The sequence below is a fragment of the Pimephales promelas genome, chromosome 5 (genome assembly GCF_988280905.1).
Source record: "Pimephales promelas chromosome 5, fPimPro1.hap1.1, whole genome shotgun sequence".
Lineage (NCBI taxonomy): Eukaryota > Metazoa > Chordata > Actinopteri > Cypriniformes > Leuciscidae > Pimephales > Pimephales promelas.
The window spans coordinates 29,391,751-29,535,929 of NC_142773.1; the positions used below are offsets into that span (position 1 = coordinate 29,391,751).

The 144,179-nt window shown below is 37.5% G+C and overlaps 2 protein-coding genes across 4 annotated transcripts; both read right to left on the reverse strand.

Moving 5' to 3' along the window:
• Nucleotides 1-295: 295 nt before the first annotated feature.
• LOC120483198 (cadherin-18) lies at nucleotides 296-84,776 on the reverse strand. 3 transcript variants are annotated; one of them, XM_089131271.1, is made up of 12 exons: nucleotides 84,396-84,776; nucleotides 41,197-41,680; nucleotides 25,784-26,078; nucleotides 24,181-24,300; nucleotides 17,215-17,382; nucleotides 16,732-16,919; nucleotides 16,034-16,287; nucleotides 14,760-14,896; nucleotides 12,884-13,005; nucleotides 8,826-8,940; nucleotides 3,392-3,643; nucleotides 296-1,078 (listed from the first exon to the last, which is right to left on the reverse strand). In XM_089131271.1, exons 2-12 carry the CDS (start codon nucleotides 41,425-41,427, stop codon nucleotides 576-578), a joined length of 2,385 nt encoding a protein of 794 aa, XP_088987397.1. In that variant the 5' UTR covers nucleotides 41,428-41,680; nucleotides 84,396-84,776; the 3' UTR covers nucleotides 296-575. The 3 variants fall into 3 exon arrangements, with proteins under 3 accessions (XP_088987397.1, XP_039534083.2, XP_039534084.2); XM_039678149.2 differs by lacking the exon at nucleotides 84,396-84,776 and adding an exon at nucleotides 47,762-47,950; XM_039678150.2 differs by lacking the exon at nucleotides 84,396-84,776 and adding an exon at nucleotides 44,300-44,343.
• A 14,587-nt stretch (nucleotides 84,777-99,363) lies between these two features.
• cdh12a (cadherin 12a) lies at nucleotides 99,364-141,987 on the reverse strand. The gene is made up of 12 exons (XM_039677939.2): nucleotides 141,693-141,987; nucleotides 132,358-132,722; nucleotides 128,092-128,386; nucleotides 126,963-127,082; nucleotides 122,701-122,868; nucleotides 122,018-122,205; nucleotides 118,158-118,411; nucleotides 113,758-113,894; nucleotides 111,526-111,647; nucleotides 109,987-110,101; nucleotides 103,857-104,108; nucleotides 99,364-101,391 (listed from the first exon to the last, which is right to left on the reverse strand). The coding sequence occupies exons 2-12, from the start codon at nucleotides 132,589-132,591 to the stop codon at nucleotides 100,862-100,864; spliced, it is 2,415 nt and encodes an 804-aa protein (XP_039533873.2). The 5' UTR covers nucleotides 132,592-132,722; nucleotides 141,693-141,987; the 3' UTR covers nucleotides 99,364-100,861.
• Between the last annotated feature and the right edge of the window lie 2,192 nt (nucleotides 141,988-144,179).

Consider the following 144,179-nt stretch of genomic DNA (forward strand, 5'->3'; position numbering starts at 1 on the left):
GTTGTTATCCAATTAAAACTCTCTCTGCTCATGAGAATTATAATACGTTATTTTCTTGCTTTTGACAGAGGTGATTTATACTAAATGTTGCACACTATGTTCAATGCCGATCTAAGTATAGAAACGCACATTCTATGGGTGAAAACGAAAATCTTAAACACTAGGCTGTGAAAACAGAAATCAAATTTATATTTTGAGAGGGAAAATGATCAGCGTAGTATGAAAGATGTCATGACAAATCAGCCAGGATATTGAATCGGATGCTTTTGTTGCTGGAAATGGAAGAATATACAATAGAGACATGTTTTACTTATCTGAATCATGAATTTTATTAAGCAATAGAAAATATACACCAGGGAAAATAGCTTCCTTTATGAGTTCTCTTTTTTTTTTTTTTCTCAATTTTAAACTTTTTCTTCAAAAATCAACTTACTTTCAGGCCAGTGAAAAACAACAGTCAAATAATCCAACAGCAAAACTGGATGACAAAAAAATTCAGTCTTCACTGCAGTCCCCTTTGACCCGACATCAGGGAAACGACACACAACTTCTGGTTTACGGAACATGCGCAGCCATTAGGGGGAGTGCTGCTGGCCTTTCTCTTGAAAGACTCTAAGTATTTGTACCTCAGGGCCCCAGTTGTCTACGTTACTGAGGTCCAGCTCCGACTGAAGCTCCGGCAGGTCCAGAGAGCTGATGGAACCAGACGGGGAGCCGCGGCCCTCGTAAGCGTACGTCTGAAGAGAATCGTACGGCGGGCCTCTCGTGTCCTGGTCTGCCTTGACCACCTTGAGCTTAATCACCTCATGGATGTCCTCATCCGGTAAGGTCAACGACGGACTGAGAGCCTTTGTACCCATTGCCCTCCACACCTCCGACTGCAGGTCCTTCCTTATTCTCATCTCCTCGGCTGCCTCGGGGTTCCTCAGCGCCGCTATGTCAAAGGCCTCTGTGTCTTCCTCGCCTCCCCCTTCGTCGTCGTACGTGACTACGTTTTCTCTGATATCCTCAGACGAGATGATCAGGGGCTCCTTTTTGCTTTTCTTGCTACGCAGAGTGACAAACAGAACCACGATGGCTACAAGAGAGGAGACACAAGCTCAGTTTGCTCATCCATGTAAATGGTGATGTGAATTAGCTTTACAACTATTGTGAGTTAGAGACGTATCAAATGGGAGTACAGTCATTTGCCTGCTGACATTTTCATACAGGGAAAAGCTTTAGGTAAATAGTCACCTTATCATTTATGTACCGATGTGAAAACGGTACTAAAACCTACTTAGCACCAACAATAATATAATTAGTCCCCCTGTGGTGAAAATCAAGTTTTACTATTGTTTTTATGTCTATGTGGTGTTTTTAATGTGCTTTGTGCAAATTCATGTCAACACCAGTGCAGAGTATTTTCTCCTTAAAACTGCAGTGATAAAAAGAGTCTCAAAAACACAGTTTGAAATTGCTGGTGTTTCTGACATCACAAACTACCTTGTAACCAATCAGATCAACGTGCCGGCGGGCTTTAGCATATTGTTTACACCGAATTAGCAGGGGAGTCTCGAGAGATGCCAGGTTATCCCAGTATATATTTTTTGTTGATAAGAAAAATCGGATAAGTTTAGCAATATACGGTGAATGATGTAGGAAATTTATTATGATATCATGATGAACTATGCCTTTCTCCACTGATGTTCAAAGTGTTTATAATGGTTGTTAGAAGGCAGACAGAGATGGCGAACAGGAACATAGTTTGTGTAGCAATAGCAACACATTATTAGCTGTTTGATAACATATTCAAGCAAAATCAAATTAATTACCATTGTGCGTCGGACGTTGTAAAGAGCTACACCATTGTGCACCATTTAACTCAGTAAGTTGGCTGAGTAAATCTGTGAGCTTTTGTGAGGGGAGGCGGGGCTAATTAGCATATTTATGATCTGCGTATACTAAATGAAGCAAGGTGTGGAGTTGCATGAAAAAAAGGAAGAAAAAAAAATAACAACCACCTTTAAATGCATTATGTCATTTTGGTGATCAAACATACATTTTATGGGATACAATTACTGACTACAGGGGGACTAATATAACCATAGAATCAATACTAAATAACACTGCTCATAAGTGATTGATTTGGAATGATTACATCAATGTGCCACAAAAAATAAACCTCATGTGAAGGGGCGGGCAAGGGAGACTATGCTGTAGCATGTTTCTAACAAAATATTTTAATATATTTGCCTCCGGTTTCAGAGACAAGGTTTAAGCCTAGTCCAATACTAAAATTAATACTTGAGCTAATTCAATTCAAATCATCTTGCACTGACAAATCTTAAAATGTCACTGCCATTGTTTTATCTCAAGATGCACACCAGTAATATATATATATATATATATATATATATATATATATTTTTTTTTTTTCTAAGGAATATTATAAAAGATAATTAAATGTACTAACTAAACAAATGCCTAATCCTGGCATTATCTAAGCACTGCCTGTGAAACCAGGCCTTATAATTACATAGCATATACACATATTAGGTAAACTAGTCTGTTCATTAGATGAAACATAACTATATTACTATTTTTACTGAGATCCATGAAGGATACATGCGATAAGTCAATCCTGTTGAAAACACCCAACCAGCCTAAGCTGTTTTTTTTCTTGTTTTTTTTTTCTAACCAGCTTGCTTAACATGTTATCTTCAGAAAGGTAGGTAGGCAGCTCACTAGACTTTGGAATGGAGCTATTGTGTTGTGATGTTTTGAGTATTATGCACCGTTCAGACAAAATCATCTCTACTGTGTTATGACATAAATTCAATGATTATCTAAATTCAGGAAGACAAAAAAAAAAAAAAACTGTTTAGACCAATATTTGAATGTCTGTTCAGGTATATGCATGTTACGATTGTTGTTTTTGGTTTCAGCCTACACAGTTGTGCAGCATTCATGAGTAGTGTCTATATTTGGCCTTGTCAGTAGACCAGAGTGAGAGAGGGGGGTTTCACACTTCCTGCAAGGTGAAACTTCTCACCTACAACCAGTGAATTTCAAGCAGTGTTTCTTAGGATGTCAGGTAAAATAAAAAAAGTAGAAGAGATCTTCGATATACTGTACATCCTCCCACAATTCCTTGGATCTTTCTAACAAATGATCTGTAACAATGTAAAGTTCAAATTTGCTTGGTTATCCTGCAGTATAAATCCATCCATCCACCCATCTATCCAGAAAGAAACAATGTCATGCTGATAATTTAATTCAGAAATAAATACATTTACAAGTGGATTCAAAACTTTGGACCCCATTGTATGTTTTTGCTCTTTCCCTGATGGCAAATTATTTGAGGAAAGAAACAAGCTCTTCTCTTGGCCCCTTGAGCTTTCAGTCTTACCCAAGAGGATGATCACGCATAGCAGGATGGCAATGAGGGCTCCAGTGCTGAGACCGGCCGAGGATAGGAAGGCTTGACTCCTGCAGACTGGCGTTCTGGCGCTGCGTTGGCACGGACACACCCTGAGCGTAAGCATGCTGGTGCTGCTGAGGAGGGGCTCTCCTCCATCCCACACAACCACGGGCAGCTGGTACAGCTCCTGTTCTGCCTGGCTGAAGCCCTGCCTGCGCGCCAACACGCTCGCGCTGCTATCTGTCAGAGAGAGAGCAGAGGTTTATTCTCGCTGGCTGCATGCATGACGACACCGTGCAACAGAAGCCAACAAAACCATTCGCTCCCCATCCTCGGCAGTTGCTTCCGAGAATGGCTTTTCAAATATTGCATTCTGTAATTCATTTTCAAGCTGTCTGATGTGATTTTAGATTCTTCACTGTTGAAATGACAACAGATTTAAAACAGCCACATCACTATGATAGACAACAATGTTTAATAAACAGTATTGCCAAATGATCATGGGACCCCATGATTTTCTGGTTGGCCTATCCCACCAATAGTAAGCTATTTTCTGTGAATGTGTGAGACTTCAGAGTCATTAGATGCTATAACTAGAATATCAAAGTGCAGTAAACTGTGAAACCTGTTGTGCTACGAATTAGTTTGTTTATAATTATGACAATACATTCAAGTAATATGTATGAATTACCAGTTTGCATATCAAACAGCATAACGAGCTGTTTTGTACAGTTAAAAGTTACTGGAAGTGGATTATACCGAAAGCCGGACACATTCAATTGAAAAATGGCCATGCCTGATCTTACGTTAAAAATAAGGTGGATACAAAAATAAAATAAAATGTTTAATCAAGATTATTTTAAGCATGTGTATTGCACTGTACATCATTTGTGGTGGCAATTTAATCAAATCATCAAAAAGTGTCATAAAAGGTTCTTCTGAGATTTCTATTAATCAAAGAATCCTGAGAAAAAAAAAAAAAATATGTATCAGGATTTCCACAAAAAATATTAACATTAACTGTTTCAACATAAAAATTTAGAAATGTTTCAAATCAGCATACTAAAATCAATTCTGACAGATCATGTAGCACTACTGAAAGATCAGCTTCACCATCACAGGAACAAATTATTTAAAATATATTAAAATAAAAAAGTCATTTAAAATTCTAATAATATTTGACAATATTACCGTTTTACTCTATTTTGTTCAAATATAAGCAGCAATGAGGATCATAAGAGACTTCCATAAAATATTTAAAATTATTAATGACCTCAAACTTTTGAACAGAAGCAAGTCGGATCATCCAATCAGAACTTAGAGTCAAAACTACATGTATGTTTTCTAAATGCATTTGGTAAACGAAAAAAAAATAATGCAGTAATTAATCATATACATGTAGTTTTATGTTTTCTGATTGACATTGGTCCATGTTTACTTGTGTATGATGAAAACAAACAAACAAACAAACAAACAAACAAACAAACAAACAAACTGTTTGCTTTTCTGTGTTAGTACCTCACCAACAGGAATATTAAAGCACTGGTGTGATGACAGACTGTACTCTCTATGGTGCTCCAACTTTTCTCATTTTTTGCGAGGCTTGTGCAAGGTTTTTCACCTTTTCTTTAGCTGTCGCTATCTTTCTTTCTTACATATGCATGCACCCACAGACAGGCAGGTCCTAAGCACCTTAGTGTATGCATGGTCATGCAGCTTCTTCACATCGTAATTGTGGTTTGAGCTAGTGTCTTCTGACTCTGCCTGGGAGGGTTTGAGGGGGATTGGGATGCATGAAGAACCCTGTCTCCCTCTGAATATAGCTAGGAGAGCAAGAGCGTCGGTTTGGGTTTAACACTGGTAGGGAGATTTTAATGTCAATCATGGTATACAAATGCACAATGTTTAGAGAAATTGCCTGTTTCAGCTTAACAGGTGTATACTGTAGGAGTATTTACTGTATAGAAGTATTTAGCCACAATCTTTTGAATACAAATAAAATCCAATATCCAGTAATGAATAAAAATATAAAAACAATGTACAAGATTTTGATACACGCCTGGTATTTAAACTACCATCAATACAATTATTATTATAATTTTTTAATGATCAAACCTCAAGAATTATTAGGCTGTACTGGGAACCAATAAATAACCAACATTGGTATTCTAAGGCCTGGTTTCATTTAAAGAGACAGTTCACCCAAAAATGAAAATTCTGTCATTATTTATTCACCTTTAAGACTTTCGTTTATCTTCGGAGCACAAATGACAACGCATTCTCACCCCAAGGCGTCACCTTTGACCATGCTTCAATATTTGACGTTTTAGGCGCCCTTTAGCGTCACTTACATGACGCGATCCTTCGGCGTCATCTAACTGACGCTAAAGGAAAGCGTCAGTTAGAGGACGCGGTTAGGTTTAGGTGTGGGGTGGGGGTAGGGTACACGCGATCCTAGGGCGTCATCTAACTGACGCTAAAGGGCGCCTAAAACATCAGATATTGAAGCATGTCCAAATGCATGTCACTTAACTGACGCCTTGGGGGTGAGAATGGGCAGCAAATGAAGATCTTTTTAATGAAATCTGAGAGCTTTCTGTCACTCATTGACAGCTACGCAACTACCACTATAAACAACCACAAGTTAATATACAGACCATAAAACATCTATATGAATTGAATGGTTTAGTCCAAATTTTCTGAAGAGACACAGTCACTTGAACAGATTTAATAAACTTTCATCAAATCACACCTCGATTGTAGAAAGAGGAAGCGCAAGCATGTTTGATGTGTGTGAAACAATGAGGTTTATTCTCGTGTGTTACGCAGCACATTTGAGATTCAGCAACAACCAATGAGGTTTATTCTCATGCATCTAGCAGGTTCGGTTGAGCTTCTGTTTATGTTTGCTGATCAATGTTTATATTTGAATAAAAGCATAAATTCAATCTGTTCATCATATAAAGCAATTGAGTCTCTTTAGAAAATGTGGACTAAACCACTCAGTTCATATGGATTAGTTTTTCAATCTCTTTATGAACTTTTTGAAGTGTCAAAGTGTTAGTTGCGTAGCTTTCAATGGAGAGTACCGAAAGCTCTTTCATCAAAAAAGATCTTCATTTGTGTTCTGTAGTTGAACAAAAGTCATATGGTTTTGGAATGACATGAGGACAAGTAAATAATGACCGAATTTTTATTTTTGGGTGAACTATCCCTATAAGTAGCTTGTATAAACATGCCTTGCCAATGCGTGTGCAGTCTGGAGAAAAAAGCAATGGCACTGACATATTTTAAGATATGTCAGTGATTTGCTTTCAGTTTAAACAGCTCAAACTTGTATTTTTGTCTAGTACTAGGTTTAAGTCTTGTCTATGACAACGGGGGCAAAAAAACAGCAAACTAAAATCAATCAATTGAATTATAATGTACATTATAAATGTACAGTAAAAAAAAAGGATATTTGTTTTGAGATAAAGATATTTAATTGTTATTAAATCATTAGTGCTTTTAGAAATTGAAGGTAATATAAATATAAGAATAGAGAAATTTTATTGTGATTGCTCAATAAAATAAAAATAATTAAGTAAAAAACATGTAATATCTGCTTTTAACTGATTTAGTACTGACATATCATGCATGCAGGACCAGCAACTATTGTGCATGCATTAGACACTAAGGGAAGGAAGATTTTCAAACTCAAGGTTATTGTTAACACCACCAAAATTAGCATCTCTGAAATATTTATGCAAACATAAGCCTTTCATGTAGTGACCCCTAGGTTTATAGCGTTTGTGTTTGATTTCATTCTGTAGGGGGTTTGTGAAATGGCCTGCAGGTAGACTCCATTTAATCTGTCCAAACACTATTAAAAAATGAACATGAAATGACAGAGGGTGGAACGATCATTAGTGCATCTTTACAAACAACGTAGAAAATGTGGTCTGTAATTATACATGGATGAGAAATTCACAGTTATGCTTTGATTTATGTTGCAGTGAATTGTAAACACTTTCCCTGTGAAAAAAACATGAGAGCGATTCATGCATGTACTGCAGATAATTAATCATCACTGCGAGATGTGTGGTGTAAAAAATATTCAAAAACCAAATAAATAAATAAATAAATAAGAAATAGCAACAACAACAACAACAACATATACTGCCAATACTGCAGTTCTGGCATGAGTCCTGATCACTCTAGCTGTTATAACTTAATGTGAGTGTTTAAATGGTGAAGATAAATGGCCTGAGAGAGAACTGCAGTAAATTGGCCCAGGAGGGTTTCTCTCGATGTAATGTGTCCCATCCCATATGACACAAACACAAACACTCTTGCCAAAGCTGTGCCATGGTGTCAAACTTGATGTCGGCTATCTTTGCAGATTCCCTCACCCATTCTACTGAAGCAGTGGAGAGCTTCATTACAAATGCTTCCTAGATTCAGAATATGAACTATTTCGAAAAACATAACAGGCAAGATTATTTTTTATCCAGTTGAATTTGCTGCCTTTTCCCAGGGGGAAAATAAGTGCACCTCTGGAGGGAATTTCCATCATTTTTGTTTCCGCCTCACCCTGGCAAGCGCGTCATGTGGACGCTGACATAATGACTGCGGTGCCAAGAGAGAAACATCTACGTGATCAAAGATGACAGTCTTACACACCCACTCAATCACAGGAAGCTCAACAGAGTGCTCCTCTAGCGCGTTCAGAGGAGTGCTCCAACCCCCAATGTGTAAAATGGTCCATAATGGTACATCCGCAGGGATATTATTTAAGGATGGAGTGGCCTGGGGGGAGGGGAGGGGGCTTGGCTAGGGTACAGATTTAAAAAAAAAGCTCTGAAGCACTGGATCCTCTGAACTCTGGGCTTTTAGCATCTGCCTCTTATGTCCCTGATTGCCCTGTTGAACCCCGACCGGTCCACCTGCAGCCCCGATTCATTGAAGCAGCGGTCTGGCATTAGAAGGAAATCATTACAGCCTGGCCGTGTCCACCAGGGAGCCTTGAGCTAACATAAACACAGACCTGGTTTCCAGGGAAACGGTAACGTTGGCCTTGCAACAATATTAAAACGAGCAAGAAGATGAGTGGAAAGCAAAAAATGAGGGTGATCTATGTGACAACATGTGGTACTAAATATGTTTGTGGAGCGGCACTGAGGGTTTGCCCTAAGCAAACATCAGGAAGTCAGTTGGAAAACATTAGAAAGATTCCATTACTGAGATGCCATCGGAGAGGCTCAGACATCAGCCGGATATTATTTGATTTTCATAAGAGCACAACTTAAGGTACTGAATATGGAATTTGTTTTTGTAACCAACCTAAAATACAAGCTTGCCTCATCAAACTATTTCTAACTAGATGTTATACCAAGCCAAAACAAATCCTATCGGAGCGGATTTGTTATTGTTTGCATTTTACCTTCATTGTCCTTCAGAGTGAAGTTTGGATTCTCTGGAAGGTCTTCTGGTAGAGCAAAGGTGAACCGTCCATTGGCGAAGTTGTCCTTGTCTGAGGCCCTGATGGTCTGAATGACCTACAAAGAAACCCGCACAGAAAAGAGAAAACAAGCTCAAGCTTAGTTCTTTCTTACTTCAAAATTAAAGTTCAATGATAAGTGGCACTAAAAATATCTAAAAGAGATGATTTTGGTTCTCTGAGGCAGGTTGTGTCACTCTTTATAACCTAGAAATGTAATTGGACCACCTGGGCTTCTCCTCCTTCTCAAATTTTGAAAGACATTAACTTCAGACTGCTGACCCGAAGCCCCTTGGCCAGTTGGGTGTTTGGATTACAGTCATTGAAAATGAGAGCTGGTTTGAAGCATTGCTCAGCCTCATGATGTTTTGTCAGCTTGTTAACCTAATTGGCTCCTGCCAGCACATCAGCTGCAAGTGGGAATTTCCTCATGCAGTGTCTGGACCAATTATTGAAGTCTTTCACCTGTCTGTGCTGCATGACCCATGTTAGACCAGGGTTTTTTTTTTCTCTCTAGGGCACATTTACATCAGAACATCTGGTGTGGATTCGAGTCGGTTTTATGTAAGAGTTTGGACAGTTTGTTTGGTGTTTTGATAGTTCGGTTTATGTTTGTAACTGGTATGAAATCAATCTGTTCTTATATCAGAATTAAACAGATATTATTTCAATACAATTATACACCTGTGCAAGCTACTGTTCACTCTTAGTCAAATATAATGCAACTTTTTCTCAATAAACTGAATCTGGGAACAGCTCGCATTTGTTGCCGTTTTGGTGGTTAATTCAAATGGATGATTCAAGACTAAACAATATGATTTTTTTTTTAATCTGCCCTGTCAAAATTTTTACAGACTGCATCTTATTAAACAACAGAAAAATATTACCTTTTTAAAATATTCCCGACTGATATATCGGCGGCCCGATTATATCGGCGGGCCAATTATATCAGCCGATATTACACATTTTCCAAAGTATAAAGTTGAGTTGCGGCAATGCAACGCCTGTCTAAAAATCAGGAGGAGCTAGGTGTCACAGCATTCTATCATACAGGCAGTACAGACAAGGTGAAACTCTACATTACACATATTGGTGAGGATGATTGAACAAAAAAGAGCACTGCATATGCTAGCGAACATGCACAATACTCATATCTGTCAGAAGAGGAATGGTCCATTGTATAGAACCTGGCAGAGACCCTTGGACCACTGGAGGAGTGAACACTGGAATTCGATAGAGAAGACTCATCCACATCCTGCATAAAGCATGCACAGCAGTGTTACGTCGTTTTCTTGAGTCAGAGAGACCAACCTCCAGGGGAATTCAAACCATTAGAAAAAACATTCTGGATAGCTTGCAAAAAAAGGTTTGCAAAATTTAAGGACTCTAAAGAGGTGGTGCTTGCCAGTGTCCTTGACCCATGAAACAAAGAGCATCCTTTAGTACCAGAAATCCTGCAAAAGTGAAAACCTGGCTGAAAGAGGTTATGGAGACCAGTCCACCAGATTCTGCCATTGAAACTCCCAAAAGGCAAAGAACAGAGGACCCAGTCTCTTAGACTTGCTTTATGACACTGTGCTCCTTCCATCCAGCAGTGCGGCAGTGGAACCAGAGAGGATAAGCAAAGAGCTAGAACGGTACTTCAGAGAGCCTGTCATTGACAGAAAGATTGAAAATCCATTGGTGGATCCATTTGATTGGTGAACACAACACCAACCATTTGAACACCAACCATTTGATTGGTGAACACAACACTAACCGTTTCACCAGACTGCCAACTTTGGCCTCTCCTGCCCACCCTCCTCTGTGTTGAGCAAAATAGTGTTCAGCACCATGCGGGATATTTATGAGAATAGGTGAAGCTCTTTGAAAGGAGAGAATGCAGAGAAACTTTGCTTCTTGTACTACAACCTGCCTCTGCTGGACTGGAGCTATTGAGGAATTAATGCCTTAATCTGCATGACCATAATCTACATCCCTTAATCCCAACCCATAACTAAACTTAACAACTACCTAGCTAACTCTTAATAAGCAGCAATTAGGAGTTTATTGAGGCAAAAGTCGTAATTAGCTAGATTCTGATTCTGAGATAATTCTGATTCATAATCTAAAGTGTGACCAACAATTCTACTGACCACAAACTTAAATCTGTAAATTCAACAAACTCTAACTGGAAAGTCATGGCATATAGTGCAAAATATATGGATTGCTTTGTTTGAATCACATCCTTACTGATTATTTCAATTAGTGAAATAAATTACGCTGTTACATTCAACAGAAGGGAGTAGAATAAAACTTGGGTTCGGACCAAGCAAGAGTATGAAAACCACCAGTGTCACTGCATTACAGCTTTCTTCCCAAATTACAGTGCATTGGTTTCATGCAGCATACTGTTGTGGATCATTGCAGTGCAAATCAAAAGGAAAGAGCTTCCTGTGAGTTGATGCCAATACAAGAATGTGGTTCTGCCTTATCTATGTGGAAACACTTAATCAAGGGCCACAGCATGACAGCAATCCCGGATCATCTAACAAAGTTACAATCACGGATTTCAGTAATTGGGAGGAGGATTTTATTTAGATGGAACGATTTGAACCAAGCAGACCAAAAGTTATAATAAATGAGAGCCAATTTCTACGCTAATGAATGGACCTCTGCCTTATGAAAGACAGCAAATGGGTTACTGGGCTTGAAAGAAACAGAATATCTATAAAAAAGCTCCATGGTGCTTTAAAAGCAGCCTTTAATTAAGTAAGGCTCCAAAATAAAAACATAACTATGTATGTATATCAAACACTTCACTTCGATTAAACTGCTCTATTCACATGGATTATTTTTGGATCTTCAAAGTTTTGGTTACCTAGGCAATCAATGGAGGGACATAAACCTCTCAGGTTTCATGAAAAATATATGTTTCGGGCTTTGGAACGTGATGGTGAATAAATGATGACCGAATTTTCATAATTTACCCTTCAAATACCCGTTCAAGAGTTTGCACTTACAAATAAGTCAGATAGAATAAATGCTTATTTGGCGTGCTGACCAAGAGGGCTACGGGTTAGGTATTCGGCCCGAACCCAGAGCATCCCTCCATCACCCCGACTCCTCACTCTTGGCTTATTCTTTCACAGCTAGGAATACAGGGGTTATTCCTGGCTGTGACAGAATAAGCCAAGGGTGAGGAGTCGGGTTGGTGGAGGGATGCTGAAACTGTCAAAGAATGTTAGGTAAGTCAACAGAGTGAGTATATATATTTATATATATATATATTTGCTTCCTCTCGTGCTGGTGGGATAGACATGATAATTGTTTGATGACAAGTTAATTGCAATGATTGTTTGAAAGTTCTCCTCCTGAACTTTGTTTATAAAACATAATTTATAGTTTAGCAGACACAAATGTCTGGAGAGGACCTTTGATTTTTAATCACCCCCCCCCCCCCCCCAAAAAAAAAAAAAAAAAAAAGTATTGTTACCCACTGTGTGTGAATTGTGTGTGTTCAACCGCTTAAATCGTAATCTCATTCAAGGGTAAAGCTATAACGGCTATGCCGCTGCACATGGTCCTAGATTTCAACGTGCAATGATTAACATTTCCTGTGAGCCATTCTTAGTGCGCTTGATGCTGACTCCTATCTGCCGGTGAATACATTGGTACACGCTGAATTATTTATAGGTATAAGAGCCTCCAAAGTCTGTCGAGCCACAGATAAATCCATCCTTGAAGGTGTCAGACGTATCATAAAGGAATCATATGTGTTTCTCATTTATGCATGTGTCCAGAGCAGTTGTGTACATACTGTAGGAGTGTGTGGGTTCATGGCAGAATTTAAGCATGAAAAAAAAGATTGTTTGAGAAAATAATAGGGCAGGAGAAAAGGACGGGAGAACAGGGCAGGAGAAAAGTGCAGATAATGGTTTCAAGGGTTCAGATGGGAGCTGACAGGTCAAAAAAGAGTGATAGGGACACACTGAGAAAAGGAATGAGAGGTGATAACAAACCTGGCCTGGCTTGGAGCCTTCACACACTACCAGAGCGCTGTCTGTGGCAATATAGGGGGCATTGTCATTGACATCCAAGACCTGGATTGTGACTGGAACATAGCTCACCAGATTTGGATTGTCTGGAAAAAAAATATATGACAAATATTCAATCATGTATATTTTCTGTCAGGACAGTTAAAAAGTAACTGGCAAAACAAGTCATGCCATATCAGAACACTGGCGTGAAGCTTAATTGACTGAATTGATGAATACCACATTTTATTTACAATATAGAGATAGTGTAACCCTTTTTGGTGGTTTCTTTAACTGTGAAAACCTACTAGTTTATATGTCCAACGGTATAGACATACATTACTGTTGTCATTTTTGTTTTGTAAATTTTCAACCCAATGTAATTCCCAGCACATTTAAATGCTCTGTATTGTGTTTAATAACATTAATTCAAGTAAATTACCTTTTAAACAATTATTGAACAAGAAGATGACCGACTACTATTTCCAGTAGCACCTCATTGCAGTACACAAGATCCAGGGGGCGGAGTTGGATCCATATATAAGGGGCGGAGATGTGTAGGATTAGGGGTGGGGTTAGAGATCAGGGGGCGGAGATGGGTAGGTTTAGGTATATATAAGGTAATATACACCCTGGTATATGCACCCTGGATTGTGTGTTCTGCAGTGAGGACCATCTCCCTTTTTCTTGCCACAGCTAATTTCCAATTTGTATTTAAAATTTGAAAAATTAAATTATTTTTTACATTTTTGGCATAATTTGACAAAATTACTGCACACATCTTTTCTTTTTTTTTTCTGTAATACTTTAAAATAAGGTTCATTTCAAGGTCACTAACATTGACAGACAATGAGCAATACATTTGTTACATTATTTATTTTTACATTATTTATTAGTTAATACAAATACTAATGCTCATTGTTGATTAATGTTGGCTCAGCTTCATTTAATATGTTTAAGGTTTAAATGAGGTCAGCAGAGTCATTTAATGTTAACAGATTATTAACTTTTGAATTTAAATGTTCAAATTAAGTATTTTTCATAGTTTGTTGATGTTAACTATTAGTGGAAGTAAAGTGTTACCAAAGTGTTAGGATGAAAATTACACCATAACACCATAATCATTTTCACACGACACAATATATTTTGAGAAAATCATTAAAGTTTAACGTCTAAACCTGTCCTTCAGACTAAAGGCAAAAATGTGAAAAATAAGTACTGAAAAGTAGAAATATATATATATATATATTCATGATATAACATTACAGTTATTACATGTACCATGTTGAAAAACTTAGTGAAAAATAAATAATTCATGCTTCTCTCATGGGATTCACTAAAGCATGGCGAGAATTTAAAATTGGTGTGAGAAACGTTAGACCCATTTTGGAGTCATTCAGTATGATGGAACTGAGATTAACTACAGTGTCTAACATTATCAGTTCACTATCAGCAATAACAGAGGGATCACCATTGTGAAGAAAAGTGTAGAGGGAAGATAATTGCTTGGATAAGCATCTGTAAAAAAAGAAGAAACAACAAATAGAAAAAAAAAAGAAGAAAATTGATTGACCCTGTCCACCTTCAAAGCCACACCAGCATGCTAGCAGCAGCCTCAGCATCAATCCCACAATGCAACACTCCTTCAAGGAGACATTTGTTTTGGTCAGTATCGATGATTCAGACTTTAGGTCCTATGATTCCCTCTTGGACAAGGTGCTCCCTCTCTAAACTTCAAGAAGAATTCTTGATTTAAAATGAAGTTATCACTGATAAAATGGTTCCCTGTGTTTTCCTCAGAAACCAAGATAAAAACAATCAATGAATACAGACAGGGTTCTGGCCCAAGAGCAGTACATACCAATCTCTGAAGCCATCACTGTGATGTTGTGCCAGGCTACCTCCTCTCGGTCTAGACTCCTGCTGGTTGTAATCAGTCCACTGTCAACATCAATGCTGAAAAGTGCATCACCTTCTGCATTTTGGTCAATGGAATACCTAAAATTGCAATACAGAAAACTTAAAGATACCTATTGTTCAAGTTATGATAATATGCATTTCAGATGCATTTCTGAAGAGTATGCTTTAAAAGTAATTTTAATGCTGAAAGTTTGAGCTTGAAAAAATTATTCTGTAAACCAATAGCAATCAAAAAGTAGATTCTTATAAGCCTCATGATTATAGATGCATTTCCTGTCACATAAGATTTACACATGATTTCTGGTTAGACATGAATTCAAGATGTTTTGTCACACTGATGATTAGCAAATAATTTGTATGCATTTAGCTAGCTGCAGAAGAAAACCCTCAGATCTCTGTACAGTGACCGGGAGGGGACATTATTGATATTTTCCGATAATAACAAACTTCATTTGAATGTTGTCTATAGGCAACACTGCGTAAGATACAATAGGCATAATATTCATAATCATTTCTTATATTAAAAATAAATAGTAGGATCAATCCATTTCTGATAATTTCCCGGACCACAAGATATTTTTTTTCGAGGTAACGTCATCCTTATGTCATGACGAAGCGATGGAAAGTTGACTTATCACTTTCCCATGAGTTAATATTAAGCTCCCACAAATTAAAATATTTCGTGGCCACTACAAAACTAAGTGAACGGAATATTCACCGCAATAAACCTTCAAGACTTCAAAGCCTTTTTTCTTACTTGTTTACTATAGTTGATAATATATACTATACTATAATATAATATAATATAATATAATAAGTTGTATTATTATATATGATATATCATTATATATATAATTGTACAGTTATTAGAAATATGAGAGGAAGAGCTTGCCACTACTACAGTTTTCTATGGGAGAATATACTACTGGAATCTCGCATAACACAAAGATTTGAACGCAATAGCTTTTTTTTTTTTATTGATTTTTAATGTACGTCCTTAAGCCTATTTGCAATTTTGCATCCTATTTACTACCTCCATTTGAATTCAGTAATTGAATTAGAATTTAAAAGGCGTTCTCAATTTAATACTGAATGGTGGACTATATTACTGCTTGTAGACTACTGCCAGAGGCAGGCAATGACATTTGCTCTGATAGCCATTTAAAATATACCTCAAGGCCGTATATACCAGAATTATTCTCCCAGAAAACTCACCTGACTTTGCTTCTAGTGCTGTCCGGGTCTTGAGCAGTTACCATGCCAACCTCTGTCCGAGCTGGTGCATTTTCATACACGTCCATGATATAGTAGTCCATAGTAAACACTGGAGCCTCATCAACATCCCCGATAATGAGCTTGAGCGTGGTGGTGTCTTTGAAAGGGCCCAGGTACGAAAAACGAGGATCCAGATGGGTGTTGACACCTTCAATGATCAAAGAGTACGCCTTCTTCTTCTCGTAGTCCAGAGGCTAGAAAGGACATCAGTAATAAGATCAAGGGAGAAGCAGAAATGACATTTTGGCCAGCATGGGAAAAGTCACAGCCCATTCTCACTCCCAAGGCGTCACCTAACTGACGCCTTGGGAAGCATTTGGACATGCTTCAATATCTGACGCTTTAGGCGCCCTTTAGCGTCAGTTAGATGACGTCCTAGGATCGCGTGTACCCTACCCCCACCCCACACCTAAACCTAACCGCGTCCTCTAACTGACGCTTTCCTTTAGCGTCAGTTAGATGACGCCGTAGGATCGTGTCATGTAAGTGACGCTAAAGGGCGCCTAAAACGTCAAATATTGAAGCATGGTCAAAGGTGACGCCTTGGGGTGAGAATGCGTTGGAAGTCAGGGCATGGCTGAATGAGCAGACATGAATTTACATGAAGCACCAGTTCTGTGTGAACATCTAGATCAGACCTTTCTGAGGGAGATGATTCCTTCTCTCTTGTCACTGTCTGTGGAGATTGAAAACATGGCAGCTCCTTCTTCATTGGTAATTCTGTACGTCATCTCAGCATTGACGCCAAGGTCTTCATCGTTTGCTTTGATTTTACCAACTGCTTTCCCTACCTCAGCAGATTCTGGCACATAAAGCTGATAGTTCTCTGAAGTGGAGAATAAACACAAACAGAACAGATGTGATTTTATTAAACATTTGAAAGCTTTTGATGCCAATATTAAAAAGTGTTGCTTGTGCTTAGCTAATTTGTAGGGTTTATATGGGATAAACCTGAGCAAGCTAAAAAAAAGAAGGTTTTTTTCACTAAATAAAGCTCAAACGAATGCAGCCATTTGGGATAAATTCAAAGTACATTTACAGGGATTTAGGGATTAGATGGTCTCTGTTGAAGGGGCGTGCCAAAAATGGTGAAAGAGACTGAGTGAAGCAGAGACTCATACTTTGAGGGAATCGTGGTGGATTGTCATTGACATCTGTCAGAGAGATGTTGATTGTGGTAGATCCGGACAGACCGCCAACAGAGCCGGCCATGTCTTTGGCTTGGATGATGACGGAGTACATCTCTCTAGTTTCTCTGTCCATGTTCGGCAAAGCCGTCCTTATGACACCTGTGACCCAGAGGGTAAAAAAGCATAAATTTAGCTCCCGCTGACCTAAATACCCCATATCCCACTTTTGAATGTTCAAAATTGTATTCCCATTTTCTGCAAATTAAGGTGTTAAAGTTAAATATTAAATGTAAAATGGCCTATATTTTAGGGTTTTATTATTCACATTATTTCTATTATTTATCTGCCTTCAGTGACACCATTATATGAGAACTGAACTGAGCAGTACGACGACATCACTATTTTCTCCAAAGCTGCTATGTACATATTAAATTAACTCAATAATAACTTTTTTACAACAAAACTGAACCATCACTGAACTTAATTAAGCTAGATTATGATGATTTTTTTTCTAGATCTGCTTCACGGCAGATTCAAACTGTGTTGCATTATTTTCCTGTTATCACTGTAAGCAGCTAGAAACAATCTGTATTGTAAAAAACGCTATTTAAATAAAAGTGTCTTGACTTGACAGTGATAATGAATATAGGCCTAGTAGTTTGAAAAAAAAAAATAAGTTACTGATTAGCTAATAGTGAAGTACCAAATTCAACTCGTTCCTGTGTTATTCATTAATGATGGAACAGTTTTCGAAAGTGTTACCTATTATTTTAGACTTACACTGCTGTTCAAAGATTTATGGTCATTAAGGTTTTGTTTGTCTGTTTGTTTTTAGAAAGCAATTAACACTTTTATTTGTCAAGAATGCATCAAAATCAAAGACATTGAAAATGTTACAAAAATGTCTATTTCAAATAAATGCTATTCTTTTGAACAGTATCTACACAGTATCTACAACATATTAAGCAGCACACAAAGCAAAATACAAGTCATACACACAACTTATTCACTAAATTTAAGTCCTTTTAAGCCATATTATATCTGTGTGAGCATTAGGCTGATAAGAATTCATTATTCGCAGAGCATCTTGCTTGACAGCCATGGCCACCTTTATGGAAAAAAGCTGGTTGAACATTCAAACTAAACATGCCCTTTTGTTTTTCACAGAAGAAAGGAAGTGAAATGGATGTCGAAAGACCGGTGAGTAAATTCATTTTGGAGTGAACTATCCCGTTAATTCAAACTTCTAATCGTTTGATGGCATTTCCAGCAATAAGAGCTCTGTTCACTGGAAGAGTACATGTTCAGAATATCATATGTACAGTACATTGCAGATATTTGACCCCATAGTTATTGAGGTGGTGAGTTCATAAGTGGTTATCCTCTGATTTGCCCCATTCTGACCTGGTCCAGGTTCTTTTCGAGCTTGACAACACACCAGCAGGCGAGTGCTGACCCCTTACCTCTGCAATGTTCTTATGTGGTGTTATCCCTCAGTATAAACTGCACACACACACACACACATGTGCAAAATGCATGCAGGTGATCATCTCCTGCATACGTACTCCACAACTCTAAAGCAAAGTCTGCCATCTGCTCCAAGTATTCCCTCAGGAGATAGAGGATAAGACAGGGATGAAGGGAGGGCTGCAAAGCAGAACAGCTTGGTTTTGCCATGTGAACTTGCATTTGAGCCCCTTTACGCCATGAGATCCCATGGCGATATTTACTGGGAAATGAGCACTATCAGTTAGACACGCACTTACCAGTGCACCAACACAGAAAACAAAGAGTGTCTTTAAAAACAAATGGAAATCGATAGCATCATTTTAAAAAGCACAAGCTCTGTCAATACATAGCACTACGTTAATTTTACTTACTCGTTAATACAGGATGACAGTTTAATCAAATAATGTATGTATGGAATGCCTTGAAATGTAGTCACACTCAAGGTTACCCATACAGCTTTAAATGTAAGACACATACCATTCTTTTCTATTGATGTCTTACACTTATGTAACCTGATGATGTACTCTTATACATTTCACATGATGTTTATTTTTTTATTTATTTTTTTTTGTCTGGCAAAAACTTTAAAGAATACCTAAATGTATGTATACACACACACACACACACGCACACACACGCACACACACACACACACAAACATATTTACAGTATTATTAAATCTGATTCTGCATCATTTTTTTGCTTTCAGCTTTACGACAGTGAGTTCCTTTTTGAAGATAACATTTAAATAAACTAAAATTGAAATAAAAATAAAATTCTTAGTGACTTCTTTTATAATTGCCATGGGTTTACAGGATGCTGCACATCCAAATAAAGACGCTAGGGTGCTTTCTGTCCAAAAGTCGTGGACATGCAACATTTATGAGAACTGGTTAGAGAAAGTGGTCTCTTAATTGTCTCGAATGGCTCTGGTGGAGCATTAACCGGTCGCACAGCAGACACTAACATCTCACAGACAGGGGCTGTGTTCGAAATCGCCCCCTATACTCTCATTCCCTATTCCCTCCATTACTTGAATTTAAATAAGATAGTGTGCACAGCATAGTACACAATCATAGGGTGAAGTCAAATGTATTTGTCCTAAGTTGTATTTTAATGGAAAACTATTTGAGTCATGCTGTGGTGAGGTTTTAAAAACACAGCGTTTCTCAGAGTGCAACCTTCGTTGTTTAGCCAATGTTTTAGGGCTCCTTTTAGTGGAAGGAGTCTGATAGCATTGCCAAGCAAAGTGATTGGCTAGACCAAATTGGCTAGTGCATTACCCACCACAGTGGATTTTCACCTACAGTTAGCTGCTTGGTGGGTGTTATTTCAAACCCTAATTGTAATCATTATGATTACAACTCATAATAATTGCTTTAATGAGATCATTGTTTCTCCATTATGAATACATGATAACTAACTGCATGATTTGTCTTTTTTTACATATGAAAATCACTTTGACACAGTCACCTCTGATAATTAGATAATTGGACTCTAAATTGTAGCTGCTTTTAAAATGATATATTGTGAGAAGCGCTATACAACTAAGTGCGAATTGAATTGAATTAAAGACCATACCCCTGAAAAAAATACTGTATAATATATGGACAGCATTTACACATATATTTGTGTCTGAATGTCCGAATACATGCACACACAACACAACACATTCATAAGCCAAAATATTACCAAGGAGCTAACATATAAGAAAGACCTGTGAGGCAATGACAAGTTGGGATTCGGCAATGTATATTTTATATTATGTGTAAAAGTGTGAGACTGACAGTTTATATATTTGAACACGCAGTTCCCTTTTTAAATGGACACGACCAGTGGGAGTGAGAAAAAGTATGCAAACAGATACCTCAATCCGCCAGAACAAATAAACACACGCCAGTGTTCAGCCCCAGAGAATGTCATAGAGATTGCACCAAGCCCATTGAGAGCAGACACCACCTGCCAGGACAGGGGATTTCAGCAGACAACACAACGGAAAAAGCAAAATGTTCATGTTAAACAGGCTCTTAGTATTCAGCTAGTAGCCACAAAGCAGAGACAGAAAGTAAATAACGCAAACAGGACCAGACACTGATGCAGAACTAGGTAAGCCCAGCTCTATGTACTCCAGACTCAGAGTTTGATTTCCTATATGGAACAACAGATTCCTATTGAAAGTGTGAAACATCACACAGGTTAAGCATCACCCGCCAGCAAATGGGGCAATCTAACTACAACACAAAGGTAATTCTCAGCTAAGAGGATTAGACACAGTGATGCAAGTTATTGTACTTTAAATAGAAATGAATGGGTGGAAATAGTAGCTTCTACAGTTGGAAGAAAAAACAAAATTGCTCTACTATATCAAAATATACAGTACAATACTACAGATTGTACCTTTAAAAAGAAACTAAACACTCTATAACCAACAATGCACCTAGTAATCTGGTAAATCTGTGCACATAAAAATCATATTTTTTTAATCTCAATGTAATGCTAATGTGATTTTACATACATAACACAGTGAATATAGCAGCCAAATGGATATAGCGCAGCAAAAAAGTGTGAAATCACGGATGACAGAGATAAAGAATCATGTGCATCTGTGTGAAAAATAAAAGTTGTATTCAAATCATGAATGGGTTATACGGAAGCCCTGAACCGCAACGTAAAAAAAAAAAAAAGATTAAAGTCAAAAGATTTCGAGATTAAAGTTGAAATATTTCGAGATTAAAGTCAAAATATTTCAAGATTAAAGTCGAAACATTTCAAAAGTATTAGAATACAGTCTTCCATAGAAGTTGCGTGTGTGCTTGACATTGTTTAACATTGACACACAGGCATTCATAATGGTGCATAGTGAGTGTTTCACACTGTGTTTGTGCGTGTGTGTGTTTATGTGTGGGGTTTGTTTCAACAAAAGGAAAATCAACCAGCATTAGGCTACCATAATAGGACATCATAAAATATACTGCGCTGGAATAGACTGTAGCGTATGGGAAAACAAACCCAGGAAAATACTGGATGGAGATATCCAGCTTGATGAGTGAATGAATGAATGACTGAATGAATGAATGAATGAATGAGGCATTTATTAGGGCTGAGTAATAAATATCGATTTCTCGATATTAATCGATTCTCATTTTTACAAACCGATATCGATTCTTAAATCTCAAGAATCGATTAGTCATCCTGTTTCATTTGAATGAATGAGACATTGTATCGCGGCTGCGCGCATCCAACAAATCGCAATAATCTTTGTCCTTTGTTACTATTGATATGAAACAAAGTCTCAATTTTCAAATTACGTCCATTTTCTTTAGAAATTCAAAAACATAAATACCGTTTTGCCGTTTTGGCACTGTGGCGTGAGATCGCTCTGGCGCAGCTCCAGAGAAGCAGCAGCGCTGATCTCTCTTCCGGGTTAATAATACAAGCTACAGCGCGAAATAAACATGAATGAGCATCTGAAAGTGTGTTAAAAGATAGAGTACAACTTATCGAAATCCCTATCATTTCACATTGATTCGCTCAATCTGCGTTTCAACCGTGGAAAGACGTCAGTTAAACAGCTTGTAATCAATGTCATGTATCGTCATATTTACCTCAGAAAACCCAAATAAACTCGTCTTCAATATTTAATGCATATTTGAATAAACTCGTCTTCAATATTTAATGCATATTTGAATAAATCTGGCAAGTTTTTATGACAGCCACCATTTAAATTTTTATATTTCATATAATCTTCTTATTATAAAAATAAATAAAAGTGTAATTTAAGTGTTTGTATAGCTACAAAACATTTCAAGTTCATTATTACCTTCATATTAGGCCAATGAAGCCTAGTAGGCTACAACTAGACTATAGACCATAGTTTATAGCATTTAAGAGATTTGATTCCCTTGAGAAAAATTGCCATTTATTGTAACTGATATCCAAAATAATCGATATTGAATCGAATCAAATCGTAATCGAAATCGAAATCGAATTGAATTGCAAGCTTGTGAATCGAAATCGAATCGAATTGTGAAATTTGTCTCAATACCCAGCCCTAGCATTTATAGTGCTTTCCCATGTCTACTAGGCCTACACTCAAAGCGCTTTACAATCATATCAGAGAATCTCTCCTCAACCACCATTAGTGGTCATTAAATCTGAGGAAATCATGGGATCTGGCCAAATGATTGGATCCAGAATGACAAAGACAAACCGCCATCAGAGATCCTGCTTCAATGGAGGACGCCAACAATCCCATGGGTCCCAGTGGGAGGGAGACTGAATGAGCAATTACACATAATAAATAAATGCATAGTGGAGTACCCATGAAGCAATTCTGTGTAAATTGGTGTAGTTCTGTGGCGGATATCTCTGGGATAGAAGTGTGTATTTGTGCTAAGCTGAGTCCCTTGGGTCAGCAGCTCATCATGCTGTTGCTGACAAGGCGGTGCTGAAGAACTACGCACACAATAACAGCTGGAACAGATGCTACTCACCATTTTACCTTGTACAGTGCTAATATAGACGTACAAGCATTTGCACCACTACCCAGGCACACTCAAACACATATAAGCCAAGCAAAATTATCCTGCCTCAAATAGGCTCTATCATGGGATAAACACTCAGCAGGTTGGCACTTTCAATCTGGGACAAACACCCTCCAGGCACATTCAACTTGACATAAACAAACACCACCACTGTGGACATTTAACCAAATGGCTACTAAGCACAGAATGAAAAAAAGAGGGAGCAAGGGAAACATTAAATTAGGATATACACTGTAGGCGAGTGGTACATCATAAAAAGTAGGCCACGGTTCGGGCGTTTTTTTTTTTGCCGCCACAAAACATTGTAGTCTGGGTCGCACGTTGCCGCACTCTCTATGTTTCTATCATGTGTTGATCATATTATGAAAATGATTTGTTTATCCGCCCGGGCTTTGCAAGAGTAATTGAGTGTACCATGTACGTTTTAGAAGAAAACCATCCATATTCATCACCCTCAATGTAGGTTTATTGATTTATTTCTAAGAGACAACCGAAAGTGATATTTTTTTTCACACATTTCACGCATTATTTAACAGATTTTCAATGCGTGTGTCTAAGTCCGAGAGTCGTTCCGAAGATTTTTGCCTCACTCTTTTGCTGTTTTTACATCAAAGGTTGAAACAACATGTATGACAGCCCCTCAACAATATGAGAACCCATCAGTTATTATCCACATAGGGTAGCGCAATAAATTGGGAGTTCCTTTGTGAGCCTGAAAGCTGTTTTACAGAGAAACTGTATGTGTTTCCTACAGCCTATTATTGTGGAATGACTCATCCGCTGGTGACTTTGCACAAGCTCACAGGAACGATCAGAAAATATTCAAGTGGAGCCTTCTACAATCGAAGGCATCTCAAAGCGTCCATAAAACAGGTTATTCTGAGAAAGTGAGGTCTTTACGTACCAGTTTTGGGGTCAACGGTGAAGAAAGGCTGCCCTTGGAGAATGCTGTAGACGATCTTGGCACTGTTTCCATAGGTGGGATCATCGGCATCTGTGGCAGTGATCTGGATCACTGATGTTCCTGTGTGGACATAAAAAATATGTCCACGTTAAACTGCTAAAATAATTCACATGCTCAGATTTGCACTAATTCTCATTAATGCATGCCACAAGCATGCACCAACAGAGGCAGATGCGGTACTCATATGCCGCTTGCTAATTCAAGTGACTCATCTCATGCCTCCTTCCTTGAACTGTACCAGGTTGAATTCACCTTTCATGGGCCTTTCTCCTCCAAGCCTTGAATGAAAATGTGATTTTAAGCTCAACAATTTGCTTTATTGTGCAATACATGTGTTGTACTAATTATATATACCAGATTATCTACATACTGAAATGTTTATATTACATGTTTTAAACACTCTGAGAAACATTAATAAAATAGGGAGAAAATGTTCTTGAATGTTTGAACTTTCTATTCATCAAAAAGAGGGGGGGAGTGGTTGAATGGATATACAAATATTAGGGACATAGAAATAAATTACATTTACACACACACACACACACAAAAAAACACACATATACATATATAAAGCCAAATGTTTATATAATTTAGAATTATTTCATGTTAAGGCATATTTTCTGTGTGAAAAGTATATTTTAGTTTTGAATTGTCGCCCACATCCAGTTTTGCCCGAATACTGTACAGATATTTTTGTCATTGCAACAGATACATATAATAGCCTTCTGTTTGTTTAATATTTGTAAAGACTCAATGTATTTCATTAAAAAAAAAAATTCTCTATGGTGGCGGAGAGCGACTCAAGGCCAAAAGTGAGAAATAAACCTTGCACTTATCCTATAGCCTTGCCCAGGGGAGAACATTGTGTCGAAAGGTTGTGAGGAATGATAATTTCACAGCTCTTTGGCGTAAGTCCAGCCAATTGATTCGGATAGGAAGGAAGAACTCTACAGACAATTAACACTTTTCTGACAGTCCATTTACTGCAGAGTTGATGTGCACTGCCATTGATGCAAATTGCATGCTCTGCATGTGGATTACTCATGTATTAGGGTGGATAGCACAGATCCATAAAACATTGATGTTTCAAATTGAGATATGGGTGTAAAAGACATAAACACAGCTGTTTTTTGTTTATCAAATACTGCTTTAGATTGGAAGCACTTCAAAACATTTGCACCCCATGTGTGAGTGAACATACTTTTGGGGCTTTTTGTGAGATAAAAATGGTTAGATTTTGAGATTACTCATGAAATCCCTTTTTCTACAACAGACAATATGTAGTATCCTCTTGAGAGGCTTTCTATATGAAACAATAGCTTTAATAAATCCCACTATAAATCCACTGCAACCAACCAGCAACATACATGCATGATTCGTCCGGGTCCAGGCCAGAAAGACTCCGATCTGCAGTTGGACTCTGTGGTCTGAAACTAATGAGGCAGCTAATAATACCTATGCTCTACTGACAAAATGTTCTTGTGTTCCCCGGGCACAGCCTCAGACAACCCCCAGAGCTAGGAGGTCCTGACTGTTAGCTCACCGATGTCTGCCATCTCAGGCACGGAGGCTGAAAAGAGGCCGTCTGGGAATTTGGGAGCGTTGTCGTTCACATCCTGGACCTTGATGATGAATTCTGACTCGGGTTCCAAGGCTCTGTTGGTGAAGCGGTCAATGGCCCGAGCATGGAGCACGTAATGGTTCTTCTTTTCTCTGTCCAGGCTTTTCTTTGCATGAATATCTCCTGTTAACTCATTGATTATGAATATGGAACCGGCACCTTCTCCAGAGAGTAAATACTGGACGGAGCCATCACCTTCGTCTGAGTTTGAGTGTAACTGAAAGTAACAAGAAAAGATGGTTTTATTTTCCGTAACACTGCTATTTTGTAAAAATAACATTTAAACCAGGATATAAACAAAGTTTTAGAATCTTGAAAAATAAGAAACATTTGAGATTCTTTATTATTTCTACAGTAGGTCCCACTAGTGACATTGATCATGTGACTCTCTGTACAGACAGTCATATGGTATTGCTTCCACTGAAGAACAAAATTCAAAAGGATACTTGAACCGCTGAAGTTGGCAAAGGTCGACAAAGTATACATACTGGTCAAATATTCCTCCGTTACAATTAAAAGTTGTAAAGACAGATTTTTACTTCAGCAAAAGTACAGAAGTGCTTGTTTCTAAAAGAACTTAAATATCAAAAGTAAAAAGTGTTTTATTATTGTTGTATGTAATACGTACAGTACCCAATGCATCGGCATCTATAATTAGTACCCTGTTTAAAGTCTCTGTGAACGTTGTTTTTTTTTTTTTTTTGCTTTTAGTATGAATGTTAGCCTTACTGTTATCTATAAGCTCCAAAACAATGACAACATCTGCATTTAGAAGACCAACCCCAACGTTGAAAATGAAAATCAGATTGACTAAAGTACAGTACTCAAGTAAATGTACTTTGTTACTGTCCACCTCAGGAAGTTGGTCAAACCTGATGATCATGTTCTCCAGCATGATTTAAGCTGTGTTAATTTCTCAATTTAACATTTTATTCAAATTATGATGATAAAACATTTTCCAATAAAAATCGCAAAATAGCAACATTTTCCTTAGTGGTCTCAGACTTTTGGTCCCCATTAGAAATACAGCAACTTCATAGAATAGTTTTAAATGTCAGTCTTTGCACTTTAAATCATCTAACTGGTTGAAAACAGAAAATTAAATGACAAAGACCAAGAAATAAATGTTTGAAGTCTTAAGACAAAGACATTAAAACACTCCTGTCAAAACCCTTACATATGTGGGATAAATGAAATGTCATGCAGTTCAAGCATTTAGTTCTGTGACAAATCTATCACGATAATGACTGTGGCATGTCCCAGCTCGTCACAAAATGCTCTTGTAATTAGCATGCTCTTTAAATAGAACTCACATTATGAAATGAACACAAGGATACCCCATGTGTTCTGACGAGATACTTTACAGAATAAATGGTGAAGTGTAAGATTTTGTTTTCTTTTTCTTTTATATATATATATATTTATTCAGGGGTAAAAACGCATTGTAGAGACTCAACTACCCTGAAATTATGAGGCTAAAGCCTGTGGCACGAACCAGAACAAAATTGAGTTTCATGTGAAACACACATGCATCACAGGGGTGAAAGGATACCTCCTAATAAACATTGGTTAATCCCACCACATTCATATTTGTTATGCAATAAGTTGTTCTGTAACAGAATATTGCTTTTACTGCCTGAAGGTAAGAATTTTCTGTGATAGTGAATAAAAATCTCCAAACAAGTATTTAGAATTTGCAGAAGGAAACATGCAGTCTGCAACTATTATGCTGATCCTTCAAAGACCTAATTTAGCTTATTTATTTATTTACACAGCAAGTTACAGCCCTTGGTCTGTTGACTTTTCTAAATGTCTGACTACTTATTTTATCTTCCTGCGTCAACCACAAATGCTGGTTTAATACTATAACATTATCTCAACTGCAAAAGCATGTGGTGCAACCAATATGCATAAAAACTGACAGGAAAAAGCATCACAAAGATATCTCCTGCACCTTTTTTTTATGACAAAACATGGTTAGTTAAAGTTGTGAAATGTCATGTGGTGCATCTCCCCAAAAACTGGACACTCTTGTATGTAACTGACCCATATGTTTGCAGAGATGAAACGTTACGTCAGTGACTGACAAAATGGGTGTTTCGCTTAGAAGCCTATCAGCTTTGAGTTCTACAAAAAGAGCCAATGGCAAAACAATGGAATTTGCATAGCGCAACTCTGCCCCAAAAAATCCTGAGCGTGCAATCTCGCATTATGTTATCTGCTGAGGTGCCGAGACTGAATGCCCGGCTGTTTCACCGGTACAGTGGTTGTGGCAGGTGGACGTAACGTCTCCGTTCCCTCCTTCAGGGAACGAGGGTCAAATACATAATTGAGACGTTCCCTTTCAGTCAGTCAAAATGAGTTTCGTCAGTGACTGATGAAATGGGGTCCCTATTTAATCATGCCACAGTTGCTGTCTTCCAGTGCCCTGCGCAAGTCTGAGCTACCTGTTGTGAGACTAGAACTGGCGAAGGGTACACTGGGAAGCATATCCCCATAGAAATAAGCCACACAATGCCTGCCCATAGGGAAGTCTTACAGAATACACAAATGACCCACAAACGGGATGCATATGAAACAAGTTTCAACTCTAGGGATGGCAAAGTGGACTTTCCAAGGGAAAGACACATACACAAAGAGATGGAAATACACGTAGAAATACACAAGTGGGGGTTGCCCAAGGGTGGAACCATGCACACGGAGGCACCTAGCCTGACACGAGGGCTGCCGCAGGCATGCACTTAGGTTTCGACATCAACAGTGCTGAAGGACCCCCTGGGCTACACAGAGAGCTCACCTGAGTTATTAACACACGTATCCAGTCCGTTGAGTGCAATGGCAAAACAAGCGATGACACCGAGCAGGTCCTACTTACTAGCTACTGGAACTAAGAACACAGGAGGACACTGGCTCCACTTGAAGATTGTAGAATCTCGTAAATATGTTCGGTGTCGCCCAGCCTGTAGCTCTACCGATGTCTGTTTGCGAGGCGCCATGCACTAGAGCCCAGGAGGAAGCCACATTCATGGTGGAGTGTGCCTTCACCCCTAGGGGGCATGGCAGGCCTTGAACCTGGTATGCCAAGACAATAACGTCCACTATCCAGTGAGACAATCTCTGCTTGGAGAGAGCCTTTCTGTTCTGCTGCCTAACAAACGAAAGACTGGTCTGAGGTCCCGAAACACTGCGTTCTGCCTACGTGCGAAGGGCATGTAATGGACATAGCTGTCAACCCTCCCGTTTTTTCTGGGTTTCTCACGTATTTTAGCTCTTTTCCCGCTGTCTTCCCGTTTGAGTATTTTCCCGTAAAATATACCGTATTTTTACTCTCTGATTGTGTGAGACGTACGGGCTCGGACAGATTCGGCTTGAAGTCGTTTATCCTCGGATGCGGTGCCGCGCGCGCTGGCCGGAGACACACTGGCTGCGTGGCGTGTCCGTTTTTATTGCACGCTGCCTGCGTGACACGCGCGTCTCCAGAAAACGCGTGCATGCTAGAAATAGAACTGACGCCTATTTTTCACGCGACAGGCAAGCGTGTTTCTTTGCCTGGAATTTCTTTGCGTTTCCAGGCAAAAAAATAAATAAAAAATAGGAAACGATGTTTAGGCTAGCTGAATGTAATTTTGTACTCGAATACATATTAATACATTACATTTTGATGTTTGAAAGTCTAGGTTTTTACATAAATTCAGATATCAATGTAATTTAAACAAAAAATAATTATTATAAATAGATTTTCAAATATATGAATAAAATATATTTTCTTTTTTTTTTCCATTTGTTTCTTAAGCTTTTAACAATGTGATTACATGAAGAAGAAAAAAAAAACTTGAAAAAAAACGTTCTGGGCCTATAGGAGGATATAAAGATAGTGTGTCTTCTGATCGATGGTCCACCATCAGGCTAAGGCTCTTTAAAGCTACACAAAATGTGTAAATGTAATTAAAATAAACAGACAGCCCACTTCCCTATTTTGCGGATTTTGGAAGATGTGTGATAGGCTAAATGTTGAAATTGTTGTCCAAATGCTAGAGCAACACACGCTAATCCAAATGTAGATTTTTTTCCCTTTAAATGACACTGTCTCTTTCTCTCTCACACATAGGCTAGATGAACACCTTAGACTTTTAAGGATTGTGCTTTATTTTTAAAGTTTGTGGGTGAGAATTGTGCAAAAAAAAAAATCCCTTATTTTGGGGATGGATTCCGGGAAAACTCCCTTATTTTCAATGTTCAATGTTGACAGCTATGGTAATGGACAGAGAAGTCCCAAGATCGGGACGTGAGTGTCAGAGGGTGCCCCATCTCTGAGAAAGGAGGTCCTTCCTCATAGGGATTGGCCAGGGAGGGGCTGTCACAGGGAGCACCAGTTCCAGAACCAAGTCCTGCTGGGCCAATGATGTGCAACCAGAAGGACCTGTTCCTCATCCTCCCTGATCTTGTAACAAGATCTGTGCGAGAAGGCTCACTGGGGGAAACGCATATTTGCAGAGGCCCTCGCCACCTTCATCGCCCGTAGAGCTTGGTAGTTGGCGGCATGCAGCTCTTATATGAGCCCCGGGATGAGCCCTGCCCTCTTGCACATCTCTGAGCACCCATGCCAGATATACTCACAGGATGGCCATAGAATGCGAAAAGGAGGCTTTGGCTATGAGAGTGGACGAAAACCTATATGCCTTGGAAGGGTGCTTTGAGTCACTGCTCCAGGAGGAGGTGCTCTGGGGATACAGTCACATTGCCATAGAAAGCTCCACCTGGGGGACCCCTGTGTCCCCTGTAGCCGCGGCCTCATCGAAGGCAGAGAAGGCAGAAGAGGTCGCTGAGCGGTCACAATAAGTCAAAAGAGACTTCCACGATCTCATGACCTCTTCATGCACTTCCAGGAATAAAGGAATTGGGACAGGTGTTGACGAGTGTCAGCACACGCTGCCCACAAAAACCAATCATCAAGCCTTGAATCCTTGAGGCATGGCGGAGTGTTTCACTTAAGCCCTATGCTTGCAGCTGCCCGGGAACAGTCAGTCATGACAATGCTGGCACCCCCAAAGGAGGCAGCACAGGCGAGTCTTCATCTGCAGATGACTCAAGACCACCTTGTGATGCAGCGACAGGCATGATGTCATCCACTGGGGCGCCGGATAAAATGCTGGCCCACCACAAGACTGGCTAGTGACCTCATCCGGCAACCTCACAGGTTGCAATGTGCTATGGGGTGTTTTGGCCCGAGGAAGATTCGTCGGATTGTTCCACATCGTCACCCTCAAATCCTTCCAATTTGGTCAAAGTATCCCTTCTCGTGACCAGCCAAAGTATCCCTAAGTATCCCTTCTCATGGAGGCAATAGATTGGGGTGTAGCTGAGGGGACTCTACCTCTATGGAGGTCATCAAGTCTTGATCGCAACATTGTGATGGTCATGTTCCCGCAATGGGAAAATCTCCCATCCACGAATGCTGCCATGAGCGTGATTTAAGCCCAAACACGCCAGGCAGCACTCGTGCCCATTAGTGGAATCAATTCATCTACCACACCCAGAAATACACAGGCGAGACATCTTTAAAACATTGCGCCACATGCAGCTCTTTTAGAGAGGAAAAAAAAACCCACAACAGCATAAGCGCCCAGGGAGAAAACACACACTGTTGGCAGATCACTGCACAGACCAGCAGCAGGAATGAGATGTCGCTGGAACATGCAGTAATAAGCAGTAACAACAACATCGCTGAAGTGTTGCTCGTCTTGTCTTTTGAACATGTAGACAGCTTTGCAGTGGAAAGAAGTGAAGTAACACTCGGCTCCGAAGCAGAAACATTATGCAAGATTGCACATGCACATCCTTATATACCCACAAGGTGGGGCGAAAATTACGCAGACCCATGGCATTGTTTTGCCATTGGCTCGTTTTGTAGAACTCAAAGTTGATAGGCTTCTAAGTGAAACCGCCATTTCTTCAGTCACAAACGTAACTCGTAGTGACTGACTGAAAGGGAATCTAAATGATCACTTTTGTACATGTCAGCTTTCAGTGAAAATCAATGTATGAAACCATCTCTGGCACTCCTTTAATTAGAATCACATATGCTATGCTCATGTAATAAAAGTAACACAAAACATTCATGCAAAACAGCAGAAAGCTTCAAATGTACATGCAGGAAGCTGGATGAGACCACCTGAAACTGAGACACAAAGCTATTTTCAGGCCACTTATCCAACAATAAATGTTGCCATTTCAGTTGCTAATTATCACTAATGTGGCCTCAAAAAAGGCAATGTGTCTGATCCAAAAAATAAAAATCTGAGCAGCAGGAATTGGCAGAGCATGGGCCTTGGTGTGCAGAAAAAAGAAAAAAAAAACACATTACTTGGCATGTTGCAGGGTTGCTATTCAAGCAGCTTTCTTTTCCCACCATGTTCCCATAATTCTTGGCAGCCTGTGTAATCCCACCGCAGTGAGCAATTAGTCAGAATGACGTTCACCTTCCAAACCTTTTCCCCCTGGCTAAGAGGGACATTCACCTTCTTAGATATATATGGGAGGCGAGCCTGAAACCAGACTATTTCGGGGGCTATTGCTTTATCTACAAAACTTTTTTTGTATATGCCTGGTTACAACTGCAATGCAGCAGGGCACATACAGTATTAAACAGCGCTCTTATGAACACAGCTATACCTGAGATCCAAACCAACGCCATTGTTTGAGGATGCGTTAGTCCACCTCTTTAATCCAGCTATGTATCCTAAAGTTCACCTGCTGCATCCAGCATTATGAAAGATTGAAGAATCCTCCTACATTGTACTTGAAAATGAGTAACCCTTGTTTTGAACTTGCCTTGTATTTATGGAAGCACCATTCACTCCCCCGAATGCATTAGGTTCCTGAAGAGATGGATAGAGTATTTGAATAATGTTCTATCACATTTCCTTAAACTGAGGATGAAATAGATGCTGTTGTTTTTGTTTTTAGAAAATGTCCTAATTTTTATAAAAAAAAAGAAAAAAAGTATGCACATATACACCAAGATGATTTTCAACATTACATTTACTCTATTTACTGACTGGTCCTGGTCTTATTGCACATGATCGGTGTATTTTACTCCTAAAGAAAGATTAAATAGCTTTCTTTTGTAATCTTAAACAAATTTTATTTTTCTGCTGATGTCACTTAGGCCAAGTAGGCTATTGGTGAGTCAAGTTTGCCACTAGCCAAATTACTGTTAAGCTATTACTTTAGTATTTATAAAAAAAAAACAAAAAAAAAACATATCTAGATGAATAACCTGTGTCACTTAGAAATAATCAATAAAAATGTTAATAAATAAATAAATAAAATATTTACTGACATTCATTATTATTATTATTATTATTATTATTATAGTAGTAGTAGTACTAAATGATATACATATAATTACCATAATCATTAACAATGAAGTTTAGAACTTCTTTAGTAAGAAGAAAATATCAAATTGGATATGAAAATTGGCATCGTGTTCTAAATAAATAATAATTAAAAAAAACAAACAAAAAAAAAAAAAAACATGTTTTGAATGCTGTCTGGCATTCCAACGACTTTAAGAGTCAACATCCTGCGTCCAAAAAGTCACAAAAAACAACAGGAGAGGGGGGGAGGCAGATGAGTTGGAGAATCCTGCATGCAGAAAGTATGATGCTGTACCCCTTCACACCATTACCACACAAAAAAAGGCTTTGATACCTGCCAGACAGATATAGACTCAAATCTGAAAGCAGCCAGCCTAGAAAATACAAATGCATCAAATGCGATTAATGGGATTATGAATCAAAGCAAACACTTGAGCACAATGAAAACTCATTAACCATTTGAAACAAACTGGGTGTATTGCACATTTTGCATGCTAAGCAGGCTGATCCGGCTCGGAATACATTCTGCCATTAACTTCTAACGTTGACCACTGAGTATTTGCACACCCTCTCAAACATACACATTCACACACTCACAGTCAATGCTTCATTCAGGGTTCTAAGACATTTTATTGTGGTGCCAAAGTGATGCTTTTAGATGCATTAGAGCACCTATTATGGATCAGAAGCCTTTTTAAAGTATGCATGTTAAGAGGTGACATCTTGCAGCACAAACATTTAAGTGCTTTAAAGGGACAGAGACCCTCATGGCATTCCAAGCCTCTTATTATTATTTTTTTTGTGCGAAACACTAAATGCATTGTGGTAAACAGTTGGTAAACAATTTCAGTTCCAATTAAATTTCATTGTATGAACAAAAAATACAGTGAAAGTCACAAACATTTTTCAGAATTCTTCTTTTATATTCCACAGAAGAAAGAAAGTCACACAGATTTCAAATGACTTGAGAGTGATGAAAACTATAGATTTTATTATGGGCGGACTATCCCTTTAAGAATACACTTGTGCACATATTTGAAGAAACAACCTATGTTGTCAAAACAAGCACCTCATTAGATGCGTTTCGACCGACCTCATTCCGACAGCTGTTTTAATATTCATAACAATGTCTACATTAAGAATGCACTGAAAAAAATATATCTGAAAAACATTTCTCTCTGCAGAATGCAGACATGACCGTGATGATGGGTTTGCGGTTACTGCTGCCGCAGACCTGAAAGCACAGGTTGCCTTGTGCAGGGGCTTGATAAACTGCCCACGCTACAAGAAGGAAAGGACTGATTAAATCAGGGCTCAGCCTTCACCGCTAACCGCAAATTAAAGCCGGCGTGCTGATGGAAAGGTCAATTTTACACTGCACCAAGAGCCCTTCACGTCAGAATAAGGAAGTATACATGGGCGGCACTGAGTTTGGTAATTTGCCATTAGTGAGAAGGAGGTGAGCGGTTTAATGTAATCCTCCATTTTAAAAGCTGCAGTGACAGATATTCATCAGCCAGACCGACTCCAATGGGACGACAGTGGACTGATCTCTATTGGTCTTCCTCTACTCCAAAGTCTATTTTACTGTATACCCTCTAGTTATCACACATTCACACTAATGTGTGCTACCAGTCTGCTGGTAGGGAGATTAACATTGAAAGAGACCATCGAGAGCGCCAGCAGCTTGCTAGCTCTCTATTACAAATTTCAAAGCTTAAGCTGTTTGTGTGCGTTTGCATCTTTTTCTTGGTGTCTGGGTTTGTTTATGTGTGTGTGCTTTTCTACATGAAAAGGGAGCATATTTAACACAGCAATAATCTATAGAACGGAGAACAAATTATAGCTGCTAGGCTAAAATATACTGAACAATTATTTTGCTTCTTTTTTTTTTTACTGAAAAGTGCTCAAGTGCATGCTGCCAACATTTTCACGTTATTCATTTGATACAAAAGAGAACGTGAAATAAATCAAAAAGCAGCTGAATTAAACCCTGTGAGAGTGTTGTGTCTCTCGCTCAACCAGAGACTTCATCTGCTATTGTGTAGATTGCGTAACCAATGGATACCATTGATGTATAACCTCTATGAGAAGAATCATACCCTACATTAAGTATAATGCTACTTGACACACACACACACACACACACACACACACACACACACACACATATATATACAGTGAGGAAAATAAGTATTTGAACACCCTCATATTTTACATGTTCTCCCACTTAGAAATCATGGAGGGGTCTGAAATTGTCATCGTAGGAGCATGTCCACTGTGAAAGACAATCTAAAAAAAAAAAAAATAAATAAATAAATAAATCCAGAAATCACAATATATGACTTTTAACTATTTATTTGTATACTACAGATGCAAATATTTATTATTCTAAATTACATGCACCTGTTAGAGGTCGTTAGCTGCATAAAGACACCTGTCCACCCCATACAATCAGTAAGAATCCAACTACTAACATGGCCAAGACCAAAGAGCTGTCCAAAGACACTAGAGACAAAATTGTACACCTCCATGAGGCTGGAAAGGGCTACAGGGAAATTGCCAAGCAGCTTGGAGAAAAAAAGGTGCACTGTTGGAGCAATCAGTAGAAAATGGAAGAAGCTAAGCATGACTGTCAATCTCCCTCAGACTGGGGCTCCATGCAAGATCTCACCTCGTGGGGTCTCAATGATCCTAAGAAAAGTGAGAAATAACCTTGCAGGACATTCGAAGGCCTGTTAAGTTTGCCAATGACCATTTAGATGATCCAGAGGAGTTGTGGGAGACCAAAATATAACTTTTTGGTCATAATTCCACTAACCGTGCTTGGAGGAAGAATGGTGAGTACCATAACAAGAACACCATCCTTACTGTGAAGCAGAGATGTATAGTAACGAAGTAGAAAAATACTTAAGTACTGTACTTAAGTACTAAAATGCTCTATCTGGACTCTACTAGAGTTTTTTTTTTACAGAGTTTTTTTGATTTTACAAATCATTCGTTGCAAGTTGGCTTTCATGCTGCCTAAATCACATGCCAGTTTTATTGACACACACATTGACAACTAATGCAGGGGTTGTCCTGCAATGACATTTTTTTTTGGCGGCCGCCAAAGCAAATTTGTGTCCCGCCAAAGCGCCTTATTTGATTGCTAGTTCAAACTTTTGACTGCTTTTATAATAATTACATGACACAATACTTGTACTTTTACTTTTAGTACTTAAGTAGTGATTTTTAAAATAAACTACTTGCAATACTTAAGTACCAAAAATGTTGAATACTTCAGTACTTCTACTTAAGTGTGGTGCTTAAAGAGCACTTCAACTTCTACTCAAGTCACTTTTTTGAAAGAGCACTTGTACTTTTACTCAAGTCCGGGTTTCTAGTACTTTATACATCTCTGCTGTGATCATGCTTTGGGGGTGTTTTTCTGCACATGCGACTGCACTGTATTAAGGAGAGGATGACCGGGGCCATGCGTTGCGAGATTTTGGGGAACCTCCTTCTCAGTTAAAGCGTTGAAAATAGGTCAAGGCTGGGTCTTCCAACATGACAATGACTCGAAGCACACAGCCAGGATAACCAAGGAGTGGCTCAGTAAGAAGCATATCAAGGTTCTGGTGTGGCCTAGCCAGTCTCCAGACCTAAACCCAATAGGGAATCTTTGGAGGGAGCTCAAAACAGAAACCTTACTGATCTAGCGAAGATCTGTGTGGAGGAGTGGGCCAAAATGCAGACCTGGTGAAAAACTACAGGAAACATTTGACCTCTGTAATTGCAATCAAAAGCAACTGTACTAAATATTAACATTGATTTTCTCAGGTGTTCAGATACTTATTTGCAGCTGTATCATACAAATAAATAGTGAAAAAAAAAAAAAAAATCATACATTGTGATTTCTAGATTTTTTTTTTTTTTTTTTTTTGATTATGTCATGGATAGTGGACATGCACCATGTTTTCTGTATGGTTGATAAAATAAATGCAGGCTTGATGAGCATAAGAAACTTTCAAAAACTTTAAAAGTAGTAATGTTTCCAAAATGTTGAGTGTTACGTGTGTGTACACACACACACACACACACACACACACACACACACACATATATATATATATATATATATATATATATATACACATATATATATATATATATATATATATATATTAAACCCTGTTTAATACAACACAGTGTTTTGCTCAAGGGTTCAGTGTTGAAAGACTGATTCCAGGACTTAATTACCTATAATTCACCCAACTTTGGAGTCCTCTTGATTGAAAATTTGGTTTGAACTCTTAGAGGTTATTTTCATCAACTATATAATTATGTCATTTTAGCTAGAAAAAAAAATGACTCCAATTAATAAATGCAATATGATGAAAACATACTGATTAAATTTATTAGACATTTTTGTACAAAAGACAACTGTGTATATATATATATATATATATATATATATATATATATATATATATATATATACACACATACATTTAACACAGTTCACATAATTTCCCTGGAAAAGGATCCCCCCCCCCACACACACACACACACTCCCCCCAAAAAAGAAAAAGAAATCTCAAACAAACGTTGACCTAGTAAAAACATTAAGCAAAATCATACATTATTCATTTGCTTTTTGTAATTTACCATATTTTTTTTTTCTTTTTTTTCTATGAAATAACAATGGCCAAACAGTAACAAAAACACAAGTTTTCAAGGCGGGAGTTGAATTGTATTTCAGCTAACACATTTCAGGATATTTTTTTTCTAACCAAATATCATGTGTATGTTCCATTTCTAAACCCCAAAAAAGATGGTCCCTCTGAAATTTCTCATCTGTTTTTATAAAGTGACATAATTTATGTTCCCATTACTAGATATATGAGGACAGGCAGGGTTTTAGTAGAACAGGTCTGTCTGGGGCCCCAAAACCTCTTTTTGTCTGACCACTGAAGTGGAGAGAAGAAAAGATTGTGGTCTGAAGGGACCAGACAGGAGAAGGTGTGAAAAAAAGACAGGAGTGTAGGAGGAACCCATTTCTGTCAATACAGTTTAAGACTGCCTGAGAGAAAATATTCAGCTCTCTCAAATATCTTACAGACAGGTCACACCACAGCAGCATAAAAATTAAGTGGCACCCATGTGAGCAGAACAAGAGCCCTGTTTGGCTTCATATTTCGCAGTTCAATACAAGTAAGAATGTTCTCACACTTCGCTTACAGTGAACTCATATGAGTGTTTCTATTTAGTGAATCAAAATCATATAACACAAATGTAGTCCAATTGTAAAACAAATTACTTTAATGAATCAGTTCTTCTCAGTGAATCAAAACCATACAGTACCACTTGTAGACCAATTACAGAACAAAATGACTCTTTTATAACCCAGTTCTTCTCTGTGAATCAAAATCAGTGTAATCCAATTACAATTACAATTACCATAATGAATCGGTTCTTGTCAGTGAATCAAAACCATAGAACCAGTAATCCAATTACAGAAATTGAATCCTACGAGTTCTTTCTTTAAGTTCTTTTCAGTGAATGAAAAGCGGGACCAGTGTAGTCAAGCTCCTGAGCTGACTGTTTTTCTTAACTAATCTAGAGTACTGTTTGTTCAAATAACACCTTTTTTTATTTTATTTTTTTCCTTAAAAGTAAAAAAAAAGAAAAAGTTAATGGGACCATTATAGAAATGGGTTTGTTTCACATTCCTAGCACACAAACACATTTCTGTATTTACACGCAAGTGTGTAGATCTGAAGCAACCAATGGACAGGAACATGGCACACACGCACACACTTGGCTCAGTTCCTAAGGGATGTAGCTGTAGACAATTGATGGCTTCTCAGCCATTTCTTCATAAACTCTGCTATCTTCACTTAACCTTCACCTTACTGAGTCAATGTCAAAAGCTGTCAGTGTCACCCTGTATTATTCCAACCCATGAAACAGTGGTTTCATCTGAGCTGAAAGTGTACGCCAGTATTCACAGAACCGAATGGGTAAAATAATTTATTGTACCGCTGCTGACGTTTATAAGCCGCAGAGGGATCTCTGGATTTTTTTTCTGGAGTCACAGAATAAAAGGTGCTTCAAATGATTATTATAAGAACATGTTAGCTGTCTCCAACTTTGAGTAAGAAGACAATGGAATAAATAGAGACAAAAAAGGCCTCTAGATCCTCTTGTTTCTCTGTAGTCGACAGTCAAAATAATTATGTTCTTATTAGGAGGGTGGATGTCAGTCACAGGTCAGTCTATAATTTGCAAGCCAAATCAATTTTCTGACAAAAACATGCTGTTTGGAGAAACATGGATTTGGTTTCTGATTAGTCACCTGTACTATTTACTCGCTTCTAAGAAAATATGATTACAGGAATACACTGACATCGCACATTTCAATTATAGTCCAAAAACATGACGTACAGAATGTCTCTCAGTTAAAACACGTCTTTTTTAAGGAACCGTTTTCTCAACAAACCATACCAGGTTTATTTCAGATAATCACCTGCACAGTGTAAAGATAGGGGCAATTTCAGAGAGGCTTCCCATAAGGAAATGTAATGTATTGAATTATATATGTAAAAATATAAATATATATATATATATATATATATATATATGCTCATATAAAGTATGTGAAACCTGAATCTGAAAGAGGAAGGATGTTTGTGTTTATGCGTGTGTGTATAATACATATTCTGACCATGTCCATATTAAATCATTTAATATTCAGACCACCTCTATTATTGATTGCTATCAAGATGTTTCAGCCAGTATGACAAAAGTCTTTACAAAAAATGTGCCTGCCAAACATTTACCTTAATGTAACACCTTCAAAGTCATTTCGGTGGTAAACAAACTCATAGTAGGGCGAATCATCCTGCTAGTAAAGCCCAACAAATCTCAACATGCTTTACAGCAACGACGTCACACACATCAACAACAACAAATGAAGTGCGAAAACACTTGCGCACATTTCAGACGTGATACTCGACGATGGAAAAAGCAAAGAAAACGTGTTCGGAAAAGACTAGGAAATGAGAATGAGCCTCTATGCTCAACCCGTAAATAAATGCATCAATCCACAAGTTTTGTTTGCGTTATTTAATGGTCTAGTGGTAAATATTTTGCCAAGTGTGTCAGAGGTTACAGCTTCTAAGTTTTTCTCTCTCATCAAAACTAAATACATGTTCATCAGTGGTTAAATTCTATATCAAGCAGGGACACGTTTTTGTGTATTTTATTTTGTTATTTCACCGGAATGAATACAGAGTCTCCGCAATGGCGATAGATTGAAGAGCGCGTCCTAATGAAGACTGTACGCCACAGAGAACACTGTATCCATGACACTGATGGCAGCGGACACAGTTCAAAAACCCATTTTAGCGCTAGATCTCTTATTTACTGCAAAAAAATGCACACTATGCCAGATTTGTACCTTAATATAACAGCTTCCAAGGGGAATCAGGACGTGAGTGCAGAGACGCTCTGCGTGAGTGGTATTTATGACTGCTACGTTAAATACAAGTACTCCACAGAGACTCTAGGGGTCACTGTTTGACAAAAACTGAATTCCTGCATAGTGTGCCTTTACAACCCGATCTCACGACCAAGTCGTACGAATTCGACAAATGATTAAAAAGTGGCTAATTCGTAACAATTCATACGACCTCACTCGTACGAATTAATACGATTTTGCTAAATCGTACATATTTTACGAATTGGTATGAATTCGTACGAATGACCTACCCCTTACCCCACCCCTAAACCGAACCATCACGTGGGTTTAGACAAATCGTACGAATTAGTAAGAGTGAGGTCGTACGAATTAGTACGAATTAGCCACTTTTTAATCATGCGTCGAATTCGTACGAATTGGTCGTGAGATAGTGTTGGCCTTTAAGCACGTTTCCCACACCTGCACACAGATCGAAACAAAAGGGCTCTTACCTTTCCCACATACTGGTCTTCCGGCCCTATGTGCTCTTCCAAAACGAAGAATTGATTCCAGATCCAGCCTCGTTTTGGACGATGGTGCGAGTCCTTGTCCCCGTCGGGCAGTTTGGTCTGGTTGTGGGTGAATGTGGGGCTGGGTGGAGAAGGGGTCCCATAGCTCCTCTGGAGCACACATAGGCACAGCAGCAGAGGGGACAGACAGGCAGGACTGCTGGCTGCTCTCATGTTAAAGAGTCGCAATGTTTGAACTCCCGCTCTCGCTCACCCAGACAGAGGTCTCTCTCACGTGGGCGGCTCTAGACGCCGATCGGACCAGTTCGCAGGACTTGGCTGATGGCCATGGTTTAAAATCCAGTTGTAGCAGAGACCCAGCGGGCAGCACTCACATCGTGGGCCAAGAGCAAGACGTGTTGATTCGTTGGGGAGTCGCCGTCAACTGGAGACTCACTGGAGACAATGGCAGATTTCCACAAAACATCTGTGTGAAGGGAAGAGGACAAACTGTACTTTTATGGAGGGAGAAATGAAACACAGTCAGCGATTACATTTTAATTCCACTAAAATTTCAGATTAACTGTTGCCTGTAAAGACCTATTAAATTTGGCCTAAAAGCCCACTGAGATCTTGCTGCCTTTCAATGAAACATCTAATACATTTTTGATGGAACAGATGTTCCCATATAACAGCAGAGATCATGACTGCTGGTGCACAGGACGTGTAATGAACACTCTAGCATGGGGAGTTTATTCAAATGGCTGAATGGCATTCCGAGGATCAATGGTTTGCAATGCATGTCCATGGATAACTCAAAAAAAGAAAGAATAAAAAAGGACAGCTCTCATCTCTTCTGCCTCCCTGACAATTCGGATTCAACACTTGTTGAAGAGAAACCGTGCTCTTCATTCCTCGATGACGGCATGAGGGTTGTTGAAATAAGTGAGTGAAAGTGCTTTAGGGTTAGACATTTTTGAAACGAATGGAAATTGTGATGTCGCTATAATGCTAAAAAAAAAAGCAAAGAACAAATAAACAAATGACAATAGAAACGCTGCAGGGGGGTCTTTCCTGTCAACTTAGCTACATCTGAACATTTCATTTCCAAGCCGTTTTTAAAATAGTCACAGTAATGCTGAAGCCTTGTCCCAGGGGTCTAACATATGACTGGAATACATATTTCATGGTGCAACACAAACTGACAGTGAGATATCTGAGAAACTCCTGTTTGATTGTCAGAAAATACAGTATGTCAGCATGACGTGTATGTATCTCGAATCTCTCAAATATATAAATATATATATATATATATATATATATATATATATATATATATATATATATATATATATATATTTTTTTTTTTTTTTTTTTTGCAGACATTTTACATACTGTATTGCCCAAATTCAGCATTTTAGGATGTGTATTTATTATGTGAATTAATTATCCCACATAGGCCAATAATTCAGTAGACAAAATAGAAGTGGCCGGAATTGATGAATGAATTTAAGACACTGCGATATGAGTCTAAATGAATTTCATTAAAAGTGCTCGTTGTTATATCAATGAAAGAGCCACTGATATATCAAATGATGAACATGCTGAGAGACTCGTTTTAGACCACCAACACTGGAAGAACTACAGAAAAAAATATTCTCTAGAAGTTTTTGTCGTAACAGCTTTACTAAGAGAATAATAAAAAAAAAAATAAAAATAAAAAAATCAGTTTGGTTGGGTTATATTTAACAGCCCATTAGCAAGCTCTTCAAGACTAGAGTTTGAGAATTTACAGGTCAGCACATTAGTTTCTTTCAAAAGCAACTGCTATAAACCATACTGCTGGGGTAACTGTATATGTAATGAGCAAATGAAAAAGAAAGAAAGGAATATATTGAGATATATCCAAAAGTATTAAAAACCAATTTATGAGGTTTCTCAAAAACACAGGGTTGTTTTGCCGTTTTTAATATTTGAATGTTTATACTATGTGTATAAGTGTACATCCCTCTGACTATTCTCGATGATCACACTCCAGTCCCGTGTGTGGTGGTAAATGCACCTTAAGTTGGTTTGCCATCCGCCAGCTAAACTCTAAAAGAAGAAGAAGGAAAGGCATATTGTAAAGTTTTTTAGTGTCTTAATTTCACTAACCGGACCACTCAGTAGGAGAATAAGTGCCACCATTCTGTCACTGGTAATTGTATTTTTCATGCACTGTGAGTAAAATAAATAATCACAAGTTTTTATAGAATCATCTTTTTAAGTTCAAAAGATAACTTTAAATTCACTGTTTCCTTAGAAAAGTGTCAGTGTAAGTGCTTTTGAACCCCAAAATATCTGTACTACTTCCCAATGAACACTGAACAGCACCAAACAATCAATTGTTGCGAGTGTCACAGCATTGAGGTTTCATTCCAAAACGAATCGATTAAATGGATTAACATTACTGGTTTTGAACAAATCAGTTACCATATGATTCACTGACGCTCTCATAAAAACATGCTGTCCGAAATGTTATACTGTCTTGAGTAGGTACTTATTTCAAGTAAAAAAAAAAATAAATAAATAAATAATAGGCCATCCAGGTACTTTTTTCCCCTATATTCTTTGATGAGTACTGCTAATTCGGACATTGCAGGCTACTCTTGTCACACACTAATTTTCTACTCTTTGAGGAGTACTGTGAATTCGGACATTGTACTTGTCACATACTGATGTTCACCTACTAGGGAAATTACTAGGCCATTGTGATTTTGGATGCAGTACAATGCACTTGTTAGTTTATAAATTAACCAGTGTTTTTGAACAAATCAATTCAGTGAACGATTTAAAGACTTACTTATTTAATTCCTATATGAATCAGTGTTTTTGAACAAATCGGTTAGAGAATGTTTCCTAAGTGACCCCTGAGTCTGTACCCCTGAGTCTACCCCTGAGTATGCCCTATGTCTGTTTGCTTTAAATTAGTTTGTTTCTCATTATTTGGTGACTTTTTCTAGTCTGAGGTGCACATTAGACTGATAAAAAAAACAAAAAAAACAAGAGATTTATTTCTTTTATTTTGGTATTTACATAAATCATTAGTTTTATTTGCAAAACTAACCTTCTGGGTTCATGTCTGCAGCATGGTTTCCAGGGGTGGGTGTTAAGAGGACGGGCGGCCGTCCTATTCCTCATTTTATGCCATCCCAAAGAATTCTGGGTAGTGTAGGCATAGTCCATTTCACAATGGGAGCAGGGGGTTATTGTTTCATGTTTTATTGTGTTCATGTTCATTGTATGTAGAAATGTATTTGTTTATTATTTGTATTATTTTCCTTGTATAATTAAGGTTAATATATTTTGAATTTTATTTTCATTTTAAGTGTAGTTATGAATTATGTGTATGAACATTATTTAATTTCCCTATTACTGTGAAATGGTTGACCCTTTCAGTATAAAGGAATGTATGTTAGTCCGTGAAAGCAGTTCTGGTGAAGAGGGTCACCTTGAGTGAGTTTTGTTTATGTTATTTTTCATTTGATTGGCTATTCTTTATTTGGAAGTCAATAAAGATATCACTGACTGCAAGCAGTGTCTCCTGCCTTTGCTCTGGTCATGTCTTCACAATAACGTAGTATTTAATAATATAAATATTCCACATTGCTGCCCAAAAAATCGTAAATTATCACATTCATGGTAAATGTTTGTTGGGGTGGTGATCAGGAAATTTACGTGCACCTGCCTGACTGAACTCACCGGGCTTGAAGCATATCTCAACACCAGTCTGATAATTTCCAGGCTTACTATTGGCCTCAGGCCACTGTGTTTGTCATTTAGGGATGAATCAGATTTTGAGATTTTTTTGACACATAGTACCTCAATGGGAGCATGAGTGGATAAATGTTGGATTGGTGTTGGACACTACTGTCTCAAAACAGAACCGAAAAAAAAAGTCCCAGTTTCATCAATGTATGCTAATTACACACAAATTAAATTCTAATTATGTAAATTTGTTTATCTATTTTGTATTCCATATGAAAAAGTCTCCATGTGATCCAGATGCGTTTTTAAAAAACAAACATCTTTTAAAAGGAAATAATTGCTTTTTACTGGCTAAACATGAAAGAAAAATGAGCAAAAGATATTTTTATCTCAAAGAATAAAAGCAGAAGCCAGAGTATAGTTTCGAAAGGAAATGAATATGCTAGCTTCTCATTCAGAATAATGTCCATCTGCTCAATCAGAAGCGCAATTTATTTACCGAGTCTTGCTGAAGATTTTTCAAGAGGAGGAGGAAGGGCAAAGCCTTTACTCGCTCTTTCAAGCTTATTGTGTTGCCTTGAAAAGAAATTGCTTTTTGAGGGCATTTTGACTAATACTGGGTGACAGCTCCCTTTCCTTTCATGATGTTGTGGTTTATGTTAAAACAGATGGTTGTAAAAGTTGTGCTTAACCCACATCCTTGCAATTTGTCATGCAAGCTGAATCTATAATATTGATGTCTAGACCAAGACGTAGACCAATGTGACCATTTTTTATAATTATCAATTTCAATCAAGTTTAAGCCTTATTAAAAAGTGATTTTTCATTTGTATTTTTGGTCTCATTCAGTAGAGTGAATTTGATTAAAAGAATCACTTCATTATTAAGTGAATTAAGCTGAGATTCACAGGAACTTTCAAAACACAAAGGTTTAATAATGAACTTTCTTAGCAAGAGAAAAAAGGTGTTACACATGTGAACAAAACAACTGCTCCAGAACTAAAAGCACAGTAGGCCAGGAGGCACCGATAACACGCATGCCCTTGTTCTGCACTTCAAAAGCAAAGGGGTCTCGAGTGATTCACGCAGGTTTCTTGAGGTCTTCAAAACAAATTTGTAATACTGATTAGAATCTAGTACAGCTAATTAGGATTCTAATTGGAATGGAGTGAGGCTCGGATGGAACAGTGGCTGAGAGACGTCTTCTCACAATGACATTTTTCCATGTTTGTTCCTGTCGGCTCTCTACCCCACTCATTGCTTGAATTAATCTATTTATACATGCAAATTAAATGAAACGTCACTGATGGAATTTGAATCTAGGAGTCATTCTGTATTGTGAGATACAAGAATATATTCTGGGGTCAGCTAAACTGACAGCGCTTACTGCAAAAATTAGTTCAGACTTTAAAAGAAAAAAAAAAATTCTGGGTCTTAATAATGCACAACAGTGGAAGTGAATGGGGCCAATAGGCAAATATATATTTATATATATATATATATATATATATATATATATATATATATATATATATACAGTCTAAAAAAAAAAAAAAACCTTCAATAGTATAGCCACTATATATTATTATTTTAGTGTGATGTTCACATGCTAACCTTTTGTGTGTAAAGTTATATCCAATTTTACAACTACATTGGTTGCACTGTTAACATAACACCTAAAACCATAAAATGACCATAAAAATCATGAGAACATTTTTTCAGCTTAATACACAAGTTTAAGCGTTTTTTTTTATAAAAGTTGCACGTCTCATTTTTGCTTTTAAACTGGCCCCATTCACCTCCACTGTAAGTGCCTCACAGTAAGAGTTTTTTTTTTTTTTTAATAAAATCAAAATGATGCTGAGCTTAACTTGTACAAAACCCAGAATATTCCTTCCATGCTGAAGTCGGCTCATGCATCATAAAGAACCTTCGAGACATGAAGCAGTAAAATTTCCCCAGTGTAGTTGATTCAGCCCACTTTATTCAATTTAATAATTTTTTCTCTCTACTTCTCATGTCTTACTCACTTCTCAGCAATAAATTGCAGTACTTTATATAGAACTGAAGTGGATTCGTAACCTGGAAGCTCTCCCTGACTGATTGCCAGCTACAGGATTAGTAATATTGGGGAGGGACTCCAGGGATCCATTGATGTGCATTTGTCACCTTGGCATGTCCAATGGAGGCATTGGTTAAAGCATGCCGCTTCCCCCATGCATCAAATACAGGCTGGTCTAATCACTCAGTCACTGTCAGACAACCCTCAATGTCTGATTGTTAGGCACCCCCAATTTACTCTGAAGGCTTTTCTAAGAACAATTAAGAATGCTCTTCTGTATACAGCACACTCATTAAAAAAAAAAAAAAATCTAACAATTAAGCAATGTGGAGTTTTGAAGTCCACTGCTGCAACCATTTCTTTATCATCATAGCTGTAAATGATTATCAATAAAAAAATAATAATAATACAATTATTTAAATATTTGGAGAAAGAATGCTTGCCGTCCATTTTTACGAATCAGACACAAGGATTTCCAACAGCTTCACGTGCTTTGCTTTATTCACTGGAAAGTGAGACAGAGCTCTGAAAAATTACATGCAGCCACCATAAAGTACTGGAGTAGCTAATGAAAGAGGCACAGATCAATGGACAGACACTGCTTTCCTTCCCTCGTCCCGCTGCTCCTGTCGTCTATGTCCACATGTGTACACACTAGAACAACTCCCAGACTTTCTCTAAATGCCTCCTCACGGCAAACAGAGGCATCCAGCTTCAATCAGCAGATGAGTAAAGAAAAGCACACAGAGTGCCTCTTACCTTCTCAGTCTTTCCTTAAAAGATGACAAGGCTTTGGAATACGGAGAAGCGCTCCTGATGTTCCACCACATTTTTAAGTCACACAGAGAGTATGTGTGTGCAGCAGTACAATCCAGTCCAGAACAGATCCGCTAGAGCTCCCAAATCTGCCAGCCTGCTGCAGCTCTGGATGCGCGCTCTGATTGGCTGGTTATACGCGTTGTCATATCCACACACGCGCACGCAGGGAAACTCAGCTCTGCTCTTTCCCTCTCACATTTCCTCTCTCTCACTCTTTCCCTTACTCTTGCTTTACATATCTGACTCCCTCACTTTATCTTCCAGTCTCTCTCTCCCTCCTTTTCGCAGCAAGGAGAGGCACACATGTTCTCAGTGGTGAGCAGTGCAGGCAGTGTTTGGTTTAAGGCAATAGTGTGGCTCCAGAAGGAAACCTAATTAATAATATAGGGAGCGTGGGGAAAGCTAGCAAGAGCCCCACAAGACTGAAGGCCATTTTTTTTTTCCAGGAGGAAGCTCTGTCAGCTCATAACATAACAGAGGGCATCAGGAACAGGGCAGTAGCTCTGTGGAAAGGTAAAATGAAAATGTGATAAAACAAAGGCCTTGAGGGAGAAGGAGCTTTATGTACCGCAACTCCGAGTCATCAAACTCTCAGCCTGCTCTCGGAGGCTATCCATCATTTACCTCCAGGTTTCCCCCTTTCCTTTCAGGCTCTACACCAGGTTGATGATTTATCTTTTCGACTCCATTTATTTATTTACTTTCTCTCCACCCTTTTTTCATCCCTGCTGGTGTCCTTGCAGGTGGGCTTGAGGATGGCTTGTGTAAATGAAGATGCAGAAAGTATCAAATGCTGTCATTAAATATTTGCATATTTTGATTGCAATTTTAAAAGATACAAATTGTAATTGTACATTGATATAAAATAATATAATTCTTAATTTATGAACAATAAAACAATTAAAGACCAGGTGTCAAGTTTATGCTATGATAAACACATCACATTGACAGTACAACAGCTGATTAACTATTAGAAATACTGATGGAGTTTGTGAAGATATGCATAAGACGGCAAATATGAGTTTGGATATTGAATAGACCAGATCATTGCTCAGCAAATTGTGGGAAAAAAACAAACAAACAAAAAAAAAAAAAAACAGATTATTCACTTGGATGAATCTTATGTCAAACTTCAAGGTGGAGTTTAAGCATGATGGTGTCAATAGTGGAGATAAATGACCTCATTCATTCAGACATTTCAAATGGATTCCATTTTTTTACCTCTCTTTTTTTTCCTCCATAAATTATTTTTTTTTGTGTGTGTGTGTATACAGTATACAGACGTCTTTTTGTTAAGACTGACATCAAATCTCCATTAAGTTCTATTACCATTTGAGTAATCTTTAAATGGTGCTCATAATGAGAATTCATAATGAATTTTTTTTAATTTAAAAAAAAAAAAATCATACTAAAACGTATTTTAAAACTAATTAAATAAAATTAATAAGTTAAGCAATGCAGTTTTGGTAAATTGCAAAGAACCTCTAGATTTGCATTGCAATAACCACAATGCATTTCTGTGGCCTTGAATTAAATTATTTTTTTTTCTAACATAATACTTACTTTGATCATATTTAAATAAATGTAATTTAAAGCATTTTTGCGGCAAATTATTTTGCAGTAAATAGGTTTGGGTGTATCAGAGAATGAAAACAAAGACTGATATATTTAATCTGACAGTATTTTAAACTAAACAGATTCTTGAACCAAAAACTCACAAAAAATAACTCAAAATCAACTGTGGGGACTAAAGTCAAAGAACTGAATCTTCACAACTGAACACCTGCTGACTTTGAGAGCAATGACTCCTGCAAAAGGATTAGGATCTTTACACAATAGCATTTGAATTCACTGTGCAAATGGCACCAAATGCAAACTACATCAGTGCGAGAAAGCCTCTGATTTTACGCTTCTACATTATAATACACAAACATCTCAGTCCAATATCAGAAATGCCTTCTCTTCATTCAAAGCTCCATTGAGATGCACGTTTAATTGTGTTTGGGTGGAGGATTTGTTCTGAGACAAGTCCTCACACGCTTTCATAAGTCACTTTTAATTTAAAAAAAAAAAAAAAAAAAAAATAGATCAAAATGTCCAGAGAGAGAGAGAGAGAGAGAGAGAGAGAGAGAGAGAGAGAGAGAGAGAGAGAGAGAGAGAGAGAGAGAGAGAGAGAGAGAGAGAGAGAGATTTGATTTTGACAATCAATTTATTTAAAATTGTTTACATTTTATACAATTTTACACACACCTAAAATAAAAATAAAATAAAAATAATAAATAAACAAAAAATAATTACTGCAACTCTCTTACAAAAACAATTTCTTCATCATTGACTGAACACAGAGCATTATTACAACACCACTGTATTTCAAAGTCTTTTATCGTGCTCATCAATTTATGAAAGTTAAAATCAATAAGAATTCTTGATTTTACCATATTTTTGAACACTAATACAACATCTTGTCCTGGCTTCTCTTCTATCTTATTTCTCCTAGTGATATAGACAGCATATTTTGCTTGTCCCACAATAAAATTAATAATGTGACATTTGAACTTTTGTTTTGAACTGTAAAAAAAACCCAAAATATAATCTTGCTGCGAAAAACAAATATTAAAAGTATTCAAAAAGGCACTTAATAAATCAAAAATAGGGTTAAGTCGATCACAGTCCATAAAACAATGAAAAATGGTCTCTCGTTCGAGACAAAAAGGACATTTGTAATACAGCAATAGCTCCATGTAAAATCCTCCATTGCAAATCACCAAGCTTCTTTTTTAATGGTGGTTTGTAAAGTGCTCGCCAAACAGGTTGAGTATCAGAATTGATTCCTAATTTTTCTCTCCATACTGTATCTGTTTTGATACTTAAATTACGCTGATGGATAACTTTCACCATACATTTATACAATGTTTTCCCATCTACTGTACAAAAATCTATATACTCATTAACTCCACATTTTAACAAAGAGCTGTTAAGACAAGACTCCTCTATTACAGAACAAATTTCAAGATCTGAAAAAAAGATCTTTACTGTCAGGGATTAAAGTCCCTGCACAAAAGTGTCTTCTCTTCAGCAGTTAAAGTGTTAGTTATTTTGACAAGAAACTTCTTTACAAAACGTACTGATCTAACTCCTAAAATAATAGCAACTTTTTCAGCTCTCAGTAAATTATAGCCTGATTCAATTATAATATTTTTTAGCTTAAAAAGCTTTTTATAACATAATATATCTGTTAGACCAGGAAACTCTTCTCCTGAGGTATCAAACCTAGCTCCAAATACAACTGGTTCTTCTAACAACCAATAAAGAGAAGTTGCTGGTTCCATCCACCTATATTTAAAGAAACCCCACACTTTAAACAAGTTTTCATAAAAAGGAGGAATACCAGTAAAAGTCATTCTTTTATGATCCATTAAAAACAAAGTTAAATCCATTTCCATATTGCCTACTCTTCTCAAGATGCTTAAAGCCAAAGGTCTCCACGCGAGTGAATATGGTCCCATCAACAGTTTCTGTATGTATTGAAGACGGTATGTAGCTCTTCTGCTTGCGAGATGAACCAGACCTTGACCTCCTTCTTCTTTGGGCAAGAATAGAATACTTTGAGGAGTCCAATGATACTTGTCCCAGAAAAAGTTCACCAGTTCTCTTTGTATATTTACAAGCAGTCCATTTGGAGGATCGACACAAGCAAGCTTATGCCATAACGAAGATGCTACAAGATTATTAATTATAAGAATTCATCCTCTATAAGATATCTGAGGGAGCAACCATTTCCATTTTTCCAACCGACCTTTTATTTTTTCAATTAAACCCTCCCAATTTTTCTTAATGAAAAAAATCATTCCCTAGATAGACCCCAAGGTATTTTAAACCTCCTCTTTTCCAAATTAATCCTCCAGGTAATGTTGGAAGATCTCCACTCCAATTTCCTACTAGTAGAGCCTCACTTTTCTTCCAATTGACTTTAGCGGAGGAAACACATTTAAAATCATTAACTATTTTTTCTAACATAAAAACATCTTCATTTCCATTCACAAAACAATCACATCATCAGCATAGGCGGAAAGATGTAAAGGGTTATTACAACCAGGGAAAGTCAGACCTTTTAAATTATCTCGTAACTTTTTAAGTAAAGGTTCGATGGCAAGGGAATAAAGCATTCCAGACATGGCACAACCCTGCCGAACTCCCCTTTCTACTGTAAATGGAGCACACAAACCACCATTAACCTTAAGTACACTTTGAATGTTACAGTACACAGCCCTAATCATGGATATAAAAGAGTGGCTAAAACCAAAGGCCTCCAAAGTGTTCCATAAAAATAAATGCTCAACTCTGTCGAAGGCTTTCTCTTGATCGAGAGAAATCAGACCAGAGTTAATTCCCAGGAGTTTAGAAGCATCTAAAACATATCGAATCAAAGCAATATTATCAAGGATAGACCTATTGGGAATACAATAAGACTGGTCAGAATGTATCAATTGTCTTACAACTTTACTCAGTCTTGTAGCTAAACTTTTGGATACAATTTTGTACTCTGAACATAAGAGTGAGACAGGGCGCCAATTTTAAATACACTGAAGATCCCCTTTCTTAGGCAACAGTGTGATGACTACTCTTCTGCAGCTTAGGGGCAACAGTCCTGTTTTCAGACTGTCATTGAGAACTGTCAGTAGATCTTCTCCTATGACGGGCCATATAGTCTTATAAAACTCAACAGGTAACCCGTCAATTCCTGGAGATTTACCGTTTTCCATGCTCATCATGGCAGTATAAAGCTCTTGTACTGACAAAGTCTGTTGTAGGTCATTGTTGGACTCTTCGTCCACCTTCGGCAGTCCATCCAGCCCATTCTCACTCCCAAGGCGTCACCTAACTGACGCCTTGGGAAGCATTTGACCATGCTTCAATATCTGACGCTTTAGGCGCCCTTTAGCGTCAGTTATATGACGCCCTAGGATCGCGTGTACCCTACCCCCACCCCACACCTAAACCTAACTGCGTCCTCTAACTGACGCTTTCCTTTAGCGTCAGTTAGATGACGCCGTAGGATCGCGTCATGTAAGTGACGCTAAAGGGCGCCTAAAACGTCAAATATTGAAGCATGGTCAAAGGTGACGCCTTGGGGTGAGATTGTGTTGGTCCATCAAGGAAATTATCAGCATCTGAACCCCATTCCTTCAGTTCAGATTTATAAAGGTCCGAAAAAAACTCTACAGCACGGTTACGTATGTCAGCAGGCTCTGTTAGTTCTTGTCCTGTAGCTGAGCGTAGAGTATGAATCATTTTACTTTGACCTTTTTTCATTTCCAAATTAAAAAAGAATTTTGAGGGAGCGTCCATTTGTGTCACAGTTTGAAACCGTGAACGGACTAAAGCTCCCTGTGCTTTAACTCCCAACAGATCTATCAAAAATGCTTTTTTTTTCTTCAATTCATCAATATGTTTTTTTATTTTTCTTAAATGCTACTAAATCCTGTAAAACAATAATTTCCGCTTCTAAAATCTTCATTGATTGGGTTATGTCTCTAGTAACATTCACAGTGTACTTTTGACAAAAATCTCTAATAAGAATCTTTCCACAGTCCCACCACTGCTGTAAAGAAGCATAAAAATGTTTTTTGCTGCTTAAAAGTTTCCCAAAAAAAATGGAAATTATTTAAAAAAAAGTTTAGCATTTAACAATGAACTATTAAAAATCCAGTATGCACTCTTATACTTCACACACTTCATTAAAACACTGCACAGAACTAAACTGTGATCAGAAAACCCCACTGGAATAATTTTACAAAATTTAAAAAGATTACGTTGATGCTGAACACTATAAATTCGGTCAAGTCGTGCCAAAGAGATAGAATGTTCTGTTACTATGAGCCCAAGTGCACTGTCTAACATCTTGATTCATATTTCTCCATACATCACATAAATCATGACTTTCAATCAGTTGTATAAGTGTTTTCTGAGAGGCAGCATGTGGTTCTATATGATTCCTGTCTAACTTATCATTGGCTGTACAATTAAAATCTCCACCTAAAAATAACAAATCTTCTGAATTCAAATCTTTCAATACAGCATCCACCTTATCAAAGAAAAGAACTCTCTCTAATCCTTTTGTAGGTGCATATATATTCAAAAGTACCATGATGATTTTCTCAAATTTCACTTTGATCTTTACAAAACGACCACTAATTATTTCCTCAACTTCACAAGACAGAGGTAAAAAATGTTTTGAAAACAAAACCGCTACACCTCCACTAATAGAAGATTTGTGACTCAGGACAATCTGTCCATCCCATTCTCTTCTCCAGTCGATCTCATTTTTAAGATCACTGTGCGTTTCTTGTAAAAAAAGAGAATATCTATTTGCTTTTGTCTAATGGACTCAAATAACATCATTCTTTTATGATTATCTCTGGCACCATTTAGGTTTAAAGATCCAATTTTGAAATTTGTCATTTTTGTTTTAGAGACCAGAACAAATAAAATAAGAAAGGCTGCCAAAAAAACTATTTTTGGCAGAATTTTAAAAATTGACAGCCTCATCATCTTTAGATATTGTTTTTTTTTTAGTTTGTTCACAAGTTTTCTGAGACGGTAAATCTCCACATCTTGAAAGGCTCCCTCTTTCATTAGATACCTTGCATCATTAATGAATTGTTTACAATCAGGAAAAAAATTCTCAACTTGCACACCTTTCATTCCCTTTGTTTCTTGCAGAAATCGACTAATATCATCAGCGCTATACAAACAAACCAAGCTTTCATTTTGAGAGCTTATAGACATATTTGAAACGTGAGACACATTTGAATCAGAGGAATCTCTATCACTGTCCGATCCCACATTGGTATCATCACCACCCTCATCCTTCTTTACTTGTTTAAAAGCTTTTCCACTGCTTTTTTCTTTCTTTTAACTGGGATCTTGAAAACACATTTTGCTTTCCCCTCAAAATCAACATCATCTTCTACATCAATTTCATCAGCATCCGTTACACAGACGTTTTCAGAATGCTTAGACTTCTCAGACATCGTGCATTTAACATCTTTGCTATGCTCAGAAACAATATCAGTTGTATCAGATATTTTCACGGGTGCGATCGACCCAAGTTCTGTCTCAACGGCTTCAACCACAATACCGGCGGCAGCGTCACCAGCCTCGACCACAGCCATAATGGTATCGGTGTCACTCGCGACCTCAGCTGGAGGAAGAACAGACACACCCGGTCCCATGCTTGTGCTCGCACCTGCACTGTCCTTTTTACTAGAACAATCATCGATCTTACCGATCTTACCACAACTAAAACATTTAATTGTGGTGTCAGATGTTGCAAACACTGTGTAGTCAAACCCTTCAATTTTGAACTTAAAGACCAGATCGATCTCATCAATTCCATTTTTCAAAACCATGAAAACTTGTCTTCTGAACGAGACTAGATGCTTTACTAAAGGTGACTTGCACCCGAGGGGAATTTTCTTTATCGGGGAAACCAGTTTTCCATACCGAGATAACTCTTGCACGAGTATTTCGTCTTTGATAAACGGAGGTACGTTAGACAGTATGACCTTTTTAGACGGGGTACTCAGCGGTAAAACAGTTACAAGTGAACCATCGAACACAACGCCACTTTGGACAACTTCATTTGCCTTTTCAATTGTTTTAAAAAAAAAAATAACAATTGCACTGTTCATTCGCGATGCCGAGACAATATATGATCATGTCCCACGATCTCTCCCACCGCTAAACAACACTGCTCTACATTTATTCTAGACTCAACCTTCACTCCATGGCGGCGGGTTAAGTCTTTAAAACTCATTGTGTTTTGGTGCGTCATGCCTCCCAGCACAACGCTGGTTGCAGACCCAAAACCCTTTAAATTACTTCTTAAATTTTTAAAAAAACAAACAAACATACACAAAAAAAGATAGAAGATAGAAAAGTTTGTTTAGCACACGGCCACAACACACAGCTCACCCTCACCACGCTCCGTTCACTCCCAGCATGCACTCAGAGAGAGAGAGAGAGAGAGAGAGAGAGAGAGAGAGAGAGAGAGAGAGAGAGAGAGAGAGAGAGAGAGAGAGAGAGAGAGAGAGAGAGAGAGAGAGAGAGAGAGAGAGAGAGAGAGAGAGTGTAACATTAACAAACTACTTACTGCTAACAAATGTATACATTTTGTCATGAAGGTTCGGGTGGATCCTCATTTTCAAGACTGATGGACTGCCTCTTTTTCCATTATTCTTGAGGAAATTATCTATATTCCCCAGACTGGGTTTATTCATTCAACATGAAAATATACTTAATGAAAAAGACCATCAAGATTTCAATAACAGTACATCCTTTGTTCCTTTTTATCTTTTCAAACATCCAGACACACAACAGGATCTATTATATTAGGGTAACCAACTGTGAGTTAAAACTGTGTAAGTGTAATAATGACAGTAAAGGTAAATGCTTTATGGGCAAGTCAAGTGACCGTATAGCCTACTCAATGAGCTGCTTTTGAAATGAACTCTATCGGAATAGTCTTTCCCAAAAAGCTGTAACAGTACAACCTCTTACATTTGGCCGATTCCAAATAGTCAACTTTGCAATTCTCCAATAATAACAAATGCAAATAGAAAAAGCATAAATATGCAAACTCATGGCAACACTAATCACAGTATGTTACATACAATAAATCAATTTAGCAGGTATCAGGTTAACAGCCCGTGCTCTCAAGATAGAAGTGAACCATTAACTTAAGCATTAGATTAAGCACTTAGTCAGTTCATTCATACTTAATGCATGAATAGTGTACTTTATGGTTTTATTTATTTATTTATTCGGATCATGGTCAAGATAAAAAATAATAAAAAACAATACAAAGAAAGAAAGAAAGAAAGAAAGAAAGAAAGAAAGAAAGAAAGAAAGAAAGAGATAATGAGTATAATGACTTCACTCATCCAAATGCGTGAAGTGTCCCTTTAACAACTCTCCAGTGGATACATATAGCCTATGTGCAAGACAACTCAAAAACTCATCTGATGCCTTTATATGGGGCCGTTCACATATCGCGCCTAAAAACGCGTAGAAAACGCTAGGCGCACGCGTTCTCCTTTTTCCAAAGAAGCGCTAGGGCGGTTGCACTCCGGAGGCGTCTGTCGTTGCTAAGCAACCATCAGCTGCGCTCTCCATTACATGAAGGAAATTTCAGCAATGGATTTCCACCACCGAAAAACCCTTGCTGTAACTCTGTTACAAGATTTATTTACTCAGAAAAGTAAAAAAAAAAAAAAACGCCGCAGTGTTTGGGTGCACCCCATACTACAAAATCGCAAGAACCATGGGGAATTTCACCAGCTGATTCAGGAACTCCGCCTGGACAATGGGAGGTTCAAAGCCTATTTCAGAGAGGACAAGGACCAGTTTGATTATATTTTAAGAAGAGGTAACAAAAATGGCGAAGAAGCTGACTGGTTGGTTCGTGTCACGTGACCTACGGTGCGCTTGCGGCATTCTGAAAAGTTGAGATGTTTTTATCTCGATGCGGCGCGGACGCGCCTGGAAAAAACGAGCGCGTCGCACCGCGACCGCGTCGCTTCCATTATGAGCGCGCATACCGCGCGCCTACATTTGAAATAACGAACTTGAGCGCGCAAAAGACGCGATATGTGAACCGGCCCTATAGCATACAATTCTGAAATTTCTCTAAAATAATTTATTAAATAGTACATGCAATTACATGCTGTTTTATTTCAGAAATGTCTAGTGTTTTGCGACAAATTACATGATAGCTGATATTGTCATCAGTCCTTGGCCTGTGAAGATATAGGCCTACATTTGGCTGCATGATCAGAGTATGTTTTAGGCTTAATATAAAGGGATCTGACATCCCAATACTTTCAGAGCGAAGTTAAACCAGACCCTCCAGCCATAGCAATGACTAAAAATGAGCAGATTTGACAGGGGCCCATTATCCGATCTCTTAATCTGGCATCTGTGTTACACAGTGTCAGAGAGCATTTATCCCTGAAGCAAATCAAAAATTTTAAAACTAAACTTGCTTTCATGCAGTACAAAATCAGTGGTAGGACTTTTTTTTATAATTACCAACATTTACAACTACCAATTACAGTTCTGCTTTAAGAAATATGTAAAACACACAGTAAATATTTGAAAGATAATTAATCATAATGAATTATACCACAGTTCCTTCCAGTCCTTGAGTTTGTATGGCTGAACAGAATTGCAACAGCGTTGAAAGACTAACAGACTGGGACTTTGTCATTATTTGTTTCACTCTCCTTTTCTTTTTTTGTGTTCCTCACAGAATGTCAGTTCTTGCATTAGTGGTGGAAATTTTGGTAACACCTTACAATAATGTCCAATTAGTTCATGTATTAGCCTGATTTTTATAATGCAGAAACATAGTGCATGCATTAACTATTAACAAACAATGAGAAATACATTTTAGTATTTATTAATCTTTGTTAATCTCAGGTCCATGAAATATATATCTGTAGGTTGTGAAATGCGTTTTTGCAACCCGATCTCATGGCAATTTGTAAGGATTTTACGAGGTGGCTAATTTGTACAAATTCATAAGACCTCACTTACATATTTTACGAGTTGCTCAATTCTAACCGCCCCTGAACCTAACCATCACTGGGGTTTAGACAAATCGTAGGATTTCGTAAGTACAAATTCATACGATTCAGTCACATTTTACTCACTCGTATTAGTCAAGAGATAGGTTTTTGAGATAATTGATTCATTCATCTGATTCTTAAAAATGAGAAACAAAATGAGTGAGTGATTTATTAAATCATTCATCATCATATTTGTTTAAAACACTGATTTATTCAGGAATGAAACAAGTGAATCATTGAATCATCTGTCCAACCGATCCTTTCAAAACCACGGATTCATTCAGCAACCATACATTTTCTGTATGATGGAGTCATTCAACCGATTAATTCAAAACACTGATTTAATCAGGAAAGAAACACCACAACAGTTCTGCTTTGGATGTGTTTGAAGCAAAATTTAGCAAATAACTGGCAATATTGTGTCAAAAATGTAAGTTACTAAATATTGACTTTTTGTTTATTGATTTGTTGGCATGATATCCCATGCTTATCACAGATGTTGCTGCAGGTTTTTTGAAAGCAATTGCTTAACTGTAAATAACCGCTTGTGGACAATTGTATACATGATAGCTATTCTTTTCCTCACTAAATGTGATAAAGTCCACACAATGTGAAATGCAACAGCGAGACAGTGCACGGGGTCAAAGTGTTGACACAGACACAGAATTCATCACAGCGGGTAATGGTCCGTTAGACAGTGGGCTAGTCAGAGGCCACTATAGCTTATTGACATTCATGGGGCCACACGGTGCTACAACATACTGGCAGGCTTCTATACTGCTGTGACAAAACACAGACTCTGCTGAGACAATCACAACAGTGTGTATTATACCTCAGTGAAATGCAGAAATGCCTAGCAGTGATAAAAATGATAGCCTCTCATTTCCTGTGATGCCCATCTTGTAAGCACAACAGTGTGTGCATATATGAGCAGGAAAAAGACACGATTTTTATCTTGGCGTGTTCACAAACAAATAAACATTTTTATCCTGCTTTCATTTCAGGCACATTGTATATGCCCTGGCAGATTATCTGTTAACTTGTAATACCTCAGTTTTTTGCTTGGATTCTTCCTCACCACATTTACTGTCATTTTGTCTCGACTCCAATAAATGAACACTGTTTCATAGCTAGAAGATGACAATACGACTATGTCTGCAGTTAAAGGAGGTAAAATTCAGTTTCATTTGCCTCTTTGAGAGAAACTGAATAGCATCATTAAGCATTTATTGTATAGCATATGGAGACAAATCATGGACATTTCAGGAGGATATAAGTATAAGCTACAAATTAGTAAATTAGAGTGTTACAACTTCTTATGGTCTAGTGTCAGAAGAAGTAACATTGAGGTTACGTCATGAAGGTATGAAGAGAGGACTCAGTGATGCTGAAGTTAAGGGCTTTAATTAATCATAAAAATAAAAATAAACAGAGGGAACATTCAATGGTAATGATCCGGGTTACCTGACTGTAACCCTGTGTTCCCTGATAAAGCGGAATGAGATGCTGCGCTGCTTAGCGCATTGGGAACGTCTTTAAATGTGACCAGCTGTCAATATAATGTGTAACATGTCAATAGAATTAACCCAGGGGTAATGTAGCCTCATTCGGTGACGTCAGACCCCCCTCAGCACGAGGCTATAAATGGATGAGCCACAGGTGCATCGTCAGGATATTTTGTCTGAAGAACAGTAACGGGATATCTTCAGTACGGCAATGCAGTGCAGCATCTCGCTCCGTTTTTTTCAGGGAACAGGGTTACAGTCAATTAACCCGGATCGTTCCCTTTCAAAAGCTACAATCGATGCCTCGCTGTTTAACGCATTGGGAATGAGAATACCCACGCCGCCGTGCTCAAAAGTGTCTGGACCCTTACAACCGTGCAGGTGTGCTCACAAGAACGCAAAAAGGCCTTAGACATTAGCTTGTGATGTCGACTCAAGGACATAGAGCCCGTGTGGTGAAAGAAGATGTTATAGTTTGGAATGTCCAAACTATAACATCTTATGAATGGAAGTGGGAGTGGCCTGCGGAGGCGGAGCTGAGCATTGCATTGCACTATGGGGATTGTTGTCTACAATCCACAAGCACTAAAAAAATCATCGGCCAAGAAGGACCCAAATTAGAAATATATGATACTATTCCACTACATATTGACCCAGTTTCAATAGATATTCATGTCTCCACCTGTGTAATTACCCTTTAATGAATTTATGAATAAAGGACTGTAGTGTATGACTGTAGCAACGCATTCTCACCCCAAGGCATCACCTTTGACCATGCTTCAATATTTGACGTTTTAGGCGCCCTTTAGCGTCACTTGCATGACGCGATCCTACGGAATCATCTTACTGACGCTAAAGGAAAGCGTCAGTTAGAGGACGCGGTTAGGTTTAGGTGTGGGGTGGGGGTAGGGTACATGCGATCCTAGGGCGTCATCTAACTGATGCTAAAGGGCGCCTAAAGCGTCAGATATTGAAGCATGGTCAAATGCTTCCCAAGGCGTCAGTTAGGTGACGCCTTGGGGGTGAGAATGGGCTGACTGTAGACAGCTTGTGCTTGTGTTTATTTTTAATCAGGTTTTTTTCCCAAGTACACCCTGAGCCATTGATTGAATGTCAATGTTGAAAGAAAATGTCACCATGTGTTTATGGCCACTGTCCTCCTGAGGTTTTATAATGAGATGGGAGACCGCACATCTCATATCTTTTGAAATTTGGGGATAAGTGTCACATTGAAATTCTACACTTTGGCATTAGTTAAATATGATGGATGGGTGCAGAAACTTGTAATTTATTTTCATGGCCAGGGCAAAGGCTCTAAAAGACGAGATCACTAAAGAGGAAGCATTAATCTGGACACTGTCATTCTGGTGACCATTTGAGTTACAAGGTCAGAATTGAAGTTTATAGAAAAAATGGCCATGATATTAGGCAGGTTGAAATATTTTAGAAATTTAACAATTGAAGATATTTTAAGTAGAAGTATTGCATCTTAATATACTAGTAAATTTGAGGATTTGATTACAAACATAATATGTGTGGGCATGTTTCTGGGCTTTTATGAACCGTTAATATAATTTATAGTTAAGCTATGAAATAGAACTGTAAGGTGCAAACCTTATCCTTTCATTCAAGAAATCCATTCATTAATTTCAACAGCTGAGGAGATAATTAAAAACCAGTGAGTGAAATCCTTTCTGGAGAGGCATAGCATGAGTTTGGACATGCGCTTCCAGGGGTGGGAAGTGACTCAACCCCTGCTGGAGTATTACTGGTTGGCGCTTAAATTCAGTCAATACAAAGGGAGATTGCATTTAATACTGGGTGTTCTGTAGCAGCCGTGACATCTTTTATCCTACATAAGCTTATTTATCCTTTATTACCCATCCTCCAATGGAAATGAACAGGGAATGCCCATTGCAATGTTGCAAATGGTTGCTGCACTAATGAACATTCTCTGTGGTACGGTGCAGTACACACAAGTGCACACCAGCAGGTCTATTAACCTGGAACACAGTAACTACTACAAGCAACAAGCTGTTGCAAAATTTTATTTAAATGTTGTTGGTTTTCCTTTTCTTTTTTTCTTTTTTTTTCTTTTTTTTACCAAATTGGTCAGAGAGAACTCTTTTAATCTACTCAACCATTGACATTTTCTAAATTCTGCATCTACTCTAAAATAGAGCTGGCCGTTATGGACCAAAAGTCATATCCCAATATATTTATGGGGGAATATCGTGACATCAAATGTTCAGTCAAAGTCAAAGCCAAATATGACGTCACAAGTAGCCAACCCGATCTCACGACCAAGTCGTACGAATTCGACGAATGATTAAAAAGTGGCTAATTCGTAACAATTCATACGACCTCACTCGTACGAATTAATACGATTTTGCTAAATCGTACATATTTTACGAATTGGCCAATTCGTATGAATTCGTACGAATGACCTACCCCTTACCCCGCCTCTAAACTTAACCATCACGTGGGTTTAGACAAATCGTACGAATTAGTACGAGTGAGGTCGTACGAATTAGTACGAATTAGCCACTTTTTAATCATGCGTCGAATTCGTACGAATTGGTCGTGAGATAGTGTTGAAGTAGCCTAGTTTTATTGAAAAGTTTCTTCACCTGGTTCACACTTAAATGCTCAGCTGTTCAAATAACAATAAAATGTGAACATAAATACTGTAGAACAACAGGATGATACAGAGTGATATTCCCATGGGCCATGCCCCCTTGCCCCATGGTTTTATTATAATATGAAAGGCTCCAATACAGAGTGGCAAATCGTTTATGCGCATCTCATGCACAAAATGACGCACTTGAAGCAATGCGAAGTCACAGCGTGAAATGTGAAATGCTTCACATTTTAAGGTTTAAAAGCACATTTTAAAAAACAAAGCGAATAAATATTTTATGCTTAGTATCTATTCAACAGTTTATTTATTTTTTAACAGTTTTAAATTGCAGTTACAGTGTGCATGAAGAACAATTCATGAGTGTTGTAATCCAACAAACACCCAGGAGAAAGGAATATGATTTAGAAAGCGCAGTAAACTCCAGTAAGAAGCAAACCATAGACATTTATCTATAAATAAAGTATAATAGTGGGAACATTGATCTTGAAGAGAGCGACGTCGTGTTACTGTCATAACTGAACGTGATGCGCTGTTTGAATACTGAATGGAGAGTGACTGAGGAGAGATGAGTGGATCACCGCGCATTTTTGAACTATATCGATATATGCGATATGATATAATTCCATATCACATCGATGTATTTTTTTTTTATATTGCCCAGCCCTACTTTAAAATCATCCTGAGTGACATTCATGTTTAAAAAAACGTCTTGGTTACTGATGTAACTCTCATTCCCTTTCACTCACTCACATTCAACGTGATGTGGACCTGACAATGTAATTGGGATCACTTCAGGGAGCCCTATCAACTTCGAATGTCTACAGAACAAGCCAATGAACATTGGTGTACGTGAGCGCCACACGCCCTGCAGGTATAAACAGGAAGCAGGCGCATGCACACATTGTTTTTCGCTGAGGAACGGAGATTGGGATGGCCGTACAGCGATGGTCAGCAACCGTGGCGATGGGACGTCACGTCTCCCGTTCCCTTCTTCAGGGAAAGAGGGTTACATTAGTAACCGAGACATTCCTTTCAATCGCTCCCGTTCGGCGTGACGTTGCTGCCACATCCAGCGCCCTACGCAAGACTCTCAGACTCAACTGACTGGGGTGGAAGGCCTGCGTAGAGGGAGTTCGGACTGCTGCTCCATTATAACCCACAAAGTGGAACCCTGGGATAACACTGGGAAGCTACATCCTGCCCGAAGGGAGGTAACGTGGAGAATACACATATGGACTGGCCAGTAGGGTTATACACCATATGGAATGTCACTGGGGTGTCTTCAGCCTGAGAAGGGGGAGGCTTCACCAGACAATGACGGCAGTGTGGAAAGACAAGGGCTCACCGCAGGGAGCTGGTCTTGGAAGAATACTCATATGAGATCGCCGCAGGGATCACCACACATGGAACCCAGCTTAGCACAAGTTACACAAGCATGGCCTGGTGTCGGATGCTCTGCAAGTCCGACTGCTGAATGGGTGCGGAGGAACTCTACAGGGGGGGGGGGGGGGGAGTGGCGCAGCAAGCCGACACTAGAGCGGGAACTTAGGTGTTACCAGCTGGTTGAAGCGAGCACACAGGAAGAAACCATCTCAACACGTTGGCTATACAACCTTGTGAACATGTTAGGTGTCGCCCAGCCTGCAGCTCTACATATATCTGTCAGCAAGGCGCTGTGTGCCAGCGCCCAAGAAGAAGCAACACTCCTAGTGGAGTGGGCTCTCAACCCGGGTGGGCAAGGCACGCCTTGGGCTTTGTAAGCCAAGGCGAGGCATCCACTATCCAATGGGCCATTCTACGCTTGGAGACAGCCTTTCCCTTCTGCTGGCCTCCGTAACAGACGAAGAGCGGATCTGAGTCGAGGCTTTGCGTTCTGTTCACATACAGGTGCTAAGCACGGACGGGACAGAGAAAAGCCAGTGCTGGGTCTGCCTCCTCCAAAGACAGCGCTTGCAGGTTCACCACCTGGTCTCTGAAGGGAGTGGTGAACAGAATTTTTAACTCAGCTGACTGCAAAGATTCAAAGGGAGGTCTCTGAAGAGCCGAAAGGACCAGAGACAAATCCCAAGAGGGTATAGAGAGCGGGTGATGCTGATTTAAGCCTAGTTCACACTACAATATTTTAAGGTCCGATTTAAGCCCGATATGCAAATTGTTGAGCTCGCCGACAGGTTATCGCGTGTAAATCGCAGGGGATTACCGGTCGACGAATGCTCGCCAATCTGTTAGTATGAAAGAGCCAACAACGCATCAAAGATGCTCACAAACGCCTCACAGACGAGCCCATGAAAATATCTAGCATGCTAGATATCCAGCGCTCACGTGATGCCATATGCTACAGCCAATCAGAGCAAGGCATGGGTTGTGGTCACTGGGTAAATATTATTTATTTTTCCTTTTTTTTGCGTATTTTTCTCAGAGCAAATCATTGCGCAACCAGTTTGCAGTACTAGTTTCTGTCTGATGTCCATATTCGCATGTTGTGTTCTTCGTCTTCTTCGCTGGGTATTGGCGCACGTGCTGTTTCACGTCATTTCCGGTTTGTTTTTCGCATGATTTTTCATGACAAAACGTGGCTTGTAGACAGATAGAATCGTTGATTACACGAGTTGATAACAACTCTGTCAGTGCGTTACCTCCTGTTGCGGATGAATCACATTGTGTCGTGTGGTGTGAACAGCTCAACAACTTGAACATTCTTGATTTCACAGAGAGCAAGTCATGTAGTGTGAACCTCACAGTTCATCCCGACGTTTTAAAATCATGTAATGTGAACTATGCTTTAGTCTCCTCGCCCCCCTCAAGAATCTGACGATCAGGTCGTGTTTTCCCAACGACTTACCTTCAACTGCATCGTGATGTGCAGCAATAACGGCAATATACACTTTAAGGGTGGAGGGAGACAACCTTTGCTCCTTTGATTTGATATTTGGCAGAGAGAAAGGAATTTATTAAATAATGGCATATGCTCTAGTTTGGGAAGATTTCATACGAGTTATATGGCTTACTTTTATGGGTCTTTTGTTTCAGTTTTGAAACTTGACAGTCTCTAGTCACCATTTGCTTTCATTACAGAGAAGAGCAATGCCAACATCCTGAGCATCTGTTTGTATTCACAACTAAGAAAATCACACAGGTTTGGAACAACATGTGGTAAGTAAGGACAGAATGTTTATTTGTGGCTAAAATATGGACTACTGGACATGTTATCAAAAGTACTGAAACATCCTGTTTATTTTGAGCTTAAACCTTGGATAGTAGACACCCATTATTGTGACAGTGATGGATTCTAATGTCAGCCACACTGACAGGGATCGAAGGAGAACTTTATTTGCTTGTTTTCCAAGGGTAATACTCTTGATCAAAGTGAAGGGGTGGTCTGCTGTTTTACTCTAAACTTTATCTTGCTCAGGCAGATCTAGTGGACTTCCCATCAGGAAGCTATGGATAAATTATTTATTTTTAAAAGTGGGATCTATAAGATGCTAGTTTATGCATTTAGGACAGATGCAGTTGCTTTTAGATTTAAGATTCAGTTGTTTTTTTTCTCCTTAGAGAAACCATTGAACCCATTAATGTTGACAATCATTATTACATATGCATGTCTTTAACAACCCGTATCCCAATATCTAACATTTATGGATCTCCACCTGTCTCTTCGACAGTATAAACTCTTCTGACATATTAGAGTAACAATTACAGAAGAATAAAATAAAAAGATATTTTGTCATTTTTTAGAGTTTGGAAGGGTTCAGTTTGAGCAGATGTTGTATAACTACCATCATCACTATCCTCGTCAGAGCTCATTTCCTAGTACATTCAGCATGTGGCTCATATTCGCAATTTCAAACATATTATGAAAAAGTAAGCGATTACACTGTGGAAGATAATTGCTAACTATTTTAATTTAAAGCCCCCTAACAGTTAAAAAACTAATGCATATATATATATATATATATATATATATATATATATATATATATATATATATGTATATATATATATATATATATATATATATACACACACACACACACACACTATTATTTAAATGAGCAAAAGTTATGATGAGATGTGCTCCAGTTCACGTGCAATGAAATTGCGCCCGTGCCTCCATTATCATGATCATATTGTCTGCTATGTTTGCTTCTTATTTATTATATCAACCGCAAAAACGGATGTTCAAAGACAATAATGTAAAGATGACGGCGCCCACGTTTCTCTGGTGAATAAGGTCTATATCCCCAGTCCCATAAGCACAACACTGCACTCAAACTAGTAACAGAACACACCAGAAAACAAACCAGAAACAATTCTTACCCCAGACTATTATGTGCAGTTTACTTTATTAAACTCTCTCCAAGCACTGCACTCAACAACACAGTGCCATACTGGCATTATCCAAACAATTTATGAATAATTAATGAACTGTGTGTGTTACAGTTGTCTCTGCTCATGAATTTAGACAAAGAAAGAAGACTGACATCATAAGTCTGCTCATGTCATTGGTTTAGAATTAATTAATTTGTCTGTTAATTCTTTGTACAGTAGCTAGGAGTCACTAGTGAGCAATACGGAATGAAGCTTCAAATAAACATTTGGGTGAAGCAAAGGGCTGCGAGGTATCAGTGGTTCAGGAAGCTTCATTTTACCTCATTTGAGGACAGGTTACACAGATAATGATGATGATAAACAGGTGGCAGGTAATGAGGGAGTGAGTTTAGGCATGGAGACAGACAAGTAGGATTCTGGGAAATGTAGGGAAGTGGAAGACAGGATGGGGCAGACGATGACTGTGACATGTAGTCTACAGGGGCATTTCTAGGTTTTAAAAACATCAGGGGCTGAACCTGAAACATCAGGGGCTGGGTTGGGTAATGATAACATGATTCGTTACAGAGAATGTATATTGCAGGCCTATTTGCAGGGGCAGACTGGTTAAGATATAGTTATATATATATATATATATATAAAATTTCACAGCAAACAACAAACTCATTCATATATCAACAACTCAACTGACATAATCAAGTAATGTACAGCCTTTTCATGAAAACGTTTTGAAGTAGCTGAACAAAAAACTTGACCAGAGCAAAGGAACCTTGACACCTTATTGTAGACCACCTGACAGTGCAGTTCTTTGCCAGTGGGAAGTGCTGTTGTGAGAATCACTACTGTATTAGCCATGTGACCTCGGCACACTATCTGAGCTGGGTCTGATCCAATGGGATATATAATAAGAAATGAAGGAGAGCAGAGAGGAGCAGACAGTGTAATGGGCCATTTGACCAGAGGCAGACATTTAGCTCTGAGCCTGAACAGGGCCAGGATGTAACATTGCAGTGCTAATAACACGAGGGCAACTGTGGGTGGGGGAAACCAAAGACGAATTCACCTGCTACATATCATTTAAAGGGATGGTTCATTGTCATTACTCAACCTTAAGTTGTTTCAAACCTGTATGACTTCCTATCTCCTGTAGAACACAAATGAAGATGTATGAAAAATGTCTGACTTTTTTCCATACAATGAGTCACTGGGGTCTTGTGTTTGAAATTAATTCCTAAAATAGTTTTTTTCATGACTGTACTGTACGTGATATGACATGTTATTATCAGTGTGACCGTATCAAATACAAAGATAATTTTCTCTGAGACATTTTCACTGAGAAAATGCATGTGTATGTTTTTATTTAACTTGCAGATTTTGTTATGTGATTTCTGAAGCACTCACATCAAAAAATAAATAAATAAAAATAAAATATAATAATAATAATAATAATAATAATTTTAGATTAAAATGTTCTTGTTTGAAAGTGTGAAAAGAACCCACCAAAGTAGACTTTTTTTAAGAGCTTAATCATGTGTTAAGATGCATGTGCCTACTGTGCTGGAATTCTAAATGCTAAATACATTTGGGTTATCATCCTTTCATAGTTAATCAAGCCAATCTTTGTTGAGTTGAATCTTGGACATTACACATTGATATCATAAAGACTTATATAAGATAAAAGACTTATAACAAGCTTATTCTGAACTGAGCTGAAATTAAGGATAAGACTTCATTAAAATGAAATCAGAAATGGGTTAAGACACATGGCATTATCTTTGGGTGAGATAACATGGCAGTGGATGCATGCTAATATGGCAGGGTCAGTTAATGTTTCATTGTTATTGGTCAGAGTAATCTAATTCAAAATGGCCTAAAGGTGATACTGATGTAGTACATCCAGACAAACAGACTAGACAATTTAAGGCCTGTAAATGGATTAAATAGGCTTTTTTTTTCATGTGTATAAACCCAACAGCTTTAAAACACATTAAAGCTTTTGAAGAATGTCCTTAAAGATGATAGCAATCAAATTACTCTGCACTTATCCAAGGGTAAAAATGATCGTTTCCCCACTGCAATAAATAATTATAATAAAAAAAGAAAAATCTTGCTTTGAAGACAACAAAACAAACTATTACCTATCCAGCAAAAAAAAAAAAAAAAAAAAAAAATGAATCAATGTTGAAAAGATATGTTCTATGCCAAGGATTCTAAAATGACAGCCTTTCAACAACCATCAGACACAATCACCACAGCTGCCAATATTCACTTCCTCCATTATATAAAACAACTTCATCTATCTGGGTGCACATGCATGACTTAAAGTTTAGTTAAGAATCTATCTGAGAAGTTTATTAAAATATCTTGCAAAAGTTTCTTACAAAGGACACAAACAAATAAACAAAAGTAACTGGTCAGAATCATGCTGAATTTTGGTACATTTATATTGAAGTTCCAGTCTTTAATATTCAGTTCATATTTGCATGAATTAATGTTAATACAATTTATTATATTATAATAAACTATTTAAACTATTAAAACTTCCTTAAACTCAATCTGCTGTTAATCACATCATTCTCTATGGGGCAGAGCTGATTGGTTCCTACTGTATCAGTATAGCCAATGAGCTCACTGCTCAACCAGATATCTGATAAAATATATTTGCTCTTCAGCAGGAGCAATAACATGCAGCAGCAGTAGCAGCATAGCAGAAATTGAAATAGGTAATCTTTAATGATGTATTAGCACTTAACGATTTGACAATGTGAAATGTTTATAGCCTCAATTAATTGCAGGCCATTATAACGTTAGGTACCACCTGCCATAAGTTCTGCTTTGGTGTATTAACTGCCTCTCTAATTAGAGGCTGAAAATGACATTGAGACTATTCATAATTTATAAGGCCAATTACCAAACACAGTATTAAAATTGTCCTTTTTTGGTATTATCTTTTATAAGCGTCTTTTTTGTAACAGTTCTCATTAAGGGCAAAAGGGTTTGGAATCAGAAGGTGTGTGCCAGATAATGGTCACCATTAAATGCTCTCAAATCTGCTTTTCCCTTTTTCGCATGAATTCTAAGCACAGTATTGCTCCAACAGAGAGGTGAGGACGAAGTGGAGAGAGAATCCACATGCAAGCACTACTTTAATAACAATACAAACTGGTAATACAGGGCAAACAAAGAAACTCAGGACAGGAACAGAAAATGATGACTGACAAACCACCATAGACAGTAAAAGAAATGGACACAGTGAGCCCATAGATTTCAACAGAGAAAGTTGAAGCACTCACTTCCTGATAACCAAGCGTACTGCGCAGGCTCAAACTGAGTTTGAAGAAGTAAATGTGATGTGAGAAACCATTCCGACATTCTAGTAACTAAGCTGAGACAAATCTGAATTGAAATCTGAACCAAATCTGTTGTTGAAATATTTTGTCCCGTTGCTTTTTTGAACTCTCTATCAATAGGCTTCTCCCTTGACTTTATGCCTCCATGATTGCCTCATAGACAGTAAAAAATTGCCTATGAGCTTCTCCTTCTGTCTATACAGTAACTTCTGTACTGTGCGACAGAGTCCCATGGTTATGATGCATTTGTTAGCCTATTTAAAAAAAAAAAAAAAAATAAGAAAGACTTCTACGGGGCCATAACATAAGATACAAAGTAATGGGGCCTTTTATACATTGTCTTGTTTCTTAAGAAGTAAATAATGGACAAATGGAGTCTTTGAACACCTCAGATGTAAAGTTATTCACTGTCAAAGTGACGCCAAAATGAATGGGAGTCATTGGAATGCTAACAGCAGGTGATAGTCTGCTACAATGGCGGCCCCCAAGCGAAGCTTCATTTTAAGGCTGATTGATTACCCCCTTGCAAACCACAAGATAAACACAGGGACTATTTTTACACAGGCTAACAAGTAAGTGTGGTTGATTGTCATGGGAACACACAAGGATCACCAAGGGAACTAACAAGACACATCTGGGGAGACTAATCTACATGAAAAACTACAAAACATGGCACAAGACAGGAAATAACACAAAAGTCCTCATACAAGACATGAAGACATGCTGAGATCATGACACATTTGAAGAGAGATTAGATTAGATTATTAGATTGAGTGAGAGTGCTCCGATTAGTGGTGGTTTGTCAGAGAGGTCGGTATTTGTTTCCTAAATGATTGAACTGGAGAAAATAGCTCCTCTTATCAACAGCAAATAAGTTTTACCAAAGGTCAAGAGTGTATGCAGAGGTTTACTCATAACGAAAGCCTCCATTGATTCGTGATGATAATCAAAGTCATTTTGTTCAGGGAAAACATATAACATATTTTTCAAAGGGAAAGCTAACAGGTATAGATTTTTTTTTTTTTTTTCTAGCAATCAGAACCTGTGCGTCAGGAGAATGTGCATATCCAAGGCCTAAAGGCCTTATTTATTGTTGTGTGAATTGAAAAGACAGATGAGTTGATTGGCAGGCAACTATAAACAGGTCCATCAATACCTTTTTAGGAAAATACATTTAGAAAATCTGTCAGTTTAACAATGACGCATCTCTTTTTTGTGCATTATTGCTAATGGGAACAATAGTGTCCCATTAACAATAGTGTTGCATTAGGTTTTTAAGAACAGAACAAAGAGTGAGGGCAGCCACTGTCAGGGCATTTACAATGTGCAAAAGACATTGATCACTGACCTGTCTTGTTACAGTGACATAAACCTGCTGCCACGACCAGGTCTTAGCCTCTAGCCCAGATCAAAAAGCTCTCAGGCTGAACGCGCAGGTGATTAATGCGTTCTGTTACAGCGTGCTCTTTGCTCACTGTGTCACTCACATGGACAGATGCTTTGTCATAACACTGGAAACCCATTGCAGTTGCAGAATATATGGATCTAGAAGTGAATCATGCTACTCTGGTATAATTATAAAGTGAGAAGAAGTGTTATAGGTGTTGCTGTGTCTGGTTTCTTGGTAAATTTTCACCCTTTTACAGTAACAGCTTTTTCCTTGCTATAGTTTTACTAGAAGGTGCTCTTTTCAGCAAAGCTGCTTTGAAATGATATGCATTGTGGAAAGTGCTAAACAAAATAATTGCAAAAGTGTCATGTCCATTCAAAATTGGGTTGGCATCTGCCCATTCAGATTCTTGCACAAATATATTGTGGGCAAAGACAAAAAATATTAAAAGCCTCAGAAGGTAATCTGATTTAGAAAGAAAAATGTATCTATAAAAACAAATAAGTATTCATGGCAGTCAAATTCCACTGTATTTAATAATAATAATAATAATAGCACAAATAGTTTATATTATTAAAACTGTTTTATTAAATATTATGTATTATATTTTAATAATATTTAATAATGCTCATTTTATTTAACAAAGTCAAGTAACACATTTTTGAATGTAAAGTTACTGTTTGTATATAAAGTATTTCTGTTGAAGTTTTATGGTTGAGAAAATCATTATGTATATATAATACAACAAAACTATAATGAGCAACTTGTTGTTGTGTTCTTGGTTCTCTCTACAGCCCTTGACAGTATTGCTTTATTATCCTCTAAGCATCATCCCACAGACATCTCACATTCCTCTGACATTTGGCCTGTGACAGGAGCAGAGATGAGGGCAGGGGAAATATTAACATTCTCAACCACTTCTCCATCTCCTACATAACAGCGCCATGGGTTAAGACAAAGTCGAGTGACAGCAGGTCGAAATGGCAATTCTCACACAAGGAAAAAAGCCAAGGCACAAAACAGGGAATGAAGAAAAGGAAACGTTTGATGCAGTTACTGAATTCAAGGTCTCCCTGGAGATTGGCATTCACAACAGTTTACTACTGCTTTGAACCTCTTGTAGGGGGCAGACAGTGTGAGGACATTAACAGTGAAGAAAGGCAGAGGGAGAGACTGTGATGGAAACTCTCAGTGAAATAATCAGCACATGTTCTACGCTCCCAGCCATGGAGCAAGAAAGCAAAGAGAACAAAGCTTCCGTTCACACGGGGCAGGAGAGCATGGAGGAAATGGAGTGGAAGAGAGGTCACTGTCTGCCTTCTCTTTTTCAGGACCGAGCATACTGTGAATTTTCTCATGTGTCGCTGCTGTTTAAACACAATAACATGCTCAAGTTTGCAGTGAAATGCAAGATCAGTGGAACAGCTCTTCTGCCACTGATCACAAAATAACATCATTTAATACAGAGATGCTATTTGTGCTTCAGATTACATTATTTATAATGAACTTGCAAGACACAATAATATATGATGGCCATAAAAGAGATGACTAGCTCAGGAATTAGATTCCACCAAGGCTGCATTTCTTTTATATAGGCTGCATTTATTTATTTTATAAATGTATTTTATATTTTCAAATTTTCATGTACTTTTATCAAAATATTGAAAATGTTTTTTTTCAATATTTTACATTTTCTAATTTGGCAAAGCTGAATTTTTGAGCATCAACTCCTGTGTCACATGATCCCTCAGAATCATTTAATATGCAGATTTGATGATTAAGAAACATTTCTTATTATTATCAATGTTGAAAACTTAAACCATAATAAATTTTTTTTAGGCTTTTTAGGCTTTTTTTTTTTTTTTGGTCTTTTTTATGTTGAAATATATTTTGGACTATATAGACTACCATGGGAAACTGGACGATAGCCTATGTAAATGCCCATAATCATAAGTTGGTTTATTTCATTGCACTTTGGCTTTGAATATTGTTTTTTTTTTTTCACGAAGCGTCATCAATCCGGAAGTCGGACATTTTGGAGGCACTGAACATAAACAAAGCCATTGAACTGAACGGGCTTGCAAATTTGGTTGATTATTTCTGCTGAAAAATGGTCGACTTTGCATCGTGAAAAAAACAAAAACAAAAACATTTAGTTCTACAGACTGCCAAAAATTAAAGAGAAAAGTGCAAAAACTAATGAAAGAAATTGTTTGTGGTTGAGAGACGTATTAACCCCTTAGCGTTCCTGTAAAATGTCCTTTCCATAGTGGCCTATTCCTGGCCTCATCCCATTACTCCAAACCCTGACAGAATGATCTGGCCAAAAGATGACTCAGCAGAACAATGGGTCTCTTCCTGTTCCCAGCTCCCTTTAGCTCATCAAATGGCGGATCAACACAGCAGGCTTCTTTCCACAGTGTGAGCTTACCAGTTCCTGTTTGTAGCTGACAGGCTCATCATTAGCAAAGCAGTGCTAAAGGAGATTTAACAACAGCTTTCATTAACCCATCTGGGAGATGGGGATGCTGTCTTGTACCACTGTGAAGAAGAAGGTGGCCTTCCTCCTCTTGGCCCTCCCCTACTTTCCCCCACAAGCTGCTACGTCCCCAGTCCTCCAATGACCCATTTGGGGAGAGGGAGGAGAAAAAGCGAGTCCACCTCATCTACCACCAACCCAGAGGTGGCCGAGCTCACTGCAGCTCACCCTGCTACAGTCCTGGCACTTAACAAATTTTCTTACTAAAATTTCATTTTGAAGAAAATTTGTGCACACCAGCTCCAGACAAACAAAGACAATCAAATCTGTCCTGTTACTATAGCGAACATTACAACAGCATGTCTTGGTTGATGAAACATCACAATCATTGGTGCAGAAACAGTGCAACCTCTGTGTCCATTTGCAGGCCTTCCTGACAAAGTCTCTCCAGTGCTGGAAAGCTTTTCTAATATTAACACTGGACCTAAAGCACTTGCCTGATCATAAACCCTTCTTTTTCTAGTGATAATTCTCAGACCTTTTATTTTTTTGTAATGCATCTCAGCCATCTCCCTTTCTACAGTCTTTATTCAAATATCAGTCTTGCTCACTCTCTCTCCTCCTCCATCATGAGTGGACACGCACCCAACTGTTGATTGGCTACAAGTGTGTTGTGTTCCTTGGTCCTATCCATTCCCGGTCTACATATTCATTGACAAGAGCTTATGAGGAGAAAGGGCTACCATAGCAACAGCAGTATGTAAGCTGCCAGATGATGCGCACTCCTATGCAGCATAGCAGAATTCACACTAGTCGATCTGGATGAAAACATGTTTTGGTCAGGATGCTTGCCAAGGTCCGACAGTCAAGAACTACTGACCTATGACAACTTGCAGTATAGCATTTACGACTATCACTGATGGATATGGAAGTTGATACATTGAAAATGCCTACCTGTTCAGCCCAAAACATTACCAGTAATTTTATGAATACCCAATGTTATCTCACAACCAATTCTTACGAATTTGTATGAGTGATTAAAAGGTGGCTATCTGTCTAAACCCCCGTGATGGGTAAGTTTAGGGAGGGGGAGTTGGTCATTCTTACGAATTCATTCTAATTTGTCAGTTTTAATGATTTAGCAAACATTGTATGAATTTGTATGAGTTAGGGTCCTTTGAATTCGTAGAAATTAGCCACCTGGTAAAAATCATACAAATTGCCTTGAGATCAGGTTGGAATACCACATGTGGAATAATATTCATCCCAATTAACCTAAACCACACATACCCTTTTCTACTCCATCCAATTGGTCAACACATACACACAGACCTGCAGATATTCAAAGCGGATGACAAAGGCCAACAAAGCAATTCGAAGCTGTATTACTGAAAAGACCTTAAAATGTGAAGTGTACTGAGGTGTGCATTCATCCCCATTTCTTTCGAACTTAAACCTTCACTGTTTTTTATTGATTGCCCTGCCGTGGATTTATGGTCATCCGGGCACAGAAATAAAATCTAAGAATGCCCCTTATAGGCCGCCTGTTCAGTAAAATGGTTGTTGTGTAATGGTGAAAGACCACTTCTGCCTACCTGTCCAGGTAATGTAAAGCTCTGATAGATAGATCCACTTTACAATTCCCATCTAGAACTTCTTACAGGCAGTTTATCAAATGATGTACTGTAACTAGCAGATTTATAGGCAGTTGCATAAAAGACACTGATGTATCTTCTTTTTACATTAACACTAGAACGGCCACAACGGTCATTTTGACCGTTTTGAATTTTATATCTATAATAACTTTGTTGAAAAAAATAATAAAATCCTGCTGGTACCTGACTTTTCCTAAAATTGTCTGTATTTTCATTTAAAATGCTTTTCATATAAATTAAGTTACGTAAACGTAAGGCAAAACAAAAAAAATGAACATATTTACCTATTTCGGCCATAGACGGTCATATTGACCGCACTGAATTTTGCGGTATTTTTTTGTTAAATATCCCGCGGTTGATCGTGTTCTGTCAACAGAATGGTCCGTCCGGTCACCTCTGTAGCGGTGTTTGCTATATAATAATTTCTACATTAGTTGTTGATCAGAAATAAGCAAATAAAACCGGACTACAGTTATCTATAATTCGGATGCAGGGGAACAATCGGAGGTGGAAAGTGACAGCGACGTTTCCTGGGTGCAAGTTAACATTTCCTCCTCATCAGAGAGTGATTCAGAGTCACATCAAGGAAAAAGAGAGGGCTGCTATCATCAGACACGGCCGATCCAGATGTTCCATTCATGTCGGATGATGGTGAGCTCTGCTACCCTGTCCTGCGCTGTTTGTTTTGCTGCATTGGCTGTTCAGTTCTGCGAGTCCTATTATTATAGCCTTGACCGCGTCGCAAATCGTCACTATCTAACATTTCCGTCATAGTTTTTGTCATTCAAACCTAGTTTTTATTTAGTTATCGTCTCGTTTTCGTCTTTGAAAAAATATGGTTGACAAAAATAATTACGAAAATTATTCATCAACACTGTTTTGAATCTAACGGTCAAAATGACCGTTTGTGGCCGTTCTAGTAGTTTTGGAATTCTGGCACTTCTAGTGTTAAGGAGTAGTAATTATTAATTCATTTTCTAACATAATAAATAACAAATTCCGAATTTCATTGCAAACAACAATAAGTGAGTGTAACGGAGGCCTGCTAGTAAGAGCTGTGCGAGTAAACCTCACTCCCCTGGCCTCAAGAAGTGTGCTAGAGACAGCATCCTTTAGCGTCCTTGTTAGCTTGCCTGTCTCCCAAGACACTGTAGCTATATTACCAAAAATCAATGACAGATCAAACATGCAACTGTAAAAGGAAATAATATCCCAGGTTGTGATGAACATCATGTAAGTAGATTTTGCTGTGTAGTTATTTAGTGTGGGTTCAGTTCAAGAGTGAACAAACGATTATATGCTGGTATAATATTTGACTGATGGTCAGTTTGAAATGGTTAAATGAATGTTCATGTTGCCCTTTGAGAATATAAATTCTGTCAGTTCACAATTTATGTCTTCAGAGTTACCAACACAACATTTATAACAAGTTCAATAAGTTTAGATTCTTGAGTAATAAGGGTTTGATTTGTTACAGAATTCCAAATCACATCAACATAACAGTCACACACTTCCTGTGCTGGGAATTGAAACGTTAAACCCATGATTACTTTTGCAAAATGAAAAAAAAAAAAAAAAAAAAAAAGAAGAATATTTTTCCCCAAGGTTCTCATTAAATTATTTGTAGACAGAGATTGTACTCTGGGGATAAATCAATGTGATTCATAAATACCCACTTTTAGACTCCCAGCAGATCAGAGTAACCACACAGAGTTTATTGGCTTGTGGATGGAAGGTTGATCCATTGACTCCCATCTCTCCCTGCTGACTGCAATCAGTTAATCATTAACCAATGCCATCAACAGGTAAACACTGTAAGATATTATTTAATAATGCATATATTTTTGATGAGATCATGTCAATATCATGTCAAGATCATGTCATGTCAAATTTAAATGTTCATTATTTACTGGTAAAAAAAAAAAAAAAAAAAAAAAATTCTTTACAGAGGCATTTTGCTAGAAAATTAAATTGGTGCATAATAATAAGATTTTTGCTGCTTGTCGAAATTGCTTAATTAAAATGAGTTTAAACAACACAATTGCTATACATTTTGTCCAAACTTATTTTGATTGTGTTCAATCTACTTAAAGGGATCTACTTAAAGGGATAGTTCACCTAAATATGAAAATTAAGTAATTAATTACTCACCCCCATGCTGTACCAACCACGTTAGAGTTTTGTTCATCTTCGGAACACAAATGAAGATATTTTTGATTAAATTTGAGACCTGTATCACTACTAGTCACCCTAAGGGATTGAAACTTGACGGCGCAGAAAGTCATTGAAGAAAAGTGGCTCAACTGTAAGTTTATCAAGCAACGAGAATACTTTTTGTGTGAAAAAAAAGCAACAACAAAAATAACGACTTTATTTGACTATTCCTTTTCTTCCTTCTGGGCTTGAGACGAGAGTTCAGGAGATTTCCACAACCGTCGTCGTTACTTTTGTTTGTTTTTTCCCACACAAAAAGTATTGTCCTAGCTTGATAAAATTATAGTTTTGTTGTTTTGGATGAAGGAATATTATGAATATGAATACCTGAATCATATCAGGGAGCCTTTTGAATTCACTGACAATATTAAATGAAGCTGTGCCCAACCATACCAAATAAGTTGAATCAACCTAAATACATTTTTTTGACCCAATGTAAGTACATTAAATTGGAATAACATAATTGCATAATGCTGAAATAAAGCAAGTTAACCACGTGGCAAACCTTTCCATGATTTTTTTTTTTTTTTGTCATGTTCATTCAAAGAGTTTTTTTTTTTTTTTTTGAGTGTACATTAAACAGTATTTCTATTTTAAAAGTACATGAAATGTCCCACTGTCATGGACGATCTGTGCTTGTGTTTGTTTTAGGGTTTTTCTGCTTATGTTTTGGTTCTGTTTCTTGTTTTTGAGTTGGTTATGGTTTCTCGCAGAGACGTGCGGTCTAGGCAAACTAGGCACTGCCTACCCTGCACACACACAGCAATACAGTATATATTTCAGGTTCATAAATGGCTTGTCAATGATTACATTTTCATGCTGTCTTTCATAAGAAGCATGATGATCTACCCCATTTATTCTCTTTGGTTTTCGTGTTCTGATGGGAATTTGACATTTTACTCTTGTTTTTAGTAATTCCCTCTTCTCAGTCCACTTAATCAGCTTCAGCGTGTTCCTCTTACAGTAGATATGCTCCTATTAATAAACATCATCAGCATATTTCTTGAGAGAGAACTATAACATTGTTCTACTGACTTTTGCACTTTTTACTTGTATTTAAATGAAAGTTTTGCAAAAAAAGGACTCACATAATGGAGGGTGCCACAATTAAACACCATTCTGAATGTAAACAAATTTACTTGCATTTTTAAATATTTAGAATTGGATAACACACTCTCATCCCAAGACGTCATATAACTGACGTTTTGGGACGTCTTTTGACCATACGTCAACATCCACCGTTTTAGAGTACGACTTTAACGTCAGTTACATGACGATCCTGGGACGTCATACAACTGCTGCTTTACCTTTAACGTCAGTTATGTGAGGGGGTAGGTTTAGGTCTGGGGTAGGGTTAGGATCTGATAACGTCATCTAACCGATGTTAAAGGGTACCCTAAAACGGCGGATGTTGAGGTTTGGTCAAAAGACGTCCCAAGACATCAGTTATATTACGTCTTGGGATGAGACTGCGCTGAATTGGACCTGTTTCAAGGGTTGTTTCAACCCGTTTGCTCTTCATTAGTCAGATATTGTATTGATGGTGCCTTCATGTGCAATCAGAATTATTGTAAATACTGTACGAGATACCTCCTTAAAAAAATTGGACATGAACGCATTTACCACTGGGAAGCTTAAGCTTCATTTTTATATGAACAGACTGGGGTAAGAACACTTCAGATTTTTAACAATCTGAATCCACAGAGAAGAGTAAAATGCACGGGAAGTCCTGTTTCAGGTATTGGTCTCTCAAAAGATAGTGCCAACTTTAACTGAATCTTCCCAGTGATGTGACAAAACAACCAAGATAAAAGAAGTCCAAAATTCCTCCAGAGCCCTTGTGCTACTGCTGGTTGGGAACATGAAAATGCTTTATCCAGTCTCAAGTGACTACACCACCATGCAAGGATGACAACTGGTTGTTCTTTCCCTTTCTCTTGATTTTTGTTGTCATAGAAGGCTTGAACACATTGAGGCAGCTCAATGTACACTTTGTCCCTTTCACAGTGAAGCAAAGCAATGAAAAGCAGCAAAGGTCTCATCCGGATTTCTTCCTTCCACTTTAGCATGGATAAGAGGTGATTTGCAATGCAACATTTGCTCTGCCATCCTCACAATTAGTGCCACTTTGTATAGTGTCTGTCTGCTAATTGACTAACAACTAAATAGCCAGCAAAATTATATGCAACATAGCACATTTTTTTCACATTAAATAAACGTTTGGCACTTCTCATATTTCAGCTATTTCTTGTTGTCAAATTGTTGAATCTACTACCTAAAAACATTTTTGCACACATTTTAAGTTGTCAGAATACAGGTGCAGTGAGTGTTATTTGATGACACAGTTCTGCTTTATCCAAAATAAATCAAACATTTTCCACAATATTCCATATGACATACTGTAGATGATTCAGGATTTTTTCATAAATCTAAAATTATACCTTTATGTGAATGCGATTTTGAATCAATTTTTATCATGCCAAATGAAGTTGAGAGAATAAACATTTGCCTTTACGGTAGTGTTGAACTAAATGCGTTTTCTAGACCTCCTAGGCCAATCACAGAAAGATACACAAACACAAAGACGGCATTAACAACACCTCATAAAAGCAGAGGAACCCCACACAGTCCACTAATCAAAACCTGTAAAATAAAGTGAATGAAGAGAGTGACTCTCAGACGTCTGCTAAGCCATGATTTACTGCATAAACAGCACTGAGATTTGACTACTCAGATACTATCAAATTACCCACACTATTTAGAATGAAACACAATATTTTGAACGAAACATGCACACTGATGTCTTTTACACAAAATGCATCACTATTAATGACCCTAGAGTGGTACTTGTTTTCAGTCACTTCAAATATTATGAAAACTGTTAATGATATTTTTGTTTATAAGTTGGTATCAAGCTTATTAACATACAGTCCACTGCATCTGAAATACAGTCATTTGTTTGAAGTGACCATGCTCGTGACCCCTGACTGAGTAGGAGTACAAACTCAAGTAGCATTGCAAAATTTGATTAGGTTTTGTCATGGCAGAGCATAAAATGTGCATATCTATTTTAATATATAGCCCTCTTTAGAACTATAACCCGTCAGCTCATTTTCATTCTCCTTGAAAATAATTGTCTTTTTTTTCAGGGGGCTTGTAGGTGAGAGCGGCTTATTTGGCCAGGTAATTTTGAGTTTTATAGCGTGTACTGGATACTTGTTTTGTTTTATGCGAGACCTGTCAACTGCTCCAGGCCCATGATGAAGCATCTTGCCTCAGGTTTAAGTGATAACAGAGAAGCTGCTAGGCCATAAAACCACATGCTCAGAGTCACTAATCACAGCCATTCATCAGCACCACCTCATTTCCGTGGACCACAAGGTTCCTGGTCCCATATCTGCATTTATAGCACAAGTCTTATTGGCAAGGGGAAGCCTCAGATGACATTCAACGGTTAGATATTGACAGTGGATATGACTTTTCTGCGGAAGTATATTGGTTTTTCACTTACTGCAATTCAAATGTGAATTTTTGGATGTAGCGTTGAAATTAAGTTCAAAAGAAAAGCAAAGTTTGTCAAGATCAACTTACAGACAGACAGACACACCAGTGGGATGTGGTCAATTAAATTCAAATTCCAACTAATGAATTATCTAATCAGCATCAATTTCAAGAATCACCAAACCAAATCTCCAACCAAAATAATTATATGAATATTTTTAGGCAACCACAGAGGTGCTGAGATTCCTCTCCAGAGCATGTTTGTGCTTGACACCTAACTCTTGTGCTTCTGATTTAGCTCAAAGATCTGCTTCATGCCAGAGTGCTCCAAGACAGCATTTTGGTGAAAACAGAAAGCTGCATTGTTTGCTTATTAAAAATATGCTCCACATGGATGCCCAAAGCACTATTCATATCATTCAGACTGGGTAGATGGAGTGTGCCGACAATACCCTATTTAATACGTTCCCATTTCCTCTCAGCACAATGCCTCATAGTGGCACAACCTCCAAATGTAATGAGACAACAAGGGTAATGAATGATGTGCGATATAAGATCATTGGTCTTTGTATGATTAATAAGTAGCACTTAAAGGTGCCATCTGGGAAAAAAATTCAATTCATACACCATATTCCATACCAGATGGAGGCAGTATACCTCTAGAAAAATACCTCCGCGGCCGCGCGCACTCATGTCTTCAAACAACACGGGCGAGCGGGTCTCCCTCACGCATATTAATCAGTAAAACTAATAGTAAAAGGTTGGAAGACCGCAGTTTCACATGGATAATTTGGAGATTTTCAGAGATTAGAGACTAAATGAACAACATCTCAATACTAAATTATAAAGGCTGTCTCATTGACAAGCCGGTGCATTTCGACGATATGGGAAAATTAAAGCCCAGGCATTTTTAGTTTATGGTATTCGTTTTGTTCATGTTACATTTTTATCATTAGTTTGAATTAATTTGACAGACAGCATTCCCTGATGTGGACCAAGCTAGCGCCTTTCAGAGCTGCCAACTCACAAATTCACCGTGAGACACACAACTTTTCACACACTCACGCCACATCCATTTTGTCATGCACAGAAAAGGACACAGAGACCGATCTCAGCTCTCAGATTCTGTTAATTTTATTACGCAATTCAAACAATAAATGCAGTTTTGGCGCTTGTAAATGTTAGACGACAGATCCCTAACGCACGTGAACCGATCATCTCTACTAGCTAATGGTAAACGAACACGAACACTGTTGAAAGATATGTTACAACTTACCAAAATGTATTCCTCATGCATAATATCGACCAATCATTTATTTAACTCATCCCTGAACTGAAATTTAGTAGCGGGCTGTATTTCCACACGACATCACGACATGACATGCAGGTTCAAGTACACACAAGCCGGCGCGACTTACTCGTGTTACTGCAGTTTGGCTGGTGGTAACGTTGCCCGCCCGCATACCGCCTCCCATGGCCGAAACTGGTATTACGACACCTGCCGGGCCGGGGCTAATAATTTAGAATGCTAATTTAGGTTATATCTCGGCAGCACTATAACTTGCCAGTTTTTTAATGACATCATTGCACTTATTTCTTCTCATTCTTTTGATGGGTGTAGCTCATTTTTTTTTGATATTTTTACCTCAATTATTCCATATGGCACCTTTAACCTAACTCTCTGTAAAAAGTCACATACAAATGACTATGCATATACTGTATACCTTGCAAAGATATAAAATCTAATTTAATCCACATAACGAACCACACAATGGAAACAATCCCTTTTGTTTCTTTATTATTCCTCCCTATATATTCTTTATTCTATTCCTCCTACATATTCTATATATTCCCTCTCACTCTTTATAATCCATTTGCCAGTCTATCATTGTGTCAATCAAAATATCAAAGTGCTAAATTTATCTGACCAAATCCAACATCTCAGTCTATCTTTTGATAAAACGTTATTGCTATGATTTAGCTGATAAATTGTGCAATATGGCTGGACACAAACTTTGTGCTTCACCGAATGAAAATGGCAGCAGATTGCATTGTCTGAGGCAGAAGTTGAGCCGGGGGCTGCTTCGGGTACTCACTCTTTCAAAGACATTGCCTCTAAATTGAACACAGCTGCAAGATGCCATATTGTTTGGCAGAGACCCAACTCCCGTATCATCAACATAAATTCACTTTACACCTGAGCAACAGAAGCCATATTGGCAGTCAGCTTGCGTTGTATTGTGGGTGTTTGTGAATGCTCACAACTAATGAGCCATGATATGCATGCACATGTGGCATGTACACTCACACTCAAGAATACACACACACACACATACAAAGCATTCACTTGACAGATGGCCTCAAAGGGAAATTTACCTGATAATGGATACCACATGCAACAATCGGATGCAGCAACAATTGCACTTGAAAAAAAAGTCAATGAGAAACTTCCTAAAAGTTGAAACCTATTTAAAACTGCTATGATATACTCAAAACAAAGTTAGTGTATACAACTGCATTGGCATTTGGTGAGACCAAATTACCTTCAGAGCAACATCTGATCCCTAACTCATATTTACCATTGATATGGATTTAGTCAAGACATTTAATCGCCCGCTGTCAACCACAGAGCTCCAATTTCTACTGCAATCCAGCTGGCTTAAAGCTTCAGGTCCCGAATGGATATGACAGGAAAGTAATTAAACAACTTTGCTGCGATTACACAGCTTCATTGAGCCTGAAACCTTCTTTTTATCCCCAGATACTTCCATTAACTAAATTACAAAATCACACCAAAGGGGTTTTTCGAAAAGATAAATATTAGCCATGTGATTGTCAGTGGTGTGCTTAGTTGGAAGTCCCAAAGCATGCCTCACCTGCTCATGTTGAACGGAGTGCCTCCAGCTGTGTGGAGGGGAGCAACAAGCTCTCGATACTTGAGGAATTTTCTCTCCGTGGTCTTTCTGTCCATGAAAGGTTATGTCCTCACTTGTGTATATCAAGCTCACAGCTCACTGGAGAGCCTCGTCCACCCTTGGGCCGTGGCAGAATATGATGAGGAGGCTGATAAGGAATAAAATGTCAGAAAAGGAGCACAGCCTTCTGCACTCTGCCATGCTCCAGTTCCTCTTAAGTGTTGTGATCCACTCAGTGTTATGACTCTTTCTCCCTTCATTGCTCTCCTCTTCTCTTTATCTCTCTCCATCTCTCCTCTCTATGTCCCTCCATTCTTCTCCATATCTGCATATCGGTTTAACCATCAGTGTGAATCTAAATTTGCATTACTTCTTCAAAGGGTGTTTTCCAGAAAATGAAAATGCTGTCATCAATGGGTTTTATGCACAGCTGCACTACTTCCTGAAATTAAACCAATGCCTTGTTTCCTGTCTGCCATTGGCCAAATTGATTAATTCAGGTGTATCTGATTATTGTTGCCGTGACTACTGAGGTCAGGCACACCTGGATTAATCAATTTGGCCACTAATGGCAGACAGGAAACAATAAGCTGGCTTAAGTTCAGGAAGTAGTACAGCTGTGCATAAAGCCCATTGCTTGCTATCATGTTCAGGATGAGGGATGAGAGATTATTTACCCCCAGTAAAATAGTACTGATCAATCCTTATCTGTAAATGTACATAACCATGTGCCGATCTGAGAATCATTTCTCTAACTATATTACAACAATCTTGTTGTGTTTTCTATCAGTTGTTTAGAATCTGAACCAGTGATGTCAGATTCGAGAATAAATTACTTTTTATACGTTTAAGCGTGTTTGCAGAAAGATCTGAAATAGTTTACTATTCAGTGTGATTCATTCAGATTCTTTACTTACGCATTAAATTGTTTCTTACATTGCATGTACGACTATGTACTGTTGAAAAAAATAATAATATTCATAAACATTTTTTTTTTTAGCAGTCATTGTGATGTTCCTAAATACGAACCACTGAATACTGACCCTCGTTTATAAAGCAGTTTGGTGAGAAATGATTTGCGCAGACATGAATGCATTGACGTTACTCGTAGAAATATTCCCTTCGAAAACAAAACTCTGCCACTGTGTATTCAGTGGTTTGTATTTAGGATCTGAGGCAATCTGAGGCAGGGAATCTGCAGGGAAAAACATATGAGGAGAAAAATTAAAACACTGGATATATTTGTATCATTATATGATGGTTGTGTCACTGCCAACACACATTTCTGTACAATCAACTTGTAAAAGTGCTTGTTACCATTGAGATGTACAGTACAAAGTACCATATAACCCCTTTAAAGGTTGTGTTGTTGTTGGTGACAGTCTATATTTAAAAGCCTAAAACGAATCTCTTTATTCAGACGAGTTTCTTACAAACAAAGACAGCTTTCAAAGTTTATGCATTACTTTACAGAGAAACCATAAAACATATTATTATATCAAACAACTGTTAATTTGAACATTTAGTGCTATGGTTTCTTATAGCGTCAGGGAAGAATTTACTCAAGTTAAATGGCAGAAAATGGTTGTAAAGTGCCAAAATACTCAGCAGGGGAGGCCTTTTATTTGTTACTTATTTATATATTTGTTTAATGGGTGAATTCTCTTGAGTGCTGCAGTAGAGATACATTACAGCTTTATATAAATACTAATGTAACCTGTCAAACTTTGGGAGATTATAAATGATAACCTATAATTTATTTGAAATAAAATAGTCTTAGACTAATATGAGTTCCTTGCATCGAGCATTTTTCATGTATTAACATCACTGTTGCAGAGAAAGATTAATAAAGAATTCATATCATGTTATTTTTCACAAAAAGCTGCATTGACAAAATTAGAGATTCTTAGAGATAATTAGAGATGCACTTGTCCAAGCACTTTTCTGTGCAGAGAAGCCATAAATGCATGTAATTGCAGATTGTGTGCAATTCATATTTAAAAAATAAGAATACAAAAAGTATAAATTATAAATAAACTGTAAGATAAATAAATTAATAATAATAATAATAATAATAATATACTACCCTGTTGTAAAATACTAGTCCTTTTAAGGCCTTGTGTGCAACATTTAAATTGACACAACATAAAGAGCACAAAGTAAAAAAAGAAAAAAAAAAGAAAAAAAATATCAAGACAAAAAGAACCATATGGCACAAGAACAATTAGTAAACAATTACACATAAAAAGAGGCAAAGCAGCACAAGGTGAGTCAGAGCCGGTGTATTTATGGCTTTCCTGTGGCATTGTGTCTGTTAAATTGACTAATGAGAATTGTTACCATTCTGTAATTATATTGCTTTCACATAAACCTCTGAACCGATTTGGGTATATGAAGACAAAAGTCTTGACACACTTGTAATGAGGTTAGATGAGATATCTAGTTGCAAGGACAGTGCAACTCTCATCATTAGTCCACCTGTTTTTCAGAATCACTACCATGAAACCCCAGTGTGAGAGCATTGGGGTCAAAATAAATTAGCACCAGTGATTCTAAAGCCTAGAATGGGTGAGAGCGCTGTCAGAAAGTCCAGATGGTGTTTTCAATGGAAGGTGTGCAGACAGAATCTACACACCCTGCTTTTCAGAAATACCATGAAGTGCGAGGCTGGTAACAAGCAATTTTTATGGTTTATTGGGCACACTGAACTCTAGTGACCCTTTGTGAGAGGAGAGCAGCTCTGTAGAAATATACCATTAATTACAGAACAAGACGGATCCTATGGTTCTGCTTGAGTTTTGCTCCATACTTGGTGGCGGAACTTTAAAATGTTTGCCTGACTTCATCATAGTCATATTCTAGTCAGAATGTGATTCTGATTCTTCTCTATATGGCTTTGATTATGAGGTGTGTCTTAAAGGGTTAGTTCACCCAAAAATGAAAATTAAGTCATTAATTTCTCACCCCCATGCTGTACCAACCCCGTAAGAGCATCGTTCATCTTCGGAACACAAATGAAGATATTTTTGATTACATTTGAGAGCAAGATTACGTAATAGAGAGATAATTAGAGGGATTGAAACTTGAAGGCCCAGAAAGTCATTGAAGAAAATGTTTAATTATTCCATGTGACTACAGTGGCTCGAAAATAAGTTTATCAAGCATCGAGAATACTTTTTGTGTGAAAAAAACAAAAAAGCCCACAGGGTTTTTATTGCGTCCCATCTTCTTAGCGATCATCGGAGCCAGCTGATAATTTAAAGTTTTGCCGAATCCCGTAGGAAGGGCGGCAAACACATCTTTCCGATCGACACATCCCTTGAATGCAGTTCTCTGTTTGTCTTTTAAAATTAATGCGCTGTCGATTTCTTTTACAAACAGACGCAATGGCAAAATATATACATCTCAATTCTCCAACTGGAGTCATCTTTGAGGGAAACCAGTTCAACCCAAGCGCTATTTGATAAAGTGATGATTACGTAACTGGAGATCATAGTCCATCATCGTATAAAGCCCGCCCTGGCAATTTGATTGGCCCGACCATATCTGAACCGATCATAATAGGCTACTCCAGACCGAATTTCCCGACCAAAAAAATGTTGTGGACGGGGTTCGGGCTGACATCCAATGTCATACTGGATGATGATAAAAAAAAAAAAAATTGTAAATAGAACTGTACTCTGTACTATTCAATAGCAGTCAGCATGTGCTGGTCTGCAGGGGCTGCCTGAGGGAATGAGCAATTTCAGGCTCCAGAGCAGCGGTGTGGAGGGATCCCCGCACATGTGCTCTGAATGTGGATGATATCTGCTGGAGAGAGACACCAACTGATGTAGCTGTGTTGTCCCTGTCCTGTTCTAGATAGATAGATAGATAGATAGATTGACAGACAGACAGACTTTATAGACTTACTTGATAGACTTACTTGATTCAATCAAAGGTTTCTACACACAATTTAAATTATTTCATTCAAATTAAATCATGTGATTAAATTAAATCAAATTCAATTATGTTCATTTTCTTATGGTTAAACATGCATTTTCCTCCATCATTTTATGCAATGTATAATGAAAAAGAAGAAAAAAAGTCTTACAATCCAGCCCATTCACATCCCAAGGCGTCACCTAACTGACGCCTTGTTGAGACAATTTAAAAATAACATGTTAAACATTAAATAATTTAAGACATATAGAACCTTTATTGCATAAAAGGTTCTTTTGAAAATTGAGTCAAAAAGAGAGAGACAGAGAGAGATACTCATAAAATGATATAAATAAAATATAAATATTTTTAAAAATAATACATGTCTTTAAACATTTTTAGTAATTGATCTAATTTTATTAATAGTAGTTATTTACAAACTTTACAAAACAATACGTTGTATACAGTTCAAAAGTTTGAGGTCAGTAAGATTGTACTGATTGTCTTGTGATAAACTGTGTTTAAGGGCTTCTTAATTAAAATGTAATTAAGATTGACAAACAAAATTGAAACTAAAACTAATATTACTAAATTACTAAATTGATTAATTTAAACTAAATCCATAAAATGTTCCAATATTTAAACTTTTCTTCTAAGAGTGTATGTGGTTATTTTTGGAGTACAAGTGACAATCTGCTAATGCCTAAACTCTATCATGTTTGGATTGAACCCTGGGTATTTGTGTGGCAGTGAATGGTTACGCATTTATAGCTGATTTCCTTCAAGTTCTTTCTTTTAAATGGCAGAAAGTATACAAGAGGCACACATAATTGCAGCGATGTGATTAGTCTGCTTTTTAGAGGTTTGCAAATGAAGATGAATGTGAGTTTCTCTAGTGCTAATGGCAAACTAAAATGGAAGGGGATACAGGGTTAAGAGCAAGGTGAGTGGCAGTATTCTGAGAGTCTAATGATGACAGTAAGAAATGGCCCATCCTTACAGCGGGGAAGTGGAGGAGACAACCAGTTTTCAGCTTACATACGTCAGACAGACATGAGACAGATTGACGTGTAGCCTACTGGTGTAAGTCAGTGGTGTAAGACATTCTTTCCAAGGGACACCATTATGTGAAGAAGTAGAGTGGCAGATAAGAAACCTTTCGCATCATGACCACAACAAAAAGATTTTAATTGGTTTGTAGACTCTCTCCCTCGAAGGTAAGACCCTTAGTAGAGTCAGTGTCTTGTTATATCTTACAGAATGGCACCTGCAAATGAGTGTTATGACAGCAACTAAAAATCAATGGAATACTGATATTAAAGAAATACCAAAAAACCTAAATATTTTTTCTTATGTGAAATGAGAGTTTAGATGTAGATGCCTGAGACAAGATGACTGACATGACGTTGAGTCACCCAGATAGATGTAGCCCTATAACAATATCTTTATTTGCAACTGCCATTATCAATTTTTACCACTTAGAATATTGACCATGACAGTCAAAGACTTTCTACCACTGAAGCGATATGAGAACCTTGACCTCAACCTTTCAAACAAATACCTCTTTGTCATCTCCAGTTACTTTGTCATGGCCACCATGGCTTTGGGGGGTATGGTTCTTTTGCTCTACAGTCCATAAATCTGGTGAGCGTGAGTGCTAGTTCGGTGGGCTCCAGAGATGAGGAATAGTGCCGCTGAGATTGATGGAAAGGAACTTGATTAGGGGACAAGGGGTGATTAAAAAGCTCGCGGAGAAATGAAAATGACTCCCATGGGAAGTGGATGGAGGACTCTGAGCTTTGGTATTATCAAGCAATATATTTGTCTTCTCATGTGCAAGCAGAAATATGCTAGCCTCTTCAATATGCTAATGCCATCTCATAATCAAATGCAAAATATGAGTATTTTCTGCAGCGGGAATATTGTTTTCATTATTCTCTGCGTTATGCAGCAAACTTGCTGACATATTCTGAATGTAAAAAAAAAGCAAAGGATAGCAAAGGGCCCTCTGTCCTTTAAGGATACACGTTGGATTCACTCACGCATGACCAGTCTAATCTGTAATAACTTACTGCTCACTCTGTGTGTGCACATGGTAAAATTGGAAGGATTTGTGGCCTAATCTGGAGTGTGCTCTACCTGAAAGGAAATCCATTTGATGTTTACGTTTGCAGATGCATTTTCTTTCCTTCCTCAACATATTGCTTAAAGAAAACCCCCAAAAATGACAATCCTGTCAACATTTACTCACATTTATGTCAATCCAGCTGTTTTTGTTCATACAGTGAAATTTAATGGGGTCCAAAGCAACATTTGGTTCTCATTGATTTACATTTTATGGACAGAAAAAAAAAAAATCACTTTTGTGTTCCATAGGAGAAATAATGTAAACAATGGCAGAATTTTCATTTTTGTTTGAACTGTCTCTTTAAACATATATTCGCACCTCACCAAACATGCTGCCCATTTTATAAGGAAAATCAAAGGCAATTGCATAGAATAATTTAATTCTGTGACCAGCACCCCAAAACACTTTCTCCCTATTAAAAGAAAACGGCCTGATTTTGTGATGGTGATGAGTTCACTGATGCATTTTACACTACTAACATCATATACAACAGTATTGAATGGAGTGCTTTTGCAGATTGAACAAAGTTTTTATTTATTAATTTTTTTTTTTTAAGGTGTGTTGATGCCTTCTGGGGGAAAACACAACACATTGTTTTAATACACTCTAAAAAAATGCTGGGTTGTTTCAACCCAAATTTGGGTAAAATATAGACAAACCCAAATGTTGGTTTAAAAATGCAATTGAAAAAAAGTACAGTTGAAAGTGAAAGTTGAAGTTGGGTTAAAATTTGAAATTACATTTTTAAACAAACATTTGGGTTTGTCCATATTTTACCCAAATGTGGGTTCAAACAACCCAGCATTGTTTAGAGTGTAGGCTCATGGTTTACAATGAGGCTTAAAATAAATGAAATACACCTGCGTTAAATACTTGGTTATTGGTACTAGTAATGCAATCTGTAACAGTATAGAACTGAAGGAAGCCTTTTGATTTACCTGGATTTGTGCAGTCATGAAATTTGATCAGCCTCGCCAATGGTTTTTGTTCAATGTTTAAAGCAGCTGTATGTAAGATTGTGGCCAAAACTGGTACTACAATCAGTTTCAAATTACTGTAAAGCGGTGTATACCCTCCCCCTACCCCCTGACTCGGGGTTGCCAGATAGGCTGCAGGATCGTTTTTTTTTTTTTTTTTTATCCCACACGTGTGTCTGCAGCTGTGGTAACTAGAGCAGATCTGGCAACCCGAATGCTGCAACACTACTTACTCCGTGATTGGTGGATCGGGGGAGGGCAGAGCATCAGACCAAAACACAACATGACAGTTGAGGGCTGCAACTTCACTTTTTAAATGACTTAATCTCCTGGTCGGACTGCTGTTGTCAGTGATAGAAGTATTTGAAATGAACATGATTTCTAAACGTCTAGTGACATTTCAGGGCCATTTTATGATTATTTGAAATAAATATCTTACATACAGCTCCTTTAAGTAAGCTATTTTCTGTGAATCTATATGAGACTTCCAATTCATTAGCCACTATAGGTAAGAGGAGGAGGAATTAAAAGAATGAGAAAGTGCAGAGTACAAACCAGTGTTTATTATTACGAAAAGGCAAAGGAACTCCAAGGCACACTCAAATTGAAAAGTTAAAAAACCTTTAATATCATGGCTTGGTCAAATTAACCATCTAAAAAACTCCAACGCGTTTCGGCTACATGCCTTCTTCTGGGAGTTTTTTAACTCCAGTTTCTTTCTCAACTGTTCACTCATGAGAGAATACTTGCCGAGTTGGGTATTTCGGTATTCACGACAGAACACCCTCTCATGACCTATTGACCTAAATGACCTAAATGAAGCAAGGGTGTAGAGTTACATTCAAGCTATTTTAAGTTATGAAGAATTATTTTTCACCAGAAAAAAAAAAAGTTTAAATATGTCATTTTGGTGATCAATGGTGATTTTTAAGGGATAAAATTATTGACTACAGGGGGACTTTAAAAAAAAAATGATTTTATTGAACACAATGTCAGCAAGTAGAAGGTGGAAAAAATACCCGAGCCTTTAAATTTAATGGACTGATTGACACTAACTTGGCGGCAATGACCAACACCAAATGTTTCCAAACGGTTCGGACCTGCACAACAGTCTGGAATGATTTTTCACCATTCTTTACAAAACTGTCGCAATTTGGCAGCATTCTTGACTTGTCTGGTATTGGTCTCTTGAGGTCATGACAAAACATCTCAGTCTGGTTGAACACTCCAGAAGGAACATTTTCCTCTATTGAAGATTTTTTTGTTGTTGATTTACTCCATTACTTTGAGTCGTTGTCCTCTTCCAGCACCTCAACTTCTGTTTCAGCTTAAATTGGCAGACATACACCCTTATATTATCCTGCACAATGTTCTGATAAACTTGGGAAACACATTATATATATTTTTTTTTTTTGGTCGATGATAGCAAGCTGTCCAGACCCTGAGGCAGTAAAGCAGAGCCAATCCAATCCAAGTATTTTGTGTCTTTTCCCAAACAACTCAACTTTAGGTTATTTTCTGTCCAGATAAAATTCCGCTGCACCACTGTGTAACAATATTGGTCTTTAAATACTCGACAGAGATGTTTGTATTTCCAGGGATTTCCACAAGTGACAATCCGAGATTCTTCTCAACATCAAGTACCCTGCATTGTAATCTTGCAGTCACCTTGGTATAGGAAACCAACTACTGTAGCAACAGTGCAGAACTTTGTCAATTTATAGATGGTGTGTTTTACAGTGGAACTGTGAACATCAAGCCTTTTAGAGATATTGCAAAGTGCTCTCTTTTATTCTAGGCAAGGGCCGACATCTCCATTCTTATTGATTTGACTCAAGGTTAGCCAAGCCAACCCCTGACTCCAGTTAACTGTTAGAAAAGTCAATAGGGATGTACTCACATTTTTTTTTTATATATATATATTTTTTTTTACAGCGTATTCAATAAAGCCATAAAACCTTCGGTGTGTTATTTGTTTAAGCTGACTGTGTTTGTCTATTATTGTGACTAAGATCCATTTTATGACCAATACATGTGAAAATACAGCTAAATATAGAAGGTTAACACCTTTTAGATCCACTATTCTCTGAAATCATTTACATGTAAATCAGTTGACACACACACACACACACACACACACACACACACACCGTTTTACAATGATCTGAAATAATTGATGCAGTTGTGTATTTCTCCAGGAAACGTAACACACACATGACGACAGGACTGTGCTCATCCAATTACTGAGAAATTAGTTTTTAATTGTTAGTATCCTAAATGGGAATAAGATAGTATGAATCACATACTGTAGTGCTTGGAAGCAACTAGGTGGAGATTGAGTATTACGCTTCCATCACTTAAATGAAATTGTTGCGCTATGATACAAGAATCAATATTAATTTCAGGAAAGAACATGGCTTCAAAATAAAGCCGCCGATCTGCTCTCTCCTATTGGTTCTTTTTATAAAGCGAAATAACACTCACTCAGCAGGGGAGGAAAAAAGCTTTTCACTTCCAAACAAAAAGACACCAGTGTATAAAGGTAGAATATAAAAATAAAAATGGTGTGCTTTTCAACACTAACAAGCAACCCTCTTTGTCAGGTTAAGAAAGACTCTTTTGTTCTGATAGAATAAAGCAGACACATTGTTTGCTGGTACTGTAAGTCAATTTATGTTGCAGTATGTACCAGTGAATGAAGTTATTTAAAAGTGAATACAATACCCAAAACCAAACGTGACAGTGACCTTCAAAGTGGCAGTTTTATTTTTCAATGAAACCCAAAGGGGTCTTCAAAAGTGAAAATCATTTGCGGTTTTTATATGATAGAAAATATCATCAAAATAAAATCTATGAGCAAAATAATTTCAAGAGTTCTTTTTTTTTTCTTAAAACGTGATTGAAAACATTTAGGTAATACAAATACATAAATTGTTCCAACAACCCTCCTCTAAAACTGCATGATTTCCAACCTCCTAAATTACGTGTGTGAATGAATTTGTCTGAAAATTAAAGGGTGGCAGAATGTGACATCATCAAATGTCAATTAAACACATTTTGCTTCCTTGTCACAAATATAATTATTTTGATATCAGTTTCACCTGAGGTGCTAACATGTATATCCTTGTGTTCAATCAACACCACAGAAAACTTGCTGTGTTAAAATCTGCAGCATGTACATTCACACATAGGTGTCCTCTCCAAAGGTTCATTTTGTATCAAAGTTTCTTACAGCTCCTGAAATTTAATTTTTTTATCAACTTTGAATATGCACATCCAACAGCTTACAAACGACTTCAACACAGTGCTGTTTTTGATATCCTCTCCTTACGCCGCCTTCACATTGGCAGTTGAAATCAGCTCCGATGCGGCTGCGAAACGACCGGAAGTCATTCATTTCCTATGGAGATTCGCAGACCGCATGCGAATGGGTCCGAAACGGGTCCGACCGAGTGCGGTGCGAAGAAAATCGTGTCCGTTGGTCATCCGGATGCGTTCAAAAATTTGAACTCTTGCGAAAAGCTACGGACGGTTCCTATCCGACAATTCCAGCGGAAGTTGACCGTTGCTATGGTACTGATAAACAAACCTGAATTATTAACTTTTAATAAAATAAATATTGATTTTATAACGATAAGTTGTGATGTCATTTTTTATTTTCATGACTTTCTAACGTTTATAAGGGCAGTTAATACAATTAAATTGAAGGTAGACATTGGACTATTGACCACTATATCACATTTTTTAGCCGACCTGACATGTCAACGTCATGAGCAACTTTCCTCACGCAGCATAACCCTCATCAGAGAGATCATACAGAACTGACAGAATCAAACTTTAATCTCTCCGCCATTTTTGTTCTACCCGCGTCCGACGCTTTTCACTGTGTAGTACGACGTCCGTTGGGAACGTATTGCGTATTACGGAGCTGATTTCAACTGCCAGTGTGAAGGCGGCGTTAGATGAAAAAGCCATTTATCACCATTAAAACTGTCCTCAAGCAAACTCATGATGTGTCAGTATGTTAAGAACACTTTCAGTCCGCCCCTTTCTCTGAGAGAAGAGAGAGTGCGATGAGAAGAGAGGCTTAACTCTGAATCCCGGATGGTTGGGGAAGAAACTTTTTAGTGACATTTTTAGAGCAATGAATGTGAGTGTGATTCAACAGAGACTGAATCGCTTCCTTAGAATTCATAGCACTTGCAGAAAACAATGCGTTTGTAGTGTGGAAAAGGGAATTGGGGCCTTGTTATGGAGGAGGGAAGGAAAATATAGCCTCAAAAAACACCCACATGGTGCAAGGCAAATGTCTCTCATTTTTTATTAATGTGACCAATATATTACTTAAAGGAATAGTTCACACAAAGATGAAGATTCTGCCATCATTTTCACACCCTCATGATGATTTAAACCTGTGTGATGTTCTGTTTCACATGGAAGACAAAAGGAGAAATTTAGCAGAGTCAATTTTTTCACTAGTCAGTTAGGACAGTTAGTAGATGTAGACATTAAATATACATGATTTACGAATAATCAAATGTTTCGTTTGATTAACAAAGTTGTTACAGGCAGGAGACTGCGGTCCATCAAGACTGAAACCTCACGCCACAAAAAGAGTTTCTATTCATCAACTAGCCGCATCAACACTGTTTTCATACAAGTTACATTAATAGAACTGTCACATCAAAGTTATAACTAAATTTGGGATTTACATTTGTATATTCAGTTATAACTATATATTCAGGATTTACATTCATGTATTCAGAGTTTTAACTAGGGCCTATACTGTATATTCAGGATTACATTTAATGATTTTCCTGTTTGGCCTGTTTCCTGTAATTTACAAAATATTAAGACAATAATACATTAGCAGGGGGACAAGATGTTGATATGAGACAATTAATCATAACCTTCGTGGAGCAAGACCTGTCAAAAGTTAAAATCATCATTGTTTTACTGTGTTAATTGCAGAACTTTACAGCAGTATTATTAAAGTTCAGCTTTAGGGCTCAGACTTACAACTTGACATTTAGAATCTACTTGACATTTCTATGTCCATTAACAGGTTCTAAAACTGAAGGTAAGTCATATTTCTCAATACTTAGTCGATTAAGATGCCCTCTTTCGACTGTGAGAGCACAGAAGATGGTTTTTGTTAAGGTGATTTTTAGTTTTGTTTTGTTTTTTAGTCTCTGGGAATGGAAGGAACTGAAACAAGGAAATGTTTTTTATAAAGGATACGCTGTCTGTGATCAACAGCTTGATTATACACAAGAAGAGAAAAAAGCACGTGCAACCAGAAGAAAAAAGTAATTTCAGAAAAAAAAAAAAATCATTTCAAAAGTAAAAACAGAATGAGAACATGCATGGATCTATCATGCCTTGTTACCACTGTGCAGGCTGGTGGTGGTGATGTAATGGGGGATGCTTTATTGGCAAACTTTAGGCCCCTTAGTGCCAACTGGGCATTGTTTAAAAGCCATGGCTTACCTAAACATAGTTTCGGACCATGTCCATCCCTTAATGGCCACCATGTACCCATCATCTGATGGCTACTTCCAGCAGGATAATGCACCATGTCACAAAGCTTGAATCATTTCAAATTGGTTTCTTGAACATGACAATGAGTTTATTGCACTAAAATGCCCCCCACAGTCACCAGATCTCAACCGAAGAGAGCATCTTTGGGATGTGGTGGAAAGGGAGCGTTGTGCCTTGGATATGCATCCTACAAATCTCCATCAACTGCAAGACGCTATCCTATCAATATGGGCCAACATTTCTGAAGAATTTCTTTTAGCACCTTGTTGAATCAATGCCACGTAGAATTAAGGCAGTTCTGAAGGCAAAAGCGGCTCAAACACAGTATTAGTATGGTGTTCCTAATAATCTTTTTGGTGAGTGTATGTTGTATGTCTATGAATATATATATATGAAGCGTTAGTTTTACTCCAGAAAATTACTGTAAGAGCTGAATAAACACAGTATAAGAAGTACGCATTAAAGTCTTATCGATAAACTCTCTCCCTCCCTTTCATTATCATCAACATACACAGAAAATTACACAAAACACTTATTACATCTAACAGTAAACAAATACAGCCACCTTTTCAGGAGGTGCTTAATAAACTGGTAAACTTTATATCCATAAAACAACTCGGATGAACTGTAATAAAGTCCACAATCTCATTTTAATTTCTGCCATGATCACTGATCACTAACTCTGGGCCTATCGCTCCGGAGACTGTAAGCTAAATCACAAACAGTTTTTTTTACAGATCAACAACAAGAGTAAATGAAGACTGCTATGTTCATTACATCCAAGAGCAAAACACCTCAATCGCTTACGATAAACATTCTTGTCTACAGCTTGTCTAGCATCGAAACAATTTTGGGCTGAGTACAGCTCACTCAAGGTGGGTCTATAAAACTGCAGTCAACAGTGTCCGTCAACAGTCATGGACGGGGGTTGTGCAAAAGTTCGTCACATTACCCCAATCTGAGAACGGCTTGTTCTGAGAGAGTGCATATAATTTATGGGGATAAAAAAAAAAAAAAAAAAAAATATATATATATATATATATATATATATATATATATATATCATCATAGGGTGGTTGTGTACACTCACTGCCAACACACATTTATGCAGTGTTGTGCAAGTTACTTCCAAACTGTAATACCTTAGGTATTACTTGTTACTGTTATTTAAAAGTAATTCATTACCTTACAATATTACTGTCCCAGAATTGTAATGCGTTACATTACTCATGTATACTTTTGAGTTACTTTCACCAAAATAACTAAGTAGAACTTAACTTTTGGGCTGTAACGATATGCAATATGAAACCGAAATCGTGATTCGCCACACGACTCAGATCCACGAACCTACAGAATCGCGACACACCTCTTCCAACTCCAGCGTTATTCTCCTTACCGTCCATATCCAATGCTGCCTTATCTTTAAATTAGGCTATTAGTATTATTTGAAGTTAACATTATAAAATACGTGGACCTACACCACAAAACTAGTTGAGGATAAATTATTTAAAATTGGGGAAGTCCAGTATTATGGACATGATGACATTTGCAGTCAAAACTTGAAATAAAAATTCTCAGAAAATACATGTATTGAAAATAGGCTACTTCCTTAAAGGACTCCAGACATTAGACAAATATCAGTCTATGTTTTATTTTTAATATTAGGGAAAAGACACACATTCATGCGTGACAAAAAAATAGGAGGCAAAATATATTTTTTGTAATTCTGTTAATTACACTGCGCAAATCGGATGAGGAAGGGTTGGCTCTCCAGTCTCCATAGAACTTAAAATATTCATTTTATTTTAGTTTTCGTGTTCGTGTTCGCATTTATGAGGAAAAAACAATGTTACAGATGCGACTGCTCTGAACTGGAACTAAAAGACTGCTTTAAAACTTTCACATAGTCTGTTGCCTTTAAGAAGTAAAAGCAGAAAATACACTGTAATACAACTGTAATACAAGCCTCACTGAACATGTAACGAGTAAAATATTACTGAAAATTGATTAGTAATGCCTTACACTACTGCCTTACAGCAAAAAGTAATATGTTACTGTAATGTATTACTTTTGTAATGCGTTACTCCCAACACTGCATTTATGTTTTATATAAATTTCATCATAGGGTGGTTGTGTACACTCACTGCCAACACAGATTTATGTTAAAACGCATGTAAAAGTGAATTTTGCGTACTAGGTGCCCTTTATGACTGAATGCAGAAAATGTAACCAGTTTATCATAACTTTGAGGTTTAGGTTCCACATATAAATCAGATTTCATCTAATTCATGTTGAATTCAGCCTAATTCAACTTTTAAATATAGGTGTTACTTTTTCAAAGGAGTAAAGCAAGCTGATTTGTTTTCCCATTTATGGACTGACAGATCTCCCGTTCAATTTGACTAATTTTACTGTTTTACTATAATAAACATAAAAAATGAAACGAAATACAGTATACGGTGAATATATTTAATTTATATAAAAATATGCCTAGGCCTGCGGTATGTAACAGGCCAAACTCTAATCTGAGACAAGAGGGGAAAAGGCAAATAGCATTTATCACAAATATAACAACTTTATTGTCCAAAGTTTCCATTCGGGTTTGTTAAAGACAAGTTTATACAATATATTCAATGATAAATAAGAGATTCTTTCAAATTCTCTTTTGACAACAAAGAAGTCTCATTAGCTCCTCTATCAGAGAGACTGATAATAAAATTCGGTTGGCCGACAGAGAATCACTAGAATCGCTGTAGGGTGATGTCAGAGCACCACCACAACAGTTAGACAGGAAGACAGCAGGCACACAGAGCCTGTGGCAATCAAACTAGTGACAGAGGCCTGTAGGACAGGAAGCAAGCAGCATAGTCTGGGGCAGTTTGTGAGGGCGATCCAAACAGATGTGTTCATGAGGCATATGTGAGCTCTACTGATTTTGACGTCCAGGGCATTGGCCTGACAGAATTCCTGCTAAGTGCTGGTAAATATGTTTGGAAGGAGAGCCAGAAGGGTGACACTTTTTTAATGTGATGTTTATCCTATTGTTTCCCCCTCCTCTTAGTCCATGTACACAGAGCTTATAGACTTCCCTTGCTTGAATCATTGCCAAAAGAAACACTGTCAACAGTTGAAAGATAAATAAAACTGTTAATGAGGCACTTTTTATATCAAAGATGTTTTTTTTTTTTTTTTGGTTCTTTGACTTAGAGAAGTATAAAACAGACATTAAAATGCAATCAGAAAAATTACAGTTCCACTTTTTTTCCCCCTAAATAATGAACAGAAGAGTGTAAAATATGCATGAGGTATAGGAAAGGCACATAGCCAGCCTTGTCAAAGTGTCTTTCCCAAGCCACGTCGTCTTCATTTAAAGGGGCAACTCACCCCAAAATTTATATTTTGCCAACATTTTCTCACCCTCATGGCATTCCAAATCTGTTTGAATTTTTTTTTCTTTCATTGTATGGACATTCCAATCATATCAATAGGAATCCATATGATCAGGAATTTCACGTATGGGCAAAATATTTCCCCATGCAGAATTCATTATAGTTTCAAGTTGGTCACACAAATTCAACATGCTGACCAACAGAAAGTTGCTTAGTTTGAAAGTGACTTCTGTGTAGACTGTACTTCATTCATTACAAGACTACTGACAAATTCTCGCTATTGTGAAATTAAGCCGACATGTTTTCCTCGAATGTGACTGCACCTTTACACAGAAGAAAGTCATACAGGTTTGGAATGACGTGAGAATAAGTAAACAATGACAACTTTCATTTTAGGGTGGACGATCTCTTTAAGTACCATTCCTGAAATTAATAAATGTCGTGTTTGTCAGAGAGCTCCTTAAAATCCTCTCAGTTCAGTCCGTCCTTTAGTGCCTCAGCAGGTGCTTCGATTTCCACCCTCTCCATGGCCTCACACTCATTCTCTTTAAATATCCCAGCCAGCGTTTTAAACCGGGGACCCCAGTCACAGAGATTTCTGTAATCCTCCTTGGGTTCGAAAACCCAAGACTCAATGGAACTGAGGGACTCTGCCACCGAACCCTCTCCCTCATATGCATATGTAACCAGAGAGTCATACGGAGGTGTGGAGTTCTCTAGAAGACATTGATGGATGTAGGTTCTTATGTCCTCGCTGTCCTCTTTGGACACGCACGCACTAGCCAGATCAGGCTCATCCTCTGATCGTATTTTTTGCAGCTGAGCCGTCTCTTTGATGCCTTTGGGATTGCGTAACGTACCTATGTCGAAGGCCTGGGTGTCCTCTTCCCCACCCCCCTCATCGTCGTAGTGGATCACATTGTCCCGAACGTCCTCTTTGGACGACATCAGAGTGTCCTCCTTCTTGTGTTTTCTCAGGCCAATATAGAGCACCACCATCACTGCAAGACACCAGAGGCACATAACATATTTTCTGGCGTAATGCACATTGACATACATATAGTACAGGACCTTTGAGTGACAACAGACTAGTGAAAAAAAGGGGCTGGTCACATGTTCCAGAGTCATTAGCTGATTTCTTTTTTTTTTTTTCTGATGTGGGTTATCAAAATGAGACTAAAGAGAACGGCAGCCCGAGGGTAGCCATAATGCAGTTTTTACATGCCAACATGTCAACATCGTAGTGCCTCGGTTGTGTGAGGGGAGGTAGTTTTTCTGAGCTTTCATCTCCCTCCTCTGAGGCAGATAGTACTCGCTCGCCCCACTCTGCTCAAAGAAAGATGTGAGAGAGAAAGAGACGGAGAGACACAGGCGCTGCTGTGAGAATGAAAGATTATACCTAAAAATTCAGACTTTCAGATGAAGCAAAAGGGAAAATTTGGATAAATTAACCTGCGTGTGTTATCAGGGGAAGGTTTTCTCATGTTGTTGTTTTCCAGTCTTTAGAAACATACTATTTATTATCACATTCGAATCATTATTTCTGCATCAGCTCCCCCAAGTGGTTGCATAAAGGAATCTTTTTTTCTGTAATGCTGCCAAATGACAATATGAAGTCAAAGCACATCACTTCACTGCACTGTCTGCAACAGAATTCACTTACCTAGTACTTATTGCAATACAGTGTTTTTATTGCAATTTTTCCTCAGGCGTTTCTCATTTCTCATGTTCCATTTTTTTATTCTTTATTTTATTTATTCTTAATTTTAGGGATCATAACCTGCAACATTCCCTACTTAATGTTGTGCATACTTACGTTAATATATGGGTGATGCTTTAACTATGGGCACTTCGGCTCAAAAACCATACTTTCATATCTTCACTGTTTTATTTCATTTGTCCACTAACAATGTCCTACAGTGTATTTACATAAAAAAACAAATGTATTTTTTTTCCCTGAAAGTCATTAACATTTCCACATCTAACATTGTTTTTAATAGCATGTTGTTATTAATGACACAAAAAATGAAAGTCATTAACATTTTCACATCTCACATTGTTTTTAATAGCATGTTGTTATTAATGACACAAAAAATGACCAAAAGGGGTTTAAAAATAATCGTTTGTTTTGCTAATGCTCATTTTATAGCTAGCATTCAACTTAAATATACAAAATAAAATATTTTGATGTGATAAAACGTGCCTCATTGTAAATGTGAGTGACGTGAATGCAAATGAAGTACAATACAAGTAATCCCTTAACAAGTTATATGAAGAGTACTTATGCAATCTCTACACAAATGCTGTTTTTTAAATTATTCATTTAGTCAATCCTGATTTTTTTTTTCATCATAGTTTCCACAAAAAATATTATGCAGTATAACATTTTCAACATTGTAATAATACTAATAAGAAATGTTTCTTGAGCACCAAACCATCATTTTAGAATGATTTCTGAAGGGTCATGTGACCCTGAAGACTAGAGCAATGATGCTGGAAATGCAGCTTTGCCAACACAAGAATAAATTACATTTTAAAATATAATTCAACAGAAAGCTTTTAAACAACTGATTTCAGCCAGGAAAGCATGAGAGACAGAATCTTACGAATGGTAATACAGTATAAAGGCATTTGAAAGTCATGTACCTGTTCTTTGTGAAAGAATCAGCTAGTTTTAATAAAAATCCACCTCTAGGAGATATGTCACAGAAGTTGAAGAAATACCCATGTCAGGATCTGGGTTGTCTCTCTCTCACACGCACACTCTTACACACACTCATCTCACTCACACACCAACACAAACCAATCCACTCATTCATCACCAGTCCTGTTGATCATGTAAATCAGTGCTTGCGCTGATTTGCAGTGACACCTAATTCTAGTCTTGTCTGATTACTCTGTCTACTTCTGGTGTTTGCTCTCTCTGTTCTGTGTCGGATTATTGTGTGTGTTACTCTCTGCATATTATCTCCTTGTCTTTGTCTTGTGAAGCAGCGTTCGTCAAAGTGCTGCTACCTGTGTCCTGTCAGCTGCTGTGGTGGGCCTCGACTAACCAACTCTGCTCGGCCTGCTTTCTACTAGGACTAGTTCCTACTGATTAAGAAAATCATCTGTTCTTCGTTTTTCTCTCCTGGAGAGCCTATTTTGAGTTCCAGTTTTGTGTTATCAGCTATCCGCCTGTGTTGTTGAACATTTAAAGACTTTCATTTTAGTTACGTTTGCATTTGGATCCCTTTGTTGCACTCTGACAACCAATGCTTATTTTATTTACTTTTTGATTTTAGATACTTTGTTTTGTTTCCATGATTTTCGGTGTCTGGGCCAAATAAAATGAGAAATAAAAACCATATTAACTACAAACCCCTGCTTTTTTCGTATGTCTTCTCTTTTTAGCACATTACATGCATTATTCTTTGTCTTGCCAAAATCCACAGTATTCTGTTGGACACAAACTTGCATAACTCACCCAGCAGAATGACAATGCACAGCAGTATGGCCATCAGAGCTCCAGTGCTGAGTCCCATGGGAAAGAAAACGGCTTCCGCATTGCAGGAAAGGAGGGAGCCGTCTGTGTCGCAGGTACACACCCGCACAGACACCGTCCCAGTGCTGCTTTGGATCGGGTATCCGCTGTCCTCCACGACGACCGGTACCAGGTACATGCTCTGCTCTTGCCTCCGAAACCCCCCTCGCCTGGTCGCCACTCCAGCTGTGTTGTCTGAAAACCGAGAGACCATGAAAGTATAATGCAGATTTAGTGGAGGCTATAAATGATTCTTCGATAATCAGTGATAATCACACTCATGCTCCCAAGGATCATAACCTGCCATTCCAACATTTCTCCATGACAGAATATTATGAATTCATGAAGTACAGACACTGGCCTAATTCCAGAATTAAGAAGAAAAATGGATCACTTTGAAGTGGAAATAAGTACAGAAAAACATGGTTCTGGTTAAGGGGATAACAAGCTAAGATGAGTTACTCCTGGGAAAAGCATTAGATAGCCTACCTTTCTGAGAAGAGCCTCTGCACAACACTTCAGGCTGTTTTTATTCAGATGTTTTAATCTCAATCAGAACGTTTCCGCCAATAACTTTAATTTGCAGAATAACCCATACAATTAATATAATCCTGAGGAATTATTGGTTAGGTGGTAATATAGCCTTTAAATTAAGCTTTAGGCTGAAATATGCACAGTGTTTTCCCTTAGACCCACACAATTTTTTTTGTTTGTTTGTTTTTTAGCAAGGTACTTAATACCAAGTCATTCCAGGAGGACTGTTTGGCCCCAAGTGTACTCTGTGTATGTCACATTGTATAAACGTTTCTGCCAAATGACTTCTTGCTGACCACTCACTCAAACTACTCAGGCTAAAGCAAAAGCTTTTATTTCCCAATGTCATTGTAGATAGCCAGTGTGGGCCGAGGCTAACAAACATGTCGGGCAGGGCCAATAGCCTTTGAACCTCAAGCAATGAGCCCAAATTAAAGGTGTATTTGTCTACGCTCTTCAAGCAGTCTCTGGGATGTTCTATACACGTATATGTGTATTTATTATTGTAATGGGTAGGCAACTTTGGTCCTGGAGAGTACTGTCCTGCCATCCCTGAAAAAACTCTGAGTTCACACAGCACGATTTTCAGATCACTGTTCTTTTTACACTGCGTGACTATCTGGGTTTTGGGGGAACATTCAGTTGCTGCTATGTTCACACTGAATGACAGATCGGCGACAGGAGGTTTTACACAAGAATCGCTGACATCTTGTGTATGGTTTGCAAACTATGTTTCACAACCAAACATATGCGTGAAGTGAAGGAAATAACGCAAGATCACGCGTGCGTCAGACCAAATACTATACTAAAGAATACTAAAGTAAAACAAATACTTATTTTTTTTTTCAAATTCGCACAATGGAAACACATTCATTTTGCAAAAACTATCGTTTATCGCAAAAGAAAGTTTTTACACTCGCATTCGAAAATTTGAAAAATGAATATTTTGCAAAACTGCAATGGAAACAGGTTTTGCTGCAGGGAAAGACACAGAGTTCCTGGGTGTTTCTCCTTAATGGTTGGATAACACATCTCCTTCCATTGATAATAATAATGTCTAGCGTGGTGGCTGCATATAGGCTATAAACCTACCAACGTCCGTTGCCATGAAAATGACGCGAAACAGCACTCGTGCCAATACCAGGTGAAGAAGACGAAGAACACAACACGTGAATATGGACGTCAGACAGAAACTAGTGCTGCAAACTGTTTGCCCAAAAAAAAAAAAAAAAAAATGCGAACAAAAGATTTACCCGGTGACCTCAACCCATGCCTTGCTCTGATTGGCTGTAGCTCATGACATCACTGAGGTTGAGTCGTGTGACAGCTCTGCATATCTGGCTGCTAGATTTTTTTTTTTCTCTGCAAGGCATCTGCAAGCGTCTTTGATGCATTCATTGATGCATTATCGGGCTTAAAATTATGTAGTGAGAACTAAGCTTTAGTCGCATAACATCGGGTTAAACGGGTTTCAAAGTGCAAAGTTCTCTATGTAAACAACAAACAAGAATCTCTGAAGACGATGGCGACACACACATACGCTCTATGTGTTCAGTCTAGTGTTTCATCTTCGCCAATCTAATGGCCTGGCAGCAGAATACAGCGTTTTTAGTCGTTTTCGTGGATCAATGTGAATGGGGATCATTTTGACCATGGTGTTGTCTGTATATCGTTGTCGTGTAAATGTACCCATTAGTAATCCTGAAGACATTGATTAGCTTGTTCAGATGTGTTTGATTAGGGTTGGAGTTAAACTGCAGGACAGTGGCTCTCTACAACCGACATTGCCTTAGCATAAGTAGCCTTTAGCATCATATATAGGCTACATATATTTCTGCCTCACACAGTGATCAGAGTTCCCATTGGATCACAAGAAAGTTATTTCAAACACTCACAGCTGTCAAAGTCTGAAAATTGTTTTAAAATGTTTTAGGCCTAAATGTTGCTTTTAGCTGGTAGCCTGGAATAATAAACTTTCACAGCGTTTTTGCCCCTCTCCTTATTCAGGTAAACTCAGGTGCCTTTGTTTATGACCACTCCTCAAGCCCCAGTTGGCTGGCTTTAGACCAGGTAACTCCTGGCCGTTGTCCCTGAGGAAGCCCCGGAAGTGACAATGAATATGCGACTGGCCCTTGCACACACTAGCATGCTCTGGCCTGACAGTGGAGACTCATGAGGGCTCTGGAATTAAAAATCCCATTCTCTATTGAGAAAATGATTTCAGAACCCTTTCAAAGGAGACCTATTATGCGTTCTATCAGTCATTTAAAAACGTTTTTCATTAATAAAATAAATAATTTATATGCAAAGTTCCAGGTGATGAACTACACAATCCAAAGCTCCACAAAGACAAAACTCCACCAATCAGAATCACAGCAACCTAATCAGGATAACAGAACTCAGCAGTGACTACCGTCTACTATGAAGCATTGCGATTGACAATCAATGGGGTCAGTAAGATTTTTCTAAGAAGTCATCCCTTATGCTCCTCAAGGCTGTGCTAATATTATTACAATTTCAAATAAATGTTTTCTATTTTAATATGTTTTAAAATGTAATTTATTCCAGTGATGGCAAAGCTGAATTTTCAAAATCACTACACCAGTCTTCAGTGTCACATGATCCTTCAGAAATAATTATTATATGCTCACTTGGTGTTCAATAAGCATTTCTTATTTCTTATTCTCAATGTTGAAAACTGTTGTGCTGCTTTAAAAAAATTGTGGAAGGTTATACATTTTTTTCAGGATACAGAAAGTTCAAAAGAACATCATTTATTTAAAATAGAAAACTTTTAAATCAATATAAATATATTTTTTTTTTACTGTGACTTTAGATCAATTTAACATATATATATATATATATATATATATTAATTAAATAATACCCTAAAATTCTGAATAAAAATAATGGTGTATTTGTCTTGGAGCTGATTAATTTGGTTTGTGGCTTAGAATTATTTATTGACGTACATGTTATTGACTAATAAATTAAAATAAGGAAAATGGTGTGCATACAGATTGATACATATTGAAATTTGAAGCATCAAAGTCAGTTTAGACTACTCTCTTTGATTCAAGTGTCTGTTCAAGTGTTTGTCATGACCCAGAGGAAATTGAAAATATTTTTCATCCAAGCTTGAAAACACAGCAGGTGCCTGTTGGTCTGACGGTGAGGGCTTTGCTTGGTGCTCATAGCACTGAGTCAACACGTCGAGATGCGCTTGTCCTCGCCTGGAAGGTCGACTGACCCCGTCATGAGAGGTTTGTTACGCCTGGCTAGCTGGGGGATTTCTCTTGACAAGGTAGGAGTCATTAAAGCACACCTTGTGCCTGTTTGGCTGTATAGCCCTGAGTGACCCTGTCTCTGCGAATCACAATTGATGATATTCATGTGTTGAGAACACCGTGGACTGAGCACAGAGCGAGGCTCACGCGGCAAATGGATCACGAGGAGATGTGCTGCTCTGGGATGCGACCACTATTCATGTCACAGCACTAGTTTGGTAGCTTAGAGTTGTTCTCCCAGTAGATACTGCTCTCTCTCTCTCTCTCTCTCTCTCTCTCTCTCTCTCTCTCTCTCTCTCTCTCTCTCTCTCTCTCTCTCTCTCTCTCTCTCTCTCTCTCTCTCTCTCTCTCTCTCTCTCTCTCTCTCTCTCTCTCTCTCTCTCTCTCTATATATATATATACAGTATATACACACACACACACACACACACACAATATGTATGTTGATTATCTGAATAATATCGTCTAAAAAATAACTTTTAGTACAATATTTCACATCTTTAAATGCTGTTCAGGGTATTTACTATTAGACGTGATTTTTATCTGGGTATCTACTATAGACATGTTTCTATAGACAGTGTTTAAGAAAACTATGAAGTGTGAGTAAATGACGACACTTTTCATTTTTGGGTGAACTATCCCTTTAAAGGTGCAATGTGTCAAAATTTTGAGTATCCATTAACAGAAATGCAGTATGATATCCATAACTATTGGTTTCAGTGGTGTATAAATAACTTACTTAATAAGTCGTAATGTTTTTTATTACCTTAGAATGAGACATTTATATCTACATAACCGCGGGCACCCCCTTCTTTGAAGGTCGACAATATTGTGACGTCATGTTTCTCTCGTAGCCGACAGCGAACAAACATCGTCAAAGAGTGCGTTTCGTCACTACGTTGAAAGAGAAGCAGTAGAAAGCTAAGCTAGCCATAAACTAGCTAGACGCTGGTGAGTTGTGACTTTTCCCTTGTCAGTGGTGTATGTAGTTGGATTGTTTCATGTAACTTAGTTCTTCTTCCTCGCTGTGTTATGGCTTTGCTATGTGGGGAGAAATGTGTTGGTTACGTTCATGAGACAGCCGTTTAGTACTCTTGTCATTGACCGTAAAACAGTAACGTTACAGGACAAGTTGATCTTGGAAGCATTTTAAGTCGATCAAGAAAAGTTTTCAAAATCAGAGAAAAAAAAGCCTATTGTGTGAGGTAAATGCCTATTGTGTTTTCTAGGAAATGCGGAGGAGCGTGTGCGGTGTTACAATCATGTCATTTTTGCCGCACACACCTTTGGTCTCATGTAATGCGGACATGTCGAGTTTAAACAATGGCTTTATGCTTTAACCAGCTCACCGACAGTAACAGCTCATATTTAGACAGCTAAACTTTTACTACCCTGTTATAAAAAAATATATATATATAGTTGCATAGTTTCATGTGGTTCTTCTCCCTTGCTGTATTATGGGTTTGCTATTTGGGGAGAAATGTGCTGGTTACGTTTGTGAGACAATCAGCTGATTACTATTATTATATTATATATTAAGACTCTTGATCCTCGCCTGACTATGGCTTTATAAACTCTACCCATGGTATGGTTTATAATGGACTGTGCACTGTAAAAAAATATTGATGGTTTAACTTAAAAAAGTAAGTAACCTGGTTGCCTTAAAATTTTAAGTTGATTGAACTGGAAAAAGTGAGTTAATACAATGAAGGAGATTAATTTAACCATCAGAAACTCAAAATTATATGTTATCTGAACTAAATAAATTATTTAAGTTGATTTGACAAAAGAAAAAATGTTGTGATTACTACACTGTAAAAAAAATATTGTTGGTTTAACTTAAAAAAGTAAGTAACCTGGGTTGCCTTAAAATTTTAAGTTGATTGAACTGGAAAAAGTGAGTTAATACAATGAAGTAGATTAATTTAACCATCAGAAACACAAAATAATAAATTATCTCAACTAAATAAATTATTATAAAGTTGATTTGACAAAAGAACATATGTTGTGATAACAAATCTCGAAAATATTTTTTTACAGTGAAGAAACAGTGACAATGTACTCTTGGTTTACTCCGGCTATTCTCTGCTGTCTCCACACGACAATATGTTTGTCCCGTTTTAGCCACCATATTTTCTTGAAAGGGAGGGGTGAGCAGTGGCATGAGGCCTTAGTGCACCTCACAAGCGAACCGCTAAATGTCGCTAAAAATCACACACTGCACCTTTAAGTGACAAGTTATTCCAACTTACTTCCATAATCCCTTATTGTGAAGTTTCTGTTCCTGGTCTGTGAGGGGGATTTGAAGTAGAATCTGTGCTCTACAGCTGGCATGTCTTTGTCTGTGGCACTGATGATCTGAATCACCTAGAGAACAGATACAGAACAGTGATCTAAATAAAACACCACAGGAAAGAGCTTGCATGTTCGTAAAAGCACTTCTAGTGTTCAGAAGACAGCAGTAGTCATTTTGATTGACAGAACTGACGTGCTTGACTCATAAAACCTCAAAGGGAGCATTTGAGGTTGCTAACTGTCTTTATGACTCAACCACATGGGGCGTAATTTATGACTGGTTCGCTGTCAACTTCATAAACCTCTAATGACAAAGCCGTACATTCTGAGAGAATGACAGGATTCAACATGGCAGAGAGAAAAACATCTTCCATGCTCTTTAGTTATTTTATATTGTATTAGAAATGTGTGCAAATAAAGATTAATTTTGGACTTTCTGTTTCTGACCACATTAGAATCACCAAACGGTATCACAAAAGTCATGTTTTTACAAGGTATTATCCATGAATATGATCAGTGGAAGCTGACAAATATGAGACATTTCATGGAATACATTATTGCAACAAAAAAAAAAAAAAAAAGGAATTTGGCTGGATTGGATATATATATATATATATATATATATATATATATATATGTTTTGTTTCAAACATACAGGTTTAACACTTTACCAACAGATAGTCCCAACTCCCACCCCCAGACCCATGCTATTGGCTCCAATATTGCTGTCTTGCTGGTTTACACTTTTCGAGGTTTTATAGTTGTCTCTGCATATTAAACTGGGATAAAAGAAAGTATTTCAAACGTGAAAATATATTATTGTCAGACATTTAGCAAGTAATACGAAAGGAATCCTTAGTAAAATAACACATTAAAAAAATATTTAATTACGTTTTTTAAGATTTACACATTTCACTTATGAGACATTTTCAAATAAAGAATTTCAGAATAATTTGTGAATTCAGAATAGATATGACGTATACCAAATTTATTAAAATATGAAGCTTTTTAAAAATATGTGTTAAATTGCTAGCATACTTGTGATGCATCATGAATATCTATTATTGCCAGATATATAGTAAATGCTGATACATTTATAATTATAAATGTAAATAATCCAGCTTAAAATAAAATACTTTTCTGTTTTTAAGATTTCAATTGTTTGAGAAATTTCCATCAAATTGAAATTAATAATAAAAATTTCTCCTCAAGGGTTTGTGTTGATCAGTTGACTATCTTTAGTAAATTCTGAAAAGGCTTTGTTGTGTCATCTACTTCGCTCATTTCTACATATAAGCAAGGCAACTACGTTCCCTGGTATAAAAGACTGGATAGGGAGACACTGATAGGCAGCGTTGTACTGGGAGTAGATCTCTTTCAGAATGAAAGGAGAAGATCAAGGCACAGTTCTCTCACATTAATTCACTGCAGCACCCAACAACAGGCATAGAAACTCAAATTGAAGCACAGCTAGATCTTCACACACACATACTTACCTGCCCTACTTTTGCATTTTCACAAACAAACGTCTCATATATGAAGGCAAGTTCTGGAGGAAACTCATTGACATCCAGCACCTTGACTGTGACAGTAACTTTGCTGGACAGCAGGGGGTTGTCTGAAAGATCAAACAAGGTATTATCCATGAATATGATCAGTGGAAGCTGAAAAATATGAGACATTTCATGGAATACATTATTGCAACAAAAAACAAAAACAAAAGGAATTTGGCTGGATTGGATATATATATATATACAGTGCCTTGCGAAAGTATTCGGCCCCCTTAACATTTTTGACCTTTTGCCACATTTCAGGCTGCAAACATAAAGATATAAAACTGTAATTTTTTGTGAAGAATCAACAACCGGTGGGACACAATCATGAAGTGGAACGAAATTTATTGGATATTTCAAACTTTTTTAACAAATAAAAAACTGAAAACTTGGGCGAGCAAAATTATTCAGCCCCCTTAAGTTAATAGTTTGTAGCGCCACCTTTTGCTGCGATTACAGCTGTAAGTCGCTTGGGGTATGTCTCAATCAGTTTTGCACATCGAGAGACTAAAATTTTTACCCATTCCTCCTTGCAAAACAGTTCGAGCTCAGTGAGGTTGGATGGAGAGCGTTTGTGAACAGCAGTTTTCAGTTCTTTCCACAGATTCTCGATTAAATTAAGGTCTGGACTTTGACTTGGCCATTCTAACACCTGGATATGTTTATTTGTGAACCATTCCATTGTAGATTTTGCTTTATGTTTTGGATCATTGTCTTGTTGGAAGACAAATCTCCGTCCCAGTCTCAGGTCTTTTGCAGACTCCATCAGGTTTTCTTCCAGAATGGTCCTGTATTTGGCTCCATCCATCTTCCCATCAATTTGAACCATTTTCCCTGTCCCTGCTGAAGAAAAGCAGGCCCAAACCATGATGCTGACACCACCATGTTTGACAGTGTGGATGGTGTGTTCAGGGTGATGAGCTGTGTTGCTTTTACGCCAAACATAACGTTTTGCATTGTTGCCAAAAAGTTCGAGCACCTTCTTCTACATGTTTGGTGTGTCTCCCAGGTGGCTTGTGGCAAACTTTAAACGACACTTTTTATGGATCTCTTTAAGAAATGGCATTCTTCTTGCCACTCTTCCATAAAGGCCAGATTTGTGCAGCATACGACCATTGTTGTCCTATGGACAGAGTCTCCCACCTCAGCTGTAGATCTCTGCAGCTCGTCCAGAGTGATCATGGGCCTCTTGGCTGCATCTCTGATTAGTCTTCTCCTTGTATGAGCTGAAAGTTTAGAGGGACGGCCAGGTCTTGGTAGATTTGCAGTGGTCTGATACTCCTTCCATTTCAATATTATTGCTTGCACAGTGCTCCTTGGAATGTTTAAAGCTTGGGAAATCTTTCTGTATCCAGATCCAGCTTTAAACTTCTCCACAACAGTATCTCGGACCTGCCTGGTGTGTTCCTTGTTCTTCATGATGCTCTCTGTGCTTTAAACGGACCTCTGAAGACTATCACAGAGCAGGTGCATTTATACGGAGACTTTATTACACACAGGATTCTATTTATCATCATTAGTCATTTAGGTCAACATTCAGGATCATTCAGAGATCCTCACTGAACTTCTGGAGAGAGTTTGCTGCACTGAAAGTAAAGGGGCTGAATAATTTTGCTCACCCAATTTTTCAGTTTTTTATTTGTTAAAAAAGTTTGAAATACCCAATAAATTTCGTTCCACTTCATGATTTTGTCCCACCTTTTGTTGATTCTTCACAAAAAATTACAGTTTTACATCTTTATGTTTTCAGCCTGAAATGTGGCAAAAGGTCGAAAAGTTCAAGGGGGCCGAATACTTTTGCAAGGCACTGTATATATATATATATATATATATATATATATATATATATATATATATATATATATATATATATAAACTTCCATTAAAAAAATCAGCTTGGTGTAGAAATATACATAATTAACTTATTCAGTTGATCTCTTGACAAATCTCTTTAATTTTAGCATGACTGAGCTTTTAATTATGATTTTAAAATTAGTTTAAGCCTCCAGAAGTAAAGCACTGTTGTATTTTCATTATTCTCCACTAGATGGGGATGTTGTCTTTTTAAAAAAAAAATTCAACCATCTTCATTTCAATGAACAGTTGTAATTGTAAAACTGCTATGCTGGTCATATTGTATCTGCATCTGGATAAAACACAATCCATCATACTTACTAACTTTTGTTGCTACAACAGTGACATTGTGTTCAGCTTTTCTCTCTCTGTCCAGGGCTTCACTGACAGACAGAGTTCCTTCAACAGGATCAATGTCAAAGTGGTTTTCCGAGTCCTTTCTCCACTCAATAGAATATCTACAAACCAATTGATCAAAGACAACAACAACAAACAATGGATCAATTACATTCAATTAGCTCACTTTGGTATAGATCATTTAAATATAAAATGTTTGGTTATGTTTCATGATTCATGATTAATCATAATGCCAGTTAAAGATTAGTAGATATATTCTTTTAACACACATATTTATGCATGAGTTACGTGCATATTTAAATAGATAGTTCCCAGAAAAATGAAAGCGCTTTCATCATTTAAGAAAATGTGCATTATTTAGCCGAACACAAAATAGGGTATTTAGGAAAGCTGGTAACCAGTGGTAACTAAAAAAATACATACATTCATATACTGTACATGAATATGCAAATTGGTCCCCGTCTTAATTCAGTCACACCAGCTCAAAACTCATTCATACATTCGTAAATGCTATGGCAATTGAGGTTACTTGAGTATTCTCGGATGAGACAGATGTTGCTGATGTCTGATTGGTTAGGACAGAAAGGCGAAATAAAGTGAAATGGATTTAATTGCACACAGTGGTGCCAGGAATCACTTGAAAATGCAGTTAAAGGCCCACTGAAGTGCCTTGAAATGTGCAGCTTCATTTAATGGTGGATGTAATTTTCACTGAAACAGGAAGACAGGGCAGGACATGTCAAACAGCTCCTCCCCTTTCTTCACATAGCCAATAGAGTTTGGATTAAATCACTTTATATCACAGGTCAGCCCAAGCCGTTGAGCTTAATAAAGCAGCTGTTTTCTTCTAATCTCTAACCGTTTCTCCTCCTGAACTCTTCCATATCGCTTTAAAAAATGGCATTCTGTGTAGAATTCAAATGGATAAGAAACATGTTCTGGTCTGTGCCTACTCATGCATGTGATCCACTCTGTGCTTCTGGACCGGAGCAGACTGTGTGCAAGTTGCGACAGTTTGCGTGACACTAATGTGACTTCACACTTCATTCCCAAATGGAAATTTACACTGTCATATTTACATCTGAATCGTTCCCTATCCCCTATATAGTGCACTATGTGCCATTCACCATGTAGTAAATGTGTGGAAAAAGTTACCGGTTTTAGGTGAAAGGTATAGCTGCAGACTAAATGTGAGCATGTGGCTTATTTATTTCACTTTTGGTGTGAAAGAGCCTAAATGTGCCAAAAACTGCTTTTTTTTTGTGTGTGTGTGTGTGTTTGTTTGTTTTTAAAAACCAACAAGCAAGCCCATTCCCGGTGAGAAAACGCAAAAATTGTGTACTTTTTATTAAAAGCATAACTTTTCATTAAAAGCAACAGTAATGAAATTAGTTAATGGAATATTTATGCATTACTTGTAAAAAATAAATAAAATAAATTCCTCTTTGCTGATAGTAGATTTTACATCGAAATCGATTAAAATGAATTCACAATCTCGAACTTTGAATTAAAAAATGAAATCGTCGATGCTGTCACGCCCCCATGTCACGTTTCTCCTTGCCAAGCGGGAAAAAACACGCATGTTGAAGTGTTGCAAATTCATGGTCAACCTCCTCTAACTTAGCTACAGCCATTCAAAAGATAGCATGGCAACGGCTGCAGGAAACCCATCGACACAACTTGAACTCCCTCCTCTTTCATTGAAGTCGCAGGTGTGGAAGTTTTTTGGATTTCCAGTAAGTTATGTTGACAACATTTGGGCTACAAATAGCCACAGTTAGCAAACATCCCATATCTCGCAGAAGTTCCGGGAGTCTCCCGCATATTGATAGCAGCTCCCTGATGCACACAGATTAGGTAAAATCCCGGGCCATCATACAACTGATGCTTTAGCTACCTTTAACGTTGTTTAGGTGACGGGTATCCTAAAAAGGCGGATATTGACGTATGGTCAAAAGACGTCCCAAGACGTCAGTTATAAGTATGACGTCTTGGGCTGCTCAAAACCGTATTGCGCGCACAGCAGAGAGGGAGAGAGCGAGAGACTTTGAATGTGTCCCTCATGAAGTGCATGTAAAGTCATGAAGTCAAATCAAACCGTGATCTTAGAATCGAAAATGTAAACGAATCGAGGATTTGGAGTATCGTGACACCCCTAATATATATATATATATATATATATATATATATATACAGTATATATATATATATATATATATATACTATATACGTGTATATATATATATATATATATATATATATATATATATACACTGTAGATTCAGCTCTCAAATTTAATCACAAATATCTTAATTTGTGTTCCGAAGATGAACGAAAGTCTTATGGGGTAGGAACAACATGAGGGTGAGCAATAATGACAGACTTTTCACTTTTGGGTGAACTGACCCTTTAAATTCTGCTTACTGCCCCAGTGTATGAGCACTCTTGGTGTTTTTGAAGCTGTCTGCTACTTTTCAGTCCACAGCTTGACCCTGTTCCTTAGTACAATCAGCCCAGTGGATCAGAACAAGAGGAAGTCTGCGCTTTCCCTGTAGCATCAGACGTTTATCAGGGTCACACCCTGCTCCTTCCATTCGGTCTCATGTGTCTCCCTACCTGCTTGCCTGAGATATTCTGCTATTCAAGCAAAACCTCAGCGAGAGTCTCAACAGGATTCTTCTATTAAGCACTACTCAACACTAAACATCAACTTAGTAACTTCACAAAATGAGCTACACTGTAAAAAATTTGGAGTAGGATTTACTTGAAAAAACCTTGCTAAACGATCTCACTCAGAAAATGCTAGTAAATTTACAAAGATTTGCCAAGTAAAAACCTAAACATATTTATCAGTAGCTTTTATTAGAAATCTTTAAGTTAAATTTACTTGGAATGTGGAATTAAGTAAACTTTACAAAAAATACGTAATTTTAACTCGGCTTGTAAAAGGTTGATTAATACCGATTTCCTTTGCCTTTGTATTACACTTCACTAAAACAATTATCTTGAATTTTATTAGTCATTTATAGTATGTTCTTTACTTAGATCATCTAAGTAATTTATATATACATCATGTCAGACTTTAAGCCTTGTGTGAATGCAAACACCTCAATACTTGGTAGACAATACACAATGGTGGTAACATTTGATGGATCGTTTTTGTGTTTGAATGTGTCGTTTTAAGCAAAAAATTTACTCGAAATGTCACAAAATGGCAATTTACTAATACTAAAAACAAAAATCAATGATAAAACAGTGTAAATATAGCTGGAAACCAGTGAAAAATGAACCTCATTAATTATTCAAGGTCCAGTGCATGATGGGAACCCCAGTATCAGAAAAGTTGAGTAATTTTTACTTAATTTTATTGAGTTGATATATTTCATTTATACTCGCTTGAAATAAGTACTGATATGGAATTTACTTAGTTTTTTGAATTCTTGCCTAAACTAACTTTTTCAAGTAAATTACATTGGGTTTTTTCACTAGTATTTACTTAACCAAAAAATCATTTTTTACAGTGTATACAACATTACAAATTTATCTCGTAAATTAAGTAAATGATTAATAAGTAAAATAAGTAAATGATTAAATAATCATAAATAAATCATAAAGTCACTTTTCACCACCTACTGGCAGAACCAACAGTATTTGGAACACGCAAACACAGTCAAGTGCAGTGATACAAACGGTAAAATGTCCCGCTTTATCTGTCCATCCCACGAAAGTCGCTTTATATGTAACAATAACTTCACACAACAAATCTGTATATAACAATAAACATTAAATACAAAATAATCACTACTCATACCTGAAATAGATACTTCAAAACAGATATTCGAATCCACAAAATGCAACACTAAATTTATCAAAAAGGAAATGTATGCACTGAGGTGAAATATTTAACAAGAGCTGTGCTTTCTAAATTCCTACCACCTCCGTTTATGTACATCCATGAAATATTCATATTATAACAACTGTTTTCATAAAGACAAAGTGCTTATGTCAAGATCTCAGATGCTTTAAACATGATCAACATTGTAGCAAACACTTTCAGGCGCTTAAATGAAGAACTAAATAAAGCAAATGTGCCACATTAAATAAGGTCCACACTTGCAAACTGCACCAGAAGTTGTCAGAGTGGATTGAATCAAAGCGATACACACTCTGTACAAACCAAATGTACTGAACCCATGGGACCACAGGTTTGTTATTGTTTTATGTTGTCTAGTATACTTGGATGTAAAGTGGTTTTGAGTTCCCAAAGGGTGTTGTCTACACATATTAAAGGCGAGTAAAATGGTGTGTGCTTTGATTTGACCTAGATCTTTGCGTGTGTTTGTGTCTGTGTGTTACCCACATACCTTACAGGACTGTTGTCTACATCTAGGTCCTCAGCTGTGATGGCTCCGACGATGATGCCCACTGGTGTGTCTTCGAATGTCTCCATTCTATAAGACAGCCGACTGAAAACAGGAGGTTCCTCTACATCAAGAACATTCACTTTAACTGTGGCAGTGTCCTTAAAAGGTCCCAAATGTAGGAAGCGATGATCAAGAACTGCGTTTGAAGCCTCTACTTTAAAGGTGTAGGCCTTTCTGGTTTCATAGTCCAAACCCTGTGAAATGAACAATGAAACGTATGGTTACAAGCCTTTTAATTTATTCATCTCTTTATTTTCTCGTCATGGATGGCAACAAAAAGTAAGTGATCTAAAATTGTCTGTGGCTGTGTATTGTCAAAGAATAACACGACACAACCAACTTTATTCAGGTCATAAAACTATAAAGTAAAAATGGTTTCCACAACAGAGGGCTCATGCAGAGATCAGAAGTGAGGGAAGCGGAAAGGAAAGGCTGCTGCTCACTCTACCCTGGAATCACAGGAGGGAGAATAAAGGAAAATAAGAAGAAGAAGAAGAAGGCAAGGAGAAAAGTCTTTGGCCAGTGGCTCTTGCATCACTGTGCTCATTCAGCCATGTAAAGACAGAAATTGGCACAGTCACACCTGAAAAGCAAAGACGTGTGGCAACTAAGCCCTACGTTAGAATTCCGTGTTTTATGGGGACATTCCAAAGACATAATTATTTGATTCCGTACAAACTGTTTTTATCCCAGTGATATTCAAATGGCGGACCTGCTCGGTTCCATCCGAACCGCATGACTTAATTGCGCCATTTTAGCAATTCTACAGATTAAAGTGAGCAGCGCATTAAAACAACGGAGCACTTCACACCATAAGCACTCAAGGCCGTTTACGATAATGATCTTACGGCGCTACATCCTATAATATTTTTATGCAATGCCAAATACGCTTCATTCAAGCCTTTTCCGCTCTGTACATGTTGCTTCTCATCCCTTGCTAAAGATGTAAAGTGCGACATTAAGAGCTGCAGATGCAACACTATCTCACGACCAATTCGTACGAATTCGACGCATGATTAAAAAGTGTCTAATTCGTACGACCTCACTCGTACTAATTCGTACGATTTGTCTAAACCCACGTGATGGTTAAGTTTAGGGGCGGGGTCAGGGGTAGGTCATTCGTATGAATTCATACGAATTGGCCAATTCGTAAAATATGTACGATTTAGCAAAATCGTATTAATTCGTACGAGCAAGGTCGTATGAATTGTTACAAATTAGCCACTTTTTAATCATTCGTCGAATTCGTACGACTTGGTCGTGAGATCGGGTTGGCAGATGACATGGTTATTTTAACAACATTAGCAAAAACACAGTAAGCACAGAAAAACTTTTGCTTACACCGCAGAAAAAGAGAATGCAACAAATACAATTATTTTTATCTGTCATAAAAAACTCAAACCATTTTTATTAAATTGACGAGACATTATGTTATGTGACATTTTACTATGCTGCTGTTATGACTGGATTCTTCATCTCTCGTGTGTCCATCATTTAAACTATTTTTTTCAAAACTATACTGCCGTATAAACATGTAAAATTGTTTCAGTGAGGAAGAAATTACGTTGCAAGAACCAAACCACCTTTCAATCCTGTTGATAATATAGAGACAGTTATCCCTTGAACCCATTACCTCAGCAGATCCTCTTTATGCTCAAACCAGCACTGAGCCCATGAAGCACAGAGACTCCAAATGTTCAGCCTTAGCATTTCGGAAAAGTCCCTGTTTAGCAGGGGCATGATGGAACAGCTCATCAAAGAGAAATAAAGGAAGAGGGAAGTCTGTTATTGAGGACAGAGGGAAGAAGGGTTCATTGTCATTGACCCTCCTCCATGCCCCATGGTGAGGATCCCACATTTCCATTTCCAGATTTTTTTTTTTTTTTTTTTTTTTTTGGGTCACCAGATATGGCACACCCATTTTGCATTGTAAGGACTATGTCTCTTTGTCCTGTACAGCCTCAGCATGGGGAATAAAAAAGTGGAGATCAAAGACAGAATGAAGGACGGACTAATATTGTCATTGTGCCTTTTATAATACAGTTGATGAAATTTTAAATCATGAATTATAGGGCCATTTCACAAATATATATATATATATATATATATATATATATATATATATGGAATGTACTATGAAACAAGGCATAGCCCCCTAAAATGCTTTTATATTCGTCATATGCGTCTCTCCATCTGCTGCAGAGAGAGATGAATAGCAGCAGTGGCCTGTCATTATGTGTCCACAGACTACACTAGCTTAAAGTAATGAAAGAGTAGCCTCTCTACTCCCTGGAGGAGAGCACTTCAGCCTCATCCACACGCCTTTACAAAGGCATTTGTTTCACCTCAGCATTTATAGCCAACACATCAATGATTGGCTATGTGTGTCTGAAGGGACTTCTACTTGTCGCTTCATATAAAGATGTAGATGCTCTGATGGGTAGGGGCGCACTCATTTATTCATGTCCACTAAATCTAAAAATATTGCGCACTTTCTTAGAGAAACTCAAACAATGTATTTTTAAATCCCCTGATTTTTAAAACCACATTTCTTTTCTTTCTTTTTTTCACATGTTGGTAAAACAGGAATGGGAAAGCAATGTTATAAGGAACCACAAAGAACATAATGAATTGATAAGTCCAAGAGCAGGCATTGCGTAGTGTGGGTTAAGCATTCACACTTTTATGGCTTTATGCATTATTCATAAAGGATGCTTTGGATGGCCATCCAGTAATAAGATATGACTCGCCTCGGGTAAACACACACAAACCCCTGACTGAAGGAGCACAAGGGGTTATTGGTATCATTCTTGAATTCACGTGTGTGAAAAAGAGATGCAAATTAAATTGTGATTTGCATCTGTCACCTGGCCGGAATATAAATATTGCCTAAACAAACATCCAAATGCTGTCAAAGAATTAAAAATTAACTGTGGTATATATTTGTGCGCTATATTATTAGTCATAATAATTCTTATCTTTCCCTTAAAGTGGTGCGTTGTCACCCCTTGCATAGCATTCATATCAAAACATGTAACAAAATAAAACAAAGAAGGAAAAAAAAAAGAGAGAGAGCCCCTGGTGGCTCTCTATCCGTGTGATCCGAAATGGAACGAAACATAGACAATAGGGTACTTTGGGCTTTGGATATGTGCTTGAAGTGGACAAATGCACTCAAAAATGTCACTAAGTTTTTCAGATATGTCTTAAGTGAACATATACAGTTGGATAAGTAAGTACTTAATCGAATGCTTGTCAGTATGGTCTTAAAGTGACAGCAGCCTAATATACCTGCTGTCTCTTAGTGTTAATCAAAAAAAAGAAAAAAAAAGAAAAGAAAACAAGAGTTCAACAATTCACTGCTCTTTACTGAATAACTTTAGTGACTTTATTAATAATCAATGTATTTTTAATTGAGAATAGCCTAAATCAGTCTATACAGACTTTATTTTTACATTATACTTTATTCAATTTCCATTTATCAAAGAATCCTGGAAAATATTGAGTTTTTTACACAGCTGTTTTCAACATTGACAATAATATAATATGTTTCTTGAGGGCCAAATCAGCACATTAGAATAATTTATGAAGGATCATGATGTGACATTCAAGACTGAAATAATGGCTGCTGACAATTCAGCTTTGCCACCATGAGAAAAATTGCATTTTAAAAGTCAATGTCTGAACGGTATTGTAAATATGCTGTAAAAAAACAAAACAAACAAACAAAAAAAAAAACAGTCACATACCTAATCTTATTTTTCCGAGACCGAAAATGACTACAAGAAGCCATACTCTACCTTTTTCAGAATGACTGTTCCTTCTTGTGTGTCCTTATTGCTGTAAATATCAAACATTGAGCTGCCATCACCAGCAACAATGCTATATTCCACTTCAGCATTCTTCCCAGAGTCAAGATCATGAGCTTTAACCCTTCCCACCGATGAGCCCACAGGTGAAGATTCAAGAACACGCAAGTGAAAGATACCTGTTGAAATTCACAAACAACTTTATCACTAATCACATTCTCCCCTCAGGAATAGTCATAAGCCTCTACATTTAGACATCACAGTTAACAATAATCATCCTCAAATCACTTCAGGCACTCTGTAGAAAAGTGCTGGAATGCTAATCACATTGGCAAAAATAAATTATGTAGTTGTTTGTGTTTTGCAAGAACCCTATAGGCCTTAATCATGGCCAATTGTAAATCTGAGGTTCTTCTCGGGTCATGTATTACTGTTCAGCCCCTGTTTTAAAGAAAGCCAGTCTCTGCTATCAGTGACTGCCATTAACTGAATTAAACAATTCAAATAATGGACTCATGAGTAAGGTTTCCACAGAGTAAACCAGATTAAATTCACATTAAGATAACCCCCAGGGATAAACTGCTGCTGCATTTAGAAATGCTGACAGTATACTGTAAGCCTAAGGGTTCTATAAGGATTCCTGCACATCTAGAAAAATCTGTTTTTGAACATACTTTTAGAAAACCGCGGTGGGTTGTCATTGACATCACGGAGAGTGATATTGATGGTAGTGGTTCCAGCTAAGCCCCCAAGCTGACCGCCCATGTCCTTAGCCTGTATGGCCACCTGGTACATTTCTTTAACCTCCCTATCCATATTAGGTAAGGCAACTCGAATGACCCCTGAGACAGAAAAAGAAAGAGAAACAGAGAGATGGCATGTAAGAACATACATATTTTATCAGAAAAAAAAACAAATGTCAAGATAGAGAATTAACAGTTTAAAAAATATTCAATGACGAGTTTATTGTAATCAACTATAGATATTTAGTTAAAAATAGGCGTAAAATAGAGTTGTCGCGTGCAGGCGGGGAGGAGCTGCGAAGTTGGACACTTTCTCGTTCCCGCTCACGTGGTGTTTGTATACTTTACCACAGCTGAAGTGAAATAAATTAAATATTTGCCAAATACACAAATGTTTCAGACACATTTCCATTCAACACTTTACGTACTGCAGCAGTTCTGCTTTACACAGCATCTGTTTGAACAAGAATAAAGTTCAAAATAAGCCTGTCAATGAAGTGGAGACAATGTTTTTTTTGTTTTGTTTTTTTTTATCAGTTTTATTGACATGACGCAATATAACATCGCGACTACATGAAAAGACTGTTTACTGTTATAAAAACTGATTTGTGAGCTTTAGTGGAACTAATGGTGCGTTCAAGTCCTCCTGGGGAAGTTCGTACGTAAAAGGTGGGAAGTCGTGTTTACGGCGGCAGTGCGTTCAAGTCACTTTCGTTGGAGGACGATGGCGGAATACTTTCTCTTAATTAATTACACAAAAATACAGTAAGGTTCTTAAACTCTTGTTATAGAAAATGAAGAACAAAGAAATGTGCATTGGATGTAGGCTACTTTGTTTTTTTATGGTTTTCAATTACCTAATTCATGAAGCCACTACCAACTTTATTGTTACATCTTGCACTGTTACTGTATAATATAATGCAATCATATTCTGTGCAGGCAATTCGCTTAACTGCGCTGTAAACAAGAAGACCTTGAGAATATCACTACATAATATTTAAGTATTGTGGTATCCCGCATGTTTCTCAGTGACACGCCCACAACTCGGAAAGATCGGGGCTTATGCTGCGCTCAAGTCCTCCTGGGGAGTTCGTACGTACGAGGTGGGAAGTCGTGTTTACGACGTGAGGTGCGTTCAAGTCAGTTTCGTCGGAGCAAAATGGCGGTGTTGTACCTACTTTTAATGAATTACATGAAAAGACAGCATACAGGTTTGTTAACTCTGCAAATAAAAAAATGAACAACAAAGAATGCGTATCAGGTGTGTTTTTCTTTTTATGTTTTTTTTTTTTTTATTAGCTTCAAGCCAATGTAAACTCTTATCATTAGGTATAATTTTTATATTACAATGATATCATATTTTGTGCAGAGAGCTTGCTTTATAAATGAAAAAGCCTTACAATTTCAATGAGTAAACATTGAAATCCAGTGACAATACATTCAAGACATGTTTGGGGCAAAATTCATAAAGGGTGCAGGACTTCACATTATAAACAATCATATGCATCATTGTGGAATAACCCTGAAATTCGTATAGGTAAAGTGGGGGTGTTTTGGAAACAATGGCAGCTTAAAGGGGTAAATGTAATTGGCGATTTGTATGAGAACGGACTTTTTATGTCATATTCTGAATTGGTGAAAAAATACAATATTGGAGGTCAAGGAAACTTTTGGAAGTATCTGCAGATTAGGCATTGTGTTAAGAACAAATTTAATGCAAGTAACAACCCTGTTTATGCCTATCTTGAGTTGCCACGTGTAGCTCAGAGTGCTTCTATGTGTTACAAATCAATGCTCAGTGTAACTGCAGATACCTGTAACAACCTGAAAACAATATGGCAGAAGGATTTGGGCATTAATATCAATGATGATGACTGGCGGTACATAATATCTAATGTGGGTGAGAATATACACTCTAAAAAATGCTGGGTTGTTTTAACCCAACTTTGGGTCAAATATGGACTAACCCAGCCGTTGGGTTAAATTTTTACATTACGTTTTTAACCCAACATTTCGGGTTTGTCCATATTTGACCCAAAATTGGGTTAAAACAACCCAGCATTTTTTAGAGTGTAAGGGAAGTTAGGGGGAAATTCATTCAATACAAAATAATACATAGATATTATTATACACCATCTAGGCTTTACAGGATGGGGATAGCTGGAAATAATCTATGTTGGAAATGCAATGAAGAAGAGGGTACTTATTTACATATGATTTGGGAATGTTCTTTAGTTCACCCATTCTGGTGTAAAATTCCAACGCATTCTCACCCCAAGGCGTCACCTTTGACCATGCTTCAATATTTGACGTTTTAGGCGCCCTTTAGCGTCACTTACATGACGTGATCCTACGGCGTCATCTAACTGACGCTAAAGGAAAGCGTCTGTTAGAGGACGCGGTTAGGTTTAGGTATGGGGTGGGGGTAGGGTACACGCGATCCTAGGGCGTCATCTAACTGACGCTAAAGGGCGCCTAAAGCGTCAGATATTGAAGCATGTCCAAATGCTTCCCAAGGCGTCAGTTAAGTGATGCCTTGGGGGTGAGAATGGGCTGAAAATTCTGGCAATACTTGAAGAGTGGATGGGGTCCCATTTACCTGTGGAACCACGATTATGCCATCTTGGAGATAAATCAATGATACCCAACATAGAAAAAAATAAAATTTACCCTTATTAAGATTGGCTGTATTACAGCTGCCAGGATGATTTTGCGAAATTGGAAATGCCCCAAAACCCCAGACCTTAAAGACTGGGTTGATGGGATGATTGAAATTGCTTCATATGAGAGCATGTTGGGGAGACTGCATAATGAGGCAGAAATAAAAAAAAAACGTGGGACCATTTTTGGCAGCATATAAAAATGGTGTAAATAGGACTGCTCAATAACTGTTTAATTTTCATGTGGTTTTGTTTTGGTTGTATGCCACTGATGGGGACTAGTGGCGGAATGTGTAATTGTAAAGGTGATTACTGAATAATGTGATGTACTATGATGTTTTGACTGTTGAACAATAAAAAAGGTTGAATTACAAAAAAATTAATAAACATTGAAATTCAATTAAAATTTACCGTCGACAGACATTGAATGAACGTTTCTCACTGACACGCCGCCAACTCGTACAGATCGAGGCTTAAAGAAAATCCTGAGCTCCCCACTGGTATTTACGACATTGTGGTGGCGTTCAAGTGCGTTCAACTCGTAATTACGATCTATACGAGATGACTTGAACGCAGCATTAGAGAAAAATTCCGAAATCCCCACTGATATGGCATTGTGGCGGCGTTCAAGTGCATTCAACTCGTAAATACGATCTAGACGAGATGACTTGAACCACCATAAAGGTGTGAGAACAAACACAAAACGCACGTGATCATTGTCATATGGTGAATCCGGCGAATCGTGGAACAGTTTAGACATTATCAGAGCTTGTGCAGCTGCTCCTGAGTTCTCAGGCTACTCTCGAATCGCTGTCGTGGTACTTTGATGTCACAGTCACATGGCATCAGCGTTGTATCAAGTCGAACAACATTTCTAACCGACATGAACTGCTTCAAGTCAGCCGGCGATCAGTCTGAGCAGACCTGCATGAAGTATTCAACACACCTATGTTTTCCCCCACGGGCTAAATTTACATGACAGGATGTTCCCGGGGGTGTTCCCAGACCAACCATCTGTATTACCATTTAAAATAACAATTTTTATTTCTCAATCTAATAAAATTTAATCTGAAGGGCTGGTTTTATCTTCCAAAAGACCTTCAAAAGTGATATCGAATCTAAAACAAGAATAGTTTCGAGACTAAAAATTTTGATATAATTTTGAGACTAAACTCAATTAAAATGTTGCCCTCGGTGCTAAGAACAGCACGATTCTCTTCTGATGGACGTAAAAGACCTACAGCGATATGAAGAATTAAACAGGCCTTCATTAATCTGTGCTGCAATGCCTTTGCGAGCTGTATCACGAAAAGGTGAACCCCTGACATCCTTCAAAAGACTAATCAGTCCTAATAGCTCCCCTCTCAGAGGATCTACTTTTTGATCAGAAGATGATGGCATGACACAAATGGAATAAAATGCCAAAGGCAATGCCATAGAAAGGCTTTGAGCAGAGTGGTGAGTTCAACTCAATAGAATGCAAAAACCATGTGTTAAATATAACAACCACCCAAAAAATCAACTATTCCTCACCTGTCTTGGGGTCAACAGAAAAGTAGGGCTGCCCATGAAGGATGCTGTACACAATCCGCGCGCTGTTTCCATAAGTGGGGTCATCAGCGTCAGTCGCCGTTATTTGCGTCACACATGTGCCTTATCATGAAAGAGACCATGTGAATTTCCACATGCAAACAAACTAAAATAAAAAAAATGATGATGAATACAGACTATATTAATAATCCTGAGAAGAAGAGTTATGACTGCTGTGTATTTACCATAGACGGTAAAACAGTTATTTAAACTTGAAAGAACAGTCTGTACTTCACCCGCTCTGCGCGGTCTAGTGCAGCACTACACAGATTTAACTTTGCACAGCTAATTAAAACCGACTGGGTGCAGATTAATATTGAATATTTCTGAAATAAATATTTCTGTGAAACACGTTAAGTTGCACACAGCCCCGTAAAGTTTAAGAAGTGGTACGCAGAGCCATAGGACTATTATTTTGTTGAAAAGACCTGGGGAATTTCTGATGATGTCACAGGCTCAAATTTGCTTGACCAATCTTAAAAGGGGCGTGGCCGCCCTCATGTGCAAAACGGTAGTCATTTATCTGTGTTTGAGCTGTTAACCAAAAAACGAAAAATCAAGCCGAAATCTCATTTTTTCGTTTTTAATAAAAAAAAAATGAAACTTTTATGAATGAAAATGTTCTTCTATTTTGAAGAAATATAGTTTATGGACCATGATAATGCTGAATTATCGACATATGAATAATTGAGAATTGTGAATGCTCAACAGCATTTGGGATTAGTTGTTTGGCCAGCTGGTCTCCCATTCTGGACAGCTGAAAAGTGCCCAAAAGCTCTCTAAAACAATCAAAACAGACCAGCTTGGCCAGGCTGGGAGACCGACTAGTCACCTTAGGCTGGTTTGAGCTGTTTTTGCAACAGGGATAAATCATTCAGTCCAGTTAATTACCAGCAGCAACAGACTAATGTCTAACATCTTTCACTGACCTTGAATATGTATGTGAACAATAAAGAAGAAGAGTTCAGATCATCACATCAAGACGTACTTAAAAGCAACATGTTTTGAGGCCAGGATTTTCCCTCAGTATCAAACACCCAACCATCTGGAACATAATGAGAAGTGAACTCACCGATGGGTGACATCTCTGGGATGCTGGCCGAGTATGGGCCCTCCAGGAACTTTGGCTCATTGTCATTGATGTCCTGGACTTTGATAATAAACTCTGACTCTGGCTCTAAGGGTCTGCCTGTGAACACGTCCACAGCCTGCGCTCTCAATGTGTAATAAGGCTTCTCTTCTCTGTCCAGGCTCCTTAAGGCATGGATGTCTCCAGTGCTCGGCTCGATGGTGAAAATAGAGCCAACTCCTTCACCTGAGAGAGTGTACTTCACCATACTATCTCCCTTATCCAGGTCAGAGTGAAGCTGAAATGTGAAAAGAGATGATGAGAAATCTCACTGAGAGCTGTTGAGTAAATAATTACTAATTACCATAATTTAACTGTAAACAAATGCAAATATATTCAAATACAAAATCAGCAAACAAAAGCAGGAGACATTTGTGTTACAAGACATAATCATTTTAAACACAAATGTAGCATATCCAATGAGAATTTTATTTTAATCCATTTACTTACAGTAAATCAGATTTGGCCTAACCAAACAAATCCTATTTCAATCTCTGATCATGTGACTATACATGTCGGCTAACATGTGGGTGGCATATCATTACCCATACAGTTTGAACATGTCCAAAGAGGATTGATGTGGATAACCATCATTATTAATTTTCTGTTAGCTGCTCAACAACATTGATTTATTTACAGCATGGATATTCTTCCACTGAAAATATAATGGCTTTACTGGAGGTTTTAAAGAATTAAGGATTAAGGATCCTAAGGTAAAAGAGTGTTGAGGAAAACCGTTCTCTTTTCAACTCAGAGGAAGCGAAAGGAAACACCAAATTTATCAGCTGGTCTGACTGGAAAGGAAGGATAGTTTGAAGTTATCAAATTAATACTCGAAAGTGAAAAAAATAAAATAAATAAATCACTGATATAATGTGAAAGGTTGCAAAATTATGAAAATGGAAGAACTGTACTGCCAAATCCTGCCATATTCCTGCATGACAGGGTAGCTAATACTAAAAGTGCATTATGAACAGGCCATAAAAAATTCACATTAGCAGATACTATAATCCATGAGCTTCAACCCAGCATTGAAAGAGCTAATCTGTGTTACATCATTACAGTTCAATATCACTACTAATCTTTTATGAATGCAAATGAGGCTAATAAATTAAGGACACACTATCCTAAAATGGTGACTGTTGATGGCTGTATAGCCACATGGTCTCACAAAAACTGTTTAGAGGTAAGGACAATCCTGAGTGTTGACAGTAAAATAGCAAGAAAAAAGGCTATCAAGAAGAGTTATTTTCGACTGAAAAGGTCATACTTGGAAAGAAAATGTGACAGTTGGGTAATATATCCTCACTGCAAAGGGCAAACAAGAAGTGTTCCTTGCTTCACATGGACAAATAAAGACAAAAAGAAAACTTGCAGTCACATTTGACATAGTAAATTGGTACATTTGTCAGCATTAAAGAAGTTGAGAAATGCGCTGATTGCTGGAATTAAAAGATTGCTATGCTATTATTGTTGGTGAATCAGCAATAATATTTTTTATTTATTTACAAAAAAAAAAGTAGTAACTCTGCAAAACATTCAAATTAGAATCCAATTAAAGGCTTTCTTGGATTCTGCACCATATCATTTGACCACAACCAGCAAATAGGCCCTTCGGACTGTTACACCAGTTAGCACACCAAGTCAAGTTATTTGATCCAGTATTTTTCTACAATTGGTTCCTACTGACAAAGAATCAATTGTTTAACTGAACACTCAACATTCTCAATAATTTATTCAGACTGACCCATTCATTTTTAATCAGGATATAACTGAATTTAGAAAAGCCTAAAATGCACACAAAATTAATATTTTCCCCATGCACATTCCTTTTTTTTTTTTTTTTTTTTTTTGCTCTAAGTAAATTTGCTCCTGTCATGTAACTTTGATGAAACATTTCATGTGTCACTTTAACTGTGACAGCAGCTCAAACATTATGTGAGGGACTGTGTCATAAGTTCCCATGGTTCCCATACAGTTATGGCAGGTGTGAAGCCACAATTGCAAAGTTTAAAGTGTTATTATCTAATGAAAATGTACTGGGACCTGTGTGTTTTCAGTCCGTCAGACAGTGAATCTAAACTTCCTTCACACATCAGTTAGGGAATAACTAACACTACTAAATGAACTGTACACACTTACCTACATTTTCACAACAATTATTCAATTATTAAAAGCATTACGGCTCTCTTGCACTCATTTTTCATTTTAACATCCAGTTTCATCTTAATTAATTTTGGTTGAAAATGATAAAATAACAGTGGTTATAAAATACTGTTAACAATTTCTCTTAGCAGCTTGCTCATTTGATGCCAACATGCGCATCATCCATATAATGCATACAGTAAGTAGCCTGTAAGCCATTCTTCCAGTGACCCAAGTTAAAGGAGGTAATAGCCAACAAACTCCATTTAAAGTGATAGGATAACATGTTTGTTTGCAAGCTGTATTGGCTGTTTTTTACTGCTGTTCTCATGTTATATAAATCAGAGGTTACAGGCAAGGCTCTTCCATGACATTTGACTAATCTTGAGTGAAGAAGAGCGAGCTGTTTTCGAATGTGTTCTGCAGCCACAGAAGGAGAGGTGGCATGTGGTTGTAAACATGCCTGTGACAAGCCCCAGTCTCCCAACGTGGATCACAGACAGCTCTCAGTTAGGCCACACTGATTGCACTGGCATTTACTGCAGACTATTCAATTTAACTCTGATCTAATTTAAGCTGAAGGTGCTCAATTCCAACCTCTTTTGTAGAGGATCTTGATATTGAATTTTCATCCTGGGATCCAATATGGACCCCTTTTAACCTTCTCCCTTTGCTGTGAATACTAATTAAATGGTTTCAGATTGTACCGTCCATCCACATGTTTGACAATGCAACAATTTTGGTGCATAAGAAGATGTCCCAGAAACAGAAAATAGGATGTAAGACTTTTGTTCATCTTCGGAACACAAATTAATATATTTTTTAATGAAATCTGAGAGCTTTATCTTCCGAAGTGAACTGCTTTGGTTAAGGGCAGTGCATGTGTTGTGAACTCTGGTACAGTTTGCAGATTGGTATGAAACATACTAAATCAAAGTTGATGCATGTTTTTAGTCACACCTACTATAGTTAAATGCTTTACTCCGCAGCTTTGAATAAATTACCTTCGGAAAGCAACAAGCATTTTTTGCTTCTCATACGGAAATCAAAAGTCTTTGCCATTCTGTTATTTGGTGCGAAATCCAAGGGAACAAATTTTGAACTAACACTTTAAAATGGCTGTCTTCTCCAGAGTTGGTGCCCATACTAACACAGTCTCATCCCAAAAAGTCATATAACTGACGTTTTGGGACGTATTTTGACCATACGTCAATATCCGCCTTTTTAGGGCCCCCTTAAACGTCGGTAGATGGCGATCCCGGGCCGTCATACAACTGACGCTTTACCTTTAACGTCAGTTAGGTGACGGGTTAGGTTTAGGTATGGGGTAGAGTTAGGATCCCATAACCTCATCTACCGACGTTTAAGGGGGCCCTAAAAAGACGAATATTGACGTATGGTCAAAAGACGTCCCAAAACGTCAGTTATATGACGTCTTGGGATGAGACCGGGTTGCCCATACACATATATGGCTGTTGCCTTGCTAAAATGGTAAGAATATGCCACTAGTTTATTTCACACGGAGGACTCAAGTTGATGACGCAATCATATTGCAGTTAGAAAGAATGATCTACGTATATATTAATGCAGATTCTCCTCTATTTATTATATTCAGTTATTTAAACATTTATATTTTCCATGTTGCTTTTTCTACATATTTGTAACAGACGATATACATATAATAGAAATGTGTATGTTTACATTTATAATTCTGTCAATTCATCCATTTTGTATGTTTCAGCATAGATCTGAATGTAATAATTAATGCAAACTTTACAGACAAATACACAAGTTTCAATACATTGCTAAAGTTCTCCAAAAAATCTCAATTACACCATCTGTTTGCTCAAACCATGAACCATGTTATGTGGTTGAGAATATTTACTTTCAAGCCACCAAAAGCTGGCCATGAACATAGAAGTGAAGATAAAAGAAGAATAAGAATAACTAGAAGCAGTGAGTTATAGTTCAAGCCTTTGAACTCCCCCACAGTTTTATTCTCAATCTATTCTCAATACCTTTGGCCAAAAGCCTTGGCTCTGTGAATATTTTTTTTCTTCTTACCTTTCCAACATACTGCGGATCAGATCCCATGTATTCCTCTAGAACAAAGAACTGGTTCCACACCCATCCTCTCTTGACTCTGTGAACTCCCATCATACCATGTTTCCTATGTGCCATCAGGTTCCTGTGCTGCTCCTTCCCCATCCTGCTCTGGGATGAAGAGTGGAGGGGAGAAACAAAGCTTTTGTCTAAGAGGCACCAGAGGAACAGCAGCAGGCAGTTCCCCATGAGCATTTGAACAACCTTTAGATGCAAAGATGGACACTTTTGGTGGAGGCAAAGAAGCGATGAATCCAAAGCCTTGGTGGCACACAACAACTAACATCCATGGAACTCCTCGGGTGCTTGAAATTTTAGTTAACCACCTGCAAGACAAAATAAGCAACGGAACTTTAAACCAATGAGATTATGAGGATTCGAAGGAGTGTCTGTGTATCATGTTGGCATGCAATGAAACCAAAAGAAGGTCACACTGTCTCTTATGTTTATCTTTGCAGTGTAAATCTTTGTCTGTTCAGCTACAATGTAATCTCACTTGTAGGGCATTACAAATACAGGAATCTGAGTAAATTGGCTCAGTCAAGTTTGTTTAGCACATTTAGCACTAGGAGGTTTGAGAAAGCGTGAACAAGAGACTGCAAGAACGAGGGAGTTTGGCAAGAGTTGAAAAAAAAACTGTTGGCAGACCTCCAGGACTATCCTGGATGTGCAATTCTGTGCTCATTTTCAGTGCATTAGTCTTGAAAATGAGGTCGTCCCACTTGAATAGTAGGGTTGTTTTGACCTGGCAACACAGATGTTAAGTCACAAGCATGTCCAGATGCTTAGGGTCATAAATCAGGCAACTTTTCTCTTAATCACCCTCTAAATGGAAAGATTTTGAATAATTATGTACAAGAGGACTATCCATCACTGTTATACCAATTGTTATGAGAATTAAGGCAGTATATTAGTTTGCCACTGTTGAAAATGCAACCAATTTCTTTACAATTTTGATTGGGTAGATGGACATGTTTGATGCTAATTAATTTAACAATGTGTCTGAAGGAAAGATATAAAATGAGGCCAATTTAAGACCTTGCCACTCCTTTTTAAACAAAGTAGGAAATCTTACACTGGCTCTAAAGTTATCAAGTGAAGCTGTTCAAATCACTGAGTCAATAAAAGTCTGCAGAACAAATAATAGAGCTTATTCTCAAATATCAAACTGTAAATATTATTAAATAAATAAGCCATACAAATAAGAAACCCTTGTGAAATTATTACACATTCATTAAGTATACAACATAGTACATCCACTATAATGGCTATGGAAAATTATACTTTCCACCACACAATTTAAAATGAAGCCACAGCTAATTGGCAATCTTCACTGACTCTTTCTGCAGGTTAAATAGGCCAGGGAATCAATCACTGTAGCGATTAAACACAGAATCGTCAACGCATTCTCATCCTTTAACGTCATATAGAACGCTATATGACAAAACGGCGCTATACTACGCACATGGCACCCTTTATCGTTAATATAACACGCGAACCCAAGACGTTATAAATCCTTTAGCGTGAATATGACACCCTACCCCACACCTAAACTTAGCCCTCACAGCGCGTGTTATATTAACGATAACGGGTGACATGTGCGTAGTATAGCGCCGTTTTGTCATATAGCGTTCTATATGACGTTAAAGGATTAGAACGGGCTCGAATCGTTCAGAAACAAAACAAGGGACTAGATATGCATGAAATACCACAATACTATAGATATGCATGAAATACCACAATACTACTCTTGCTATATTGTATGGCGGTAGGAATAGTAGACCTATGCACTAAACGCTATTCCAAAGACATCTAATCATTCACTCAAACACTTCTTTTAAAAACACAGATTCATAAAACAAGAAATCAAAGTCTTTATGAGTGAGTAACTGAATCATTTGCATATCTGATTTGTTTCAAAATCAAATCTGATTTGATTTATTTGTAAAACACTGATTCCTTCAAAATGGTTAGTTCTTCTATGGACAATAGACAAAGAAACTGGCAATATTGTATACAATACAATATACATTAAATAAATTCAATTAATTAATTTTTATTTATATCAGCTGGTCGCTAGCCTATTTAAACTGTATGGGTAATACATCATCAACCAAATTCAGTAGGATACAAAAAAAAAAAAAAAAAAAAAAATTAAAAACAGTGATTTCACATACTCAAAGGACTTATTTTCTCCTGCCTTTATATTATACCTATTAGTAAATACTGTGCCCCAACTGAAAATTGGTTTACTATTTCTACAACATGCACTCTTAGAAGAATAGGCTCTATATGGAACCAGAAAATGTTCTATCAGCACTACGTATTTGGAACCCCTAAAAGTTCTATACAGAACCCTTTTTAAGGATTCAATGATAAGAACCCTTTAGGGTTCTTTGTAACCAGGAAAAAGATTCCAAATGGAACCTTTTGGGTTCATTCATTATCATTTGTTTTGTCCTTTCCGGATCATATCCGGATATATCATATCATTGACAAACAACAAGACCCTAAAATGTGTTTTTTGAATGCATGTGAATGATCACAAAATTCAAGATATGAGGGTTATAAAATGTATATATTTATATCATTTTATGTAGTTAATCAAAATCAGTTTTAATATCAATATCAGTTCAATAGTGAAATTTCAGTTTTTCTGATTAGAATGATTAAATGTGATATTAAGTTGCTACAACTGTTTAATAAACAATAATTTAATTACAACTATGTTGTAAATGTTGCAGAATAATGTGATATATGAATGAATACTAGCCTATAAAGAACCTTTTTACCAAAAGGGTTCTTTCTTGTCCTTTTTTAGCATAAAAGGTTCTTGAGTTGAGTAAAGAACCCCATATTTCATATATAGAACCCCAATGAACCCTTTTTCTAAGAGTGTGCACAAGCCTGAAAGTGTGGGAGATGATATATGTTGTATTCATATGTGATTTTATGCTGCAACATGCAAAACATCTATATAGATAAAGAGGTCAGGAGAACAAATAGTATAAGCCAGTGCAACATCAATTCCCAGACAGACCACCAAGCAGAGCAAATTATTGCGATACGAATCCCTGGAGACCTCTTGTGTGCCGTGGTAGTGAGATGTCTTATGGTTGGCAGGCTCAGGACATTGTGTCTCTGCAGCAATATTATTATTCCCCACGGAGAAACCTCAGCAATTGTCTCAACACTTAACAAGCTCAAAGACCTCAAGTGCAGTGTACCCAGAAAGAGCATTTTCAGTGTCTGTCCAAACGTCATCACACAATAAAACGATGCCCTCATTATTTTAAACTTTACTTTTTTTCCGACTATGAAAGTTTACTGCCAGTCTGTGGCAAATGAATGAACTGGTGTGTTCTGGCTGACGTGATGTAACGTGATGTGAGTGAACTTTACTCTCTGTGTCTGTGGCTGAATAAACATGCGACATTCTAGCATGCATCACCCAGCAGATTCACTGAAATTATGCTGTCATATCACGTTAGAAACAGAGCGCTGTTAGCAGAGGCTGAGGACGCAGAAACTAGAGACACAAAACCAACTGATGTCTCAGGCCACGTTTACACAAAGCCAGGTATTTAGCGAAACAAATATTTTCCCCCTCTCCGTTTTCAAAAATAACATCGTTCACACACCCGCATAAATATGCCGTCGAGCGCCATCATAACTATGCCAAACCTATTGGCGGCAGTGTAGGGAGAAGGATAAAGCCATGCAAGCCAATCAGAATCCTCAGAATCGACAAGAGAGAACATAAAACGCTGTTTCTCCCAGTTCACACGACAACACATAACCGGCGTTTTCAGAAATCTCCACTTTGGCCGGAGTTTTTAGAAATAATCGTTTTCTGTGAAAATATCTGTTTTCCCTTCGTGTAAATGGGGCCTCAGAGAAAGGACAAGGAGAAACATCCTGGCATATCTCCACTGAGAGTGATAAATATATGAAATGATACTATATGTTTCTCGGTATTGCTTTAAAAGCCTATAAGCACTGTGCCTCGGTTCTTTGGAGCAGATAAAGATATGCAAATGAGGGAAATCATATAATTAAATCTTAAACTTTATTCAACAATGTAAAGTTGAGAATTCCACTGTGATTAAAGGGGATTCCAATTACCAATCATGTTAGCTCCGTAAAGCTCATCCAATTGAAAGCCTACAAGTTTAGACACATGGATTAGGCTAGAGAGATGAGTCTGTATTAGCATTTGAGCTTAAAGTCGGCATGACAAGGAAGTTACAAGTTTTTTCTTCCCTTTTGTAAATTATTGTCTGAGTGAAATGACTTAAACAAGAAAAAAAATAGGACGGAACTTTATTTGGTCAATTGGGAATTGATTGGATCGTCGTCGATGTTGTTGTATATAATTTAAAAAAGAAGGATGTGCAAAGATATGATTTAGGTATGATATGAAGATTGTGATATGATACTAAGAGATATGAAGATTTGTGAATTGTGGCACATCTATCACTATGGCATGTTGCTTGGGTGATTTGACATCATTTGGAACTATTTTAATGAAAACAAAAATAGTCAAAAGAATCTCTAAAATTTTATGTATGTAATTTCTTGTTTTTTGAACTGTTGAAAAAAGTAATCATAAATCTTGTTGGTTAGAATATCCCAGTCTCATGTTGCAATACAGTATTTCTTATTTGCAAGTCATTCAGAGGTTATGTTCTCAGTATGGTAAACTAACTCTGTCTGAGTCTGAGAATAGTGCCAATTTTTTCTTCAAATCTCTATTACACTCAAGTGTAATAGACATTAGTCAGGGTAAACGTGTGTTTTTCTATGGTAAATGTGCGTTTTTCTAGAGTAAATGTGTATTTCTGCAAATTTCCAGTGGACAAGAAAATAAAAACATGAGTTGTAAATATTAGATGAGAGCTAGAACCTAGAGACAAAACAATATATTGAATCTATCAAATAAGTTCCATCTACCCTGAATAAGGTCTGTTGGTGCTTCACATTTGTGTATAGTGGGGGTTGTTGATTTTGCTTAAGTTTCAAGATTGAAATGGAAGGCTAGGCTATTTATTTCGTTTTTTTTTTTATTATTATTATTTTTTTTTTATCATATTGTGGATTTATTCATTCTTTCTGCCCTGACACCTTCTTTGAAATTGGATAAGTTGCCTCATGTATTAACAGGCCTTGGCCGACTGTAGCCCCTCAGAGAAAACATTCAAATCCCTTTTTCATTTGTGCTCAACAAGAGGGCATGGCAGACATAACATGGCTAACCCAGCAGAACTTAGAAGTGCACTTCACAGGGCCAAGTCTTTTGATTCTCAGGGCATTTTGAAAATAGATGCGTGGGTGTGCATGCAAGTTGTGCATTTCATGATTTTGGAGCACATGGGTTTCTGAACTCGGTGTTCTTTTGCTAGTATTGTATGTCTTCCCTCTGATGCTTTACTGCTCTCTTTTTTGCACAAGTGATTTTCATTAACATGGTTGCATTGACATTTACCCATAGGGATGAGAAAAATGAGATTATGCAATAAGGTTATATGGACATTTATTTATTTTATTTTATTTTTTTTGTTTTTAATAGGATGAACTTCACTAATCCTTCAGATAACACCGGAATAGTGTAGTATTACTCCATACATATATAATATATGTATGCAATAAAATCAGTGTGCAATAGGTTAAATTACTGAAATTACCAATAGAAAGAACCGGATTATGCCTGAAACGAGTCATCAGTAATTCTAGCCTTACTTCTTGCGTGAACCTATGTTTGTAACATAATGCCCACCTACTGTATGATCTTCTTTGGCTGAAGATCTTCATAGATTTTCAGAGCAGGTGGGCTTTTGGGACGGAGGCGTTTAGAGTGAGCAAATCCTTTATCAAACTGTTTCATACTGTGAGAAAAGAGGTGATGCTGCAATGCAATATAGCTATATTAAGAGAAAACTAAATAGTTTTTTTTTTTTAATCTCAAATGCATGTTAACTTGTTGTAAACCTCCAAAACAAAATTAGAAACCTATAAAAAAGCAAATAGGGGCACTTTGAGAAAAAGTTATGCATTGGAGAAATCTTATGGTCCATAAAAATGCTTCTCGTTGCTACTTATTTTTTCTCTCTGATATCATGTGCTGGCCAGAACAGTGTGGTCTTTCCTCCCCAAGGCTGAATGATTTTCAGTACCCACACTCGCAAATATATTTATTTAACTGAGCTTCTAGCCGCGGCAATGTTTGTGTCCTCTTATGTCTATGATATGAAATATGGGTTTTTGTTCTTTTGTTTTTACAGTAGATGAAAGTGTTTTTTTTCTCTGTGTCACTGTACACAAAGATGTGTAAGCCTATGTTGTCTGCATCACATGATTTTTTTCTGCATTTTTTAATGATTTTAAAGATTAACATGAGTGTAAGTGTTTTTTTTTTTAATGACAGCATTTGAGCTCCATAAACTCCATAAGTTCATGTCAAACCTATACTCTGATGTTCTCATGATATGACATGATCCAAGGAGCATCAAGAAGTATCAAGGAGCTTCAAATTCTGTAGTTCACAAGATAAAGAAAATTTGATTAATAGATTAGTGATCTGACACATTGTTCTTTTTACAGCATACCCTTTTCATTTTCCTGTATAAATCCAATTTTGAATCCCAGATTGTTGTATGTATGTATGTATGTATGTATTTATTATTGTGGTCAGACAAGGTGGCCACCACATCTGGGAACAAAAAAATAAATAAATAAACTACAATGTCTACTTGTGTAGTTATATAAATTGTTATTAAAAGTACAATATATTTTGTAAAAAAAAAAAAGCTTTTTTTTTTTTTTGTTATTTCACCAGATTACATTTCTAGCACGTACATGACAGTATGGTTGTTTATTTGAATAAAGTGTTTGTTGAGCATAAATTCTGTCATGGTTTTGGAAGAGCAGATATTCATGGCCCCTTGAAAGCTATTTGTTCCATATAAACCCTGCACAGTGTCATGATGATTTCTTATTCTGTTGTGTTTGGAACAGTAGAGTGATTTATCATACCTTGTGTTTCATGGCCGATATCGAATTTCGACTAACATCCAGTAAAAGACTGAGTGGTACTAAGACCTAGTTGGTATACTTAAAGCGTTTGTTCACCCAATAATAATAATAATAATAATAATAATAAAAATCTGTCAGTAATTACTCACCCTCATGTTGTTCCAACTCTGTAATACTTTTGTTCATCATCAGAAAAACAAAATAAGATTTTTTTTTTAATTAAATCTGAGAGCTTTCTCACTCCTCCTTAGGCTTCTATTGTAATTGAAACCTGCTGGCCTATAAAGTTAATAAAAACATTGCTAAAATAGCCCAAGTAACTACAGTGGCTCAACCATAAGTTTGTCAAGCGACAAGAAAACTTATTGTGTGCAAAAAAATAAAAATTAAAAAATTAAATAAAATATAATAATAAAAAAATTACAACTTTATTAAACTATTTATTTTGTTCTATGTGGGCCTCTGAGTGAGTTCAAGTAGTGTAACGGCACAACGCTTACGTTCTGATGTAATAACTGACTTTTGGCTTGATTTTTTGGGTGAACTAACCCAAGGAGTTCACCCCAAAAAAGTGACAATTCTGTCATCATTTACTCGCTATCATGTCATTCCAAACCTGTGAAGTTCTTATATATATATATATATATATATATATATGAAATAATATATAATGAAACAAAATAAATGTAAAACATACAGTAAGCACATTTATAATATCTCTTTTCTCCACTTATTTCTTATTGTGTGCCTCTCATTCTGTATTTAGCCACCACATTAATGCAGGCTGTGGTAAATAAAGAGATGTGTGTAATTGTGCTGTTGTCCTCTGAGTCTGAGATCCAATGAAACGCTGTGTCTAATCTCATACTCACAGAGTTATTCGCCCTTCCAGATGAAGCCCGAGAGAGCAACCCAGACACTGATATACTGCCGTTTGAAGGTCTGAACACACATAGCTGACGTTAAAACCATGAACAATGGCTTTCCATGGACTATTATCAGCTGAGGTAAGATGCTGAAAGCTTTGCCATTTGGGAAATGGAGAACACATGTTATTGTGTGTTAATTTAGAGGAATCAATGTTGAATGGATTCCTTGTCAAATGCAGATATGTACATTCCACTGTTTTTAATATGGAAACAATGGGGTAATTATGCAAACACACAGGAATACAAAACAATCAAACACAATGACAGTCCATCTAGGGACCATTTCAAACAATCATCCATCATTGTTCTATGTGGCATGAGGCAACTCAGATAGACTTATGCTTGGGCAGAACATTGTGATTCCTATTGTAGTTTACAGGAAATGACTAAAGATTTCAGGTTGACTAAGTTTATGAGATCGGTCTGCACAGTCTTTTTTCACCTCCGGCATGTGCGGTGTCATTATTTGTTTAGTTAACTACTCTGTTTGATACCTGAAACACTGTTCTCCACTGACAGTATGACAGCACAATGCTCATTGTCTGCCTTTTTTATTCCGAATTTGCCTTCCATCCCCGTCGCTCTGAAGATAAAATGCCTGATATTAAAATTCATGAAGAACATCTTTGAACCATACGAAATCTTTCTGTGCGAAATCTTAAAGAAACAGTTCACGTTAACATGAAAAGTCATTAAGTCACACTCATATCATTCCAAACCTGTATGACTACCATTCTTCCGTGAAACACAAAGATTTTTTGAAAGTCAAAAGTTGGCTTTGATTGTATGGACAAAAAAAGAAGAAGAAAATCATACAGATTTAGAACAACAAGAGTAAATGATGACAAAATTTTAATTTTTGGGTTAACTACCCACGACATTTATAAAGTAGTTTATTGTTAAAAATGGGAAGAAATTAATCGCAAATCATTTCTTATTCATAACAGCACTCACTTAGGATAAATATTTTATCTATCACCAGTGCATCACCAAGAGCTGACCCCTCACATCTGCTTAATGGCTGCTAGCTGCCTATCACATGCTTCAGTTAGATCTCAATTACAGTCACACATTACGCATATCTACATGAGCACTTGTCTTTTACAGGATGTCTCATTCCAGAGTGATAACAAAAAGTGGTAGACTCACATTTCAGTACTCGTTTAAGTAACAACCTCTGAATGATGATCACACAACAACTGCAGGAGCTCCCCATTGGCTATTACATTTTTTTGGAATTCCTATAGTTTGCTTTCACTTCACATTTAATCTGAAAGAAATTATCCTGGTGGTCACTTTTAAACAGGCTGTTTAATTACAAAAATGTGCACGTACCTTCCAAACGTCCCACAAAGTCTCCCAAGGATTAAAGCGGCACAATCCAGACCTCCAGTCGCTGTTGCAATAAACTCTCCGGTCTTGCACACACGCTCTCTTTCTGGTCTTCTCCTCAACCACTCTCTGTAATACGCTCACCCTCTCGCTCTCTCTTTGGCTCTCTTTAACTTGCCTTTTCTTTCTATTACACACTGTCTCTCCCTCTCTCATCTGAGCATTGTGCAGAGCTCTGTGAAAACAGAATGAGGGGGAGAGCAAAGCGCTCGCTGAATTCAGTATTCACCCCTGCAGTGTCAAGGGGACAGGGGAGAGCGAGAGAGAGAGAGAGAGGCTGGCTTCTGTAATGCTCATGTGCGCTCAGGACTGATGCTCTCGTCACAGGGATACTGTGGGTGTCAGAGGCTGCTCGTCCGGCGTTACTTCCCTCCCAGAGATTGCCCCCCCCACCCACCCCCTAAAATACCAGATTAATGCGGGTCCCAATAGGGCTAAACATAGTCGGCGTAGTCAGCTTTTCTGTGTTACCCTGAAGGGATATAGAGATCTTCAGTAGGCAAGCTGACACATTTTTGTTACATTGACTAGTTTTCACCTTGCTCATGAACGTTGAACGTTGGTAGAATAGCGTTGGTATTCTCGAAATCTCGCTAATTAAATGTTCCTGTTTGGCTTATTTCACTCTTTGTTAACTTATGTGTGAATCCCTGGATGTGGATTGACCCAATTAAAAAAGACTTTTAAAAGTCTTTATGACTTTATAATGCAAAGCCATTGAGCATGTTAATGGTGTGGCAAAAACACACTGGGCAACACAGAGTGTTGTTATTTGTGTTTCTGGGTTTTCTCCTCACAAACACTTTACCTTAATTTACTGCTGGTCAGGCATTGGCGTGAATCCCTGAGTCTGATCATCCTCGGAGCAGATGGCATGGCAAGCTTCCATCCGGAGTTAGACTAAGAGATAATCCTCACAACACATGGTGGGCTATAACAGAGAGACTCTTTTTTGAGTGAGGGGGGTCCAAGTGTGGGGGTAGAAAATCTGAAGAAAGTTCTGCAATTTTCAGTAGATGCCAAACCATCAAGGCGTTGAGATCATTCAGGCCTCCAGGTGTGAGACAAGCATCTACTGGATGTGGTCTGTGATCATTAAACTTCACACACACAGTGTACTAAAAGAGGAAGATGTTAACATATATTCCCCGCTTAGACCTGGTATTAGCATCCAGGTAATCCGATTACAGTTAGTAAAGGATGTCCAAAATGTTGTGATCTGATCACTGAAACCACATTCAGAGGATGTCGGAACCACATGTGAAGAATGTATTACGTAATACAAACGAAAGTCATCATTCTTGCTCCAAACATCATTTGCAGTGATAAGTAACAATATTGTGCTTTTTTTTAAGTTTCAAACAAAAATAAACTTTAACCTTGTAAAGCCTACGTTGTGGGAGAAAATGTGAGGGTTGTGTTTACGGGTAGGGTGAGCTAAATCTTGACAAACTCTCCATTTGGAGATATCCACATTTCTAAAAATAAATTAGATAACGTTTCTGTTTTGTTTTTGTTTGTTTCTTTAAAAATGACAAGTCATTTAAAGGCAGGTTATGCAATTTCAGATTGGCTACCTAAAGCAAGCTAGCTTTAAAAGCATAAGATCCCAACCTCCTTTCAAAGCCATGGCTCTTCCAAAATAATTTACTTCCACACTACTCTTTAAAAGTTTGGTCCCATTAATATTTTGTTACTTTTATTTAGCAAGGGCAGATTAAATTAACCAAACGTAACCGTAAGAACATATATGTTACAAATGGTTTGTATATTTTAAATTAAAGAGATAGTTCACTTGAAATTAATTTTTGGTATGTTTTATAGCTTACCTCAAGAGCATCCAAGATGTAGGTTTCTTTGTTTCTGCAGTAATTTAAAGTTTTATAATTTTTGGTCAAGCCGTTCTTTTCTGTCAGTCATATAATGCAGGTCTGTGATCTCTACCTCAAAGAGCATGCACAGAGAAATCCAAATTAAACATGGTTTAATGATTCATAAATGTCAGTACACACTGATGGCCTAAGACACCAAACAAACGGCTTGTGTGAGAAAAGGAACAGTATTAAAATATAAGAATTGAAATTACTGCGGAAACAAAGACACCTACATCTTGGTTGCCCTTGAGGTAACTAAAACATACCAAAAATGTATTTCAAAGTAAACTATCCCTTTAATGCTGTTCTTTTGAACTTTCTATTCATCAAAGAATCTGGAAAAAAAAAAATATATATATTTTCCACAAACATATGAAGCATATGAATTCATATCAGTATTTATTCTACAGTTTAGGAAAATTATTTCTGAATGATCATGAAGACTAGATTAATAGCTAAAATAAGTCACATTTTAAAATATATTAAAATAGACAACAGATTTAATAATGTTTTAGAATGTAATAATATTGCAGAATATTACTGTTTTTACTGTATG

Bases quoted from the DNA above. Each gene is read 5' to 3' on its own strand.
- LOC120483198 (XM_089131271.1), bottom strand. From the start codon at position 41,427: ATGAGAGCAGCCAGCAGTCCTGCCTGTCTGTCCCCTCTGCTGCTGTGC. The intron at 26,079-41,196 runs GTAAGAGCCCTT...TGTTACTTTCAG, and splicing joins AAGACCAGTATGTGGGAAAG to TTACACTCAAACTCAGACGA. The intron at 17,383-24,180 runs GTACGTAAAGAC...TCTGGGTCACAG, and splicing joins CACCGTTGACCCCAAAACTG to GTGTCATAAGGACGGCTTTG.
- cdh12a (XM_039677939.2), bottom strand. From the start codon at position 132,591: ATGCTCATGGGGAACTGCCTGCTGCTGTTCCTCTGGTGCCTCTTAGAC. The intron at 128,387-132,357 runs GTAAGAAGAAAA...TTCACATTTCAG, and splicing joins ATCCGCAGTATGTTGGAAAG to CTTCACTCTGACCTGGATAA. The intron at 118,412-122,017 runs GTAGAGTATGGC...TTCATTTCACAG, and splicing joins GAACAGTCATTCTGAAAAAG to GGTTTGGACTATGAAACCAG.